The sequence below is a fragment of the Apodemus sylvaticus genome, chromosome 22 (genome assembly GCF_947179515.1).
Source record: "Apodemus sylvaticus chromosome 22, mApoSyl1.1, whole genome shotgun sequence".
In the NCBI taxonomy this organism is placed as follows: domain Eukaryota; kingdom Metazoa; phylum Chordata; class Mammalia; order Rodentia; family Muridae; genus Apodemus; species Apodemus sylvaticus.
In genome coordinates, this window is record NC_067493.1 from 17756697 (window position 1) to 17900385 (window position 143689).

General features: G+C 47.0%; 3 protein-coding genes and 1 pseudogene across 5 annotated transcripts; 3 read left to right on the top strand and 1 right to left on the bottom strand.

The window, feature by feature from the left end:
• Positions 1–16380: 16380 nt before the first annotated feature.
• On the top strand, positions 16381–99980 carry Flt3 (fms related receptor tyrosine kinase 3). 3 transcript variants are annotated; one of them, XM_052167826.1, is made up of 24 exons: positions 16381–16502; positions 44547–44668; positions 55278–55480; positions 56572–56687; positions 60393–60522; positions 62639–62766; positions 63668–63807; positions 63913–64066; positions 66399–66567; positions 73765–73868; positions 74970–75078; positions 75568–75746; positions 76825–76931; positions 77011–77143; positions 77226–77330; positions 81351–81461; positions 82347–82500; positions 84510–84592; positions 88057–88193; positions 92723–92845; positions 96636–96747; positions 97090–97189; positions 98385–98493; positions 99732–99980. In XM_052167826.1, exons 2-24 carry the CDS (start codon positions 44561–44563, stop codon positions 99828–99830), a joined length of 2913 nt encoding a protein of 970 aa, XP_052023786.1. In that variant the 5' UTR covers positions 16381–16502; positions 44547–44560; the 3' UTR covers positions 99831–99980. The 3 variants fall into 3 exon arrangements, with proteins under 3 accessions (XP_052023786.1, XP_052023785.1, XP_052023784.1); XM_052167825.1 differs by lacking the exons at positions 16381–16502; positions 99732–99980 and adding exons at positions 24463–24698; positions 99475–99725; XM_052167824.1 differs by lacking the exon at positions 16381–16502 and adding an exon at positions 24465–24698.
• Positions 16767–17290, bottom strand: LOC127672436 (60S ribosomal protein L18a-like; annotated as a pseudogene).
• A 10512-nt stretch (positions 99981–110492) lies between the features above and the next one.
• Positions 110493–118670, top strand: Urad (ureidoimidazoline (2-oxo-4-hydroxy-4-carboxy-5-) decarboxylase). The gene is given in 3 exon segments (XM_052167829.1): positions 110493–110667; positions 118200–118630; positions 118632–118670. Coding segments are annotated over 3 exon segments (645 nt in total).
• Positions 118671–126304: 7634 nt separating this feature from the next.
• Positions 126305–131745, top strand: Cdx2 (caudal type homeobox 2). The gene is made up of 3 exons (XM_052167827.1): positions 126305–126845; positions 130004–130149; positions 131470–131745. The coding sequence occupies exons 1-3, from the start codon at positions 126305–126307 to the stop codon at positions 131743–131745; spliced, it is 963 nt and encodes a 320-aa protein (XP_052023787.1).
• Positions 131746–143689: the final 11944 nt, after the last annotated feature.

A 143689-nucleotide genomic window follows, 5' to 3' on the forward strand; every position in this document is an offset into this window, starting at 1 on the left:
AGTTGCTCAGTCCCACAAGGCAAGCAGGCAAGGAAGAGTGAGTAAATCTTCCTTCTTCCAATGTCCTTATATATCTCCAGCAGAGGGTGTAGCCCAGATTAAAGGCCGTAGGTCTCCAAAAGAGGGTGTGGCCCCATGCCTTTAATCCCAGATGATCTTGAACTCAGAGATCTCCTTGTCTTAATCTTCTGAAATTCATAGCCATTATGCTTCAAGATCTCCATGCCAAGATCCAGGTCAGAAACTTATATCTCTGAGCCTCCAGATTAGGATCGTAGGTGAGCCAATTCTAGATTGTAGTTCATTCCAGATATAGTCAAGTTGACAACCAGGAATAGCCACTACACCTGGAAATATGAGTTTGGAGGATCTGTGAGCTTCTGTTACTTGATCCAAAGTAAAGCACTTTCTTAGGGTTGCTGTTGCTGTGAAGAGACACCTTGACCACTGCAACTCTTATGAAGGAAACATTTAATTGGGGCTGGCTCACAGTTCGGAGGTTTAGTCCATTATGGTGGGAAGCTTGGTGGCACCCAGACAGACTCGGTGATGGAGAGGAGCTGACAGCGCTACATCTATAGCAGCAGAGTGGCACTGAACCTGGCTGGAGCATCTGAAACCTCAACGTTCACCTCCAGTGACACCCTTCCTCCAACAAAGACAACAAACACCTCCTAATAGTGCCACTCCCTATGAACCCATGGAGTCCAGTTTCGTTCAGACCATCACAAGCACTTAGGTTTAAATCCAGGTCTGGAAACCCATCCTCGGCCTTTTCTGATGAGGCTGTCAACTTTGCTTTTCAGTTTGAGGATTTCTGGTTGTTTTTTGGTTGGTTGCCCCCCCCCCCCAACAGGGTTTCTCTGTGTAGCCCTGGCTGGCCTGAACTCACTTTGTAGACCAGGCTTTGTTTTGCTCTTTTAAGATTTATTTAGTTGTGTGTGTATTTATGTGCATGTGTGTACATACCATAGTGCTCTTGTGGAGGTAAGAAAACAACTTAATGAAATAGGTCTGTGTTTCTTTCTCGTAATCTTTCTTCATTTATCACTGCAATGTAGTGTGCTTCTATAACTTACTGAGATATTAGCAACTGTCAATCTTGTTTTAAAACTTTTTTGTGTGACCTAGAAGCAAAACCTTCCTATTTGTAGCAGTTACAGTATCATATTGAAAGATTTTGTGTATGTTTGTTTATTTATTTGTTTATTTATTTATTTTTAGTTTTTTGGATTTGTTTTTTTCGAGACAGGGTTTCTCTGTATAGCCCTGGATGTCCTGGAACTCTCTCTGTAGACCAGACCAGGCTGGCCTCGAACTCAGAAATCCGCCTGCCTCTGCCTCCCAGAGTGCTGGGATTACAGGTGTATGCCAACACCGCCCAGCTTTGTATGTTTTTATTAACATCGTACATTATATCAAGTTTTTTTATGGCAGTAATACTCCATGATATTTCATTATAACACTCCCACTGATCCCCTCTCCTTTCCAACTACCCCACCCTGTTGTGATCATAAAGAGAGAAAGAGGTTAGAGAATATGTTCCATGGCGGTGTGGGGGAAGCAGTCCCTCAGCCGGTCCATGCTGAGGCATCCCATCCCCCTGAGGGACCAGACACAGCATTATAGCATAGAATGGTTTATTCAGGGCACGGGGAGTGGAGTTAAGGGGGTAGTAGAGGCAGAGAAAGGCAGAAAGAGGGAGAGAGTAGAGAAGCAGAGGCCGGCCATGACCACCACGTGGAGAGAGGGGGAGGGGAGGAGAGCCTAAGATGGGGCAAGAAAGAAGCTGAGAGTGAGAAAATAAGAGATGTAAGAGAGGGAGGAGGGGCAGGAAGCCCCTTTTATAGTAGGCCTGGCCTACCTGGCTGTTGCCAGGTAACTGTGGGGTGGAGCTTAGACCGAATCCTAACACCTCCCGTCTTTCTACTTTGACATCTGATTTGGCCAGCTGTTGTGTTTGTGACCCAAAGAGTTTAATTAGGAGCTCGGATGAGCGTTGCTTACAGGAGCTTGGGCACCTTTTCCGTGGCTACCCAGTCTGCTGTCAGCCCAGTGGGAGGGTTTTGAGCAGGGATAGGGCCTGAGCAGGGAGGAGGAAGTGCCTTCACTGTCCTCATTGCTGCTGCTGCTGCTGCTGCTGCTGCTGCTGCTGCTGTTGCTGCTGCTGCTGCTGTTGCTGTTGCTGCTGCTGCTCCTCCTCCTCTGGTGCCACTGTCCTGACAGCCTCCGTTGGTCCAAGACTTGCACTGGCTGGGCTGGGCTGGGCTGGGCTGGGCTGAGCTGGGCCAAGCCAAGCCAAGCTGAGTAGGGGGAATGCAAGGGAGCTTCCGGTGGAGCTTCAGGGAGGCCTTCTCTTCCCCAGCAGTGTTACAGCTCCTATGACAGATGCTCTCAGACGATGGACGATGGAATAAATCGCACACAACTTTTATTCCTTCTGGACAGGATCTTATATACAGTTTTGGGGTGGGTCCGATCTGACAGCAGGTGCTTCCTATTGACTTGGTCCAAGTTGCCTCATCTACATGAGGAGGGACTTGTGGAAGCTGTGCCTATATGACTGATGGCCACAGTTCTCTCTATGGGGGGAGGGGGTGTGGCTATGTGACAGGAGCCTGGAGTCAGGAGCAGTCAAAGCTCCTCCCCTCCCTTCTGGGTCTCTGGGGCTTCAAGTCCTAGTTTGACCTTACCAGGCTTCCTCTCCACCACCCCACACCCTGTGCCAGCCACCATTTAACTCTGTGGGGCCCCATGAGCACCTCTGCGTACCATGACTGGCTATTGACCGGCCAGATTGTTTATAGGTGATCTGTGTTACTGTGGGTTCCAAAAATGCAAAAGCTAGGGCATACCTAGAAGTCAGCCTTCCACACTTTGACCTTCAGAGACACACCCTTCTCTAGCCTTCCCTTTCTGTCCCTTCTGCAGCATTGGAGGGGGTGATTAAGAATACCAAGTGTAAGCTTCTACAGTTGCCATAAAGTTCTGTAGCTGCCCACCATCTTAGGGTTTTACTGCTGTGAATGAACACCATGACCAAGACAACTCACACAAGGATAACATTTAACTGGGACGGGCTTACAGATTCAGAGGTTCACTTCATTATCATCAAGACAGGAGCGTGGCCCCGGAGGAGCTGAGAACTCTACATCTTCATATACAGGCTGTTAGGAGAAGACTGGCTTCCAGGGAGCTAGAATGAGAGTCTAAAAGCCCATGCCCACAGCAACACACTTCCCCCAACAAGGCCACACCCACTCCAACCAGGCCACACCTCCTAATCGTGCCCCTCCCTGTACCAACATATTCAAATCATCACAGTCACAACAAAGAGCTTTTTTAAAAAAAAAAAAAAAAAAAACAACGCTGACATAGCACTAGTTTGTAGGCATAAACAGAATTGTTTAAAAGGCAATTTGATGGGCACAACCAGTCCATTTGGCAACACATCAGTGGCTTCCCCATTAGGGCCTATAACCTCCCCAGCCATGGGCTTTTGACCAGAATACAGTATCAGACAGGAATTGCCTCTTGTGGAGCAGGCCTCAAATCCAGTCAGAAAACAGTGGGTTGGCCCCCATAATAGACTTGCCCCTACTGCACAAGCAGACACATCTCTGGCTGGTCTGTAGCACCCAGATTTCACAGCCGAGTGAGACTGTTGCTGACAATTCTCCCCCGGGCAGCCTGCACAGCACCTACTGGCACTACAAAGGTGAGTCAGCAGAGGTGAAGCCTCCAGCTCAATTCCACGTTAGTTTCTGTATGTCTGGTGAACAAGGCATGCGGTATTATCAGCAACCTTCTAGTTCTGCTGGACAACCAACATCAGTTGTGACCAACAACTCAAGGTAGTCCACCCTATAAAAGCATATAGAGATTTTAAAAAATTATTTCTAACTATATGTATGTCTGTTTGTACAGGTGTCTACCAAGGCCAGAGACATCAGAACCCCAAGAACTGGAATAATAGTGGGTTGTAAACTACCAGAGGTGGGTGCTGGGACCTGAATCCAGGTCTTCTCAAGAACACTGTGATCTTTACCCCTGAGCATCTCCTGAACTCCACATACATTGTTTTTAATTACAGTGGGCCTAGACCAGAAAATAATGTCAATGATCAATCTTTAAAAGAAAATAGGGAGTCTGAAGAGCTGACACAGCAGTTAAAAGAACTGGCTGCAGCCTGCTGGTGGTGGCGCATGCCTGTAATCCCAGCACTCTGGGAGGCAGAGGCAGGTGGATTTCTGAGTTCGAGGCCAGCCTGGTCTACAGAGTGAGTTCCAAGACAGCCAGGGCTATACAGAGAAACCCTGTCTCTAAAAAAACCAAATCCAAAAAACAAAACAAACAAACAAACAAACAAAAAAGAACTGGTTGCCCTTCCAGAGGACCCAGCTTCAATTCCCAGCATCTCCATGGCAGCTCACAACTGTGGCAGCTCAAAACTGTCTGTAACTAGGATCTATCACCTCCTTCTGGCCTCAGAGGGCATTGCATACAAATGATACACAAACATATGCAGGCAAAACATTCATACACAGAAAATATTTTTTTATAAATAAATGATTAAGAGTAGAGCTGGAAATTAAACAATGGTAGAAAGCTTACTGAGTATGTTCAAGGTGGAATGGTGAATTCCAGCAGCAAGAAAAAAAAATGTGGAAAATACTCTTTGTTAAAGAGTCCAGCACTGAGGAGGCAGAGGCAGGTGGATGTCTGTGAATTTGAGGCAAGCCTGATCTACAGACAGACTTCCAGGCCAGCCAGAGCTCCGTGGTGAGACACTGTCTCAAAATCAAAACAAATAAACACACCTTTAAGTAACCCAAAAGACTAGGAAAAAAATAATAAAATTAGAAAATATTTTTAAGAGATAATTTAAAATACATAGATAATTTAAAATACATGTCCACTCTTATGAAATACAGTTAAAGACAATAAGAAAAATAACTTTTAATGTATAGATTAGGAATGATACTAAAAATAAGTAATGACATAAAGAAAGAAAAATAAATGCAATCCAGATAATATCACATTCACAGAATGAGAGAAAGCCCCAATAGTTTCAGAAAAGAAAACACTCCATGAAGTTTAATGCCCATGTTTGTTTGGTTTTTAAGTAATAAACTGGAGAGATGGCTCAGCAGTTTCCACTGTGGTTGCTCTTGCAAGAGAACTTGCATTAAGGTTCTTAGCACCTACGTCAGACAATTCACAGCTGCCTAAAACCAGCTCCGGGGGATCTGACAGGCTCTTCCGGCTTTCAGGGACATCTGCACACATGTGGTAAATTCCTACACAGTGACACACACATATGTACATAGGTTAAGAAAAGAATCTTTTAAAAATCAATAAACTAAGCCGGGCGGTGGTGGCTCATGCCTGTAATCCCAGCACTCTGGGAGGCAGAGGCAGGTGGGATTTCTGAGTTCAAGGCCAGCCTGGTCTACAGAGTGAGTTCCAGGACAGCCAGGGCTACACAGAGAAACCCTGTCTCGAAAAAACCAAATCCAAAAAAAAAAAAACAAAAAAAAAACAAAAAAAAAAAAAAACTAGAAGCTGAATTCTATTTAGCATATCAGACACTTTCAAGACATGGTGTATGTGCTGCTGAAACGTTGGAAACCTTAAATCTGAAATGAGGACATAGGAATTGCCTACAACAGTAATGGAAGCCCTGGTGGGAATAAACAGGAAGGGTTGAAAGAAAGAAATAAAAGATCTGCAGATTAGGAGGCCTGCTGGTGTATACCTGTAATTCCAGCTACTCCAGAGGCCAAGGCAAGAGGGTTTTAAGTTCAAACCCATCCTCAGCAATTTAGGAAGATTCTCTCTCAAAGATTAAACATTGTGTGTCTAAAGCAGTGTACATTAGGGCTAGAGAGATGGCTCAGTGGTTAAGAGCTCTGCTCTTCCAGAGGTCCTGAGTTGAATTCCCCGCAACCAGATGGTGGCTCACAACCATCTGTAATGGGTTCTGATGCCCTCTTCTGGTGTGTCTGGAGACAGCAACAGTGTAATCACATACATAAAATAAATAAATCCTTAAAAAATAAAGAAGTGTACATTAGTCCTAGAAAGCATAGTTCATTATAGCCCAATATTAGGAGAAATGCTGTATCAGGTTCATGAGAAGAAACAGAACCTGTGGAATGAATATATATTAAAGGGATTTCTCAGATTTGCTTACATCATTTGGTCTGGGTAGGTCAGGAGTGGAGGCAGCCTTAACACTCTAGAGACTAAGACCCTGGTATCTGCTCAGTCCACAAAACTGGATGCCTCAGCAGCCTGGTACTGGTTCTGAAGTGTTCCTGGAAAGCCACGGGTCTTCAGTCCATGTTGGATGACTGACAAAGCTACATTCTGATGTCAGCCAAAAAATGTGAATGGTAGGTAGCCGCAAAGTAAATGAATTCAACAGCATGACCAGAAGACAACCAGAAGGGGAGCAGACCAAAAACAGATACTTTCCTTAGGACCCGCTTTCATTTACTGTTACCAAAAGCTGCTGACCAGTAAGTAGGTCTTCCAAAGTCCTATCACCTGATCAGTCCCTTACATGTGTGCCTAATGGTTTAATTCTTAGTTGATCCAGTCAAGTTGGATGGCTAACATTAACTATCAAAAATACTAATGCATGTGAAGTATAAAATGAATAAAGAGTTGTGTCAGCCAGGCAGTGGTGGAGCACGCCTGTAATCCTGCACTCTGGGAGGCAGAGGCAGGCAGATTTCTGAGACCAGCCTGGTTTACAGAGTGAGTTCCAGGACAGCCAGAGCTATACAGAGAAACCCTGTCTCGAAAGAAAAAAAAAAAAAAAGGAGTTGTGTCATTTGTAAAATACTTTATGCCAGAAATTGTTGCTACATGAGCAACACGAATGAATCTCGTGAACATGATGTTAAAGAAACTAGGACAAAGAGTCCATCTTGCAATATGCCATTTGCATACAAGTGGAGATGAGCAAAACTAATCTATAATATTAGAAGTTAGGATGGTAGCTACCTTTAGAAGGAGAGGGGAGGAGCCAGAAAAGGGGAAATCATTTGAAATGTAAATTAAGAATATATCGAATAAAAAAAAACACCTAAAAATAAATTTAAAAATTTTTTAAAAAATTAAAAAATAAAAATAAAAATAAAAGAAGGAGAGGAGAGAGCATTTGAAAGGGAATATGAGGTACTGGGGTATTAACAATGTTTTCTTTGCCGGGCGGTGGTGGCGCACACCTGTAATCCCAGCACTCTGGGAGGCAGAGGCAGGTGGATTTCTGAGTTCGAGGCCAGCCTGGTCTACAGAGTGAGTTCCAGGACAGCCAGGGCTATACAGAGAAACCCTGTCTCGAAAAACCAAAAAAAATAAAAAAATAAAAAAAATAAAAATAAAAAAATAAAAAAAAAAACAACGTTTTCTTTAAAAATGCACCTGTTTTGTGATTATTTGTTGACCAATACATATCTGGTTTGGCTATTTATATATGATATACCACACTACAAAAGCCTTCACACAGTTACTAAGAAAGATGAAATAACAAAAAGTAGTAATAAAGTGGGAATTAGGATAGTATTGTGACAACAATTCATATGGAAGACAGTAAAAGCCTTATGTGCCAGATGTGCTGATGTATGTCTTCAGTGGCCCACTCCAGAGAGATCGCGGAGGGAAAGGAGCAGTTTGTTAGAGGTGAGCAGTGTGTTAGAGGTATGGGAAGGGGGGGGGGAGGAGAGGGAAAGGAAAGGATAGGATGGAAGAAAGGAAGGAAGAGAGAGGAAAAGGAGAGAAAGAAAGAAGAAAATGACGACCTTAATTCTGAGTGTTTAGTTATGTTATCATGTTTCTATTTTGCTTTGTGTTGCTGTGATAAACACCACTACCAAAACCAACTTGCAGAGGGAAGAATTGTTTTCTATTCTACTTTCCGGTCACCATCCATCCCTATGAGAAGTCAGGACAGGAAGGCAAGGAGCAGAGGCAGGAAGCAAGGGAGAAAACTGAGTTCAGGCTCGCTCCTAGGCTCCGCCCAGACAGCTTTCTTATTTATCCCGGAAGGCCCTGCTTGGGCATAGAACTACCCACAGTGGACTGGTCCTGCCTACACCAAATAGCAAACAAAGAAAATACCCTTACAGGCCAGTCTAAGCAAGGAAGTCCCCTAATTGAGACGGGCTCAGATAATTCAGGTGCTGCTGAGTCCACAGCAGAAGCTAACTAGATCACGTGTGTTCCTTTTGTTACGCACGCAGAACCAGTCTTCAGATCTGTTTTCAGGTTGAAAAACTGAAGCGTGGTATTTGTTAAACAGGCATCTCCACGGCAGGGTTACCTTCCCCACCTCGGGACTGCTCAAGATTGCAATGTACGCAGACATAGACTGCTTTTACCCATTCCTCAAGGGCCATGTGGCTGGCTCCCCACCCTCTGGCTGTTAAGAATGGTGCTATGAGCACGGGTCTCTGAGACATGCTGTTTGTTCTTGGAAAACTTGTGGATCGTGTTATGGCAGTACACTGTGCAGAAGCCGCCCTGTCCCTTCCTACGCCAGTTGCACCCTGGGTTCCAATCTCACCATACCCCCCCCTAAACAGTGCTTTCTGGTGTCCTCCTAACAGGTAGAAGGGTTTGAGGATGAGGGTATTTTTATTTTTTATTTTTTTGGTTTTTTTTTTTTTTTTTTTTCGAGACAGGGTTTCTCTGTGTAGCCCTGGTTGTCCTGGAACTCACTCTGTAGACCAGGCTGGCCTCGAATTCAGAAATCCACCTGCCTCTGCCTCCCAAGTGCTGGGATTAAAGGCGTGCGCCACCACCGCCTGGCCTGGCGAGGGTATTTTTAAAGAAATTTGTTTGCAGCGCTATAACAGTGACTATGGAACTCTCAAGGAGATTCTTAGCAAAGTTTAAAAGCCCCAAAGTGGTTTGTTTAAGGAGTTGACAGTGCAGCCAGACGGAGAGCTGCGGAGTAAGTGAAAGCATTAATTTGAAATAGAGCTCTGAAAATGTTCACCCGAGCGAGTCAGTGGTGGCGCATGCCTTTAATCCCTGCGCTTTGGAAGCAGAGGCAGGCAGATTTCTGAGTTCGAGACCAGTTTGGTCTACAGAGTTCCAGGATAGCTAGGGATTCATAGAGAAACTGTATCTCCAAAAACCAGAAAAAGAAAAAAAAATGTTCATTTGAACCATGTAACTTGACGTTTGGTGGAACTAAATTTGATTTTATCTTACAGGTCTCACAGGGTAGTCCAGGCTGGTCCACACTGTCCTGACCTCACGGCAATCCTCTTGTTTCAATATGAGTGCTGGCATTAGAGCCACCGTGCCTCATTATGACTTGAATTTTTTGTCTCTTGAGACTGAGTCTCATGTATCCCAGGCTAGCTTCTCAATGTGTAGCTGAGTAAGACCTTGAACTTTTGATTGGCCTGGCCTGGCCTCCGCAGTACTGGAAATAAATCGGCAATTTTTTAAAGACTGGTTTATTCATTTATTCATGTATGTATATAGGAGGAACTTTTTATATAGTTCCATTCATAAATTCTTCCTTTTATTTCCTGAGCTATTGGGGTTCTATTCGTGAGATTGCTGCTTGGACCTTCAGCTTAGTGAGTTTCCCATTTTGTTCTAATACTTTTAAAATTTTAAGATTTTTTTTTAAATGTCATCATTATGTGATTTAATAGAATTACGGAATTATAATAAGCACAGCTGTCATAAGGAGTTTTAGGGAAAGAAAACCATGAACTGTATGCCCTGGGCATCTGCTGTCCCTTGTTTAACGCCAGTCAGTGTGATGAGTCAGTTAGAAGTTGTAGTAACCTACATATCAATCCTGACAAATTGGGAACCAAGCAAGCTGGCTAGGGAGACAAGATACATCACCAAGCTCTAGGGTTGCCAGAGCAATCCTGTCTCCGTGAACCAGGTAAGGAGAAACAGTTCTCAACATCAACCTCAGTTCTTCACATGCGTGTGCACGCAGACAACGCTTTTTGAAAAGATATTTAATTTGTTGTTTTCTCATTGTTATGTCTAAATACCTAACCAGAAGCGATTTTAGGTAGCAAGGGTTCTATGGCTTACAGTTTACGAAGGGCTATGTCATGGCACAGAAAGGATAATGCAGGAAGGGTCATGAGGCAGCTGGTTACATAGATTGGCAGTCAGGAAGCAGAGAACAGGAAATGGGACTGGGCTATATATAAGATCTCAAAGTGTACTTCCTCCAAGAGTCATGACATTCCAAAGCAGCGTCACCAGCTGGAGGCAGAGTTGAAACACACGAGCCTAGCCCGGGTTTGTGTGTGTGTGTGTGTGTGTGTGTGTGTGTGTGTGTGTCAAGAAGGTTGCTGAGATGGGAGCATTTACTATACAAACTACAGGAAGCATTTAATTCTTTTTGAGTTGACTTATGAGAGAGACAGAATATCTAGTGCCCTTGTCTAAGTGAACCCTGTTTTCCAACCCCCATTTGTTGAAGTTTGCTTTTATCCAACATCTGTTTTGGGCACTTTTGTCAAGAATCAGAGATCTGGGGCTGTTTGTATATGTCTTCTCTCAGGGCCATTCTGTTTCTGATGTAAGGGCTGTGGTTGTTTTCTTTTTTCTTTTACTTTTCCTTTTTTCTCTTTCTTTCTTTCCTTTTTTTGGGGGGGACATTTGTTTTTTTTCGAGACAGGGTTTCTCTGTATAGACCTGGCTGTCTTGGAACTCACTCTGTAGACCAAGCTGGCCTCGAACTCAGAAATCCACCTGCCTCTGCCTCCCAAGTGCTGGGATTAAAGGCGTGTACCACCACCACCCAGCAGTTGTTTTCTTGATCTATTTCTCCACAAACTCATTACTGGTGTGTGAAAAGATGTTGATTTTGAATACTGCTCCGTTGCAACTCCACAGTCCCCTGGTGGAGTTCTTAGGGTCTGCTAAGTAGAGTCATGCCACTTACGACGGGGTGGCTTGGCTCCTCCCTTTCCTATCTGTGTCTTCATTGTGTTCTGGTCCCTAATTTGCTTTAGCTAAAATTTAGAACACCTGACCAAGCCAGCTCAGTCAGTCAACAGGGTCTCGAGGGAGGGAGTAAGGGTTAGAAAAAGAAAAGACAATTAGACAACATAAGGTGACCCCAGCCAGTGCTGAAGTGAGTTTATTTTTTTTTTCCAGTCTGCTTTTATACCATTCTAGGTACATACAAACAGTAGGGTCAGTTCTAGATCAAAGACAAAGTGGTCCAAGAACAAACAAAGCATTGACAGAGTAGTCAAGAAACAAACAAGGCAATTAACAAAGTCCAGTGGTCACGAGTCTAGGGGTTTACGAGAACTACCAAGATACGAGGAATACAATACATTCCTCAGCCGTATTCATCCGGAGCCTTGTTCTAGCCCAAGGTTAAATTCCTGTCTGAGTCTACTCCCTAGAACTAGCATGATGTAAATATTCTTACCAAATTCCTGGAAGCGGCCCCAAGCGCTCCAGCTCCACGCATGCCATATTACGTAAGCTTGGTTGCAAGATACACCCTTGCCTTGTTCCTGACTTTAGAGGAACTCTTCTCAGCTTTCCTGCATTTGGCAAAATACTGGTTATGAGATGGTCCTATTTTAGGCTTTATTGTATTGAGGTGTGTGCTGCCTAGCATCCTGTCAACTTGATATAAGCCGTGCCGTTTGAGAAGAGCGATCCTTGATTGAGAAATCCCACCACCACCAGATCAACCTACAGGCAAATGTACGGGGCATGTTCTCATTTACTGTTTGATGATGATAAGACCAGCACACTGCAGAAGGTGCCTTCCCTGGCCAGGAGATCCCGGAAGGCGGAAGAAAGCAGGCTAAGCAAACTAAGATGCAAGCCAGTAAGCAGCACTCCTCGAAGACGTCTGCACTACTTCTTGTCACCAGGGTCTTGCTTTGAGTTTCTGTTCTGACTTCCCTGGATAATATGTTGTAAGATGAAATACACCCTTTCCTTCTCAAGTTGTTTTTGGTTATGGTGTTTTTCACAACAATAGAAACCTAAGTAAGACAAGAGACAAGAGCCTCCTGTACTGAGTTTTTCAGGGTTTTTATAACAATGAAATGTTAAGCAATAAATATCAAGGCTTTTTGACTATCTATCGAGATATGATTTCAAATAACTTCTTTTGTTAAAGATTTATTCTATGTATATGAGCACACTGTAGCTGCCTTCAGACACCCCAGAAGGTGTCAGATCCCACCATGTGATTGCTGGGAATTGAACTCAGGTCCTCTGCAAGAGCACTCTCTCCAGTCCTTCAAATAATTTTTATCCCTGTTTTGTTTTTGTGTATGTGTGTGTGTGTATGTTTTATATTATGTTTGTTGTCATGTTGAACCATCCATGGGCTAAAACCAACTTGATTATCATGTATGAGTTATTAATATGTTATTAAGTTCTGTTTCCAAGCACCCTCCTTCCCTCCCTCTCTCTCTCTCAACATGGTTTCTCTGTAGCCCTAGCTGTCTTGGAACTCCCTCTGTAGACCAGAGATAATCTACCTGTCCCCCCTAGCTCCCCAGTGCTGAGATTGTTTCTTTGTTTCCAAGTATCTCCTTTTTTTAAAAATTATTTTATGTATATGAGTACACTGTAGCTCTCTTCAGACACACCAGAAGAGGGCATCAGATCCCATTACAGATGGGAGAACATCATACTAAGTGAGGTAACCCAGACTCAAAAGATGAATCATGGTATGCACTCACTAATAAGTGGATATTAACCTAGAAAACTGGAATACCCAAAACATAATCCACACATCAAATGAGGTACAAGAAGAATGGAGGAGTGGCCCCTTGTTCTGGAAAGACTCAGTGAAGCAGTATAGGGCAAAACCAGAATGGGGAAGTGGGAAGGGGTGGGTGGGAGGACAGGGGGAGAGAAGGGGGGCTTATGGGACTTTCGGGGAGTGGGGGGCTAGAAAAGGGGAAATCATTTGAAATGTAAATAAAAATATATCGAATAAAAAAAAGAGTTAAAAAATTATTTTATGCATATGAGTACACTGTAGCTCTCTTCAGACACACCAGAAGAGGGCATCAGATCCCATTACAGATGGTTGTGAGCCACCATGTAGTTGCTGGGATTTGAACTCAGGACCTCTGGAAGAGCAGTCAGTGCTCTTAACTGCTGACCCATCTCTCCAGTCCTGTTTAAAAGTATCTTAATTGAGGAATTTTGCATCTGTATTTATGAAGGGTATTGTTACATAGTTTTATTAACAGAGTTATTATATCAGGTTTTTAACAATATAATAGCAGCTATGTAAATTGGAGCGTGGAAATATTCTTTCAGTTTCTGTTTGGCTGGAGATTTGAAGAGCACTGATACTATTTTTTCTTTAAAGGTCCAACAAAATTTGTGAGTGGATCTTTCCAGTCCAGGGCTTCAGTTGGAAAATTTCCCATAATGCTTTGCTCTTTTTTGATTGCTGTCGACTTAAAGTTTCTTTAGATCATGCTTCCATTCAGTGCGTAATACATATGTATGTGTGTGGGGGGGGGGCAGAGGAAGAGAGAGAGAGAGAGAGAGAGAGAGAGAGAGAGAGAGAGAGAGCTGTCATTTTCCAAGGCATTGGCATTTCCTTTTCAACTTCTTCCCCAATGATCCTGTGGGTTTTATTTCATTTCTTTTTTTTTTTAAGATTTATTTATTTATTTATTTAATGTGAGTACATCGCTGTCTTCAGACACACCAGAAGAGGACATTAGATTCTATTATAGGTGGTTTTAAGCCACCATGTGGCTGCTGGGAATTGAACTCAGGACCTCTGGAAGAGCAGTCAGCGCTCTTAACCACTGAGCCATCTCTCCAGCCTGTAATGCATTTTCTTAATTAATGATTGATGAGGGTGGGGCTGGGCCCAGCCCATTGTGGGCTGGTGGTCCTGGGTTCTATAAGAAATCTGGCTGGCAAGTCACGAGGATCAAGTCAGTGAGCCGCATTCCTCAATGGCCTGCCTCTTCTTTGGCTCTAGGTTCCCTGCCCTGTTTGAGTTCCTAGCCCAACTTCCTCTAATGATAGACTAAGATCTGGAAGTGTAAGCCAAATAAACCCTTTCCTCCTCCCTTGCTTTGATCGTGGTGTTTTGTAACAACAATAGAAACCCTAACTGGAACAACCTACAACATTAATAACAATGCAAAAGAAACTGGCAGAAAGATTATAGAATACAAAGTAAGAAAAGAGGCTGGAGAGATGGCTCAGTGGTTAAGAGCACTGATTGCTGAGTTCAAATCCCAGCACCCACTTGGTGGCTCAGAACCATCCATAATGAGATCTGACGCCCTCTTCTGGTGTGTCTGAAGACAGCTACCATGCACTTGCATATAACAATAACTAAATCTTTAATAAAAAAAAAAAGTAAGAAAAAAGAAGCTGGGTCGTGGTGGTGCACACCTGTAATCCCAGCACTTGGGAGGCAGAGGCAGGCGGATTTCTGAGTTCGAGGCCAGCCTGGTCTGAAGAGTGAGTTCCAGGACAGCCAGGGCTACACAGAGAAACCCTGTCTCTTAAAACAAAACAAAGCAAAACACACAAAACAAAACAAACAAAAAAGTGAAATTTTACACAGAACTAAAAAAGAACTTCCTCTTGTCATATTATAATTAAACTACTAAATATAAAGAACAAGCAAGTATATTAAAGTGGCCAGAGAAAACCACCAAGTCACATCAGAATAATAGAAACTTCAGCTGAAACTTTAAAAGGGCAGATGTTCTGAGAAGTAACCACTGCCCACCTAGCCTATTATACCCTGCTAGCTGTCAGAATCAAAGAAAGGAAAGCTTGCTATGATTGAAAACATGCAGGGCGGCGTGGAGAGATGGCTCAGCAGTCAAGAGCACTGACTGCTCTTCCGAAGGTCCTGAGTTCAAATCCCAGCAACCACATGGTGGCTCACAACCATCCAGAACGAGATTTGACGCCCTCTTCTGGTGTATCTGAAGACAGCTACAGTGTACTTACATATAATAATAAATAAATCTTTAAAACAAAAAAGAAAGAAAGAAAACACGCAGGCAGGGCTGGAGAGACAGCTCAGCGGTTAAGAGCACTGGCTACTCTTCCAGAGGCCCTGAGTTCGATTCCCAGAAACCACATGGCGACTCATAACCATCTGGAATAGTATCCAATGCCCTCTTCTGGTGTGCTGAAGCAACAGTGTGCTCATATACATAAAATAAATAAATAATAAAATAAATTTTTTTAAAAAAGAAGAAAACATGGATATCCTCTAAGCCAGAGATTCTCAACCTTCCTAACGCTTTGACCCTTTACCTCGTGTTATGGTGACCTCCCCAACTATAACATTATTCTTGTCTCCACTTCATAACTGTCTCTGCTACTGTTGTTATGAATTGTAATGCAAATATTCGCTATGCAGAATATCTTATTTGTGACCCCTGTGAAAGGGTCATTCGACCCAGAAGTGGTCTCCCCCCACAGTACAGACAATTGTGGATAAACACAACCAACCATGAGACCGCGGGTAAAAATAATCCCCCCTCAGTAATAACTAAGCAAGAGAGAAATGAGAAAACAAACACCACAAAACCAGCAAGCCTGAAAACAGAAAACAGCGACAAGCCGGGCGGTGGTGGCGCACGCCTGTAATCCCAGCATTTGGGAGGCAGAGGCAGGTGGATTTCTGAGTTCGAGGCCAGCTTGGGCTACAGAGTGAGTTCCAGGACAGCCAGGGCTACACAGAGAAACCCTGTCTCGAAAAAAACCAAAAAAAGAAAAAAAAAAAAAAGAAAGAAAGAAAAAAGAAAACAGCCACAATTCCGGCAATCCAAATGTAACCTTCCAGAGCTTCAGTGTGGGAAACAGCGGGGGTGGGGGGGGTGGGGGGTGCGGGGGCGGGGAGCCCTGTACAGAATGAGAAGACCAGCGCTCAAGAGGCTCAGCTGAGCCCTTAAACCGGGATGTTGGACCCACACTCAGAGGCTGGACGCAGACCTTGTCAACTGATGATCCCAGAACCTGAGAGCCCTAAGACTAGGGTCGTTGCCATCGGCTTGCTTCTGAAGCCCTGTATCTGCCATTCATTGCCCCTGAGTCTGAGGTATACTTGACCTCCTTAGTTATAGCCCATCAGCGAGAGGAGAGTTGGAAAGTGAAAACAGACCTTCCATCTGTAGAGATCTCGGTGCCGTGATTGCTTCCTCAATTCCCAGGGCACATAGGAGAGAAAGAACACCCAGCTAGGACACTACCTACCCAGGCATGGAAAGCGGCACTATTGGGAGGTGTGTCCTTATTGGAGTGGGTGTGGCCTTGTTGGAGGAAGTGAGTCCCTGTGGGGACGGGCTCAAGTTCTGCCCAGTGCAGGGAGACCTTCCTCCTGGCTGCTTGGGGAAGAGAGCCTCCTTCTGGTTGCCTATGGATCAAGATGTAGACTCTCAACTCCTTCTCCAGCACCACGTCGCCTGAATAACTCCATGCTTTCTGCTTTGATAATAATGGACTGAACCTCTGAACCTGTAAGCCAGCACCAATTAAATGTTTGCCTTTATAAGATTTGTCTGGGTCTTGGTTGCTCTTCACAGCAATGGAAACCCTAACTAATACAGAAGGAGCCTGCCCATTCTCGGAAACTGAGCTTAGTTTTTTAGGTTTGACAGAATGTGCCTTGGCATACAGAGCCATCTCAGCAGCTGTCTCACAAGCTACTCTATTCCAGCAACCCCCTCCCTCTCCATCATGTTTTTTTTTTGTTTTTTTTTCTGGCAGTCTGAAGTTTTTATTCAGTGTGTCTCTGTGTCTAGACCAAGGTGTTGGGGTCTCTTGGTGGTGAAGCGTGGCTTGTACTGGCGCCGCAATGGGAATTTGATCTTGGAGTCGGGGGAACTGCTTGGCAGCTGGCGGGAGTCACTTGCCCGCTGCAATGCCTTCGACCTTCATGATCTGGATGGCGTGTGCCGGGTGCGGTGTTGGGCACCCATGTCGCGGTAGCACTGTGTGACCGTGCCAGCGGTGGTCAGGTCCTGGTATTCTCAGTATACAGTTGTGTGTGCCACTGTGGGAGTCGTAGCGCAGCCAGATGCCAAAGTTCCTCAACGCAGGGGTGATTTCTCAAACACTTGCCAGCGATACACAATCTCCCCGATGACTTCTTCATCTTCTTCAGCTGCGACACAAAAGTATCAGAAGCGGGATTTGGCCACCAACCACAGATTTGCATTCAGTACAGTGGCGGTGTGTGGCATTTTGGGATTGCCAAGCGGTGCCCTACCACCTTGTATTCTTGAAGCGTGCCCATCACCTTCATGGCACTGCGTCCTTGTTCACCGCCACTCACGAAAGGATCCCTCTCCATCTTGAGGCTTCCTCCCTTCTTCTTCTTCTTTTTTTTTTTTTTCAAGACAGGGTTTCTCTGTGTGGCCCTGACTATCCTGAAACTCTGTAGATCAGGCTGGCCTTGAATTTACAGAAGTTCACCTACTTCTGCCTCCCAAGTGCTGAGATTAAAGACATGTGCCCCCCCCCCCCGCCCCCACTACCTGGCTCCTCCCTTTTCTTTATATTTCTACTAGTATTTTTACTTTTTTAAAAATATATATTTTATATGGTTTTTATTTCCCTAAACATGATCATCTAATGTTAATCACACATTTCTTTATTCTTTTTAAAGAATATTTATTTATTTATTTATTTATTTTATGTATATGAGTATGCTGCAGTTGTACTGATGGTTGTGAGCCATCATGTGATTGCTGGGAATTTGAATTCAGTACCTCTACTTGCTCTGTTCAACCCCGCTCTCTCAGGTCGCTCCAGCTTAAAGATTCATTTATTATTATATATAAGTACACTGTAGCTGTCTTCAGACACCCCAGAAGAGGGCGTCAGATCTCATTACAGATGGTTGTGAGCCACCATGTGGTTGCTGGGATTTGAACTCAGGACCTTTGGAAGAGCAGTCGGGGCTCTTAACTGCTGAGCCATCTCTGCAGTCCGCACATTTCTTTATTCTTAGGTAGTCTTTTCATAAATGTATTTTGTGTATTTTGCTTCCATGTATGTACTTATGTGCACTGTCTGCATACAGAACCTGAACGGGGTATTGGATCCCCCAGGACTCGAGTGACAAGTCATTGTGAGCTACAGTGTGGGTCCTGGGAATCATACCCAGCCTATGCAGAGCAGCGAGTGCCCCTAACCACTGAGCCATCTCTCTACTCCATGGCAATTTATTTTCTTTTTTGCCCCCCATAACTTCCCATTTTCTCTTTCTACTCCCTTAGTCATATTTTTACATTTTCACTTCATCTTGCTAGTTTTGTTTTGTTTTGCTTTGGAACCAAAGAGATGAGATTTAAAATTAATACTCAGCTGAGTTTTTAGAGACTTTTAAAAGAATGTTTGGAACAATTTGGCTATGAATATTTACTTTTTCTTCTGTTCTTGAAACAGTCTTACAATTTACCTGAGACTGGTCTGAAACTCACGGTGTAGACCAGGCTGGCCTCTAACTCAGAGACTCACCCATCCACCTCTGCCTCTGGACTGCTAGGATTAAAGGTACCGACTGTCACATCCAACCTCAACCATCTACTTTTTCAACTCCTTTGAGTTTTATGAAAAGCAAATGGGTTTCAGTTGTTTACAGTAAAAATGTAGCATCCAGACTGAAATGTTACATTTTTATTAAACAAACGAACAAACAAAAAAATCCCAAACCAAAAAACCCCCATACATCACATTAAAAAGGGAAAGACTAAGCCGGGCGGTGGTGGCGCACGCCTGTAATCCCAGCACTCTGGGAGGCAGAGGCAGGCGGATTTCTGAGTTCGAGGCCAGCCTGGTCTACAGAGTGAATTCCAGGACAGCCAGGGATAGACAGAGAAACCTTGTCTAGAAAAAAAAAAAAAAAAGGGAAAGACTTTGACTCATGGTTTCAGACATTTCTCTCCATCGTGGCTTAACAACACCTTAGGGCAGCCAGGAAATAAAAAGAGTCAGAAGGGTCGGGCTCCCAACATGCCTTCCAGCTGTACATTCCCAATGACTTTTCCACCAGACTCCACCTTCTAAAGGCCCTGACACCTCCCAGTAGCACCATTACCTGGTGACCAAGCCTCTAGGACATGAACCAAACTGCACCATTACAGGAAAACTATGTGTTCATTTCTAATGTGCACTAGTAAGTTAACATGGCTAGTCTTTTGAGACTTTCAGAGTATATATGGCTTTTCCTTTTGTTTTGTTTTATCTTGTTTTTCTTTTCTTTTTTGTTTTTGTTTTTTGTTTGTTTGTTTTTTGGTATTTTTTCGAGACAGGGTTTCTCTGTGTAGCCCTGGCTGTCCTGGAACTCACCCTGTAGACCAGGCTGGCCTCGAACTCAGAAATCTGCCTGCCTCTGCCTCCCAAGTGCTGGGATTAAAGGTGTGCACCACCACCAGCCCGGCTGGCTTTTTGTTTTGTTTTTAAGCCAAGGTTTTGCTATATAGCCCAAGCTAGCTTTGAACTTGCAGAAACCCTCCTGCCTCAGGCTCTGGGATGCTGGAATTATAGGCATTGGCCAACCTTCCTTGCTTTCTCCCTTCATAGACAATAATGGTTTCCAGTTCTGACTAAAGTTTCATACATGCCTTCCTTAATTCATGAGTATATGGATTGAAGAAAGAAGCTATGGAGTTAGCTTAGCAGATCAACCTGAATGCTAGCAGCCTAAAACAACCTTTTCTTTTCTTTTTTTAAAAAACCTCTTAGTTTCTATGTGTCATAGTCATAAGACCCTCCGCTCAGGGTCTCCTGCAGACTACCTTCAAAATTAAGACTGCAGCTATTTTAAGCTTGACCTGCAGGATCACCTAAACTCAAATGTGTCTGCCTTCAAGTCCAGACGTTTCCATGGGGAAGTTTATAGTCTTTGGAGAGAGGTGGGGCACAGTGTGTATCTTTTGTAATCTTGGCAATGACACCCCACAGCTTTGCCTTGTTGTCTGTGTTAGGAGTGAACACCTCCGTCCAGCCTGTGTTCTGAGGACCGTATCACACGAGGACGTGCCAACTAGCAGGCAGAGACTGTTGGGCTCACAGCTGAGCAATTTTCACTTTAGCTAACTAAGAGGGATTTGCGCTCACTTGAGGTCATCGGCATTGATCCAAGCAGAGAAAGTCTTCGGTGAACAGAACTTCTTTGTTGTCAGCCATAAATTCAGAGATGTGATCTGGTGTCACATACGCTATATGTGTTACATTATCTACGCATTAAGGGTTAATATACAAAAATATTAAATTGTAGTATCATACATGTTTCTATGCATATACATAGATAACGTCTGAATCACCAAAGACATTTTGCCATAAATGCTGCAATTTTTAGGATCAGGGAGGAGGGAGAGCTAAGGGCAACAATGCGAAAACAGCCCCTGAAGCTTGCTGCAGCCTGGTTTGTTCAGAGGTGAGCAAGTCCCTGCTCAACAGTGGAATCTTTGCCATGTATGGACAGTGGTGTTCTTTCTTCTTTTCCATAGCTTGAAGTGTGCGCTGCTGCCTTAGTTTCTCCCAATTCCCCTTTCGAATCAAAGCACCACGTGAACTCAATTGGCCTTGCTTCACTTATCTTACTTCCTCTCTCACTGTGAGCCTGACTCATCCGATGAGTCCCATGGGGGCCATCCCATCGGAGTCAACTGACTGATACCAGCTCCTTCAAAATTCCCTCTGTCAAATCACATTCTCCCCTCTCCTTCGCATACACATCTCCCGAAGCTCACCTTCCAGGCTAACCACGCAGATCTAATTAAACTTGGATTAAGGTACAGACAATGCACAGGACATTTCAGAAAGGGCGTTCGCCAGGCACAGGGTGGAAATGGATGGGCAGATGTGATGCAGAAGCAGTCTGCAGCCAGGACATCTGGGTTCTTTGAGGGTAGAGGGTGAGGACAGTGTATTGCACAGCATCATGGTAGGCTCTGGAGCAGGGAGGTGCTGAGAAAGGGAGAGAATAGATGTGGGAGCCAACACACCAAGTCAGGAAAGGAAAAGCTGTATATAGAGATACAATTTGGACTGGTGAGATGGCTCAGCGGTTAAGAGCATCGGCTGCTCTTAACCTGAGTTCAAATCCCAGCAACCACATGGTGGCTCACAACCATCTGTAATGAGATCTGACGTCCTTTTCTGGTGTGTTCGAAGATAGCTACAGTGTACTTACATATAGTAAATAAATCTTGAAAAAAAGATACAATTTCAAGGGTATAAAATTATATTATGTTCCATATTTTAAATAATGATGATGATGATTATGATGATTATGATGCTAACATACAAATGGAGAGGTGGCCTTGTGGTTACTCTTGCAAAAGACCTGAGTTTGGTTTCCATACTACCTGTAACTCTATATCTGCAGGATCCAGTGCCCTCTTATGGTCTCCTCAGAAACTGGCACTCACATGTGCGCGCGCGCACACACACACACACACACACACATAAACACACTCACTCACTTAAAAATAAAACCTTTAAAAATGACATAGAACTTGGTACTTGCCTCGGCAGCACATATACTAAAGTCATATCCATGCAGGAAGATTAGCACCACCCATGCACAATCACAGTGCGAACATCCCGTGATGTGTTTCTTTGCAAGGAGCTGTGTGTGTTCCCACCGGTGCAGGTACATGTGGGTGGGCAGGTGCCTGAGCTGCTGTGTTGAGGCCAGAGGTCAGTGTCCAGGGTCATTCCTCAGGTGCCATCCACCTTCTGCTGTTGTTGTTATGGGGGAATTTTTGTCTGGTTTTTATGGGGGAGGCAGAGGCACGCAGATTTCTGAGTTTGAGGCCAGCCTGGTCTACAGAGTGAGTTCAAGGACAGCCAGGGCTATACAGAGAAACCCTGTCTCGAAAAAAACCAAATCCAAAAAACCAAAAGAAAAGCATTTATATTTGTGTATATGTATCTGTTTGTTTGTCTCTCTCTCTCTCTCTCTCTCTCTCTCTCTCTCTCTCTCTCTCTCTCTCTCTCTGTGTGTGTGTGTGTGTGTGTGTGTGTGTGTGTGTACATACATGTGTGATGGTACCAGTGGAGGCCAGAAGTGGGCATCAGATCCCCTAGATGTGGTTTTAGGAACCAAACTTCTCTCTCTCATCTTTCTGTCTTAGTCAAGATTACTAATGCTGTGGTGAAACACGGTGACCAAAAGCAGCCTGGGCAGGTAAGGGTTCAGGCCTCTCACAGTTCCATAGAACAGTTCACCTCCGGGAGCAGTGAGTGCAGGAACTCAGGCAGGGCAGGATCCCAGAGGCAGGAGCTGATGCAGAGGCCAGGAAGGATGCAGCCTACTGGCTTGTGCCCCACCCCTTCGCTCATCCTGCTCCCTTATAGAACCCAGGACCGAAAGCCTGGGGATGGCCCCACCCACAATGGGCTGAGCCTTTCCACACTGATCCCTAATTAAGAAGATGCCAGCCAGGCATGGTGGCACAGGCCTGTAATCCCAGCACTCTGGGAGGCGGATTTCTGAGTTTGAGGCCAGCCTGGTCTACAGAGTGAGTTCCAGGATGGCTAGGGCTACACAGAGAAACCCTGTCTCGAAAAAAACCGAATCCAAAACAACAACAACAACAACAAAAAAGAAAATGCCTTATAGCCGGATCTTATGGAGCCATTTGCTCGATAGAGGCCCCTTCTTCTCTGATGGTCAAGTTGAATCAAGACTAGCCAGCACTCTGTCAGTCAGTCTGTCTGTCTGTCTGTCTATTAAAACATGATCAAATGTAACCCCGCCTGGCTTTGAACTTGTAGTGCAGCTGAGAATAACCCTGAATTTCTGATCCCCCTTGCCTCTGCCTTCTAAGGGCTGGTACAAGCGTGAACCACCACCCCTGTTTATGTGGTTCTGGGCTTAAGCCCAACTTTACCAGTTGAGCTACAGCCCCAGCCCAACATTTTTTCTTCCATTCTTTGGACTGTCTTTTTTTTTTTTTTTGATTTTAACTTTATTTTTAAAAAACATTTATTTGGTGTATGTGATATATATATATATATATATATATATATATATAGTCATTCATGTATAGGTGTGTGTGGGTACATACTCTTGTGCCTGTGCTTGAAGGTCAGAGAATGGTGTCCTGTTCTAACAATCTCTTCCTTTTTGTTTTTTAGAGATGTATTTATTTATAATTATATGTAAGTACACTGTAGCTGTCTTCAGACACCCCAGAAGAGGGCATCAGATCTCCTTACAGATGGTTGCGAGCCACCATATGATTGCTGGGATTTGAACTCAGGACCTTCGGAAGAGCAATCAGTGCTCTTGACTGCTGAGCCATCTCTCCACGCAGCCCTGCATGTTTTCAATCATAGCAAGCTTTCCTTTCTTTGATTCTGACAGCTAGCAGGGTATAATAGTCTAGGTGGGCAGTGGTTATCTGTCAGAACATCTGACTTTTAAAGTTTCGGCTGAACTTTCTGTTCTTCTGATGGGACTTGGAGCTTTATGTATGCACATTTCTCCATCTGGCCAGCCACCAGTGGACGGGTCTCACTGTGATGTGTAGGAATGTTGGAGTATTTCTTCACACTCCTGTTGCAATTCCAGAAGTGGAATCCATGGGTCAGTCACCTGACCTTAAACTACCTAAAGCATCAAGCCCATGCATGTGTCATTTTTCACAGTGGCTGTGACGTCACTTTAAAGTCTTCCCTAGAGGGAAGATTGATAGTGCTGTGGCCCGAGTGGAGGAGAAACGGTGTTGTTACCGTGGTTGTCCGCTCTCAGGGGTCATGCCTGAAGAAAACAAAAATGAAAAGAACGAGGAGCATATGACTGCTATGATGGAGCAACATTACCGACATCTTTTGATCCACGTCTGCCATTGTGGGCTGAGAACTGGGCCACGGAGGACAAAAGGCTCAGGAGGTTTCCATCATGGGGAAGCCAGGGCTGATATCCTGTGCTTTCAACATTCAGCTTGTTGCCCGGGAAATAGTTATCACCTAGAAACACTATGAGACTAAAAGCCAGAACTAGGGGATGACAACTCCAAACATCCTTTGAGATGTACTGGGTGTCTGTTTAACCTCCCTAATTTATTGACCTTGAAACCGCGTCTGCTTTTCTGGGTCAGAGGTAGATGGGAGTCTTGGACATCCTATATGAAAGGGCGGATAGACAAAGAAAATCAGTCCACAATGCAGCTCTACCAGATGTGGAATAAAACTCAGAGTCCCCAGTGAATGGCACAGATTGGGTGCCCATCGTGGGGCATCAAAGATCCCCGCGCGCAAAGAGGGAGGTCTGTGTTCCCATTCTTCTCATGCTCAGGAATTTAAAGCGGAGGTCCAGGGACTCAGTCACCGAGTCCAGGCAACTTCCCCAGCCAGACCGCACCCAGTGTCCCCGGCCGCAGTCCGGGTGCTAGGAGCGCAGGCTGGGGACCACAGCGGGCACGTGGGCTCCGCTGCAGCACTGCGCCAGTTCAGCCCGCCGGCAGCCCCAGGGCTCGAGAGCGGCCGTGGCCTCTAAGAGAGGTTCCTCCCCTTCTGCTCTGCACCAGTCCCGGGGAATCTGTGGTCGGTGACGCGCATCCTTCAGCGAGCCACCTGCAGTCCTGGGCGCGCCGCTGGGACCGCATCACAGGCTGGGCCGGCGGCCCGGGTACCGCGCGCTCCGGAGGCCATGCGGGCGTTGGTGCGGCGCAGCGACCGGCTGCGGCTGCTTGGTAAGGCCCCTTGCCCCCTCTCCGCCCCTGCCGAGCGCGCATCACAATCCCATACCCACTGTACACTCCTCTCGCCGCCGCGTCGTTCCCCTCTTTCGCGCCCTCCCTTGCAAGCGGTGAACTTGGCTGCGGTTCGCCTACGCTCGCCCTCGCCCTCCTCCGCAGCGCTCCTCCGCAGTCCCCAGGCCGCTGCGCCTGGGCTTGGGCTGGGATGCTCAGCCAGCTTCTGAGAATCTTCAGCAGCGCAGGTGGCTCAGGATTCCCGGACTGGACCCCTAGCTACTGTAGAGTGATGCGTTCTCACTTCTTTGAGGTGTAGGTTGACAGAGCAAACTCTAATGGGGAAACAGCCGGCATTCTCTGCTAGAGCGGTCATCCTCCGCTAGTGACCCCCACCTGTGCCAGTTTTAGGTTAGCTTAATGGCTAGTTATTTTGGGAATACTATGCAAAACAGATTTACAAATTAAAATACTAGCTACCCTTCCCCTCTCCATTCTTTTCTTTTCTTTTTTTTTTTTTTTTTTTTTTTTTTTTACAGGGTTTCTCTGTATAGCCCTGGCTGTCTTGGAACTCACTCTGTAGACCAGGCTGGCCTCAAACTCAGAAATCTGCCTGCCTCTGCCTCCCAAGGGCTGGGATTACAGGCGTGCGCCACCACGGCCCGGCTTCCATTCTATTCTTATTTTAGGATTAAACCCTAGGGACATTATCAAGGACTCTGAGGACTACTCTTACAAATTACCTGCTGGGGTAGCAGCATAGTTGTGATTGAAAATGGTAACTAACAATAGGGGGGGAAAGTCCCCATCCGACTCAGTTCGATTTCATGTCAGCTTTCTATTTGGGAAGACAAGGCTTGGATTGAGTTGGAGTTGGAGACAGTTCTGGAAGTCGGGGGAAGATCAGGCCCTGCCCTAGTTTTGCAGCCTTCTGGGGCACTCATGCTTGGTCTGCCCAGTAACCTACTTCCCCTTGATCCCCTTGATATAGGATTCTGGCTTGAACCCTCAGTGACAGAGAAAACATTTGCAATGTAAATGAGCAGAAATGGTTTCCAATTACTTAAAAAAAAAAAAAAAACATGATAAAGTTAAAAAAAAAAAACCAGGATGTAAAGGAAAAGGATGGGGAAAACGATTTTCATCTTTCTTAAACTAGTTGATAAATAGGGATATGTCAATCACATAGTGTGACATATTTTCCTTTTCAGGTTCTATAATGCAAAATAGTTAGCTTTGGCTGTGTGTGATATTAGTGGCTTTCCCATAGTGAAAAAGATTTTCAAAAGGGCTAAAGGGGTCTAGGGAAGTAGCTCAGTATCCGAGCAGGGCTTGCAACCATGCCCAAACCGCATTGAACTCCTTCTTAGGAAAGAATCTCCAGATTCAAAGTACAACATACAAACAACACATATGCAAAAATCTTCCGCGTCCACTCCCCAGTTGTTATATATCAGTATGCCTACATAACCGCTATGGGTCAAGACACAGAGTACTTACTCAGCTTCAAGGCTGCCCCCACGCCTCAAGCTCTGTATCACTTTTGCCTGTTTGTGAGATTTACAAAGAGCAAATTATTGTTATACTCCATTCTTCCCCTTTCTCTCTTCAGTGTTGGGCATCAAACTCCAGGCCTCACATACAAGTGCCTTTATCTGTGTTGGGCACTGGTACTTCAAAGAGAAGATTTCAATATTACAATAACAGATCTCTTTTGTTATTGCTGAAGAGTTTGTAGTTTGCTGGTTTTGTTCTTCTTTGTTCTTGTTTGCCTTGGTTACTTTTCTTTTTTTCCTATTTGTTTTCTTTCTTTCTTTCTTTTCTTTCTTTTTTTGGGGGGGTTTTTGGGGTTTTTTTTTGTTTTTTTTTGTTTTGTTTTTGTTTTTGTTTTTGTTTTTGTTTTTCGAGACAGGGTTTCTCTGTGTAGCCCTGACTGTCCTGGAACTCACTCTGTAGACCAGGCTGGCCTCAAACTCAGAAATTCCCCTGCCTCTGCCTCCCAAGTGCTGGGATTAAAGGTGTTTGCCACCACTGCCCAGCTCGGGTTACTTTTCATGTGCAGAGACACCATGACCAAGGCGACTTTTATAAAAGAAAGACTTTATCGGGGACTTGCTTACAGTTCCAGAGGGTGAGTCCATGACTCTTATGGGAACAGGGAAGGTGTAGACATGGCTGGCAGGCATGATGCTGGAACAGTAGCTGAGAGTTGACATCTAGACCCACAAGTAGGAGACAGAGAAAGCTAATTGGGAACGGCTTGGGCCTTTGAAACCTCAAAGTCCATCCCTAATGACACATCTACTCCACCAAGGCCACACCCAATCAGTTTTATATCTGTGGCACAAGCATTTAAATATATGAGCCTATGGGGACCATTCTCACTGAGAACAGGACATATACTCTCTGCACCCCCCCCCCACTCGCTGCCTTTTATCTCTATCACAATGCAAAATGCATGTAATTCAACGTTGAAAGTCCCCATAGCCTATTGCAGTCTCGACACAGTTTAAAAGTTCAAAGGCAGTCTCTTAATTGTAACCCCCCTGTAAAAGCGAAATCCAAAAGGCAGATTGTGTACTTCCAACAAACAATGGTATAAAAAATACATTTCCAGTCGTAATGTGAAAACGGGAACATAGTGAGGAAATACTGGATCAAAGCAAGACTGAGGCCCCACAGGGCAACCTCGAAATCCTGTACTCTCTGTCTGATGTCCAAAGCTTAGAGGGCTCTGCCCTTGCAGCCTTGCTGACTGCAACACACGTCTCTTCGATGAGCTGGTTCTTGGTCTGTAGCTGTCCTCGGCAGGTGTCCCATAGCTTTGACATCCCCAACATCCTAGGGTCTCCAACCTCAGCCAGACTTTACTTTCACAGCTTTTAGTATTGCCTCTGCTGGTCTCCATCCAGGGAGTTCCCTGACACATGTCTTGTCTCAGAGGAAGACTTCACAACCCGCATACTCCTATACTCTTCAATCTAACGGCAGACTCTCGTGGCTGATCCTGCTTGGGCAGGAGTTACACTCGCATACGCTTTGATCTATTCATTTCCTTTGTTGAGCAAGTTTTCCTGTGTTTAAGGAGTACAAGACTCCTTATGCATTTCATTTTTTGCAATTCAAACACTTAAGTAAATGGGGTCTCAGCCTTCACATTAAGCCTTTCTTTACGCTTCTTATCTCTTTGAGCACAAGACTTGGCTTCAGCATTATATTTCCTGGTGCTCTTTTTCCACTCAAACTGTACATTTTTTAAAACTTCTTTTTGCCCTGTTTGTGCCCTTTTTCACTGTAGATCTGCGTGAGAGTGATCACCCAGAACCATACAACACAATCAATCTAAGGCTGTCCTGGAATAACCTGTGCCAAAGAGATCAGTCCCACGCATATTCTTAGGACAAGGGCAAAAAGCAGTCTCATTCTTTGCCAAAATATCACAAAAAATGGTCTCAAGCCCAGTTGCTAGTATTTTCCCCCTGTAAAACTTCCTGAGCTGGGCCTCCCTGGTCCACACTGCTCCCAAAACTACTGTTTTCCAAGTACCCAGTAGAACAGTGCATTCTGCTCTCTTTAGGGCTGGAGACATGGCTCAGCGGTTAAGAGCACTGACTGCTCATCCAAAGGTCCTGAGTACAAATCCCAGCAACACATGGTGGCTCACGACCATCCGTAATGAGATCTGACACCCTCTTCTGGTATGTCTGAAGACAGCTACAGTGTGCTTATGTATAATAATACATAAATCTTCAAGGGGAAAAAAAAGTTCTTTATAGTGGTCAAAGTCCTCCACACCCCACTCCTGGTACTAACCTGTCTGACTTACTTTTCTTTTGCTATAAAGGGACACCATGACCAAGGTAACTTATAGCAAACAAAAGAAGTTTAATGGAACTTACAGTTCTGGAGGATGAGAGTCCATGACCATCATGGTGGGAGCATAGCTATAGGCAGGCATGGCACTGGGGCAGCAGCTAAGTCTTCATATCTTGATTAGTGAGCAAAGAGAACTAACTGGAAATGGTGTAGGCTTTTGATCCCTAAAAGCCTGCTACCAGGGACACACCTGCTCCAAGGCCACACCTTCTAACCCTTTCCAAACAGTTCTACCAACTGCGACCAAACACTCAAATACACAGACCCTTTGGGTACCAAACCTCGATGGCCCCTGATTCTCCCTGATGCTTTAGCTTTTAATTCCTGCCTCATCTGAGTTTACATTAGCTATTAATTTCTTCATAGGAACTTTGTATCAGCCTGTAGTAAATTTTCTGAGGATTAATGGGAGAACTCCTCTCTCCTGTTAAAGAAGGATCTCCATCTTATAAATGAAATGTTACTTGCAATAACTTTTAGTTTTCAGTCAAGATGTTTTCATTGCTTTTGAAACTGCCTGTTTAACTGAAAATAATAAGGTAAGGAAATAATAACTATTGGGAAGGAGGGGTTGGAGAGATGGCCCAGGGGTCACAAGTGCAGGCTGTTCTAGTAGAGGATCAGAATTCAGTTCCCAGCGCCCATGCCAGGTAGCTCACAACCACTGTAATCTAGCATCATGGTGAGCATGTGTGCACACCAACCCTTACATACACACACCAAACACACACACATACACGCAAACACATAGTAAAATAAATGTTTTTTTTTTAAAGATGGAGTTTACATTTCCTAGAAAAACTTCAGATGAGGAAAGCAAAGAGAAGCACAAATGAGGGGAAATGTTTTAAATTTAATCCATTTGAACAATGTGAACAAAAAGGCAAGGGATGATGGTGTCTCAGATTAGGTATGGATAGCCAGTTTTATTTTATTTAATAGATCCATAGTCTTTGCCTTTCCCAAGAAAAGCATTTCATAATATATATTTTTGAGAGGTGTGGGGTTTGAGATAGGGTTTTTCTGTGTACCTCTGGCTGTCCTAGAACTTGTTCTGTAGACCAGACTGGCCCTGAACTCAGAGATCTGCCTGCCTTTGCCACCCGAGTGCTGGGATTAAAGGGGTGTGCCACCACTGCCCAGCTCCTTTTGTTCTCTTTCTCTCTGTCTCTGTTTCCCTCCATCCTCTCTCTCCCTCCCCCTCTCTCTCTCCCTCCTTCCCTCTCCCTCTCTCTCCCTCCCTCCCTTCTCTCTCTCTCTCTCTCTCTCTCTCTCTCTCTCTCTCTGTGTGTGTGTGTGTGTGTGTGTGTGTGTGAGACAGTAAGCAAGTGGAATTCAGAGGACAACCTGTAGAAGTCAGTTCTGTCCCTTCAGTATATGGGTGACAGGGATTAAACTCAGGTAGTCAGGTGCGTCTACAGGTATGCATATGTATCCAGTGTGTGCAGTGCAGGAGAGTGTGTCAGTCGCCTAGGATTGGAGTACCAGATGGTGGTAAGCCACCATGTGGATACTGGAAGCCAAACCCCAGTGCACTAGAAGAGCTCCTGACCACTGAACCCTTTTACAGCCCCATGAGATTTCCTTTTAGTTAGTTTAACTTTTCAGCAGTTATTTTCATTTTTTTTTTACAATGAGAAAAGAGATAAAGTACTACCAACAGATATTTCGATCACTAAATACCTACAGATTAAACATAGCATGAGTTTGAACCCTCAGAACCCATTTAAAGGCTGCAAATATCAGGGGAAAAGGAAGATGGGGAGGTAGGCAGGAGAATGGAAATCATGGATCAGCTAGGCTAGCTATGCAACAACAGATAACAGCCTTACCTGAGACGAGGTGGAGGATGAAAATACCCGAGGTTCTCCTCTGACCTCCAGAAGTGCACACTAGCCTGCACATGCCGTCACTCATGATGTGAGCCATACATGTATCCACATCATGTGGACACACAAGATTATAAAAATAAATACAAACCGCCTACTTCAGTGACGCTTCAGCTAGAAAAGAATAGGAATCCCAGAGGTAATACCTCGTAAAACTTCTTAAATATAGATAGATTGTACTATATGCCTAGAAAAAGCAATGCTCTTGCAGTTGAGGTAAAATGAATGATCAGTTGCAAAGTTGAATGTGGGGAAGAAGCAATTAGGTTTAGAATAGTGTGTGTGTGTGTGTGTGTGTGTGTGTGTGTGTGTGAGAGAGAGAGAGAGAGGGGGGGAGAGAGAGAGAGAGAGAGAGAGAGAGAGAGAGAGATATTTTTGGTTTTGCTTTTTTGTTTTTTTTCCTGACATAGTTTCTCTATGTAGACCTGGTTGTCCTGGAACTCACTCTGTAGACCAGGCTAGCCTCAAACTCAGAAATCCCACCTGTCTCTGCTTCCCAAGTGCTGGGATTAAAAGCGTGCGCCACCACTGCCTGGCTGAGAATTTTATACAGTCAAGGATGACTTTGAACTCTTTGAACTCTCCATCTCCCTGGCTTAACCTCTTAAGTGCCAAGACTGCAAGGGGACATTTGGGGGCCTGGCTGGGAGGCTGTTTGGATTTGATCTTTCCACTCTGGCTGATCCTAAGCTCCGATAGCTCAGGCCATGGTGCCTAGCAAGAGGCAGTTTATTAAGTGGTGTGTCCCGCGCTACCGTCTCGCCAGCAAGAACGACGCGGCACACTTAGGATCCTTCTGTAGAAAGCTTTAATGCATCTTGAGAGGGAGAGCATAAGCTTACAGGGCGGAGACCCCGAGGGAGCGCGAACCCAAGTCTTATATAGGCAGGTCCTCTCGCCTTGGACGTGGCGTACCCTGGTTGGCTGCGGCTCATTACCCCATATGATGCCACGAGGTAGGCGGGAAATTTCGCTCAGGCATGCGCACTCGGCCTGTTTACGGCTCAGCAAGAACAGGATGTAGGCGCCGTCTTGTAATGGAGGTCATAGGAGCGTTCGGGCGGCTCCTGACAGTGGTGCTTTGAGCAAATGTGTTGACTACATTCTGTCACTCCCTGGTGAGTGTTTGTGCTCCACTGAGAACCCCCATCCCATGCCATCTCTTCAGTTCAGACTGGACCTTTCCTGTCTTTCCTCTCTAATGGTACTCAGAGATCAGTGTGGCCAGAACGCCTGGCAAGGAAATAATGAGTTCGATGTCAGAGACTGCCATCAAAAGAGAGAGACTAGGAAGGAAGGAAAGAAGGAAGGAAGGAAGGAAGATAGAAAGATAGATTGCTTTCTTGCTGACTCAAAATACTTTCTAAGTATTACCTAGTATGTATTGTTTTGTTTGATTTGGTTTTTGTTGTTGTTGTTTCTGGCATTCATGTCTTTTTTGTTTGTTTGTTTGTTTTTTGGATTTGTTTTGTTTTTTTCCAGACAGGGTTTCTCTGTATAGCCCTGGGTGTCCTGGAACTCACTCTATAGACCAGGCTGGCCTCGAACTCAGAAATCTTCCTGCCTCTGCCTCCCAGAGTGCTGGGATTACAGGCGTGTGCCACCACTACCCAGCACCACCACTGCCCCGGTTCTTTGGGACTTTTTGAGTAAGAGTTGGTTTTTTTTCAAGATTTTTTTTTTTTAAATATATGTAAGTACACTGCAGTTGTCTTCAGACACTCCAGAAGAGGGCATCAGATCTCATTATAGATGGTTGTGAGTCACCATATGGTTGCTGGGATTTGAACTCAGGACCTTCCGAAGAACAGTCAGTGCTCTTAACTGCTGAGCCATCTCACCAGCCCATTTTGTTAGGTTTTGAGTCAAGGTCTCACTATGCAGTCCTGGCTGACCTGGAGCTCACTCTGTAATATCAGACTGGCCTCAAATTCACAGATATCCACCTGCCTCTTTCTGCCTTTGAGTGCTAGGAATAAAGGCATGTGCTACTCTGGGTGGAATTTTGATTTGACAACAAAAACAAAAATCATGGCAACCTTTTATTTGTAAATTTAAAAAATAGCCAAGCGGTGGTGGCGCACGCCTGTAATCCCAGCACTTGGGAGGCAGAGGCAGGCGGATTTCTGAGTTCGAGGCCAGCCTGGTCTACAGAGTGAGTTCCAGGACAGCCAGGGCTATACAGAGAAACCCTGTCTTGAAAAAACTAAAACAAAACTCCAAATATTAGCATATAAAATAAAACATGACATTTATTGTTTTCCTTCCTTCGTTCCTTCATTTCTCTCTCTCTCTCTCTCTCTCTCTCTCTCTCTCTCTCTCTCTCTCTCTCTCTCTCTCTCTCTCTCTCTTTCTTTTTCTGCAAGACAGAGTTTGTTTATGTATCCCTAGCTGTCCCAGAACTGGCTACGTTGACCAGGCTGGCCTCAAGTTCACAGAGATCTGTCTTTGCCTCCTAATTACTGGGATTAAAGGCATGCACCACCACTGCCCGGGTTCTTTGGGACTTTTTGAGGAAGGGATTTTTTTTTCCAAGTGGTACCCCAAGTTGGCCCCAACTTTTCCCACCTCTTCCTCCTCAGTCCTGGAATTACAGGCATGAATGCTACCACACCCAGTCCTCAGGACTTACAAAGGGGTCTTGCAGATAACAGGAATAGAAATTTGTTTTTAGCACACTGCATAGCTTGGTCCTGCCGCTCTGTCTACCCGTCAGTCATTCACTCAAATCATCTCAGGACCCTCAAGGGCTTTACCTGAGAAGAATGTTTAGAGTCCGAGTTATTTTCATTGTTGTTGGTAATTGGTTGTTTTTTTGTTTTTGTTTTTTGTTTCTTTGTCTTTTTCTGAGACTAAGAGTCTCACCAACAAGGTTGGCCTGGTTGAGTTCCTTCTACCTCACTCAACCTTGCAAGTGTTGAGGTCACCATGCCTGTCCAGCTTTGTCGATCTTTAGATTTTTTTTCCCTCACTGTGGCTTCTAAGGAAGCTTTAGCCATGGTTACAAGGTCAAAAGTTTTTCTTCCTTTAAAAAACAGGGTCTCTTGTGAGCTCTGGGCTTGGGTGATTTGGTTAGTTTCTCCAGGAGCTGTCTCTCAGTGGTACAGAAATACCGACGAGAGCTGTTGTAGATGTCACGGACGGTTGTTAAGTTGACTCATAGCATTTTGTTCTTTAGATACCGACACATGTGAAGGAAATATAAAAATAATGTAAAGTACACACACAATGTTCTTTTGCGGCTAGAGGATTGCATAAGATCCTAAAAGAGGAACTATTGGTATTTCTGGGAGGTTGTTTAAACAGTAAAGTGTGTGTGTGTGTGTGTTTTCTCACTACTGTCATTATTATGTTGATTGGGAGCCAAGCATCCTCTATAGAATTATAGTCTACACTGGAGCAGGATATTGCCTTTCTTTTTTTCTCTCAAAAACTGAGTTTTTTTTTTTTTTTTTTTTAAAGATTTTATTTATTGTATGTAAGTACACTGTAGCCGTCTTCAGATACTCCAGAAGAGGGTGTCAGATTTTGTTACAGATGGTTGTGAGCCACCATGCAGTTGGTGGGAATTGAACTCTGAAAGAGCAGTCAGTGCTCCTAACCACTGAGACATCTCTCCAGCCCAAATCCTGAATTTTAATTATAAAGTACACACCAAATTCCATCTTCAAAATCTGTGATTGCTGGGTAGTGGTAGTCCCAGCATTCAGGAGGCAGAGGCAGATGGATCTCAATGAGTCCAAGGCCAGCCTAATCTACAGAGTCAGTTCCAGGATAGCCAGGGCTACACAGAGAAACCTTGTCTGGAAAACAAAATCCTCTGTGACCAGAGTCAGCTTTCCCAAAGCTATTCTGTTCTTGGAGGAAATGCAGGTAGACATCTCAGGACTCAAAATGCAAATAGGAAACTTGGTGGTGGGAATGGATTTGCACTGAAGTTCCTCTTTCTGAACAGGAGGCAGCCCCTTCACCAGATGAGTCTGCGGTGCCTGGTTTAGGTGTGTGCTTTGCAGAAAAGGAGACAGAGTCTGAAAATACCCTTAGGGGATTTGGAGTCAATCCTGTGTGTATGACCTCTATCCCTCAGTCCCTTCCCTCCCTCCCTCCATCTCCCTCACTTTGTTGTTTGTTTGTTTTTGAGACAGGGTTTCTCTGTATAACCCTGGCTGTCCTGGAACTCACTCTGTAGACCAGGCTGGCCTCGAACTCAGAAATCTGCCTGCCTCTGCCTCCCAAGTACTGGGATTAAAGGTGTGTGCCACCACTGCCCAGCTTTTTTTTAAAAGATTTATTTATTTATTATATGTAAGTACACTGTAGCTGTCTTCAGACACACCAGAAGAGGGCATCAGATCTCATTACGGATGGTCGTGAGCCACCATGTGGTTGCTGGGATTTGCACCTTGGGCCTTCAGAAGAGCAGTCAATGCTCTTAACCGCTGAGCCATCTCTCCAGCCCCCTCCCTCACTTTTTCTAAGTGCTTTTTTTTTTTTTTTTTTTTTTTGGATTTGTTTTTTTTTTTCGAGACAGGGTTTCTCTGTATAGCCCTGGCTGTCCTGGAACTCACTCTGTAGACCAGGCTGGCCTCGAACTGAGAAATCCACCTGCCTCTGCCTCCCAGAGTGCTGGGATTACAGGTGTGCGCCACCACCGCCCGGCTTTCTAAGTGCTTTTGAGCGAGGTCTACTGCTAGAACCCACATTAAATGCTCCCCAGCGCTGGGCTGGGCCTCAGTATCACAGCACTTGCCTAGCGTGCATGCAAGCCTAGTTCCATCCCTAGCACCTTCCCAGGTACCATCCATCACCTCCAGATTGCCTTGCGGCGCTGCCCCCAAAGGAAGCACAGGCTAATGCTGAGGAGCTGGCAGCGGAGGGGCCAGCTCAGACCCAGAGCAGGAATTGTGATACAATTTTAGAAGCATCTACAGAACCGCAGCCTCTATTCACCCAGATGGAAAACAAGAATGAGGCTAAGCTTCTGAGAGGAGACTATTCCAGCAATGCTGGGAAGATGTGTGAAGCAGAAGGCAGAGGGTGAGGCCAGTCCCAGCAGGCAGGGCGGAGTTCCAGCAAGGCACAGGGTTCAGGGTAATAAACCAGAGGAAAACCCTAATTCCTGCCTTGGTTGCTGGGGTGCAGTGACTAAGGTCTCTGGGATTACAGTGGCTATCCTTCATAACGTTCTAACTCAGAAAATTAATGCTTTTGTACATATTTAGTGTGTGTGTGTATGGTGTGTGTGTTGCACATACCTGTGTACCCAGGAGCACCAAAGCATGTGTATGGAGGTCAGAGGACAACTTGAGGGAGTTGGCTATCTCATTCCACCATGTAGGTCCCAGAGATCGAAACCTGGGTTCTCACGCTTGGTGGTAAGTGTCCGCCATCTTGATGGCCCGGAGCTTGGCCTTTATCATGGAGACCAAGAACCTCTGACTGGTTTCAGGAAATCTGTGATACCATTCTCCATCTGCCTCCCCCTGCCCCTCCCCTCCCCTCCCTACCGCTCTCCCTGTCACCCAAGTACATTGTTTTGTTTATTTACTTTTAAGAGAAAGTATTCATTGCTTGCATGGTTTTTAAAGGAATCCATGAGTCCATCCCAAACCGGTAAGAACCCTGCTGAGAGTTGTGGAGGTTTTGAGTGGAGGTTGTGTGGTGTCATTGTGGAGGATGAAGAGCTGAACTGTCGTATGGGGACCAACTGGGGAGCTTTTGGCAGTGGTCCTGACCAGACACAGTCAAGACTTTAATTGTGATAAGGGTAATACAGAGGCTGAACTGAGGAGAGATTTGGGGCTAATCAAGTTAGTTTATGGCAGATGCTTGGATGGAAAATGAAGGTGGAAGTGGACTCAGTTCTGTTCCCAACACCCTCATGGCCGCTAACACCCACCTGTGACTCCAGGTCTAGGGGATCATATATTGTCTTTCAGACTTTTCAAGTATCAGACATCGTGTGGCATATGCAGGCAAACACTTATTCACGTAACAATTCTAACCTGTTTCTTAGTATTATTTAAAAAAAAAGAAAAGAAAAGGAGATGAGGTGTCTTGGCATGCTCCTGTCTCACATAATCTAAATCCATAGGTTTATCGTTGGAGAGCAGATATTTATTTATTTATTTATTCACTTTGAGTTCTGTGTTTGCTTGTTGAGACCCAACCTTACTCTAGCTCGCTGGCTTTGAACTATAGACCAGACTTGCCTGAGAGTTAAGGCAATTCTCCTGCCTCTGCCTCCTGAGGGCTGCAAGCTTAGGAGGGCTTACAGGCATGTACTACCACACAGGCATGTACTACCACACAGGCATGTACTACCACACCTGGATTTACTCAGTTCTGGTTTGGTGTGAAGCAACGTTGTAGTTTATTAAAAAAAGATTTTGTGCCGGGCAGTGGTGGCGCACGCCTCTAATCCTAGCACTTGGGAGGCAGAGGCAGGTGAATTTCTGAGTTCAAGGCCAGCCTGGTCTACAGAGTGAGTTCCAGGATAGCCAGGGCTACACTGAAAAACCCTGTCTCAACAAACAAACAGACAAAGAAAGAAAAGATTTTAATAGCATGAATGAAGCAGGGAGGGTGGGGGCGGGGTATGAACGTGCAGGAGGAGACATGGGTGTCTCAACAAAGAACTGCTTTAGCCTCGATTCTGATTTTAGACTGACGTCATTCCCCCTGAAAGTACCCTCCCAGGGCTATTCTTTTCCTTTCAAAGCATTTAATTTTGCGAGTCTCCCCGCCATTTTTAATTCCAATGCTCCCTCAGGACTCCACGTGGATTTGCCACAATAATCTGGGAATTTTGGAATGGATTCCTGGGAAAGAACCTTCACACTGATGACATCAAGTTATGCGTCAGCCTTTTACAGGCAGATGTGATGAGTCATGCTGCTGTAGTAATTTCGCCTTTTAAAATGTCTGCATCCTAGAGCTTATTAGAAGCGAAAAAACAACTGACATCACAGTCCACACGCAGAGCATTCCACCCCACCCCCAGTTCCCCTGTGATCATTGCAAACCCCGGTTCTCTACACCTAACCCCTGGCAGTCAATAACCTCTTTTCTGTTGTTATTTTTTCCCCCTCTTTTCAAAGATCGCGTGTGGACCTGTATAATATGTGGTCTTTTGACTTTGTTTACGGACATAGAATAATGTCTTTAGCCATTTGTTCTTTCGATCGGGCTGTCCTAGAACTCATGAGATCCACCTGCCCCTGCCTTCCGAGTGCTAGGATTAAAGCTGTGCACCACCATGTCTGGGCTATCCTAAATTCTTCGAGATTACCTCCTGCTGCTATATATCAGTATTTTTCCTTTTTGTTGCTGAGTAGTATTCTAATGTATGGATATGTCATAGTTTATTTATCTATTAAGCTACCTTTTGGACTTTTGTTTTCTCTTGGTTTCTGTCGATTATGAGTGGTTTCGAAAACTTCAAGTATAGGCGGTTCCCAGGAGTGTAGTGTTAATTTCTCCTGGGTAAATACATAAGTATGGTCTTGTATAGATGGGTTTTAGGCTCTGTAAATGCTTAGCTGTTCTCTTAACCCATCGTCATCTGTCCCAAGGGCACATGGGGATTGCAGTTGCTCAACCTTATTGTTTTGCACAGGCTGCAGTCAAGTTTTCTCTTTTTGTCCTGGTTCCCCTCTCAGTCTGGGTCCTAGTCTTATGTTTTGCCACAGGCTTCCCTCCCCATCTCCCAATTCTAATAAAGATGTAGCAACAGTGTTGTGGTTTTGATTTGTGTTTCCCTAAGTGGCTGATGATGGTGTGAAGCAATTCCCACACACTTACTCATTTCCTTGCTTTGTTACTTTCTTATTGTTGGGTTTGAAGGGTTCTTTGTATATTATGGATACAGATGATTTGTCAGAGTTGTGTTGTGTAAGGTTTCCCCTGAAATGGAAACATTTCATCCTACAGGGAAGCTCTTTCAGCAGGGAGATAAAATGACTTCAAATTAGCTTCAAGGAACCCCTAAAACTGACCAAGTTCATTAGGTCCTTACCAGAGTAAGTGATAAAAGCTTCAAAGTTGACTCTTGAGATGATCATGATCAACTAGTTGCTTGGAAGAAACAAACTAGCAGAGCTGCCTACACACAGTTTAGACCAATGGAGTCAGTTGGGAAGGACACTCTGCAGCCTGCTGAGCTGTCAGCAGGCTGTGCACTGGGTTCCCAGCTGTGTGAGCTGCTGCCCATGCTGGGGTGGGCTCTGGTGATGCCTCAGCCTTTGAGTCATTTCTGCTCTTGTAAGTGACCCCCCCTCACCCATATTCTTGTAACTCCAATAAAACTCACTCGCTCAGCAAGCTGGACTTTGGCGGCACCTGGATTTTGCTCTGCCGTGGGCTCCCCATCTGGACGGAGTAGATGTTCTTACTGTATCCCTCCAGGAAAAGTTTTGTCATACAGGAGGAGTGATTGGGAAACACCTTTGTTCTGAGAATTTGGATCCATTGCATCCATGTAAAGGCCATGCCTCTGTGGCCCTGGGGCCAGGGATGTAGAGACAGATTGATCCAAGTGGCTTGTTGGCCAGTCTGGCTGAAACAGAAACCCAGGTTCAGTGGGAGACCCTGTCCCAGAAAAGTAGGTAGTGAGTGATGGAGTGTGTGGTGGTTTAAATAGGAATGGTCACCATAGACTTGTGAATTGGAAATGCTTGGCCCACAGAGAGCGGCACTACTGGGAAGTGTGACCTTGTTGGAGGAAGTGTGACACTGCGGAGGTGGACTTTGAGGTCTCCTATGCTCAGGCTATGTCTAGTATGTTAGTTCTCCTGCCTCAGATCAAGTTGTAGAATCCTCAGCTCCTTCTCCAGCAATATGTCTGCCTGCATACCACTGTGTTTCCCACCATGAATCTGTGAGCCAGCTCCAAATAAATGTTGTCCTTTATAAGAGTTGCCTTGGTCATGGTGTCGCTTCACAGCGCTGGAACAGTAACTATGACAGAGTAATGCACGCACTGTCGATCTCTGGCCTCCAAGCATGAACACACACCACACACACACACACATACACACACACGCACAGGTAAAAAGTTGGTTATTCCCAAAGAAGGCAGAAAAAGAAGACAAGAGAATTAAGAGCAAACATGGATACATAGAAACCAAAGGACAGGATGATAGATTTAAGCTTACTCACATAAAGTTAGCACCAATATCACAACAGAAAGGGTAATTTTGCTGTGTGATGATTTTATTTTCAAGTTCTTTATAATCAAGTTTTAATTAAAACATAAAAATGAAAACCACTATTTAAAAAGACAAAAGTAGTCAGGCAGTGGTGGCATACGCCTTTAATCCCAGCACTTGGGAGACAGAGGCAGACAGATTTCTGAATTTGAGGCCAGCCTGGTTTACAGAGTGAGTTCCAGGACAGCCAGTTCTACACAGAGAAATCCTGTCTCAGGAAACCAAAAAATAAAATAAAATAAAAAATAAAATAAAATAAAAATAAAAAAAGACAAAGTTAAATTTTGTTAAAAAAGAGAAGCTTAAATTTTGTGCCGCATAAATGAAGTCTCCTACATATGAGAGTGTAATAGGCTAAACAGAACAGAATGAATGACCAGGCATGGTGGCACACATCTTTATTGTCAGGGCTGGGGACAAGGAGGATCTTTGTGAGTTGAAGGCCAACCTGGTCTACATAGTGAGTTCAGGCCTATTAGAGCTGCAGAATGAAAGCCTGTCTCAAAAATTACTTACTTCCTTAATTAATTAAATGAAGGGAAAGTTTCATGCTAACACTAATCTAAACTCCAAATAGGGCTTTAACAGCATCAGAGTGTATTTCAGGGTGGAGTCACTTGTACTGTTTTGTCAAAAGACCTGAAGAATCCTAATCATCCATCCATGTGTCTAGGAAAAGCAGGGAAATATGTGTGGAAACTCTGGCTGAGGTGCAAGGAAAATCTAGCAAACTGACCATCATCTTCAAAGAGTTCAGCCCGCTGTCAGGCTTTAGCACCGTGAGGGAAGCCATCAAAGAGGGAAAGAGAAATCTTCATCAACTCTGTCATCAAAGCTGCCAAGATAACAGCAGTTGAACACACCCCCTCCCCCCCCCCCCCCCAGGCACACACAGAGTGCCTACAGAGACAGCGTCTGCTCTGAGCTATGAAACACACTGTGACAAACTTTGGAAGATTCCAGACGTAAAAGATGTATCATTTGACAGAAATGGTACTGAATTAGAAATTCCTAGCAGAGAAACATATTGGAGAAATCCCAGCACTTCGGAGGCAGAGGCAGGCAGATTTCTAAGTTCGAGGCCAGCCTGGTTTACAGAGTGAGCTCCAGGACAGCCAGGGCTACACAGAGAAACCCTGTATGGAAAAAACCAAATCAAAAAAAAAAAAAAGAAAGAAAGAAATCAAAGCACAGTTAAGAAGAAGAGTCCACGGGTCCAGGAGAAACCAGAAAATCAAATGTAGTTTGGACTGAATGATGAGGAAGATGAGGTGACTGTGGCAACGTGTGAGATATATCTAAAGCCATACTTGAGCAGGAATTACCACTGAGCTGCTTGCCATGCTAGCCCGGGCTGTTTTCTGGGTGTTTGTTTGGTTGGTTGGTTGGTTGGTTTGTTTTTGGTTTGTTTTTGTTAGGGACTGACCAGAGCACCTCACATGTTTGAGGGAAGCCCTCTTTTACTGAGTCATGCCCTGAGCTCCATATTTAGAACATTAGATTATTATTAGACATTTATTTATTAATTATTAATTACAACTTTTAGCTACAGTGTCATGATTGTTTTGAGACAGAGGATTGCTCTGTGGCCCAAAGAGTGGTCTCAAATTCATGGAAATTATCTTCCTGCCCAGCCTCTTCAGTGCCAGGATTATAGGCAAGAGCCACTATAAAAGAATAAAGATCTCAAAGCAATGGCTTCACATTAAACAAACAAACAAAAAATAAACTGAAAGGAAGTTAGTCAAAGTTTTGCCCAAGTTTAATCCCAGCACTGGGGAGGCAAAGACAGGCAGATCTCTGAGTTCAAGACCAGCTTGGTGTACGGAATGAGTTCCAGGACAGCCAGGGCTACACAGAGAAACCCTGTCTCAAACAAACAAAAACAAATAAGAACAACAAAAAACAAATAAAAGAATGCATGCGCTCGAGTACATACACACAAACACACAAAAAACAAAACAAAAAAAAAGAGAGAAAAGAAACAAAAGGAAAATAGCAAATTCAGCTCCATATAAGCAAAATAAAGAAAATAATGGCCGGGCAGTGGCGGTGCTTACCTTTAATCCCAGCACTTGGGAGGCAGAGGCAGGAGGATTTCTGAGTTCAAGGCCAGCCTGGTCTACAGAGTGAGTTCCACGACAACCATGGCTATACAGAGAAACCCTGTCTCAAAAAAAAAAAAAAATCAAAAAACAACAACAACAAAAAGAAAATAATCCTGACCAGCGTTAAAACCTAATGAATAAGAGAAGCAAAATAATGACAAGTAGCAAATGTAACCAAGGTTTGATGAAAGATGGTGAAAAAATGATGAACCTCCTCAGGGCCAACAGGAAAACCAAGATCAAAGACACACATGCAGTGTACTTAAAAGTTTTGTGTATCACAAATACAAATAACCGTTTAAAATTCAAAATGAATCTTTTTTTTTTCTTTTTGGATTTTTTTTTTCTTTTTGGGTTTTTTGTTGTTGTTGTTGTTGTTTTGTTTGTTTGTTTTTGGGTTTTGTTTTTTTTTTTTTTTGTCTGAGACAGGGTTTCTCTGTATAGCCCTGGCAGTCCTGGAACTCACTCTGTAGACCAGGCTGACCTCCAACTCAGAAATTCACCTGCCTCTGCCTCCCAGAGTGCTGGGATTTCCCGGCTTCAAAATAAATCTTAAAGAATTTGACTTTGTCAAACAATCTGAAAGAGTACATCACCACAGTAAAACAAACAAACACCGATTAGAGACTATTTTCAAGTGTCTGAAAGGATACTGGATATTCTCATTTAACTGGGCAATTAAAGCTATAGTATGTGGCTTACCCTGCCACTTCAGCTCAAACAAAGAAACAAAAAGCACACTGAGAGGAGACACTATTTAATCTAGAGGCATGAAGAGGGAAAGTCTTGTAGGCAGAGGGTGACTCAGCAGGTAAAAGTGGGTACCACAATAGCTCAGCTACCTGGCTGGTGGCCCCCACACAGATGAACGTGCCAGCACACGCAATAATGATACAATTTTAAATAACAGGAAGATTGATGGTCTTGTTATAGCAGAAGTTGTTGAGAATGCAGCTGGAATCTCATGTGTAGCTGGGCGTATCTGAGGACCGCACCTGTTTGAAACAGGAAACTTTGGAGGATAGAAGAAAAGCTCACGGATTTCTGAGTTTGAGGCCAGCCTGGTCTACAGAGTGAGTTCCAGGACAGCCAGGGCTACACAGAGAAACCCTGTCTCGAAAAACCAAAAAAAAAAAAGAGAAAAGCTCACAATCAATTTGAGTGTGTGTGTTGCGGTGCTTGTATAGCTTTAACTAATACATTATACCCATTTCTTAAATTAAATGCTGTAATGTATTCAATGTAAGTAAATTAAACCATAAAGTCATGGTTGTTGTTGTTCGTTTGGTTTGTTTCTGAAACAGGGTCTCACCATATGTCCTTGGCTGGCCTAGATCATGCTATATAGACCAGACTGGGTTCAAATGCACAGAAATCCACTTGTCTCTGCCTCCTGAGGGTTGGGATTAAAGACAAGACATGCATCAGCTCAGCAGTTAAGAGCACTGATTGCTTTTCCAGAGGTCCTGAGTTCAATTCCCAGCAACCATATGGTGGCTCACAACCATCTGTAATGAGATTTGATGCTCTCTTCTGGTGTGTCTGAAGATAGCTACAGTGTATCCATATGCATAAAATAAATAAATAAATCTTACAGACGCGCCTCACCACACCTGGCCAAAATCACATTTTTAAAAGAGTGAAAACACTAGAGAGTATGACAAGAAAGGAACTAATATCCCAGAGACTCTTGAGATTACAGGGGATAGAAATGGCTGGGCACATACATTTACTTCCTGCCTCTATAAGATCTATTACTCAAGGGCCAGTAAAAGATAAATGACAGAAACACACTCACTAAGTGTGATATTGAGCAGTCCCTCATTGCTTAGGGCAGTGTAAGAGCTACTGGGTTGATACATAAATTTGGTTCTGTTGGTTGTTGTATAGTGCGTGTTTTCGTCAAAATATCACTATGCCCACTGAGATATTTCTATTTATTTAACCAAGAAGCTTAAATAAAGCTCAACATGAAAAATACCATAATGAAACACATTGCTTGGTGTGCTAGTTCAAAATTAATTAAAAATAAGTAAGCAGCTGGATGGCGGTGGCGCACGCCTGTAATCCCAGCACTCTGGGAGGCAGAGGCAGGCAGATTTCTGAGTTCAAGGCCAGTCTGGTCTACAGAGTAAGTTCCAGGGCAGCCAGGGCTATACAGAGAAACCCTATCTTGAAAAAAAACCACATTCTAAAATAAATAAATAAATAAATAAATAAAATAAATAAGTAAGCAAATATTTCCAAAAGGTTCTAATACTACCTAAACATGAGAAGGTAGGGATGGCTATACCTGACTGGATAGAATATTCGCCTAGTGTGCATTTCTGAGGTCTTTGAGGTGCTCTCCAACAGAACAGAGAGAGAGAGACAGAGCGAGAGAGAGAGGGAGAGGGAGAGGGAGAGGGAGAGGGAGAGGGAGAGGGACAGAGAGCCCTCTTCACTACAGAACCCCAGAATTAGCAACATAAGTTTCTCAGTATCACCAGCCCTACTTCAAAAGCTTAACAGCCACTTGTGGGCAGTGGCCACCATGTTGGACAGCACAGGAGAACATTGCCATGGCTACGGAGAGCTCCATGGGATGCCCGGCTCTCATTCAGAGCTGAATCTGCTTCCCTGAAACTTTACCTTCTATACTCTCTTCTGTCCATCATGTCCCCCTGTCTGCATCCTGCTTCCTTGTTCTGTGGTAGGACATATGCTGATTTTCTCCCTACCGTGTGCCTGTACCAATGTCATTATTTTCTTTGTTTTGTTTTACAGCGCTTTTGTTCCTAATGATTCTTGAGACCTTTACAAACCGAGATCTGCCTGTGATCAAGTGTGTCTTAATCAGTCATACGAACAATGGCTCCTCGTCGGGAGAGTCATCATCGGACCTCATGGTAAAGTAATACAAACCTCTGTTCTGCCCTGGGGGCTAGACTTCATAGGCTATTGAGACCTGCCATGGCTAAGCGGGTACTTCTAGCCCTTCAGTGTACCAAGCACTAGACTACCAACTACCCTGTCACCATGGCACCAAGGCTATCCTGGAGGGGAGAGGCCAAGGTTTGGACTCCAGCACCGAGGCTTAGAGTGTTTGTATACACATTTGCACATGGGAAGCTCTGTGTCATGTTCTCTTGTGGGTGTGGATGTGAACGGGCACTCATGCCCAATGTGAAAAAATGGTGAGCACTTCTCTCTTCTTTATTTTGGTTTTTTGGATTTGGCTTTTTCGAGACAGGGTTTCTCTGTGTAGCCCTGGCTGTCCTAGAACTCACTCTGTAGACCAGACTAGGCTGGCTTCGAACTCAGAAATCTGCCTGCCTCTGCCTCCCAGAGTACAGGCGTGCGCCACCACTGCGGGGCTCACTTCTCTCTTCTTTACCCTCCCCCTCAGTCTCCTTTACAGTTACTTATTTGTGTGTTTATGTCGGGGTGCGTAGGCATGCCAGTGTGACGGTTAGAGGACAACCTATGGGCACTGGTCCTCTCCCTTTGCCACAGGCACCTTTGGCTCCTGAGCCATTACACTGCCTATATTTCCTATCGTAATAAATATTACAAAAAAATAAATAAAGTCACAGCGCAAGGTTCCTTCCCATCTTAAACCATTTATGTTCCCGGATGAAACACACACACAGCCTTTGCGTTTTAATATGCCTTAGGCAACACAATAGCTGGGCAGCTAGCTGCCTACCCTCCATGCTGTTAGAATCTACCTCCTGTCCACAACCTAAGTTATTCCTGACTGTTTCACGTGGCCTGCTCTAAGCTCCAACCAGGCAGCCCTCTGGGACATGTTGGCCCCAAGGGCACGGTGGTTCTTCTTGCTCTGTCTCCAATGGCGGCTCTCCTTCTCCCTCCTGCATGTTCTTTTCTATTCCAGAGTGGCTTCTTCTGTCTTCTCCTCCTTCCTCCTTTCCCCGTGGTCCTAAACCCCGCCTATGTCTCTCCTCCCCAGCTATTGGCTGCTGGCATCTTTATTTACCAATCAGAATTAACTGGGGGCGGGTCCCTCAGGCTGCTTTCAGCCTCCAAATCTTGGAGGCCCGCACTTAGCATTACAATAAATAGTAAAAGATGAAACATTTTCCTTTTCTGAAGATTTGTTTATTATTATTTGACATGCATGAGCGTTTTGTCTGAATGTATGTGTATCATGTGTATCCTGGTACCCATCAAAGTGAGAAGAGTCAGATGCCCTGGAACTGGAGTTACACATAGTTGTGAGCCATAATTGTCAGTGCTGGGAATTGAACCTGGGTCCTCTGCAAGGGCTGCCAGTGCTCTAATCACTGAGCCATTTCTCTAGCCCCCGTTGTACTCTCTTTAACAACATCATTGTTAAAATTGTTAAATAAAAATAATATCTATTATTATTATTATGATGATGATGATGATGTGTTTTATATGTATGGGTGGTTTTGTCTGCATGTATCTCTGTATACCACATGCATGCACGGTGCCCACAGAGACCAGAAGAAGACATTGGATCCCCTGTAACTTGAATTCCAGAAGGCTGTGAGCTGCCATGTAGGTTTTGGGGACTGAACCCGGGTCTTCTGGAAGAACAGCCAGTTATTTTAACCACTGAGCTGACTCTCCAGCCACCTCTCTTCGATACTAACACGGTTATTCCCACCTGCCTTCTTCCTCAAATGTGTGTTTAGTGAATGTGCTCAAATGAGGGAAGCTTACGTGATACAGAACTGAAAATATTAGACATTTCTCTACAGCAAGTAAGAATATGTCAGCCAACTCTACAGACATTTCCAGTTTAGGATTCATTGGCTGTTTTCTTTCGTAGAGATAGAAAAAAAAATGTAATACTATGGCTTGCCCACTCCCAACTATCAGAGATTAGAAATAACCCTGAGTTTTAAAAGCAATATGAAATGGGCTTCAATAGCAATATATATATATAACACAGCATAGTATGTGTATATATGTGTGTGTGTGATACATATATATGCATATATACATAATACCTCAATTTAAAACTTTTTTTCCATGGTAGAAACTTTTTTTTTTTGGAGACAATGTTTCTCTATGTCACCCTAGCTGTCCTGGAACTCAACCTGTAGACCAGGCTGACCTCAAACTCAGAGATCCACCTGCCTCTGCCTCCCAAGTGCTGGGATTAAAGATGTGTGTCACCATGCCCTCCTGGCAGAAGCATTATTGGTTTTAACTTTATAATAGGTATTGACAGTGCAATGATCTGGCTTATCAATAATTAAGGCATTTTAGAATGTAACAGTGTGGAGAACAGATGAAGTCCTAAGTGAATGTATGTGGTTGACAGGAACACTGTCATTTCAGAGATGCCTGGGAATCCCACATCAGCCTCAGGGGAAGGGCAAGGTCTGTATAAGGATGTCCACAGAGTCTGCAGAAAGTGTCAGCTATAGCTTCTTCCTCCTGGGTGACTGCAGCCTGAAACTGCTCACTGACACTGACCCCCTACCCAAATCAGCTGACCTGCCTCCTTGTCGAGTTGCATATAATAATATAATAAACACCAGGCAGCTGGTGAGTCTCCATCAGATCGCATGTCCCACCTGACCCCAGCTCTTCCTCATGTATGTCTGTGGGTTTGCTGTATGTTCAGTTTCTGGTTGCCCTAGGACAGGTTGAGTCGAAAGTTTGCAGGTCACAGCATAGTAACATTTCAGTGTGGATATGAGTATTATGTGGTCCTGTAGTTTCAAATTTAAGTGTCTTTCCAATGTAGGAAAATAGATATGTACATGTGTTTATTTATTTATTGTGTGTGTAGGTGGGTGTGTGGGTCGGTAGGGATACACATGACCCAGGGTGAGTTGTGCAGATCAGAAGACAGCTCTGGGAAGTGGGTTTGTGACTTCCAACATGTGGATACTAAGACTCAAGTTCAGCTTTTCAGGGTTGGAGACTCAAACTTCTGAGCCATCTCCCCTGCCCCAGACATTGCTTTGTTGTTGTTGTTGTTGTTGTTGTTGTTGTTGTTGTTTTGGATTTTGGTTTTTTGCGTTTGGTTTTTTCGAGACAGGGTTTCTCTGTACAACCCTGGCTGTCCTGGAACTCACTCTGTAGACCAGGCTGGCCTCGAACCCAGAGTGCTAGGATTACAGGCGTTCACCATCACCACCTGGCTCTTGTTGTTGTTTTGAGACAGGGTTTGTCTGTATAGCCTTGGCTGTTCTGAGCTAGAACTTGGTCTGTAGAGCAGGCTGGCCTTGAACTCATAGAGATTCACCTGCCTCAGCTTCCCAAGTGCTGGGATTAAAAGCATGTACTACCACACCCAGCTCAAACTTTGATGTGTGTGTGTGTGTGTGTGTGTGTGTGGTTATGTGCCTTTGTGTGCAGTTCATGCACGTGTGGAGATCAGAAGACCATAGTCCTCGATTTCCACCACATGGATCACTGGGATTGAACTCAGGTCCTCAAGTTCAGAGGCAAATGCTTTTACCACGGAGCCATCTCATGGACTTTCTTAGAAAAACTATTCCAGTTTGTTGATGTCATTTTGTTCTGAGACAAGGTTTCTCTCTGTAGCCTTGACTGTCCTGAAACTTGCTCTGTAGACTAGGCTGGCCTTGAACTTACAGAAATTCACGTTCCTCTGCCTCCCGAGTGCTGGGATTAAAGATGTATGTTACCATATTTGGCTAAAGTCAATCTTTAAAGCAAATGAATGACTATAGTCTTGGCCCCTACTAATGAATCATGTGTTAACTCTTCTAATATAGTATTCTTAGGCAATATTGAGAATCATGTGAAGACCTAGCAGTTCCTAAAGCCTGCTAACTAGTAGCCATGCGAGTGTGGACAGCAGAAAAGATGAGCTCACCCTCAGACTCTCATGGAAGTGAATCTGCTCAGCTGGGATGTTATCAGAATGACTTCTGTCATTGTGACAAAGGATGGAAGGGGCTGTTAGCTCTTGAGACATTGTTGTGGAAATCTATAGTCTAGTGGTGTTGCAAATGACCAAGCACCCTCAGGTAGATGCCTGGCTTCTTCTATATTTATTAATTGGAATTATAATTATGAGGAAGAGCTGTGTCTTCTCCCTCGTTGTATTTACTTACTGAGTTGTCTGTTTAGTTTCTCACAGGCTCACGACACTTAGTGTTTGCATAGGAATTTGAGCCCATTCAGGGTGACACTCACCACCACGTGACTTTGCATTGTTTGTGTCTTTCTCTCCCTAAGTTCATGCTGAGAGCCTTGGGGACTCATTCCAGCCTTCCCTTTTTTATACTTCTCTCTGAAAGTGAGAGAGACCTGCTCATACCTGTGATATGCTTTTTATTTATTTATTTATTATTTATTCATTCATTCATTCATTCATTCATTCCATCCTGGTTTATACCTGAGTCTTCAAAGTACTGGCTGGTATCCAGTGGGTGCTAGTGGTGAAGTATATAGGATCTGTGTGCAGTGGTTTTGTCTTTTGCTGTGTAGTAGCCAACATTTATTGTCCATAGTTACCTATGACATATATCTGGTGTTTTCTGCCCTACCCCTTCCTTATGGTTTTGAGATTTGTTTCCCACACAGTAGGGTTACTTTGGTTTCTACTCCATTTTGATGCATTTCCACCATATCCTCCTTGCTTAGTTTCTCTCCCACACCCTCACCTTTTACTTTTTTGACACAGGGTTTTATTTTATAGCCTAAGTTGGCCTGAAACTATGTAGCACAGGCTGGCTTCAGACTCAGGCAGTCCTCCCAAGTCTTGGATTAGAGGTTGCTAGGCCTGGCTGCTGGCTGACTGTTTTACTTTTAAATTTTATTTTAGAACCTGGAAGTCAGAGTTATAAAAACCAAAAAACCAAAATATATTTAGGGCTATGAGTTTATCTCAGTAGTAGAACGGGTGTCTAGCATATGTGAGGCCTGGGGGTTCCAATCCCAACACTGAAAAACAATTACACTTGGAGAGGAAGAGATGTGTCAGTGGTTAAGAGCACTGGCTGCTCCTGCAGAGGACCTTGGTTCCATTCCTAGCACCCACATGGTGGCTCACAGCCACATGTAACTTCACTTCCGGGAATCTGATGGCCTCTTGGGGATGCCTTTCGGTCTCTGCAGGTTCCTGTATTTGTGTGATGTATATACATTCACATAGACACATAGATATATCCATGTGTTTTATTTTAGGAATAGATACTCAGAGAATATCTCCTCTGCCTCTCTCCTGCAGTTAGCGCATTCCTTTAGTTTTTAGGCATTAGTCCAGGATTCCTTGTACACAGACAAGCAGATGCATGTGTGTCTCATGCCCAACTGCTCCGTGTGCAAAACCCACAAACTTGGGAGGTAGAAAGCATTGCAGTAGCCCTTTCCCTCTACATGGTACAGGCAACCACTGTGAGTCAGTTCCAAGACCATGTCCTTTTTATTATTCATAGCTGTATCATACTTCACTATATGAATATACCATGGTTTGTTTAGCCACTCTCTTCTGTTTGAGCACTGAAATTATTTCCATTTTTTTGACATTACCAATGGAACTGTAGTTGATGTTATTAATTGTGGGGAATATATTTCTTTTCTTTTCTTTTCTTTCTTTCTTTCTTTTTTAATTTTATTTATTTTATTTATTTATTTATTTATTTTGAGACAGGGTTTCTCTGTGTAGCCATGGCTGTCCTGGAACTCACTCTGTAGACCAGACTGGCTTCGAACTCAGAAATCTGCCTGCCTCTGCCTCCCAGAGTGCTGGGATTACAGGTGTGCACCACCACCGCCTGGCTAGGGGAATATATTTCTAAAAGTGATAGCTCAGGGGGGCAGAGAGATGGCTCAGCAGTTAAGAATACTGACTGCTCTTCAGAAGATCCTGAGTTCACAGCAACTACATGGTGGCTCACAACCATCCTTAATGAGCTCTGATGCCCTCTTCTGGTGTGTCTGAAGACAGCTACAGTGTACTTACGTGTGTGTGTGTGTGTGTGTGTGTGTGTGTGTGTGTGTATATGAGTGTTAGCTCAGCTCAGACAGTGAGTGCACACATGAGGTCTTAGGCAGGCTGCTGAATTCCTCCGGAGTGTTGTTGGGTGTGAATTCCTGTAGCAGTGTGTGAGTGTCCACTTCCTCAAAACTTCACTATCAGAATGTGTTGGCAGATTTTTCAGTGTTTGCTAGTCTGGGAGATGAGAAGTGTTTTCACTTGTGCGGGTTTCAGCATCTTCATGTGTATTTTGAGGGCCACTTGATGTTTTTTGAGAAAAAAAAAAAGAACCATTAAATTTTCTTTTAGATTTACTTTGTGCATACGAACGTTTTTCCTCTATGTATGTCTGTGTACCATGTGTCTTCCTGGGGCTTGTGGACCTCATAAAAGGGTACTGATTTCCTGGCAATTGGAGTCACAGATGGTTGTGAGCCACCATGTATGCACTGGGATTCAAACCTGGGTCCTTTGTAAGGGCTGTTCGTGCTTTTAACCACTGAGCTGGGTTTCTAATGTCTTTTCTTTCCCTTTCTTTCCTTTTTAGATTAAAATTGGATCATTTTGTTTTATCTTTTTCAAATTTATTTATTTTATGTATATGAGTATAGTCACTATCTTCAGACACACCAGAAGAGGTCATCGGATCCTACTACAGATGGTTGTGAGCCACCATGTTGTTGCTGGGAATTGAACTCAGGTCCTCTGGAAGAGCAGTCAGTGCTCTTAACAGCCGAACCATCTCTCCAGCCCCTCCCCCCTTTTAATGACTTTCTGGCTCTTATAATGGCTGCAGATATGTTGGGCTGTTTGGTAACATCCAGAAGCATTACACAAGGGGAGGTTCGATGACACAGTGCCTTCCAGGTAGCAAGAACAATGCCACCTTTGATCCCCAAGATTACAAAAAACAGAAAAAAGAAAAAGATCTGTTGTAGAAAATACTTAATCATCAATTGGGGCCTTCTACCCCTGCCTTTGACCATTCAGTTCCCAGATAGAAGACACAACTTTATATTTATGACAAGCCTTCAAAGCGTTAGAGTTGGGCAGATATCTACCCTCTAAGCTGTTAGAATCTATTTCCCCATCAATAACACCAAGTTACAATTTGTCAGGTTCTGCCTGGGCCACTCATACATCAGTTGGCCGCCCTCATGACCATGTTTTCAAGATTCACCCACCCTATGGTGTCTTCCCTCTCTAACTCCTCCACCCTTCCCTTATGGTCTCTGGCCTCAGACTCCCAAGCCCAGCATTTGAAACTCCGCCTATCTCTCTTCTGCCCAGCTATAGGCTGTGGGCATCTTTATTGACCAATCAGGGATACCTGGGGGCGGGGCAAGGATACATACTGTCACTTGATCTGTGTGAGGGTCTCCTAGTTCCTGAGGCAAGTAGGCCAGTTTTGTAGCATTACTACTTAGCAACAGACCAAACCTCAACAGTTTTAAATTAAGGAGCAAAGTTTGCACAACAAAGGCTGTTAAACCTAAGAATTCACTCTTGGGCCTAGACCTACAGAATTCAGCATTACAATACATAGCAACAGACCAAACCAAACCTCAACAAAGATCCTATAGCTTGGCTGAGGTATGCTTACAGCCTTGGTTACCTAGAGAGGTCTTGTCTCAAAACAAATGGAAGCTGGGTATGGTGGTGACTGACTTTAATCCCAGCAAAGGCAGAGGAAGGCAGATCTCTTAGTGTAGCAGCCAATGTGGTCAACATAGAGGGTCAGTTCTCAACGCGTGGGTTGTGACCCCTTTGGGGTCGCGTATCAGATATCCTGCATATAAGGTATTTACATGACGATTCATAACAGTAACAAAACTTTAGTTATGAGTAGTAATGAAGTAATTTTATGGTAGTGGTGGTTGGGGCGGGCGAGGTTTCTCCACAATATGAAGAACTGTGTTAAAGGGTCACAGCATTAGGAAGGTTGAAAACCACTGACTTAGAGTCCTAGGCCAGCCAGGGCTACACGTTGAGACCCTGTCTTGAGGGAAGAAACAACCAGTGTCTGTAGCTTCTTGATGGTGTGTAGGCTGCCTTGCAGGAAACTGCTGATCATGAAAGGCTTGCTCGTGGTCCCCAGTGTTGGTGGTAAATTGTCCTTCATCATGCCTCATGTCTTAGGGCCCCACTTACTGAGTTCACCTTAGAGACACCGTCCTTAGCCATATCGTAGTGGGATGGCAAGAATGTTTTGATCCCCAAGAGTAGCTGAGTTCAGGGTATGTCCTCACCCCCTGGGGACATTTGCCTGTAATAGTAACTTTCATTCGCCTGATAAAATTCTTGTCTCGGAGATTTGTTGCCTCTGTCTGCTAACCTAAGCCTAGTCCTGGAAGCTTCTAGCCTCCTTACAACCTTATCTAGGCTTAGAATGTTTTCAGCCTCTTTCTGAACTCTAGCTGGTTGGTTAACTCAGCTCTTCCGGCTCAAACTCCTCTCCTAGAAGACTGATTAAAACTAGCTTCTTTCAGTTCTGCTTGGCCTCATACTAACTTTGGCAATATGGTCTAATCTTCTGGCTCCTTCTCATTCCCTGGTTCATTCTGTCTTCACCTGTGTCTAGTCTGTTCTCCCTGCAACCTGTCTCTATAGAACTGTCCAGGTAAAACTTCCTTCTCTCCTCTTCTCTCTCTCTCTCCTGCTCTCTCTTAAGTAGCTTCCATTTCCTCTCTCTTCTCACGAGAGTTGGGCGTATCCTATTCTGTCAAATCTTTCTCTGATTCGTCACTTTGTCTGCCTCTCAGTTAGACATCACTTTCAAACATGCGTGCTTCCTTTTTTTAAAAATTTATTTTATGTATATGAGTACACTGTAGCTGTCTTCAGACACACCAGAAGAGGCCATCAGATCCCGTTAAAGGTGGTTGTGAGCCACCATGTCGTTGCTGGGAACTGAACTCAGGACTTCTGGAAGAGCAGTCAGTGCTCTTAACCACTGAGCTATCTCTCCAGCCCGAGTGCTTCCTTCTACAAACTAACTTTAGCTTCATTGTTTGGCATTAGGATGTATACTAAGTGTGTGTGCGTCTGTATTCCAACCAGAAGAACTAAAGGTGTGTGCCAAGTATGAACCACACCACAACTAGAAGCAGGTTTTTCCAGTAAGCAACACAATCTCAGGGTTCACAGTGTGATCAAATATCCTGTAACATAAGACTCTTCCAGCAGAGAAGGCTTGGGGAGCAGGCTCTTCCACACCCTCTGCCTTCCCACTGAACACTTACAGTTCTCCCTGGGCGTGGATTTACCCACACCAGAGGGACCTCTCACTTTCTAGCCTTCTCTTTTGCTCCTGCTTGATCACTCTCACTTGGACTGCCCTTCCCTATTCTGGGCCTGTTCAGCTCTCCCATGATTTGCATTTCTTCAGGGGTCTATGTGCGCTGGGTGTGTGCTGTGCTGCTGGGCTTACCCACTAGCCCTTTGGTTTTTCTGTTCATGCCTCCTTTGTTCCGGTACTGGGTTTGGAACCAGGGGCCTTGCTCAGCTACTCAGTACTCCACCACCCTGCCCACTGAGCTACAGTCCTCAGTACCCATAGCTTTTCTATTTGCATGGTCTCATGTCCTCAGCAGGACAGGGTTATGGAGCCTTCAGAACAGTCACCGCACATTCATGAGCCTTTGTTCTCCTTATCTTTTCCTCATGGTGATCTAAACAGCATCCATTGTGATTACACTAAAATCAAGTGTGCGCCTATGGTGGGCATCCCCAGGGTTCAAAGAAGTGCTTCCTTCTGGGGTCTCAGAGACCAACAAACTGACTCATGTGGTCTGAAACCAGAAGGGGCCACCTCCATTCATCTTATGCTTATGTGAATTGGCTGTTCAGTTGTTTTCCCCTTTTCTTTTCTGTATCCTCAGTTTTTAAAAGTATTTATTTTATATATGTCAGTGTTTTGCCTGTGTGTATTTATGTGTAGCATATGTGTGCAGTTTCCTCAGAGGCCAGCAGAGGGCATCAGATACCTTGGAACAGACAGCTGTTAGCTACAATTTCTGGCAATTGAAACAGACTCTTCTGGACGAGCATCCAGTGCTCTTAGCCACTGAGACGTCTCTCCAGCACAATGATATCTTCTTAATAGGTACCAGCATAGTTGGATAGCTGTCCTAGTTAGGGTTTTATTGATGTGAAGAGACACCCTGACTATGGCAACTCTTATAATAAAGGAAAACATTTAATTGGGCTGGCTTACAGTTTTAGAAGCTCTGTCCATTATCAGCCTGGCAGGAAGCATGGTGGCACAGGGGCAGACATGGTGCTAGAGAAGAAGTTGAGAGTTCTACATCCAGATCTCTGGGATGCAGAAAGAGAGAGTGACACTGGACCTGGCTTGGGCTTCTGAAACCTCAAAGCCTAGAGACACACACAACAAGGCCACACCTAATAGTGCCACTCCCTATGAACCTTTGAGAGATCCTTTCATTCAAACTGCCGTATAAGCAGAATGTCGACAGGTATGCAAGCAGGTTTAATGCCAGGTATGCAAGCAGGTTTAATGCCAAGAAAGCCTAATTCACGTTGTTCTCTCTACATCACAGGCGCCAGGATCCCCAGAAGACCTCCTGTGTACCCCTCGGCATCAGAGGGAAGCGGTGGTATATGAAGCTGCCACTGTGGAGGTGGCCGAGTCTGGGTCTGTCACACTGCAAGTACAGCTCACCACCCCAGGGGACGTTTCTTGCCTCTGGGTCTTTAAGCACAGCTCCCTGGGCTGCCAGCCGCACTTTGATTTACAAAACAGGTGAGGGTACTACTGTAGTGCATGCCTACCTCTGCCATTGTTTGGGTTTTTTGTTTGTATTTTTTTTTTTTTTTTGTATTTGCTTTTCCCTAAATTCAAGATTCTCCAGCTTTCATCTAACGAATGCTGGGATTATTTATAGGCATGGACCACTGGGCCTGACTCAGAATCCATCCTGTCTGTGCTCTACCTTATCTCTGGTGAAAGAATGAACTCACGTAGGATTAGCATATGGACACATGACGCTGTGGATCTGTCAGTCACAGGAGGCGCTGCCCAAAAAGGGACATTAATGGCATCAGTGGACGCCAGCTGATGGCGACGAACTCATCTCTCTTCTTCTGTTACCACAAACTAGACCTGCAAGCAATAGTGATAATGTCAAGGATATGTGGTGTGACAGGCAAATCCAATGCTGCTCTGAGAAATAAAACCCAGGGCAGTGGAGAGATAGCTCAGTGGTTAAGCACACGGGCTGCTCTTTTAGAGGATTCGGGTTGGGTTCCCAGCACCCACACCACCACTCACAACCATCTGAGACTTCAGTCCCAGGAGATCTGGTGGCCTCCGTGGACACTGCATGGAAGTGATGCACATAAATACATGCAGGCAAAACACTCATGCACATGAAAAGAATAAATGAATATTTATATACATAAATAAATATTATGAATATTTAAAACAATGTAACTTTTAAAGTTTATATACATAAAAATTTGAAACCTTGATTTGCCCTGACAAAATTTGTATTTTGTTATTGGATATGAGATACATTTGTATGAAATGTTTATAATAATTAATAGTACCCCATAGCCTTGTAAAATTGCAGCTTTTCTCACTGCTATAGCCCTCTTACACTACTGAGCCAAAACTCGCTTTTGAGGGTGGGTGTTAGGCACAAGTCACAGGCAAGCTGATGGTGCCCAGGCTGAGCCTGGGTGCCGGGCCAGAGCAGGGTTCTGCACAGAGATGCCCTTAGCCATAGCTGAGTCATAGGTGAGGACAGTGCTCCCCGTCTGACTCGGGGTGAAGCTGATGCTGTTACTCCAGAGTGTTCCCCAGAGTATCCAGTCCTCTTTCTCATTCTACAGAGGGACCATTTCCATGGCCATTTTGAACATGACAGAGAGCCAGGCTGGAGAGTACCTGCTCCATATTCAGAGTGAAGCCGCCAACTACACAGTACTGTTTAGAGTGACCCTAAGAGGTAAGTGGGGCTCACTCCTGGTCACTTCCTGCGTCCCAAGGCAGCGCCTCAGGACCCACAGTGCTGTCACTCACCTCTGCAGTCACCAAAGTCAGGTACGCACGAACTTTTTAACACAGACAAGGAAGAACTGTGTCTTAGTCAGGGTTTCTATTCCTGCACAAACATCACCACCAAGGCTCATCCTGCACCAAGAAGCAAGTTGGGGAGGAAAGGGTTTATTGAGCTTACACTTCCATGTTGCTGTCCATCACCAAAGGAAGTCAGGACTGGAACTCAAGCAGGTCAGGAAGCAGGAGCTGATGCAGAGGCCATGGAGGGATGTTACTTACTGGCTTGCTTCCCCTGGCTTGCTCAGCCTGCTCTCTTATAGAACCCAAGAGCACCAGTCCAGGGATGGCACCACCCACAAGGGGCCCTCACCCCTTGATCACTAATGGAGAAAATGCCCCACAGCTGGATCTCACGGAGGCACTTCCCCAACTGAAGCTCCTTTCTCTGTGATAACTCCAGCCTGTGTCAAGTTGACACACAAAACCAGCCAGTACAAACTGGAAAGAGTGTTTTGACTCAGGAATTAAGAAAAAAAAAATCCCGTGTCTTCAAATTTTTCCTAGGCTAACCTCAAACTCACAATCCTCCTGCCTCATCCTCCCAAGTCTTTTGACTGCAAGCACTTGGCACCATGCCCACTAAATGTCCTGTGTTTTATTTCTGGTTCTAATACTATCAGCTTTTGAAGGAGGAGTCTTTTTGAGACTCGACTCCTTTATCCACAGTAGAAGGGTGTGTGTGTGTGTGTGTGTGTGTGTGTGGAAATCCGTACCTCGGAGCTGGAGCCTTGGTGCAGCGGTTAAGAACGCTGACTGCTCTTGCAGAGGACCTGGGATGGATTCCCAGCATGCTCATGGCAGCTCGCAACCAACCAACCAACCAACCAACCGTAGGTAACTTCAGTCTCAGGGGCTGCAACACCCTTCTGACCTTCAGCAACCGGAGGCACAGGATACAGAGACATATGGGGGCAACATACACATACCACAAAAAAATGAAACAAAATTAATTTATCTAAAAAAAAGAAAAGATACATGTCTCATGGACTTACAATCTCAGTGGGACCTAACAGGACTTTCCAAAAAACAGGGCCGCTGTTCTCCATCTCCTACGTCTAGTAGCACACACCCTGTCACATGCTACTGGCCAACCCTGGAGCTTTGACTAGGGTAAGCAAGGAACAATTTAGTTTATCTCAGTTGAGGGAATTAAAATTAGATAACCACATACAGCCATTGGCCACAGCTGAGGATGACATTGGTTTATGCAGGTGTAAACTGCCAGAGTGATTGGATATTGGCACATAGCTGGTAGCCGTGTGAGGTGTGAGCCGCAGAGGTGCCCCCACCCCACCCACCCCCACCCCCAACCCCCACCCCCGGCATAGGCATTCTGGTTTCTGCTCATTTGGTTTCATTACCCGCAGGTCTCATGTTTGCAGACAGGGTGCTACACGTACCTTCCTGTAGCTGCAGAGATAGCTGCATGTAGAGCCTTGAGTCTTTGGGGGCTGAGGCAGTGCCACAGGCTCAGGGTTGACACCACTACCACTACATTGCCTGCTGCACATTGCCAGGACTTGCCAGGCCGCCTTTTTCCCCCCCATGGGTGACTCGGATACACGGAGCTGAGGCAATGTGTAGCTGCAGAGGGGCCGGCCAGGAGTGACCACAGGGGTCTTTCATTACGGACTTCAGCACGCCCCAGAGGTTGGCCTGAGTGTTGATATGAACACAGACACTTGATGCGTTTGTGACTGGCAAGACTGGGGACCCACGAGAGCCAGACGTGCATTTGCTCATTACCCCACTCAGAGCCATTGTGACATTTGTGGTCCTAACAGTCATAGCTCCTAGCTCTGGGGGATATGCTAGGTTCCCTGAGGGTCATCATCCTGGGTCACACAGTCAGCCTGCATGGCAAAGTCAAGTACAGAGCAGTCTCACCCATTTTCTCAGAGAAGCGACTGAAACAGTGTACTGGCTGGTTTTGTGTGTCAACTTGACACAGGCTGGACTTATCACAGAGAAAGGAGCTTTGGTTGAGGAAATGCCTCCATGAGACCCAGCTGTGGGGCATTTTCTCAATTAGTGATCAAGGTGGGGAGAGCCCCTTGTGGGTGGGGCCATCCCTGGGCTGGTGCTCTTGGGTTCTATAAGAAAGCAGGCTGAGCAAGCCAGGGGAAGCAAGCCAGTAAGAAACATCCCTCCATGGCCTCTGCATCAGCTCCTGCTTCCTGACCTGCTTCAGTTCCAGTCCTGACTTCCTTTGGTGATCAACAGCAGTGTGGAAGTGTAAGCTGAATAAACCCTTTCCTTCCCAACTTGCTTCTTGGTCATGATGTGTGTGCAGGAATAGAAACCCTGACTGAGACACGCAGGTACATGGTCCCGGAAGTACACAACTCAAGAGCTGTCTTGTGCTGCTCTCTGTTTGGGCTTCCACCCCGCCCCATTCCTACCTCCTTAGGCCTCTTGTGGGAGGGACATCAAGTATGGGGCCTTCGCCCAGAGGAGATACAGAATGTCACGGGCTCCTCTTCTCTCTCTCTCTCTCTCTTGCAACACTGCACAAGCAGTCGTGTTCTAGGAGACTGATGGATTTTTTTTTTTCTGAGACAGAGTTTTACTCTAGGCCTGGCTGGCCTCTGTAGTCCAGGCTGCCCTTGAGTACACAGAGATCTGCCTGTCTCTGCCGCCCATGTGTGGGACAAAAGTGTGCGCCTCCACTCCTGCTAGGCTGCTTTTAATTTTGCGCCCCCCCCTTTTCAGATGAAAAAATACGGAGCAACGACAATAGCAAAGCTCTTAGGATTCCTTTAGTTAGGGCAGCTTAGGGAGCAGGTGTGGGGCGGGTAGATGGGAAGGGAGAGGATCAGATGGAGTGATGCAGGGAAAGTCCGCCCCAGGACCCCTGAGCTCACTCACACAAATACTTTGCATAGTACTTAGCCTCAGTTCTTAATTGAAGATGCTTAAAGGATTGTCACGTGGGAGCAAAACAGCAAAGTTTTTCTTTCTTTAAGAGACGGTCTCAGGGTGTAGCCCAGACTGGCTTTGAACTCATGATCTTCCCACTTTCCACATTCAGAGATTACAGACACACACACCACCACACCTGGCTTTCGTGATCTATTTAAGATGGGGAAATGTACTTGAAGTAAGGCCATCCAACCTTTGAAAACCACAACCTGATAACTGTGGTCTGCAAATGTCTTGTCCCCATTCAGAACTGTTCTGGGAACATGACACTTAAGGGTGCTGGCAGGTTGAACAAACTTTGATGTCCCTAATAAAGTGTAGAATTGAAACCAAGTTTGGAAATTACTGGGATTAAAAGATGCAAACTACCACAGAATGAGAAAAGATACTTGCAGTCTACAAGACTATCTTTGTGAGTATGATACCAGCCTGGTCTACAGAACAAATTCCAGGCCAGGCCAGGCTGCAGAGTAAGATTCTGTCTCAAAACAAAACAAAGCAAAACAAAAAAACAAAACAAAACGAAAAACCTGACATCACCTGAGATTGGGAAGGAGCCAGACTCTGCTGTGGTGAAAGAGATTAGCTGTTTAGAAATGCTGTGGGAAATTTTGAGGGACTCCTGAGCCCATCTGCAGTGCTAAAACGGTCTTGTTTTGTGGTACCTTAGATACACAGCCGAACGTGCTAAGAAAACCTTACTTTAGGAAGATGGAGAACCAGGATGCACTGCTCTGCATCTCCGAGAGTGTTCCGGAGCCCACTGTGGAGTGGGTGCTCTGCAGTTCCCACAGGGAAAGGTAAGACACGCCTCACAGTGACCGTGACCACTGCCATTCCTGTCAGAATGATGGCACTTTTCTACTGTTGTTGGCTTTATAGTGTATGTGAAATCTGGTTTTTGTTTTCCCCTTCGTTTCAACAGAATCACTGTTGAGGATTTCATGGTGAGGACATGGGTGGTTTTTGGCAAGAGGGCCTTTAAGAGTCCCTGGGGTAGCTGAAGGACTCACAGCCGTTACACCTCAACAAAGACTGTGGGGTTGTTGGATTCCAGAGCCTGGGGTGGGGAACTGTAATATCCTTATGATAAGAAGTTGCTTATGAGTAAATGTTTCATTCGTGATCCTTCTGCTTCCTCTTGAGAGGCCATTTATAGAATTGTTAAGGAATTGGAATCCAGAGCCTGAGATCTTTGGACCCTTGTTTGTGTACCAAGCTGTGTAGCCTCACAAATTGGTTTTGTTTGTTTGTTTGTTGGTTGGTTGGTTTTTTTTTTTTTTTTTCAAGACAGGGTTTCTCTGTATAGCCCTGGCTGTCCTGGAACTCACTCTGTAGACCAGGCTGGCCTCGAACTCAGAAATCCGCCTGCCTCTGCCTCTCAGAGTGCTGGGATTACAGGCATGCGCCACCACCGCCTGGCAGGCCTCCCAAGTTAACTATACTCTGTTACTTCTTCACAAGAGTGAGGATGGAAGAACCGATGGAAACACAAACAGACGTAGACAGGCTTTTAAAAGAAGAATAATTGGGTTGCCTGGATGACGGAGTAAGCTGAGATGTGAGGCTACAGATCCAGTCAGGCAGGGTGCTGGGCACAGAGCGCCAGGACCCTTCTGCCTCTGCCTGAGCTGCAGCTGAGTTCCCTCAGGGTGAGGAGCCCTGCCATCCGAACTAGCCAAATCAACTCTTCTACATAACTGCTGAAAACTAAGTGGGATAAAGCGAGAGAGGGGGAAAGTCCAAACCAGATCCGCTTCCTTGATATTGTTAACGTGACCTTGAAGTTCATAGAAAAGACCCACGACCTAAACTATGAATGTGCCGCATGCATGTGTGTGCACATGTATCTATATATGTATGTGATGTGTGTATAGACTGAGAAGGCTAGAAGAGGACCTCAGTCGTCTTGGGGGTGATAGGAAGTTGGTGACTTCAGATTTGAAAGGAAAGTACAAATGACTCACTGGAGAAAGACAGTAAACCCAGAAAGCCCCGGTTCCTGCCCAGGCAAGGCAGAAGAAGAGAGTCGCTCTGTGCACACTACCGTGGTATGGTGGTCTTCCCTGGAAGTCATACCTCAGCTTTCCTTTCCAGTTTGCTTTGGGAACTCGACGTGTGCTTCACTCTCCTGTCCTCCTTTGTGCTTGGAAGAAAACAAGCCTGTCGTGTCAAGCTACGTCAAAGACCACTGTGCTTCTTTCCTTGGGGTTCTTTCTGAGTTCACCTGTGTTTTCTTTTTGGCCTGTCTTTAAATGAGAACCAAAAGAAGAAGAAGAGGAGGAGGAAGAGGAGGAGGAGGGGGAGGAGGAGGATGAGGAAGAGGAGGAGGAGAAGGATAAAGGGGAAGGGGAAGGGGAAGGAGGAGGAGGAGGAGAGGAAGAAGGAGAGGAAGAAGAAGGAGAGGAAGAAGAAGAAGGAGAGGAAGAAGAAGCATTTGTGTGTAATAACACACACCTGTAATCTCAGCACTCAGGAAGCTGAGGCAGGAGGATTGCTGCAAGACTGAAGCCAGCCTGGGCCACACAGTAAGGTCAAAGCCAACCTGAACTATATGAAGATAGCTTGTCTATGAAAAAAAAAGTCACCAGGCAAAATAAAATCTAAAGTATTAAATAATAAAGTAATAACGTAACATTATTCTAATTAGATACAGAGTGGCTAGCTGGTCCCTGCAGATCCCAGGCTGGATACAGTTGGATTTACTTCTTCATCTACTGTTTCTTCCATCCCTTAAGATATGCTTTCTAACTTCATCCCCTAAAGATGCTGGGTTTCCCCCCATCCCCCAGTCCTGGTGGCCTTGAACCCAGGGCCTCACATAGGCTGTGTAGGGAGTCTACACTGAGCATGCTGGCAGTCTGTTAGCTGTCATTTTGAGGCATTTTCTGAAGGAAGCCTTCCTTATAATTGCAGCTGTAAAGAAGGCGGCCCTGCTGTTATCAAAAAGGAGGAGAAGGTACTTTATGAGTTATTTGGAACAGACATCAGATGTTGTGCGAGAAATGCACTGGGCCGCGAATGCACCAAGCTTTTCACCATAGGTAATGGGGGATTGTCGGCTCTGTGTCCTTAGCGACGGTTCCTAAGGGACTGATAGCATCTGTGTGGGTAATCATTCCACTTCAGAAAGATGATGGAAAGTTATACTGAAATCCAAATCTAGATTTCATTGTCCACATTCCAACTTAAAAGCCATTAAACACACGGTTTGGCCAAGCTTGGTGGCCCATGCCTTTAACCCTTCTTTCATAGGACTTATTTGATTTGATTTGATTTGATTTGATTTGATTTGACTTAGGTGCTAGGCTCAAACCCAGGGATTCAGAGCATCTCCTCTGCCACTGAGTTCCACTCCAGATCTTTCACACCGCTTTATTACATTTATTTACTGTGTGATATGTGTGCGCACGCACACACACACACACACACAAATACATGCTACAGTATACAATGTGGAAGTCAGAGGACTACTCATGGGCATCTGTGCTCTTTCCAGCATATGGGGCCCCTGGATCAACTTCAGGTCAGCCTGGCAGCAGCGGGCCCCTCAACCCGCTGAGCCATCTTGATGACCTATTCATACCATTTAAAATGTAACATTATAGATTCTGTAAGGGAGGATTTCTGCAGCAAAGGGTATTCCATCTCTAGTGGGTGGTTTTACTTTCTCGTTTTTTAGTTTTGATCTGTTTTGGGGCTCCAGGCCTTTTCCAGACCAGCCTGTCTTGCCCTGATCTTCTCAGCTCTGCATTGTTTTATTGACTTAATTCTCGATGTGGGGGGGGTGGGGGTGAGTGGGAGGGGTAGGGGGGTGGAGGGTGGGGGTGGGGGGAATGCTGACACCATTGCTTTTCAAAATGTTCACGACACTCCTGAGCAGAAGCAAACGTTTTAAAAATGATACGCTTTTTTGGTCTTCTTTGGGACATTTTTATCTTCTAGATCTAAATCAGGCTCCTCAGAGCACACTGCCCCAGTTATTCCTGAAAGTGGGGGAACCCTTGTGGATAAGGTGCAAGGCCATCCATGTGAACCACAAATTTGGCCTCTCTTGGGAGCTGGAAAACAAAGCCCTGAAGGAGGTAATGGCGCCCTTACGGTCTCTGGCCAGACCCTTGCTGATTCCGGCAAGCTTCCAGTGTGGGCTGGCAGCCTGGAATGCAGTTTCTTGTTTCTTTACCACCCAGGGCAGCTACTTTGAGATGAGTACTTGGTCCACAAACAGGACCATGGTCCGGATTCTCTTGGCTTTTGTGTCCTCCGTGGGAAGGAACGACACTGGATATTACACCTGTTCTTCCTCAAAGCATCCCAGCCGGTCAGCGCTGGTGACCATCCTAGGTAACAGGCCACTCACGAAATCTGGGATTTGTTTGTTTGTTTGTTTGTTTGTTTGTAATGCTGTCCTGGAACTCACTGTGTAGATTGGCTGGCCTTGAACTCACAGAAGTCTACCTGCGTCTGCCTCCCCAGTGCTGGGATTAAAGGCATGGGCTACCAAGCTTGGCTCTGCATGTCTCTTTAGCTGCTTTCAGTGTGGAATGTGGACTAGGCGATCTAGATTCAGATTTCAGTATAATTTTCTATTAAGAAACTGAATGGGAAGGCTGGTAAGATAGCTCAGTCAAAAAAGACAATAGTTGCCAAGCTTGCTGGTGACCTGAGTCGCATCCCTGGGACCCCTGATAGGAGAGGACTGACTGTTCTGGGTTGTCCTCTGACCTCTACATGTGGCCTTTACCAAGTATCCCATCCAAAACACAATATGTGAGTGTAATTTTTAAAAATTAACATTTACTTTTATGTGTATGGGTGTCCTTCTGCACCTATGCCTGTGCCCCAGTGTGTGTGTGTGTGTGTGTGTGTGTGTGTGTGAGATGCCTGCAAAGGCCAGAAAAAGAGCGTCAGATCCTTTGGGATGGGAACTACAGGTGGCTGTGAGCTACTGTAAGGTTGCTGGGAATTAACCAATGTTCTCTGGAAGAGCAGCCAGGGCTCTAACTGCTGAGCCATCTGTCCAGTTAAAAACTGTAAAAGAAGCTAAAGTAGAATAGCAGGGTCAGGAGAAGCTTCCCTCTGCCTTGCTCTCAGTGCCCTGCCCCACCCCTCCTTCACGGAGGCTGGAGGCCATTGGCCACCAGTCTGAGAGGACAAAGGGAGCAGAGGCACAGAGCAGGGTCCAGATGGCCCGGAGTATGGTGCAGTGACCTCTGGAGACCGCTGCAGTGAGATGAGTCTGCGTTCTTGTTTCAGAGGTAGGGTATACAAGGACTGTTTTAGGGGTACGCATTAAAAAAGGCTAACTGGTCATAACATCATTTGGGCGGGAAGGGCTGATTGGTTATGAAGCGATTCTTAATTATGCGGGTGGGCAGCCGGAGTGTTGAGTTATGCAGCCTCGCACAGAACTCTGTACAAGGTCATTTTCCAGACTAGGCCAGTCACCTGTATTCAGGGACACTCTCTAGACAGAAACAGAGACAGACAGAGATGGAGAAGCCCCAATAAGAAAGGGAGTTCCCCGTTTTACCCTGAGCTCAGAAAGCCGTCGGTCTTGGTGGACTGTTACCTTCATAGCGATGTTCTGCTTATGGACCAGGCAGTCTGGTCGCCTAGATCCTTGGCGCCCCAGATCCTGGTACAAAACACCTGCCTAGTGAATCCTTGTTCTGGGAATGTGCTTAGTGAGAACTGTTCTCATGATCAGTGACTAGGATTTGGGATGCCCGTGAGGGTTTCAGAGTAACAGCCACATAGAGGTGATGTCACATAGGGTGCAGGCTTTGGTCATGTGAGCAACAAGGAAGCAGTTGTGCTCTTAGCAGAGCAATAGAGAGGCTCACAGGAGGCCTTGCCGATGTCGCCTAGCACATGGCTCTTTCGTTTGAACCTGGAGATCATTTAGCAGGGGGCCCTGTCCCTGGGTCCTCAGCAAGAGGAGTATGTCTTCTCAGTTTCTGAGTCATCTTTCCAGCTCTAATATCTCATCCCTTAATGAAAGTCCTGTCTACAAAAGATGATGGGCTCTGTCTGAGTCTCTCCTCTGTTTCTTTGTGGACTAGCCCAAACCACAGCTCAGCTTTGTCTATGCTTTCTTTCATTAAACTGACAAATTAAAAAAAAACAAAAAAACCAAAGTCATGGCCTGGAAAGATGACTCAGTGGTTAAGAACACTGACTGTTCTTCCAGCAGTCCTGAGTTCAATTCCCAGCAGTCATGTGGTGGCTCACAAACATCCATAATGAGATCTGATGCCCTCTTCTGGTGTGTTTGAAGAGAGCGACAGCGTACTTACATATAATAATAAATAAATCTTTGGGCCGGAGCGAGCAGGGCCTCTTTACAGCTATAGTGTATTTATATATATAAAATAAATAAAAATAAATAAATCTTTAAAAAAATCATGTATGGCAGGCAGATCTCTATATGGTCAGCCTGGTCTACAAAGCGGGTTCCAAGTTAGCTGGGCCCACACTGTAAAAACCTGTTAAAAAAATACATGTATATATGTATATGTGTATATGCGTATATGCATATATGTATATGTGTATATGTGTATATGCATATATGCGTATATGTGTGTATATGTGTATATATGTATATATATATATGCACATACATACCATCCTTATACAAATATCAATATCTAATTTGTAAATTTTCTTTTTACAGACAAAGGGTTCATAAATGCTACCAGCTCGCAAGAAGAGTACGAAATTGACCCATATGAGAAGTTCTGCTTCTCAGTCAGGTTTAGAGCATACCCACGGATCCGCTGCACATGGAACTTTTCTCAAGCATCGTTTCCTTGTGAACAAAGTGGCCTGGAGGATGGGTATAGGTGAGACAGTCCTCCTCCCTCGCACACCCTCCCCTCCTCCCCTCCTCCCCTCCTCCCCTCCCCCCCCCCCATACTGAGCACCAAACTCAGGGCCTTGGCCTTGATAAATGAACACTCTGTCACTGAGCTATACACCCAGCCCCGTGAGTCTGTGAGCTGATTTATTGATGAGTCAGAGGACCAAAGACTAAAAGCAAGCGGCACCTGTGAGGAGAGCCACCTCTCCTCTTCCGGGACTAAAGCCTGCTGCGTGAAAATAGAATCCTGGCAGTTTTCTGTCAAGAGACTGTGGTTTCCTGTCTGACTGCTGCGCTCCCTCTGACAGTCCCGGGCAGCTAAGGGTGGTTGTGAGTGATGGGGGAGCCAAACCTCCTTGTCAACTGAAACCATCTCCCCTAGGTGTCCTGATTTATGTTCTCAACACAAAAGCAGAAATAGCCCGACCGTAAGTCGTAAAAGAGAGTTTTTTACCTCCAGGGGATTTGTTCAACCATATTCAGGAGTGTTCTGAGGAGACATTCTTAGAGAAGCAAAAGCCAGCTTTCCCTGGTTTCTTCTGTTAGCTATGATGTCTCTTCCTTCTCTCTCTCCTTTATAGATTTTAGTTTTAGTCATGTGTATCTGTGTGTGGCAGTTTCTGTGTGTGACTGCAGTGTCCCTGGAGGTCAGAGGCTTGGGATCCCCCTAGAGTTGGAGTTACCGGGGTTGTGAGCTGCCCGACGTGGAGACTGGGAACACAACTCAAGTCCCCGCAAGAGCAGTAAGGATTTGTTCTTATCAGCTGCACCACATCCACAGCACAGCTCCTATTACAGCCCAGGGAGACTCGCTCATTCAGGGTAGACCGTGAGAGCCGGGGCATCACTGTCCTCTTTTAAGCTATCACTGTGGTCTACAACGGTCGTTTCTCAGCATGTGATCCAGACGTGTGAGAGTTACCTGGGCAATTGTCTTGAAAGGTAGATTCATGGCTCATAGCTAGATGGACTGCATCAAGATCAAGACAAATTGCCCTGATTTTTTTCCAAGTTAGGGCTCGATGTATTTCCTGGGATAGACTTGAATCCTTGAGTTCAAGCAATCCCATCTTGGCCTCCGAAGTGGCCGCCACTACTGTGCTAGGCAGCAATGCATTAGAGGCCCTGCATTGTCAGCAAAGCATTAGAAGCAAACCGTTGTTGTTGGTTTGTGTTACCTGCTGTTTAATGCAGAAGCCTCCAGGATTTGACGAGTAAGGGCTTTACACTGGACTGGTCTAAAAGGAGATGTAAAATACACTCTGGGTTATGAATTTAAAAAAAGAATATAAGCCCAGCCATGGTGGTGTATAATTTTGATTCCAACGGGATCGGCAGAGGCAGGCAGATCTCTGAGTTTGAGGCCAGCCTGGTCTACAGAGTGAGTTCCAGGACAGCCAGGGCTACACAGAGAAACCCTGTCTCAGAAATCACAAACAAGCAAGCAAAACAGGAATGTAAACTATCTCAATAATTTTCACACTGAGGCTGTGTTTAAATGATTGTTTGAGGTGTGCTGAGTTACAGAGATCAAGGAATGCGCTTCCTGTACATGTCTGCAGGGGAACGGAGCTGCTGTTTGTGGCTCGTGATGGGCTTGTGATCACTCTGGTCACCGTGACAACGTAAGAGCTAAGCTCTTTCTACCCCTCATGCTGCTCCTGCTGTTTCCTTCATGATATTGTGCTTCTTTTTTTTTTTTTTAATTTCCATAAGTAATTTTTAATTGGTCTTCAAGAGAGAAAGTGTATGTGTGTCCATGCCTCTGTGTGTGTGTGTGTGTGTGTTACTAGGATAGGAACAAATGTACCTTTGGGTCATGGTGTAGCAACACATTTAATCCTAACAGCCCAGGGGCAGAGGTGGTTGATCTCTGAGTTCCAGGCCAGCCTAGGCTACATAGTGAGTTCCAGGCCAGCCTGGACTACATAGCAAAGGGCCCTGTGAGTGGGTAAGCAACTGCCATCTTTCCTTCTCCCCCACAGGGTGCATATTGTCACTGTGTGACCTGGTGACACACAGCAGACCCTCCTGGGGATATCACAAAGCTGTATCTGCCATGCAACCAGGGGCTACCCCACTGGGCTGGGTAGCTGCATTTCATCCTGGGGCTCCAACCTACAAGCCTGGACCCCAGCATCTTTCCATCCCAGTTTGAGCTGTCCCGTGTCCCTTTCATTGCCAGTCACCTGGGAGCAGCTTCCTGTGAGACACCTCAGTTCTGAGTTTATAACCTCCGCAAAGATGGCCGAGCTGTCATCTCTCTAGCCCCACCCCTGCCTCACTCAAGAAATGTGTGTGTGAACCAGGAAACGGACTCCTGACCACTCCTGGACATGACTTCTTGGAGAAAGCTGAGCCCATGTTGTCTGCCATGCACTGCGCATGGCACACAGTGCTTGGTGTGACATTGATTCTCTGAGGGATCCCAGAGAACAAAAAAACATGGATGTTGGCAGCAAGGAAGACTGAAGCACAGCAGTCAGTGCTGAACAGGGTTTCCCCCGAGGTCTATGAACCTTCTCTCTGCTGTAGGCTGTGGGTTGAGGTGAGCGGTAACACAAGCTCTATTCACCTTTGATGGTGAGTTGCTAATACGCCAAAGGAGCTGACATCCTTATCTTCCCAGTAGATGCAGTGGTTCTGTTGAGGTGAGGTGTGATGGTAAAGGACCCAGATCGTGTTTTCAGAGCTGATCTGAGTGGCTGGTTTTGTATTTTATGTTTTGCTTTGTTTTGTTTCTTAAGTCTGTGTAGTAACTGGACTCCTGCAGAAGCCTCGATGCGGTCATGGTATACGCCAGAGTCTCTCGGCTTCCCCACCTTCAAAGCTTCATTTCTGCAATTTACTTCCTCAAATCATGCCCCGAGGCTCCCTGGGGCCTGCCTTGCCGTGTCTGTGTCTGTTTTCCAGCTGCCGGGTGCCTTTTTACTTCGGAAAAAAGAGTCGGGAGGATATTCACCCCTTACTTTGGGGGGTGGGGGAGCGAATTATCTAGACTTACCAATGAATACAGAATCTGCTTAGTGTCATAGGAGAAAAAGAATGAGTGTGGCTTCACTTCTTCCTGGAGGTAGTCCATCCCGTCCTCCAGTTCTGTCCCCATTGGGTTCTCTCTAGGGGTTTCCAAAGTGGAGCAATGGACCTCCCAAGTGTTCACGGTCTGGATGACCGGTGGCAGAACTGACATTTTCTTTTTTGTTTTTTGTTTTTTAACTGGAATGGGGTTTGGGGATGGGGGAGGGGTGAGCCTGAATATATACAAAAAGGAAGGGGAAGATGTTTGTCTCTAGACCAATACCAAGAGCTAAGTCTCATCACCCTTCAGCCATGCTGCCTGTAACTGCGGCCCTGGCTCTTCTCCTGGGCTCTGCGGTGAGACCCTGTCTTAAACCTGTGTACTAAGTGTATTTAATGTAATGGTTCTATTGTTCTATCTTAGTTATCATTTTGATAGCTCTTATAGTGTTAAAAGATTTTAAAAGGTGAAACAAGGTCTCACTGTATAGCACTGGAGACCTAGACCAGACTGGCTGCAAACTCAGAAATGCACCTGCCTGGCCCTACAGAGTCCAGAGCCCTTGAGCCAAGGTTGGCCTTTCTCGGCTCCTTCCTCTGGGAGCTAAATACAAGGAAAGAGAAAGTGACCTGATGGTAGGGTGAACCTCTTCCTAATTGTAATGACACTGCATTGTCTCGGTCTCCAGGATATGTCACTAGCAACTCAAATTTCTTGATACCAAGTGGGAAAAGGGGGTGGGGTGGGCAAGAAACTTGGAAGAAATGAGGCGGAAGAAATGAGCTTCCTGGTACCTGACAGTCCCTCTCTTTGCTGCTGGGGCCATAAGCGTGGGAGAAAGCCAGGTGGGTGGCCCAGGCCTGTCACCCCAGAACACAGGAGGCTGGAGGCAAGAGAATGGCAGGTCTGAGGCCTGACAAGGCCACAGGAAGGCAAACGAATGCGGTAAATCTGTCTGGGCATTTGGTTCTGTGTCCCGCCAGGTTACGGGATCCATATCCTACCTGGATATTGTAGAAGAGAAAATACCTCAGGAGCTCTGCTTGCGACGGGGCCACGCCCTGTGGAGACAGCACCACAGACAGAAAAGACAAATCACCATGCAGTCTCGTGCTTTGCTCCATACAGCGCAAACACCCTTGTGTGGTCATTAGTTTCTCCACCAAACTGAGTGGAACTTTGAGCATGGTCCTTGGCCGACTGTGTTGGTCCCTCAGTCCCGCTCCCCTCCCAGTCTCCCATTGCCATCTCTGACTCCTCTTCTTTCCTTCTGATACAAGCAAGGCTCTTTATGTGACCCGCACTGGCCTTGGACTCTCTCTTTAAGGGATTTATGTATTCCTATTTCCTATGTATTAGTGTTTGCCTGACTATGTGTTCTGTGTCCCATGTGCACACCTGGTGCCCGTGAAGGCCAGAAGAGGGCACTGGATGCCCTGATGGAGTTATAGACAGCTTCGAGCCGCCCTGTGGGTGCTGGGAACTGAACCTGGATCTGGAAGAGCAGCCAGCGCTCTTAACTGTGGAGTTGTCTCTCCGGACCTTGACCTCTGTTTCTTAACCCTCCCATTTCTGCCTCTAGAGCGCTGAGATTAGAGGCATAGGCAGCTGTGGGCTGGGTTGTTTGTTTTGTTTTGTTTTGTTTTTTGTGTGTTTTAACTCTCTTATCCCTTCCTTTTCAAGGCCTTTGGCCATTGTCCACACAAAGTCTCACTTTCTGCTTTGAAGGCTCACGGCCTTTCTTGCCCTTCTGAAGCCTGGGGGTGCTGCAGCACGGCTCTCCCCATTCCCAGGCTGGCCTTTGGGGTTCTCCTACAGCTTTTCCATCACTTCCTTCCCCTGAATTTCTTCCTTGTCCAGAAGGCCAGGATAAAAACTGGGGAGTCGGGATGTAGCTCAGGCGGTCGGACGCTTGCCTCACTTCCACAGAGCCCTGGTTCACACGGCTTTCACAAAACCAGACCAGACCACTCAGAAGGTGGAAGCAGGAGTTCAAAGCCTTCCTATAGCGTTCAAGGCCAGTCCGGGATGCCAGAGACTCTTTTAAAAAAGATATTAGGCATAGTGGTGCAGGCCTTTAATCCCAGCATTTAGAAGGCAAAGTGGATCTCTGAGTTCCAATCCAGTCTGGTTTACAGAGTGAGTTCCAGGACAGCCTGGAGCTACACAGAGAAACCCTGTCTCAACAACAACAACAATAATAATAATAATAAATAATACTTCTAGGCTACTCAGGGCTACAATGAGACCCTGTCTCCTTCCCTAGCTACATCCCCTGTAGATAAAGAAAGGGAAGAAAAGGAGTAAGAACTGGAAAAATGTATATGATTCTCAGCCGAAAGCATTTTATTTTCCTTTGCTTGTTCCTGGGGATTGAACTCGGGGCAGTGGTCACGGCAGGCAAGCCTTCTAGCACGCGCTTCCCCTGCAGACCAACTGCTGGAAACTCCTGGCAGGCGCAAAGAGTGACTTCCATCTCACTCGTCGGCCAACAGCATCCGACGAAGAGATACGGGCACACAGAGCACAGGTGCCCAGGCAGCCCTGGCTCAAAGTTCCAGCTGTCCAAGGATGTTTCAGGGCCAACTGGGATCCTGCGGCTGGCTGCCTTGTGCGTATGCACACAGCACCTGCAATTTTGTTTACCTCAGTGCCTCTGTGGCGTGTCCTTCCCCGCCTTTCCCATTCTTCCTCTGCAGGAGCAATCTCTGACACCTCAAATTCGAACTTGAATTCTCTAGTGATAGCGCTTCCCACGCCCTAGCACGTGTGCTGTTTCACGTCCCTTTATGTGCTTCAGAGTCCGTATCGACTCGTGGACCTCAGCCCAGGCTTGTACAATCTTCCTGCCTCAACCTCTTGAGCGCTGAGACGCACGCAGGTGTGCACCACCGTGCCCACTTCCCATAACTGTGTCTTTACCTGTCTGCTTCTAACACAACGCTGTGAATTTTAGGAAAACGGAAACACTCTTTCTTCAGATTTTGCTGCCGGAGACTTGATGCTTCCCACAGTCAGGTCTCCATTGGTAGCTGAATGAACGGGAACGCATGGGTTCCTAGACTGTCGCCGCCATCTCCCGACTCCCCGCCAAATAACGTTTCCCACTATAGTCAGGCTGATCTAAAAGTTGTACATGTAATGGGTATGGTTCTCAGACATCCATAGAATCTTAAGTTTTCACCTTTGAATAATAAGGCCATTTTCAAGGGTCCTAATTAATGGACTCCATCCTACCTCTTAGCCCTCTTTGCCCAGATGTCGCAGCGCCTTCTCCTGTTTCAGTCAGGAGGCCCGACTTCTCTTCATGCCCTGTGACTTCCCCTCTCAGGATTCTTGGTGCTTCTCCTTGGGTCTCTATTGTTTGCACTCCTAGCAAACTGGACTCCATCCCTGCCTAAGAAATCCACAGAACTTTCTATGACGACTCTACCTCTCTTCAGCAGCCCAAGGCCTTCGGTTTAAAGCTTTAACTGTTCCCTTTGTGGGGTTTTACAGCCCACCCGGGCTGCGGTCTTTTTGAAGATCACTGACCGCTTGTTCCCGCTTCGTGGAGTCAGGAGGGATAGCGAGCCTCTGGCTGGCAAGGCCTTGTGGGAAGTCAGTGGATGGATGACTGTGCAGTCTCTTGAAGGGGATTCTGGGATGCCCCGCTTCCTGTCTTTCGCTTCCCTGCTACATCTTACACTCTGGCCACGTTGTACTCCCCTCACGAGCCTTAGAGCAGCAGGGACAACTAACTGGGTTGAAGCTGTGTGTTCCAATCAGATTGCTCTCTCTCTCTCTGAGTCGTTTCAACTCTCCATGACAGAAGGCATCAGGGGAGAGGGGGCAAATTAGAACAAGGATAATGACGAGGTATCAAAGTGCCGTAATTAAGTCCATTAATTTGTACTTTTAAAAGTAAGATTGATTTATGTATGTGAGTATACTGCAGCTGTCTTCAGACATACCAGAAGAGGGCGTCAGATCTCATTCCAGATGGTTGCGAGCCACCATGTGGTTGCTGGGATTTGAACTCTGGACCTCAGGAAGAGCAGTCGGTGCTCTTAACCGCTGAGCCCTCATTTGTACTCTTTATAACTTTTTATATACTGTCCTTCACAGTGGCCTCTCCTGGAAGCACCAGGCTAAGTTCATCTTTAATTCTTTCTCGAACAGCATATCTAAATTTTGCGATCATAAGAACAAGCCCGGGGAGTACATATTCTATGCAGAAAACGATGACGCCAAGTTCACCAAAATATTCACGCTGAATGTAAGAAGTAAGTTGAATTTCATTTTGTCTATTTTATTCCTCCACTAATTTTTAATCTAGAAGAGCCAAACACAGCTTAGAAGGGATGCTATCAAACTACTTTTTTTAAGATTATTTGCATGTATATGGGTGTTTTGCGAGTGTATATCTCTGTATGCAGTACCCACAAGGGCCACAAGATGGCGTCTGACCCAGATACCCCCACACTACCCCCCACATCACCCCCCAACAACTTGACTTACAGATGGTTGTGAGCCACAATATGAGTGTTGGGAACTGAACCCAGTTCCTCTGCAACCACAGCCAGTGCCCTTACCCTCTGAGCCATCTCTCCAGCCTCTGAAACTGCATTTGTAAGCTCCATGATCTTTGTGTGTTGGCTTTAGTTATGTCCCTTTCTATATTTGTTCTCTGAGCTAAGAAATGTTCCATCTCCAATGTGCTGTAACTTTACTGGCTTGGTGCTATGAAAGGAACTCTAAGGAAAGGCTGTACAGTCACCTTCTATTTATTTCTTTTAATGATTTTTGTTTTGGTCTATGCAAAAGTAAGAAAAGGGCAATATATTTCATTAGTTTTTCTACAGATTCTTTTTTTTTTTTCATGTGCACTGGTGTTTTGCCTGTGTGTATGTGTGTATGAGGGTGTCAGATATCGGAGATACAGACAGTTGTGAGCTGCCATGTCAATGCTGGGAATTGAACTCAGGTCCTCTGGAAGATATTTTAAAAGCTAAGTGTTATGTTAAGGTATGCAGGTAGATGGAAATTCTATACTTCAGTTCCCTCTAGGAAGTGAGTCACAGAGAGCTGTTGCCTCTACCAGTCAAGAAGGTTTTGTGACAGAGGAGGAAGGAACCAAATATTTGATGCGTCCTAAATAAGGGGTTGTTTCAGGGGCACACAGCATTTGGGGTAAAGAAGCAGCTAAGGAAAGACTGTACAGCCACCTGCTATTTATTTATTTATTTATTTTTATTTATTTTAATGATTTTTGGTTTGGTCTATGCAAACGTAAGAAAAAGAAAATTTCCTAAGCTAAGGCCAAGTCTGAACTGATTCTGGAAAGATCTATTCTGCAAGAGCTTACTGTGTGCTACTTTCTACAGAGAAACCTGAAGTGCTAGCAAATACCTCAGCCAGCCAGGCGTCCTGTTCCTCTTATGGCTACCCGTTACCCTCCTGGACCTGGAAGAAGTGTTCGGACAAGTCTCCCAAGTAATGAGAACCTTGACGTCTCTTGAAATGGAAGAGCCAAGCTGGACATGGTGGCGCACACCTGTAATTCCAGCACTCGGGAGGCTGAGGCAGGAGGATCTTAGAGTTTGAGGCCAGCATAGGGTACATAGTGAGGCCCTATTCCAAAAAAACAAGAAGGAAAAAAGAAAGGAAGGGAAGGAAGGAGGGAGGGAGGAACAGAGAGAGGACAAGAGAGGCAAGGGAAGAGAGAAAGAAAAAGAAAAGTGAGAACATGATATAAGAGCCTATCACCTGTTGTCAAGGATACAGCCTAAACTAGACATTGAAAATGCTTACCCTAAAGCCACAGCTTGTTTTCTTTGGAACCCTCTGTAGAAACCCTGACTTCCTGTCCTACTATGACCCCGCCCATCTGACTTCCTGTCCTACCATGATCCCGCCCATAGAACTTCCTATTCTATCATGACCCCGCCCATCTAACATCCCTTTCCACCATTTTTCTTTCAGCTGCACCGAGGAAATCCCAGAAGGAGTTTGGAATAAAAAGGCTAGCAGAAAACCATCTGGCCAGTGGGTGTCGAGCAGTACTCTAAATATGAGTGAGACCGGGAAAGGGTTTCTGGTCAAGTGCTGTGCATACAATTCTATGGGCACGTCTTGCGAAACCATCTTTTTAAACTCACCAGGTGTGCAGCCATTTGCTGTTGTGATAAACACATTCTGTCCCCAGAAATCCCCCCACCTGAAGTTGGGCACTGTGGCTGGCCTTTGATGGGGAATTTTTATGAGATCGCCTAGTTCTGAGTGACCATAAGGTCTTTTTGAGTCAAGCAAGAATCCCCAGGCAGACTGTGTCCAATTTTACATTTCAGGACCCAGTTATCTTTAGATTTTATGACTCACAAGTCAGTGCCGTGGAGTCCTGGGAATTTATGGTGTGAATAGCTACCAAAGGTGTGGCAAATCAGACGCAGTGATCTGGAATTTCTGTCTTTTTCCATTTCGTCAATTCCCTTATTTATTTTTCACAGGCTAGTCTAGATTTTAGGGTAACAGTTTAGGGTCACCAGATAATATTGATTAATTCAGAGAGTAGTGGCCCAGCCCACCTCACATTTCAGGGACACAAGCCAGAGGCCCCTAGGTTCAAGTTTAGCCTGGGCTCCGTAGTGACATCTGTCTCAGAAAAATGCAAAACGAAGCAAGCACACAAGCCAAAGCTATATCTTTGGAGAAACATCTCGGTGGTTAAGAGCACCGGCTGCTCTTGCAGAGGACCTGGGTTTAATTCCCAGCACCCACGTGGCAGCTCACAATCATCTGTAACTCCAGCTCCAGCTCCGGAGGCTCTAATCCCCTCTTCTGGCCTCTGAGGGCTCCAGGCATGTACACGGTACACAAAGATACCTGCAGGCAAACAGACATACATATATGCGTGACGAATCTTGGTAACAAATAGAGACTTCTTTTTATCTGACGTGGGCTTTGTAAAAGGTTCATACAGGCGTTGTTCACATGACATCATGGTCCAGTTTTTAAAATGGGTCCAGAATCATTTCTGATTTTCTGGAAAGGGAACTCATTGTTTACAGAAACAGAAACCAACTTTCTGTGGGGGCACCCAGGACACATAGAATGCCCATAAGGCCTGAAGATGGTGGTTTCTAGAACAGGATGCGAGAGAGTCTAATTAGAGAGGGCCTGCCTGTTTAGAACTGCACACAGGAGTTTTATCTCGTTGCCTAGTGACCACTTCTCTTGCAGGCCGCTTCCCTTTCATCCAAGACAACATCTCCTTCTACGCGACCCTTGGGCTCTGTCTCCCCTTCATTGTAGTTCTCACCGTGCTGATCTGTCACAAATACAAAAAGGTAAATGCCAGGGAAGGCTCACCTCTGCCTTCACTCTGCAGCGCACGGACTCCTGCTGACTCCCTGTTCATCTTTCAAGCAATTTAGGTACGAAAGCCAACTGCGCATGATCCAGGTGACCGGCCCCCTGGATAACGAGTACTTCTACGTTGACTTCCGGGACTATGAATATGACCTCAAGTGGGAGTTCCCAAGAGAAAACTTGGAGTTTGGTGAGGATCGACTGTTCAGAGGTTCTGCGGCATTTCCTCTCCCTTGCAAAAGTTTTAACACGCGCTTACTCCGTCTTTGCAGGGAAGGTCCTGGGGTCCGGCGCTTTCGGGAGAGTGATGAATGCTACGGCTTATGGGATTAGTAAAACGGGGGTCTCGATTCAGGTGGCGGTGAAGATGCTAAAAGGTACCAAAAGGTGGGGTTGTCTCAGTAAAGTCACTCAGAGATGGTGAATAGCTGCTTCCCCTCCCCTTCTGCCCGCTCCCTTTATTCTGACAGTTCCTGTCTGCTGTGCTTGGAGGTTAATGAGAAGCATTAAGGAACGGCAGTAAGTAAATGATGCAAAAGTGTGAAGGCAGACCCCGCTTCTTCCCCTTTCGCATTGTTCAGTTGGTATCTGCTTCTGTGTTACAGTCTGACACACATTCTGGGTAGAAAACAAACCAGGGATTTCTCACTTCCCACTCTGCCCTGTCCTCTCCCAGCTGACAGCCACCCTCGGGCAGGGGCACCCGCAGCCTGGCGTTCTATAAGACGCTGTCTTGCTATATAGACTCAGGCAGGCCTTGAACTCACAACTTCAAGAGTGCTGGGAGGTCTGATCCCCTCATGACTGTTTCATTCCTTTGCTGAGGTGTTCTCTGTAAGGGTAAAGGGAGACCCTCTCTCCAAACACACACACACACACACACACACACACACACACACACACATACAGAGAGAGAGAGAGAGAGAGAGAGAGAGAGAGAGAGAGAGAGAGAGACAGAGACAGAGACAGAGACAGAGAGTCAATGAACTGCATTGCAGTATGCAGACTGACAGGAGAAATGGCACACAGGACACCTTGGACAGAAATCTCACAGTCTGAGCCTCCTAGCCAGGTGACTGATGCTTCTATAAATCCTGGGTTACAGAAAAAAATGGAAGCTTGTATTCTTGGAGGATGGCTATAGGAAACATACATTTTCTAAAGATCAAATTCAGGATGTGAAAAGGGATGGACCTCCACCTCCGGTACCTGCAAGGTACAAAACCCTGAAGCAATGTCAGAACATGATCACTTGTTAAATCTGGGTAACAAATACGAAGGTTTCTTTTTACGCTTTTATTTCACAAATGCATCTTTTTTTTTCTTTTTTTCTTTTTCTTTTCTGGATTTGGTTTTTTTTTCGAGACAGGGTTTCTCTGTGTAGCCCTGGCTGTCCTGGAACTCACTCCGTAGACCAGGCTGGCTTCAAACTCAGAAATCTGCCTGCCTCTGCCTCCCAGAGTGCTGGGATTACAGGTGTGTGCCACTACCGCCCGGCTCACAAATGCATCTTAATTCCACAGAATAAGGAGTGTCATTGTGGTATTCTCATACATAGATCTAAACCATACTTTGGTCTTGTTCACTAGCATACACACACACACACACACACATTGCCTTCTCTCACCAATTCTCTTCCTATCAGTCCATTTCCTTTTCCCAAATCTCTCCCCTTCTACTTCCGGGCCTCTTCCTTTAATCTAGATCCTACATATGAGAGATGATGCACTGTCTGTCTTCCTGGGTTTGGCTTTCTTACTTAATATCACAGTGTCTGGTTCCATCCACCTCCCTGCAGATGGCAGGCCCATTCAGGCTGAAGTGCCCCAACCCTGCCCCCCATCTCAACTCCAACCTGGTGACGGCTGTGTTGTTTTAGTAAGACTACACATTGCGCACAACCATAGAAAGGAGAAAGCTATCTCATCGCTGGGTCTTTCCCAGACTTTCCCAGCAGGTTTCCTGCACAGTGTCTGCTGGGCCCATCCTTATCCCTCTGTGGTCTCCACGGTGATCTAGTTCTGTCTGTCTCTCCTGGACACTAACAGTAGCTTTCAAAGAGCATCCCACCTTTCCTGCTGGGGACCATGTGTTGAGGTGGGGAGTGGCCAAGATGCAGAACACATAACAACACCTTTTTGCTCGCCCTGCCTTTAACATTGCCAATGGCTTTCTACTGCTCTGAAAATGGTTCCCACAGCCTTGAGCAATCCAGCCCGTGGCTGAGCCTCTCCACCCCATTCTTCACACAGCGTCTTTCAGTTCCCCAGGGTGCTGTGCCTCCCCGCCCACAGGCTTTGTACAGGTGAATCCTTCCACCTGCTCTTCCCCTTTCGCTGTAGGAAGCCACTCACCTCTCAGATGTCAGCTTAGAGATCACTTCCTCAGGGACGCCTCCTCTCACGCCATGGACAAGATCAAGTCCATGGGGACCGTGGGTGTTCTTAGTGGTACAACATATACTCAGTGTGCTTGAGACCCTGAGTTTAAATCCTAATATTAAAAAAAAATAGTAGCCGGGCAGTGGTGGCACACGCCTGTAATCCCAGCACTCTGGGAGGCAGAGGCAGGCGGATTTCTGAGTTCGAGGCCAGCCTGGTCTACAGAGTGAGTTCCAGGACTGCCCAGGCTACACAGAGAAACCATGTCTCCAAAAAAAAAAAAAAAAAAAAACACACACACACACACACACACAAACCACAAAAAACAAACAAACAAACAAACAAAAACAAAACAGAAAAAAAACAAAAAAATAGTTGAGCTGGGCAGTGGTGGCGCACACCTGTAATCCCAGCACTCTGGGAAGCAGAGGCAGGTGGATTCCTGAGTTCCAGGACAGCCAGGGCTATACAGAGAAACCCTGTCTCGAAACAAACAAACAAACAAACAAACAAACAAACAGTCGAAGGCTGGAGAGACAGTTCATAGGTTAAGAGCACCGACTGCTCTTCCAGAGGTCCTGAGTTCATTTCCCAGCCACCACATAGTAGCTCACAACCATCTGTAATCTGGGGTCTGATGCCCTCTTCTGGTGCTGAAGAGAGCAATGGTGTACTTATATACATAAAATAAAGAACTAAATCTTTTTTTTTTAAAGTTTCAAAAAAAAAATAGTTGCGTCTTCTGCAGTAAGTCATAAGAACACTATGTAGACTTCTCCCAGAATTCTAGACTGTAGCACAGTTGTGTTACTTTAGCAATTCAGTTCGGCTCTAACCTTCTGCATTAGTCCTAAGCCTTCTGATAGTGGCACGTGGCTTTTTCTGTGCTGTTGTTGCTTAATACTGTGTTTTCTGCTGCCTCTGCCTGCAGTGGTCTTCTGTGACCAGTCTTACTGAGGGAAGAGACTCACTCAGCATGCTCCAGGGTCCAATGGACCCCTTTTCCTGCTTTTTCAGGCTATCTAGTGTCACCTCACGGTACTTTCATTATATTTCCCTCACCTTGTGTGGTCATTCCTGGGTTTCTGCAGGAAGTTTGGTTACCCAGTCGAAGTTGGTTACACAGTCCTCCTTGCAGGATCCTGGATGATCAGGTCCCTTCTACAACACAACAGTATTTGCAAAGAACCGAGACTTCCTGGAATAGAGATTTCAAAGAAGGGTGTTACCCTTATCCCAGGGCCCCCAAAACCCATGGAGGCAGGGGTACCCCAGGCAGCTACACTAGCCTCAGTGACTGGAGCCCTGAGAGAAACAACCCTGTGCAAGCATCCTAGTAAGGTTGTAGGCACAATTTGCTACACAGAGAGATTGCATTGGTTACTTTGTACATATGTTGCCTTCTCTAACTTCTCCCCACTGGATGTACTTATAAAGGGAAGTTTCTAGACTGAGGAGCAACTTCATGTTGGAGATAACTATGCTTGCTGAAGCTCTTCCTTCTGGCCTTCCTATCAGTTGAATAATCTGATTTTTCTACTAGGAAAATCATATTCTGTTTATCGTGTTGTCTACCTGCTTTGAGATCTGGGTGGAAGGAGTTTAATTTTTCTTGGTTATGGAAAGTCAAGTCGAAATGTATATTCTTGCTGAACATGATGGTGCATCCTTTGATCCCAGCCCTCAGGAGGTAGAGGGAGGCAGGGATCAGTGAATTCAAGGCCAGCCTAATCTACAGGGTGAGTTCCAGGCCAGTTAGACCTATATAGCAAGACCCAGTGGTGAGGAAGGAAGAAAAGGCTATATTCATATAATTAACATCTCTAGCTCACAGTTTAAAACTCTGCCTTAAAATATGGGACATTATTGTCTAAATTCATGTGTTGTTTTTGTGTCAGTTTTTCTCTTCCAGTTTTGCATGTGTGTAAGTTGTGATCTGAACTGAGGAGAGTCTTGGTTTCTAAAACAGCATACAGTTCCCTGAGGTCAACACTGTTTCTGCTCCTCCACCAACAGAGAAAGCCGACAGCTGTGAAAGAGAAGCGCTCATGTCAGAGCTCAAAATGATGACCCACCTGGGGCACCATGACAACATCGTGAATCTGCTGGGAGCGTGCACACTGTCAGGTAACGTCTGTACGTAGAACCCCTGCCTCACGCTACTGCAGCGAGGCACGGGGCCTTCCTGCCCCGGACTCTTTCCTTACCCCAGTTTATAGAAGTTAGGTCTGCTTCTTCCTCCCAGACCCATGCTCCCAGAAATATGATTCAGATTCAAAATATATTTACTAATACCTTGGCCATAGAGCTAGACTCTCCTCTGACTAGATCATAACTTAATATAACCCATTTATTCTAATCTACAGTCTGCCATGGGGCTGGCTACCTGTGCCAGAGTTCCATCAGCCTGTCTCACCTCATCTTGTCACAGCTTACCGGGCGAATCTCCCAAGCCTGGCGCTATCCCAGAATCCTTTCTGCCTCCCAGATGTCTTACTTCCTATTTCCCGCCTAAGCCGTAGGCCATCAGACTTCTTGTTGAGAGGTGCCACGACTGTGGACATAAGCTATTCTCTCTACACCAGGTTAAGTGGAACTAGACCTTGGCCCCTCTGAAGAGCACATGTCCCTGCTTCTCCCCACTCTATCACAGAGTCCTAACGGCCTGAGAGAAAACCGCCACCCTGCATGTTCACATTGCCGAGTCTGAGCTTCCTCCCCAGACTGTGAAGCTGGCCTAATGCAGTGGTGAAATCAGTTTCAGAACTCAGCACATCCACCCCCGTAGGTGATGGTGAGGTCATGTATTTAGAACTCAAGGGAAAGGCTAGAAGACAGACTTTTGTACACAATGCTGAGATCGAATGTAAAGTCAAGGCATGAGCTCATAAAAAGTACCTTCCGAAGGCGAAGAGGGCAGAAGGGGCACAGGCCCCAGTTGTGCTACCCGTGATTCTGAAAGAGCGACCTGCGGTTTGTCTAAACCTGTAACTACAATTGTAACTGTTTCAGGGCCGGTGTACTTGATATTTGAATATTGTTGCTATGGCGACCTCCTCAACTACCTAAGAAGTAAAAGAGAAAAGTTTCATAGGACATGGACAGAGATTTTTAAGGAGCATAATTTCAGTTTTTACCCCACCTTCCAGTCACATTCAAATTCCAGGTAAGAGCTACATCAGAGCTTTATGGCTGTACACCCCAGGACAGACAGAATGACCACTGCACACCCCCACCCCCACCCCCAACCCCTCCCGGCAAGTGCCTGGAAATGCTGTGTGTGGCCTGAGACCTAAGGCAACCATTTGTTTGTGCTGGGAATTTCCGTCCCATTATTTCTTCTTTTACTTAACAAAGTTTCAATTACCCACCAGAAAACGTGGCTCAATAATACTAAATAGAAAAGTCTAGAAATAAACAATCCTTTAAGTTTTAAGTAAGTTTATAAACAGCTTATTATTAACATTATACTATTTTCATCATTGGTTATTACTATTCATGTGTTACTATACCCGATTTAGTTATATTTTATTTATTATTGTATTTCATTTATTATTGTGTGAATTTGCATTGCTAGGGGACTAACAGGGGCTCAGTGCACGTTCAACACATCGTCCTCTACTGAACTGCATCCCCAGTCTGCCACGCATGCTCTAGAATAGAGGAACTGTCCCAACACAGATGTACGTGGCCAATAATTAGAGCCTCTGGTCACTGGGCTATTAAATAAACTAAAAGCACTCAGCCATTTTCCAAAGGGAAAGGGAGTTATAAACTGGGACAAGCTCCTATGGTGGGAAATACCGAGGAGTCATGATTGTACTGGAGCAGGCATCTCTCTGATGTGCTTGAAAAAGTAATCTGGCCAGGCAGGGGTGGTGGCGCACGCCTTTGATTCCAGCACTTGAGAGGCAGAGGCAGGTGGGTTTCTGTGAGTTTGAGGCTAGCCTGGCCTGGTCTACAGAGAGTTCTAGAACAGCCAGGGCTACACAGAGAAACCCTGTCTCTAAAAACCAGACCAAAACAAAACAAAAACAAACAAAAAAGAAAGAACAAGCAATGCTGGGCTGTGGTGGCGCACACCTGTAATCCCAGCACTCTGGGAGGCAGAGGCAGGCGGAATTCTGAGTTCGAGGCCAGCCTGGTCTACAGAGTGAGCTCCAGGACAGCCAGAGCTATACAGAGAAACCCTGAAAAAAACAAAAAACTAAAAAAACAAAAGAACAAGCAAGGGCTGGAGAGATGGCTCAGTGATTAAGAGCACTAACTGTTCTTCCAGAGGTCCTGAGTTCAATTCCCAGCAACCACATGGTCTCACCACCATCCGTAATGAGAGCTGACGCCCTCTTGTGGTGTGTCTGAAGACAGCTACAGTGTACTTATATAAATAAAGTAAATTAATATTTGAAAAAAAAAGAACAAGCAAAAAAAAAAAGGCATATTCTGTCACAGCTGTTTTCTAATTCCTCAGAGGAGGGAAACCTGGTTCACAGAAGCTGGTTTGAAAAGATGGCGCAGAGCTGGGGTGTGCCTTCCAGCACAAAGCAAACGCATGCGCAAGGCCCTAAGTACATCCCCAGCACGGCAGAAACCTACAGAGCAAACACATTTTTTAAGATTTTATTTTTATTTTATTTTATGTATATGAGTACACTGTAGCTGTACAGATGGTTGTAAGCCACCATGTGGTTGCTGGGATTTGAACTCAGGACCTCTGGAAGAGCAGCCAGTGCTCTTAACCTCTGAGCCATCTTGGCAGCTCACATTTCTTAAAAAGAATAGCAAAGCACTTCATTTATGAGCTCTGTGTTCTATGAACTCTGAAAGGGGAAATGGCTGGGTTTGGAGCAGCAGGATGCCCTGGAACTCTGTTCCTCTCTTTATAAACTTCAGGACATAGAAATCCTTTACTGCCCCAGCTTCTGGTTTGTGTACCCAGCTTACAGTGTGACAGCGAATAAACAGCCCCTCTTGTTCAGGTTGGTGCCGCTGCACACCCCAGCACACTGGTGTTTTTAATGTACACGGGAGACACTGGCAAGCCCGAAGTGTGCGTGCCACTGAAAAGCCGTTCGTACCTGAAATCTGTTCCTCCGATGAATTGTACTTTCTCCAATAAGATGTCTGCTCAGAAGAACAATGTAAATAACTAAGAAACAAATTTATTTTTAATAGTATGCCAGGTTCACGAGAAGTTCAGATACACCCGCCCTTGCATCGGCTCTCAGGGTCCAATGGGAATTCAGCGCATTCCGAAGGTAATATTTTACTCTCATTGGTATTTTATATTCATTGAAATGAATCCAAGAGTCTCCCGCCAACTATTTTTAAGCTTTTTAAAAAATTACTAGTGTGTGTGTATATATGTGTGGTGTATGAATATGTGTGTATGTATGTTGTGTGTATGTGTGTGTATGCTGTGTGCGTTTGTGTGTAAATGTGTGTACGGTGTGCATGCATGTGTGTGGCATGTGTACATGTGTGTATGTGTGTGTGGTATGTATATGTGTGTGTGTGTGCGTGTGGCATGTGTATGTATGTGTATGTGGTTTGTGCTTATGTGTGTATGTGTTTGTGTATAGGGTGTATGGATATATGTGCATATGTGTGTACATGCATGTGTGCTATGAATTATGTTTGTATGCATGTATGTATGTGTGGGGTGTGCATGTGTGTGGGGGTGTATATGTGTGTGATATGTGTGTGTTTGTATGTGTGTGGTTTGTGTCTATGTGTGTATGTGTTTATGTATAGGGTATGTGTGTGTGTGTTTGTGTATAGGGTATGTGTGTATATGTGTGTTTGTGTGTTTTTATGAGTGTATATATGTGTGATATGTGTATGTATGTGTATGTATGTGTGCAGTATATATATGCATGTGTTTGTATATGTATACATGTGTGTGATATGTATGTGTATGCGTTTGTATGTGTGTTGTGTGTATATATGTATATGTGTTTTTATGTGTTATATGTATGTGTGACATATGTATGTGTGTATATGTATGTGTGTGTGTTTGTATGTGTGTGGTGTATATATGTATGTGTGTGCTTGTATATGTATATATGTGTATGATATGTATATGTATGTGTGTGCTTGTATGTGTGTGGTGTGTATATATGTATATGTGTGTTTATGTGTATATATGCATGTGTGATATGTATATGTATGTGTGTATATGTGTATGTATATGTGATAGGTATATATATGTGTATGTGTCTATATGTGTGTGGTGTGTATATATGTATATGTGTGTTTGTATGTGTATATATGGTTGTGTGATATGTATGTGTTTGTATGTATGTGTATGTATGTGTGTTGGTATGTGTGTGTATATGTGTGTGTTTGTATGTGTATATATGGTTGTGTGATATGTATATGTATGTGTGTATGTATGTGTATGTATGTGTGTTTGTATATATGTGTATGTGTGTGTTTGTATGTGTGTATATGTCCATGTGTGCTTGTGTGTGGGCACACTCATGCCATGGCACCCTATGGAGGTCAGAGGACATCCAGTGAGAGGTGGTACTGGAGCTAGCTGTCAAGGATGTCTGGCCTGATGGCAGCTTTCCTCACTGAGCCGTGTCGGCAGAGTAGAAGCAGCGTGTCTTTGCTGAGGTCAAAGACAGGCTTCGTCAGTGCGGACTTTCTTGGAAAGTCAAAAGCTGAGAGTTGTGAACTCCATGTCCATGGTCAACACCAAGCACCTGGAACTATTTTGTTTGTTCAGAATATTCTTTATAAAGTCGTAGGCTAATTGAAGCCAGCTTGTACCTGGTAAGACAGTGAGTTCTAGAATCAGAGTTTGGTTAAGTTCCGGCTCTTTTCCTTTGAGAACAGTTGGCCAATAACAGACAAGTTATTTAGACATCCGGAGTCCCCACTTCTCACTTCTAAAAGTGGTCCAGTACTCCCTTCTTCATAGGACTGTTGGAAGGAATAAATGGAAGGAGGTGAAGTATAAAATACAGTTCATAAAATGTGGTAGACAGCCGGCCAGTCTTCGTTTTTTCTAACCTGACAGGTTTACGTTGTATGGAGGGAAGCAGGGATAATGCTTGGGTGTGTGTCTGTGCACCAGCTGAGTGCAGTGCCCTCAGAGACCCAGAAGAGGGCGCTAGATGCCCCGGGACTGGGATTGTGAGCCACCGCATGAGTTCCGGGAAGTAAACCCAGGTCCTCTGAAAGAGCAGCCAGTGCTCTAAACCACTGAGCCATCTCTCCTGCCCCACGAGGAGGATTCGTAATTAATATTCATTGTCTTAGCTCAGGTGGCTTTAACAGATTATTAAAGACTGGGTTCATAAGCTACACTATTTCTCACAGGTCTAGAGGCTAGTAAGTCAAGATGGAGGTGCAGCTGACACTTGCTCCTTACACGCACATGGTGGTCTTGCTGTGTCCCCAGTCCTCACACAGAGGCGAGAGTGCAAGCTTTCTTCCCTTTTAAAAACTTTTTTTTTAAAAAAAAAAATTGCATTTAGTTTAGTGTGTGTCTTGCGGGGGAACAACTTATGGGAATCCATTCTCTCCTTTTGGGATCCCCCCCCCCCCGCCCCCCCAGACAGGGTTTCTCTGTGTAGCCCTGGCTGTCCCGGAACCCACTCTGTAGACCAGGCTGGCCTCGAACTCAGAGATCTGCCTGCCTCTGCCTCCCAAGTGCTGGGATTACAGGCATGCTCCACCACCGCCCATCTTATTCTCTCCTTTCAAGGTGTGGGTTCCAGGGATTGAACTCAGGTCTTTAGCCTCCTTGGAAACACCTTTCCCTGATGAGCCATCTTGCTCTCTTCCTCTTTTTTTTAAAATTTTTTTAAAGATTTATTTATGTATTTATTTATATTTTTTAAAGATTTATTTATTTATTACGTGTAAGTACACTGTAGCTGTCTTCAGACACACCAGAAGAGGGCGTCAGATCTTGTTATGGATGGTTGTGAGCCACCATGTGGTTGCTGGGATTTGAACTCAGCACCTCTGGAAGAGCAGTCAGGGCTCTTAACCGCTGAGCCATTTCTTCAGCCCCCTTGGCCCCATTCTTATAACCTGGCCACTTCACAAACACTCTACTCCTGACACTTATTGGTTGAGAGTTCATTTGCCTGTGTGTGTATGTGTGTGTATGTGTGTGTGTGTGTGTACTGTATGTGCCTGGTTCTCTGCAAGAGCATCCAGTGCTCTTAACCCTGGAGCCGTCTCTCCAGCCCCTTGGGAGTTGAACAGTGCTCCGTTCCAGAAAACAGAATGAGTGTTCAATTTCAGAGTAGGCTGGCTTAGAGAGAGAAAAATGACTGAGAGGAAAAACCCCAGGTGGCAAAGTGGTGGTCTGTGAGTTCAAGGCCAGCCAGGTCTACACAGCACATTCCCGCACAGCCGGGGCCACATGCTGCTTACAAGAACAGGCTGATCGTTCTGATCGTTTTCTTGGGACTGGAGTCAGGAAATGAACAGAGTGGCTGATAGCATCGGGCTCCCCCCAGGACAAGCTCTTCTGTAAGGTTTGAAGCAGACGCCATTCTGTCTTCATGCCCAGGAACCTGGCCTGCCCGGGAGGTTTGGTGGTTGCTATCTGATGTAGTCTCTTGGGTCTAGAGCAGGAGATCAGAGCAAATGACGTGTAAGTATCTCCACGCTGACGTCGCCTTAGCTGCTTCTCACAGAAGTCCAATAGGCACTGTCTCGAGCTTGGAGAAAGTGAAGAGTGGGTGTATTTTTACAGATGAGATTGAATATGAAAACCAGAAGCGGCTGGAAGAAGAAGAAGAGGAAGAAGATTTGAACGTGCTGACATTTGAAGACCTTCTTTGTTTTGCGTACCAAGTGGCCAAAGGCATGGAGTTCCTGGAGCTTAAGTCGGTAAGCACCTTTTAAAGAGAAAATGGACAGAAAAGGTAAAAATAGAACCATGGAAAGGAGTGTGTGCATGCAGCTTTGACCAGGACCTGTGTCTACATTTGTTCCTTGGTCATTTTAACATGCCTCGCTTACTGTCTGCCCCGCTGCCTCTAATGCTTTTCATACCTGCAATGGAGTTCCGCAGCACCAAGGCCCAGGGTCGCTGGCCCATGGAATGTCTAGGGAAGTCCCTGAAACGCCATCTTGAAAGATGCACAGTGTCGTCATCCCGGCCGACACAGGGATTCAGGTCGTTCTCTGCAGTCGGGGCTGTGGACGGAGGCCCAGAGTTCGCTGGCTCTGACTCCGCAGCCAGCCAGTCTAGACATAAGCAGCCTAGGCTGGCTATAGCACTGTCGAACCAGTCTCTTCCCAGTGGCTAGCCCCGTATTCACGAGCACCGCAGCAGGATGGCCGTGGGACCTGCCTCCAACCGTGACCTCCCAGTGCTGCATTAGTCACTGCAGCTCTCCCACCTGCTGTCCCCCGTCATTCCCTGTTATAAGTCACCAAAGCCTCGAATCTTCATGTCTGCCGAAGTAACGTGGTAGTAAACAGATTGGCAGGGGAAAAAGAATACAACATTTTTTAGCTGTGTGTGCTCCCTACACAAACTATTGAAACATAAAGAAGGGCTAGGGTGGTGTATCTTACTTAGGAATAGATGTCTGTATTTCAGAGGAGTAGTATGATAATTAGGGCTCCCTAAAGGAACAGAACTGATAGAATTAAAAATCATATATATTTATATACATATATATATATAAAGTTATATACATATAAGTTATATATAATTATATATTAATATAAAGTTAGACATTGTTTTATTTTTCTATGTAAAAATATTTTATACATAGACATACACACACATATATACACACATGCACATACAGGGGTTTATTAGAGTGGCTTACAGGCCACAGTCCATGTAATCCAACAAGGTGCATGAGACTGGACGTTTCAGCAGTCTGAATCTGGAGTCCCTGGGAAGCCGTAGAAAGCAGCTGGTCTTGGGTCTACATTGGGATCCTGAAGAAGTTGATGAGAAAACACTCCGGCAGCAGAGCAGGTGGACTTGCCAGTAAGAGTGAAGCTTCCAGAAAGCGAAAGCTTCCGTCTGCATACCCGTTCTGGCTGCCACCAGAAGGTGAGGCCTAGATGTTGAGCGGGTCTTCTGACCTCAGAATCAGGGAACTTTCTCTCACGCTTACCCCAGCCCAGTGTCGCACGGAGCCACACAGATGTGTGACGGAGTCACAGAGCGGGAGAACACAGTGCAGGACGTGACCAGAGTGGAAGGCCTGCGGTGAAGACAGTCTAAAAAAACTGGATACTCTTGCCGGGCGATGGTGACTCACGCCTGTAATCCCAGCACTTGGGAGGCAGAGGCAGGCGGATTTCTGAGTTGGAGGCCAGCCTGGTCTACAGAGTGAGTTCCAGGACAGCCAGGGCTACACAGAGAAACCCTATCTCGAAAAAACAAAAAAAAAAACAAAAAAAAAAACTGGATACTCTTTAAAGGTCCGTGTCGTAACATGCCTAAGAGTGAAAATAAGAAGGCAGCCGGTGTCATTGGCCAAACAGATTCTCTTCAACTTGGATCTGGGTCAGCCCTTTCCACGGGCCCACTGTAAATAGAGAGCACGTAAAAAATGCCCTGAATTATCTAACCTGCTCACCGTAGCTCCGCCGCGAGGGGCACTGCTAGCTTCAGATAACCAGCATCCTGGGCTGGATTTGGGGGTGATGCTCCTGGGCCCCTTCACCTGCCAGTCCCCTCTACTTTCTTCTTTATATTTCTTATTCTTTCCCCTCCATCTCCTCCATTTGCCTCTTTCCTCTATTTTTCCTTGTCTTCAGAAAGGTGATATTAACTATATTTTCTTCCATTAAAAGTTCCTACCTCAGCAGTCTTTCCCACCTGACATTTCTGAGGTGTGCTCCTCCCTCCCTGGGGTGTGCTCCTCCCTCCCTGGGGTGTGCTCCTCCCTCCCTGGTGTGTGCTCCTCCCTCCCTGGGGTGTGCTCCACCCTCCCTGGGGTGTGCTCCTCCCTCATTGCTGTTTGGAATGCCCTTTCTTGGCGTTCCCTGCCCACTTTGCTGAGAGTTCACCTCCACACAGACAGTCCAGTCGTGCTTTATAAAGATGTGGAGAGCATCTGCCCTGGCGGCTTGTCACAGTTTATGAACTGTAAAGCTAACACGGGCGGTGCTCCCCTCTGTGCTCCCTCTCGAGTCTTTCAAGAGCCATAGGTTCAGTGGGGCCAGGGCTCAGCTCCTCCGATGTCTGCCTTCCCTGGGCTGGTGTGCACCCCCAGCTTCTGTCATGATGCTGCCAGTGGCAGAGACTCTGGCCCCTGCTCAGCCCCGCAGCCACAGGGGACTCAGCAGTGCCCCGCGCGGCGGAGCTACGGTGAGCAGGTTAGATAATTCAGGGCATTTTTACGTGCTCTCTATTTACAGTGGGCCGTGGAAAGGGCTGACCCAGACCCAAGTTGAAGAGAATCTGTTTGGCCAATGACACCGGCTGCCTTCTTATTTTCACTCTTAGGCATGTTACGACACGGACCTTTGAAGAGTATCCAGTTTTTAGACTGTCTTCCCTGAAGGCCTTCCGCTCTGGTCACGCCCTGCACTGTGTTCTCCCCGCTCTGTGACTCCGTCACACATCTGTGTGGCTCCGTGCGACACTGTACTGGGGCGGAAACCTGATGAGGATGATGTGGCTTCACAGATTTTATGTCGCTAAGGGAAAGACAAGCAGACCGACAAATCAGATCAGTGTCCTGTGATGAATATTGTCACTGAAGTAAGCATGGCTGCCCCAAGGAACGTGAAGGCAGATCGGGCCAGAGAGGGACAGGAAAAAATGGCTTCCGGTGAGGGCTCATGCAGCAGCGGGGGTAAGGGTGTTAGGGAGTGTGGGTCTGGGGGGAGATGCTCGGACGGAGGCAGTCATGGAGGAAGGAGTGCGAGGGGAAGGGGGTGCTCAGTGCATACATCTGGGGTGCAGAAGCAGCATTTGGGTTGAAAATGGAGACTTAGCCGGGCGGTGGTGGCGCACGCCTGTAATCCCAGCACTTGGGAGGCAGAGGCAGGCGGATTTCTGAGTTCGAGGCCAGCCTGATCTAGAGTGAGTTCCAGGACAGCCAGGGCTACACAGAGAAACCCTGTCTCGAAAAATCAAAAAAAAAAAAAAAAAAGAAAAAAGAAAAAAAAAAAGAAAGAAAGAAAAGAAAATGGAGACTTGCGTGGGGGGCAGTTGTGCCCTTAGGTTGAATGGAACCTTGCCTTGATGGCGGACGTGGAGGAACGGAAGGGGGTGGACTGAAGAGCTGTGAAGAAAGGGCTGAGGGGCAGGAGAGAGAACAAGAGAGCCTCACATGGAATCCAGAGAGAAAGGGACTGGTTCAAGCCAGTCCAGGCAGGGCAGGGTCAGCACGAGCCTTCCCAGAGCAACTGTGCAGAAGACAGACAGACAGGCAGCCAGGAGGACATATTGGGGATGGGGACAGATGTCTAGGAGATGCCACATGAAGAAAAACCAGTCTTGGAGAGAGAGAGCAGGAGTCACGACTCAGACTTTCCCATTTGTATAGGCTTTGTCCCTTTAAAGGCTGAAGGGAGCGGGGTGTGTTGGACCCCTGTGGATGCCGTGTTCTCTCCAGCAATGTCTTACAGAATTCATTCCCTTCAGAGACTCTGGGCTCTGCACTCACAGACTCCTTGGAACTTCTTGTCTGTCATCTTCTGTCTTGTCTGTCTGTCTGTCCTCTGCACCCTGTATGTGCATGTGAATGCAAGTGCGTGCGTGCGTGTGTGTGCGCACACATGTGTGTATATGTGTGCGTGTGTGCATGTGCGTGTGCATGTGCTTGTGCGTGCGTGTGTGTGTGTGTGTGTGTGTGTGTGTGTGCACACGTGCAGAAGCCAGAGGACAAACTTAGGGAGTTAATTCTTCCGCTGTGGGACCCAGGAATCCAACTCGTCAGGGTTAAGTGGTAAATGCTTTTTCTCACTGAGCCGGTCATCTCTTTGGTCCCCCAAAACTTACTTCTCCCAATGCTTTCTTTCAAATTAATCTATTTATTTATTTAGAGACAAGACCTCTCTGTGTCATCCAGGCTGGCCTTGACTTTGGAAATCCTCCTGCCTCAGCCTTCCCAGTGCTGAGATGATGGGTCTGCACCATCAGGCCTGTCAGATGTAATGCAGTTAGCCAGTTCTTTATGCAGAAGACATTGTGCTTTTACACTCATTCACAGGACACTCGCTGCTAGAAGCCCCTCTGGAGCCTGGTGAAGGCCCCTCTGGCCTTTTTGCTCACAGCTCCAGGGACGCCCCAGATGACTGCAGCTGAAGTAACTTAGGAATCAGCCAGTGTTGTCAGGATGTGTGACGGTCATGGATCACCCTCTGTCCTCTATGTCCGTTGTGAGTCCCTGAAGGCATAAGTCCCAGGCAAAGGTCATCCCAGTCTCTTGTTCCAGTGTGTTCACAGAGACCTGGCAGCCCGGAACGTGCTGGTCACCCACGGGAAGGTGGTGAAGATCTGTGACTTTGGACTGGCCCGAGACATCCTGAGCGACTCCAGCTACGTCGTCAGGGGCAATGTGAGTTGTTTGCTTTTTGTCACGAGTATAGGAAACGCCTGTACACGCTTGTGATGCATTTTTGATTTATGGCGACACCAAGGGGGAGGGAAAAAAAACAACCCAGTGCCCTCACTTATTTAGGCTGAAAAGATTGATTGGCTCTCACTCAGAGCAGAGCAAAATAGCCACACGTCTCTGAGGTCTGGCCACTCAGAACAGATCCGGTAGGGGCTGGCGTGCAAGCTTCACCTAAAAAAAAAAGGGCCTTCCTCGGACCTGTTTCAGTTTCCTTAGCTGTAAAGTGACTGTTGAGTTCTGTTTCCAATCACAAGTGAAGCTAATGTACACAATAGGCTTTTTTTTTTTCCTGAACAGGCAGCACACAAATATTCGCTATAAAGTTTAAAGGCACTGTAGTTAACTATTCGCATTTGTTATCCTGTTACTATTAGAAGAGCGCAGGAAGACCTAAATAAAACATGACTGAAATTTGCTTGTTAAAAGAGAATCCCAGCACTTGGGAGGCAGAGGCAGGCAGATTTCTGAGTTCGAGGCCAGCCTGGTCTACAGAGTGAGTTCCAGGTCAGCCAAGGCTACACAGAGAAACCCTGTCTAGAAAAAAACCAAGAGAGAGTGAGAGAGAGAGAGAGAGAGAGAGAGAGAGAGAGAGAGAGAGAGAGAGAGAGAGAATGTAAGGGGAGCGGAGAAGAGCTGGCTCAGTGGTCAAGGGCACATATTGCTTTCCAGGGGACCCAAGTTCGATCCCCGGCACCATGGTAGGATGCTCCCAAGTGTCTCCAACGCCAGCTCCAGGGAACCCAGTGCCTCTGGCCTCTTTGGACATGTGCACTTATCTACACGTAATTTAAGATAAGTTTAAAGTATGATGAGGTAAAATACATGTTTAAGAAGGAAAGAAAGAAAGAAAGGTAGATAGACAGAAAATGATTGATTGATAGACAAAGATAGATAGGCAGATAGACAGAAAATGATATAGATAGATAGATAGATAGATAGATAGATAGATAGATAGATAGACAGACAGACAGACAGACAATGAGTTGTCTCAGCAGGTAAAGGCACTTGCCACCAAGCCTGAAGACTTAAGTTGCCCCCAAAACCACACGGTGGAAAAAAAACCCAGAATCCTACAAGTTGACCTCTGACCCTCACTGTGTGCTGCAGCATGCACCCTCGCCCAGTGCCCACCATACATGCACATGAAGAAAAGCGTAATTTTTCTTCTTGTGTTTTTTCGAGGCCGAGTTTCTCTGTGTAGCCCTGGCTGTCCTGGAGCTCACTCTGTAGTCCAGGGTGGCCTCGAACTCAGAGATCTGCCTACCTCTAGCTCCTGAGCACTGGGGCCAAGGGTATGAGCCACCACCATGTGCCCCCTGGCATACAATTTTTAAAGAAAGAAAGAAGGGGGTGAGGGTGTTACTCAGGCGTAGAGCTCCAGCCCAGCCGTCATGAGGCTTTGGTTCAAACCTCAGAATGAGGAAGAAAAAGAAGGAATTAGGACACCTTGGTGCAAGTGCCTCTGGTGCTGTGTGCTCGGTCAGTGCTGGGGGTGGGGTGGGGGAGGGGAGAGAGGGGAGTCTCAGTATTATCATCCCTGTTTGTGAAATACCAGCTGCCCAGGCTGCCGCAGTTCCTCCTCTCTGCTCAACGCTCTCAGTATTCACTGCGGCTTAAAAATACCCACTCTGCGAAGAGGAAATGGAGGCAAAGAAAAACAGCTTGCCCGTGATTGCTAACTTGCCTGCTGCTGCTCCGGGCACTGATGTGAGCGTGCAGAGCCTGCATCCCCGCATCCCCGTCATTCATCGTGGTGTCCTCCTGACTTCCTGCAGGATTCTGAATTTACTTCCTAGGTTCTCGGAAACAAACCAATAAAATCAATGACATAGCCCCTTAACCCCAAAATGTGAGAACTCAAATCAACACTCATCTCAGGGGACTTAGAACCGGTTCCCAGGCTTGGTAGCTGCGGTTACTCTATGCTGACTGCTCTGGGTGATTAGGTGGTCTCCACCGCACCAGCGGGCTCTCCTGTGGGAAGGGGAATTCCATTCAGAACCTTCTGTTAATGAGTCAGGTGATGCAGACTGGCCCAAGGGATTCATTCAGTGACTCCATTTGCATAGGATATAAAAGAGGATTTCCTTCTGTGGCTCTGCTTTAGTCTGACAGATTAAACCGTAAGGTTCCTGCTGGAACCAAATCAGAACAAAACCCCGTACCCCGGGAACCAACTAACCACTGTGTCCTGAGGCAAATCAAAGGCTGTGCAAACTGAGGCAAACCCCCTTTCACGCTGCAGGAAGTTATTCAAGCCCCAGGGGGCAGCCTACGGGTTTATTTCTAGACGTAGCTTTGGTCTCTGGCCACATTGTTGCAGATGCTACTTCTCAGTTCTGAGAAAAGCTCTGGGAAATGATTCTGCTCCTTCCCTTGAGTCTGTCTGCCTCCTAGCAAATCCAGAGCTCTCCTTAAAGAAAGGAATCGCTGTGGCACTCGACCTTTCCAAGCACACGCCCGTGTCCAAGATGGCTTTTAACGAAGTGTATTTCACCAGGAGTGGTGGCCCATGCCTTTAAACCCAACACTCGGGAGGCAAAGGCAGGTGGATTTGTGTGTTCGAGGCCCTATTCTGCTTCTTATGTAGTCAGAGCTACCTAGTGAGACCTTGCTTCAAAATAGAAAGGTAGATAGATAGTAGGTAGATAGATGATAGATATTTAGATAGATGTTAGATATAGTTAATAGATGATGGATGGATGGATGGATGGATGGATGGATGGGTGGATGGATGGACGGATGGATGGATGGACGGACAGACAGACAGACGGACGGATGGATGGATGGATAAGAAACATTTCTGAAAAGCTTCTACTTTTTTTGTATTAACCATTAAGAGTGTTCTTAGGTTTTAAATTTTATCATCTAATGCTGGGCAGTGCTGGCACATGTCTTTAATCCCAGCACGTGGAAGGCAGAGGCAGGTGGATATCTGTGAGTTTGAGGCCAGCTTGGTCTAAAGAGCCAGTTCCAGTACAGCTAGGGCTACATGAAAAAAAAAAATCCTGTTTTTTTTTTTTTTTTTTTCGAGACAGGGTTTCTCTGTATAGCCCTGGCTGTCCTGGAACTCACTCTGTAGACCAGACTGGCCTCGAACTCAGAAATCCTCCTGCCTCTGCCTCCCAGAGTGCTGGGATTACAGGCGTGCGCCACCACCGCCGGGGGGGGGGGGGGGGGGGGGGAATCCTGTCTTGAAAAACAAAAATAGGTAAGTAAATAAATAAATAAATTTTTATTATCTAATGGAAAACAAAAACAAAAACTCACAAAGGCTGAAGAGATGGCTCAGTGGTCAGGAGCGCTGGCTGTTCTTCTAGCTGATCCAGGATCAATTCCCGGCACCTTCATGTCAGTGCACACCTGTCTTTTTTTTTTTTTTTTTTTTTTTTTAAAGTGGCCCCAGGTTTTAAATTTTACTATCTGACAACAACTAAGCGGGGCTGGAGAATGGTAAGAGCACTGGCTGCTCTTGCTGAGGCCCCAAGTTCAGTTCTCCTCGTCCTTTGTAGCGGCTCACTTCTCTTTAGGACGTTCGTTCGTTCCACCGGATCTGACGCCCCCTTCTGGCATCCTCTTGCACTGCATGCGTGTGGTGCACCTAACATACCTGCAGACAAAACACCCGTGCACGTAAAATTAAAAGCAAAAATCTTTAAAACAAACAAACAAAACCCCTCCAAGTCAGCACGCGGGAACGTCACCAGCCTCTCGCATCTTACTTGCACAGGCGCGGCTGCCCGTGAAGTGGATGGCGCCCGAGAGCTTGTTTGAAGGGATCTACACAATCAAGAGCGACGTCTGGTCCTACGGCATCCTTCTCTGGGAGATATTTTCACTGGGTACGTGCGGCACTTAGCGGGTCTTCCTGGGCTCTGGTTTTGTGTCTTCCCACACCCCTCTGTCACCCCCTTACCTTGCTTGCAAGCCAGAGGGCGGGTAAAACGCCACTGGGTTGCTTGCAGCTGCGGGTCTTTGGTACCACTGTTGTTTGCTGACACCTGAGATCAATCTGGGATTGATTAGGAGGCCTGGGGACCTCTGGATCCACCCGCTGCCCTCGGTACAGGGTGGGTCTGGCCCTGGGGAATTCTCTTCGCTTGTTTTCAGACGGAAGGTAGACCACATAAACAAATAGGAAGAATAGTGTCTGTGAGGCCCCACTAAGCGAGTGTTTTTCTCAGGTGTGAACCCTTACCCTGGCATTCCTGTCGACGCTAACTTCTATAAACTGATTCAGAGTGGATTTAAAATGGAGCAGCCTTTCCATGCCACCGAAGACATGTAAGTCCCACCACACTGGGCTCGGCTAGCAAACATTTACCGTGTGCTGTAAGTCTTCCACGTACATGACAAAAGCTTGCCGGTTTTGTTGGTTTGTTTGTTCTTTCTGTTTTTTTTTTTTTTTTTTTTTTTTTGTTTTTGTTTTTTTGTTTTTTTCCCGTTTTGAGCCAAGGTTTCCCTGTGTAGCCCTGACCGTCCCGGAATTCACTCTGTAAACCAGGCTGGCCTCAAACTCAGAGATCCAGCTGTCTCTGCCTCCTGAGAGCTGTTATTAAAGACATGCACCACCACACCCTGGATAAAACACACTTTTTTACTACCCTGATGAGCTCTTTTTATTTATTTATTTATCCATCTATTTATTTTATTATGTGAGTACATTGTCATTATCTTCAGAAACACCAGAAGAGGGCCTTGCATCCAACTAAAGATGGTTGTGAGCCACCATGTGGTTGCTGGGAATTGAACTTAGGACCTCTGGAAGAACAGGCAGTGCTTTTAAACCCTGAGCCACCTCTGCAACCCTTGTTTATTTTTTAAAAGCAGAGAAATCTTGGTACAATGGCACCCACCACTAATTCCCACACTCGGGAAGCAGAGAGGTAGAGAGATCTCTGTGGTTTGAGGCCAGCCTGGTCTACAGAGTAAGTCTGAGGACAGCCAAAGCTGTGTGGTGAGATCCTTTCTTGAAAAAAAACAATCGGTCAGTCAATCGATAAAAAAATTTTTTAGGAGGAGGGGGGTGCACAGGAAGGACAAGGGACACTTGCCTATAACCCCAGTACTCCAGAGGTGAGGCATGAATACGTAGACTAGCCTGTGCTAATAGCAAGAAGAGAGAGAGAGATGAAGGAAAGAAGGAAGAAAGAATCAAAGAAACAAAGCAAGCAGAGGGAAAAAACCGTCTTTTGCTTTAGGCAACACTCCAGGGCTTTATTCCTCTGGTACCTGAGGGTTTGACTTCATCTCAACATCTCATCATTCTCTGGTGTGGTGCAGATTTTAGTCGGTGCGTCCCACGCGGCCAGCGCACAGTGCGCAGGCGCAGGCTGGCCCACACAGTGCGCAGGCGCAGGCTGGCCCCCCCCACCCCCCCCCCCCCCCCCCCGATGCTGCCCCGGGTGTGAACTGTGGGTGGCGCCCCGCTGAGTTCTTTCACCCATCCTCACCTCAGCCTCGTTCTGCTCTCTCACAGATACTTCATAATGCAATCCTGCTGGGCTTTCGACTCCAGGAAGCGGCCGTCCTTCCCCAAACTGACTTCATTTTTTTTAGGATGTCAGCTGGCAGAGGCAGAAGAAGCGGTAAGTAGAGGCATGGCTTGATCATAACCTCCCCCGGGAGATGTGTGGGTGTCAGCACTGGTACCGAATCCCAGCACTCTGGGAGGCAGAGGCAGGCGGATTTCTGAGTTCGAGGCCAGCCTGGTCTACAGAGTGAGTTCCAGGACAGCCAGGGCTACACAGAGAAACCCTGTCTCAAAAAAACAAACAAGCAAACAAAAACCAAAAAACAAAAACCAAGTTAAAAGCTCGTAAGGGTCCAGGGTAAAGGACTAGACAAGCCTTAACCCCTCCAGGAGCCAACATGGCGGGTGGGCGTGGGTGGGAAGGGCTGTAGCCCAAAGCCCGGAGGGAGGACCCATTCCATCTCTGCTGCCCATTCCTCACCAGTGTGAGTGATGGCGCGGGTCTCTCTTGGCCTCGGTGTTCCCATCTGTAAAATGGGCTGCAGAGGTCCTTGAGCAACAGGATCCCGGGATTCCCTTACGAGCGCCCCTCCTCCTTGGCACTCCCAGCACAGGAGAGGGCTGCTCCCGAGGAGACTGCAGCCTTGAGCGCTCAGAGCCCAGGTTCGGATCCTGCCTCTGCCACTACCGTCTCAGGTAGCATTTGCTACTTTACACGTTAGTGTGGACATCTTGTGGGATGATAGTTCTGTAAACGACAAGCCGTCTGCCATCTGCCCTTTTCCTGCTTTTCGTTAAAACGAGTGGCTGTTGTTTCAGACAAAAATCAAAACCCCCTGGAAGGGGCTGGAGAGGTGGCTCCGTGGTTAGGAGCACCGACTGCTCTCCTGAAGGTCCTGAGTTCAAATCCCAGCAACCACACGGTGGGGCTCACCTGTAATGAGACCTGACCCCTCTTCTGGTGTGTCTGAAGACAGCTACAGTGTACTCACAGATAATAATAAATCTTTAAAAAAATAATAATAACTTAAAAACAAGCCGTGGAAAGTACCCATACTCGTAATTTTATATTTTTAAGATTATCTTAATTTTTCAGTCATGTGTATTAGCGTGTACGGGACCCTCAGAAAACAGAAGAGGGTGTCGAATCCCCTGGAGCTGGACTTACAAGCAATTGTGAGTCACCTCACCTGGGCTCTCGGCGGAACCAAACTCAGGCCCTCGGGCGAGAGCAGCCAGGGTTCCTAACCACTGAGCCACCCCTCCAGCCCCTAGCCTCATACTGTGCTGTGTAGACAACACAGGTGAGTCCTGCTCAGCCAGTCCTCCTTGCTGCCTGTCCTCCTTTTCCAGATGTATCAGAACACGGGCGGCAGCGTCTCAGAGCATCCACCCGGCTACCAAACCCGGCGGCCTATCAGCAGAGAGGCAGGCCCCGAGAGCCGGGAGTAGCTTCCTCGCCTGCCTGTCCGCCATCACTCACACCTCTCCCCAGCACGGGCAGAAGAGCCTGCCTACCCCGGGAGGCCTTCCCAGGCCGGCTTGAGGGGAAAGCTGTGTATCCGAAATATAGTATATTCTTGTAAATACAATAAAACAAAACCACAAACCAATTTTTGCTAAGGAAAGGCTAAATATGATTTTTTTTAAAAAAAAAATCTATGTTTTAAAATACTATGTAACTTTTTCATCTATTTAGTGATATATTTTATGGATGGAAATAAACTTTCTACTGTAGGAATGTTGTTGCTTCCTGTGGTCCTTTGCTTGACCTATAAGTTCGTGGCCTCATCCGGACGTGAGATTTCCCGTTTTGTGTTTTCTCTTGAGCAGGTGCATTCTGGGGGGAGGCCTGGCGGGGTTTGGTTTTGAGACAGGATCTAATTATATTGCTCAGGATGTCCTCAAGCCTGAGATCCTCCTGCCTCTGCCTCCATCCTGGGGTTAACGGTGTGCATTATCACACCTGGCAGAAGGCCAGTTCTTCACCAGAGTAATTTTTTTCTTGCATGTATTTATTTATTTTATGTATGTGATTGCACTGTCGCTGTCTTCAGACACCAGAAGAGGGCGTCAAATCTCATTACAGATGGTTGTGAGCCACCATGTGGTTGCTGGGATTTGAACTCAGGACCTCTGGGAGAGCAGTCAGTGCTCCTACCCACTGAGCCATCTCTCCAGCCCATGTCCTCTCTTTTAAGCTGGAGTTTGAGTAGTTTGAAGGCAGATATGATTTAGGTGAATCCAAAAATCCTTGAATGGATTCCAAGGGTGTAATAGGTGTAGACAGACACTTGGTGACTTTTTAGCCTGCTCACGCCAACGCATACTATGTGCTTGATGACAAACATTCAGCTAATACCGTGTTCACTTAGATAAGTGGTGCACTTCTTTAGCCGTCAATCACTGGGGCACCTCTACTGTTGTTCAGGTGTACTTCTCCTACAATGTGTTCCTAACACACACACACATACATACACACACACATACACACATACACACACGTACATAGACATACATACACACATATATACACATACACACACATAGACACATACACATATACAGACATACATACACACACATATATACACACACATACACACATAGACATACATATCTATACACATACACATATACACACATACACCCACGTACATATATACATACAAACATACACATATGCATACACATATACACATACACACATATACACACATACATACACATACACACACGTATACACACATACACACGCATACATACACATACACACATATGCATACACATACACACATATACAGATACGCACACATAGACATACAGATGCATACATACACACACATATATACACACATACATACATAGACATACATATATATATACACACACATACACACATACACATACACACATGTACATATATACATATACACAAACACATACACACACATACATACACATACATACACATATACACACATGCATATATACATACACATACATACATCTATACATATACATGCATATGCATACACACATACACACATATATACACACACATACATACACATACATACACATACACACAGACATATACACACATATACACACACATACCATACACACATACACTCACATATACACACCACATACCATACACACATACATACATATGCACACATACACACATGCATACATATGCACACATGCACACACATACACACACACAGCAGAGAGGCCTGGCAGCTGGAGCAGGAAGCTGAGAGGTCGAGTGCTTAACCAGAAGCAGGAAGCAGAGAGACCGGAAGTGGGGTTAGGCTGTGAACTCTCAAAAGCTCAGCAGGCGTGGGAGCCGCACGCCTCCAATCCGAGCACTCGGGAGGCAGAGGCAGAGCAGGCGGCTCCCTGTGACTCCGAGTCCAGCCTGGACTCCATAGTGAGACCCTGTCACAAACACACAAAAGACAAAAGCCCACCCCGGAGCCAGAGGTGCTTCCTCCAGCACAGCCAAGCCTCACAAAGATCCCAAAACACCCACCCAAGAGCGCCATCAACGGGGAGCGCGTGTTCAACACACAAACCTCGGGGAACATTGTCATCCGCACCGCCACATACTGCTTTGCGTTAACATAAATGGAGTCAACCACACTAGCCCTGTTGTCAAATGTGGGTTTTGTTCTTAGTAATGTGTGGACATTTCCCCCAATCTGCATATTTGTGAAACCCTGGTTACGATCTAGAAGTCTGTCGCTTCTCCCATTCCATCTGCCCGGCCGCCTCGCAAGTCAGAACTCATGGCCGCTCCGTCTTTCTCTGGGATTCGAACCGGTAGGATCTGCGGTCCGCCAAGCCCTCTGTGGCCCTGAGACGACGCTTGCACTCAGGCTCTGTTCAGTGATTGTGTGTGTTATCTTTCTGTGTGTGTATGTGGGGGGAGCACGGAGCACAACATCTACCATCTTACCCTTCCTTAAAGACAGAACGTGGGGCCCATGTCGTGGCTCAGAGCCATCGGTGACTCCAGTTCCAGGGGACTCGAGCCCTCTTCTGACCTCTACAGGCACAAGGCAAGTGCGCATGCGCGCACACACACATACATACATACATACATACATACATACACACACACACACACACACGATACACAGACATACACACACAGACACGATACACAGACATACACACACACGATACACACACACACATGATACACAGACATACACACGCACACATGATACACAGACATACACACACAGACACGATACACAGACATACACACACACACACACACGATACACAGACATACACACACACATGATACACAGACACACACATGATACACAGACATACACACACACACACATGATACACAGACATACACACATGATACACAGACATACACACACACACACATGATACACAGACATACACACATGATACACAGACATACACACACACATGATACACAGACATACACACACACGATACACAGACATACACACACACACACACACGATACACAGACATACACACACACGATACACAGACATACACACACACGATACACAGATATACACACACACGATACACAGACACACACACACGATACACAGACATACACACACACGATACACAGACATACACACACACACACACACACGATACACAGATATACACACACACACGATACACAGACACACACACATGATACACAGACATACACACACACACACGATACACAGACATACACACACATGATACACAGACATACACACACACGATACACAGACATACACACACACATGATACACAGACATACACACACACACACGATACACAGACATACCCATGATACACAGACATACACACACACACGATACACAGACATACACACACACATGATACACAGACATACACACACACGATACACAGACATACACACACACACGATACACAGACATACACACACACGATACACAGATATACACACACACGATACACAGACATACACACACACATGATACACAGACATACACACACACACGATACACAGACATACACACACATGATACACAGACACACACACACGATACACAGACATACACACACACATGATACACAGACATACACACACACACACACATGATACACAGACATACACACATGATACACAGACATACACACACACGAAACAGACATACACACACACATGATACACAGACATACACACACACACGGTACACAGACATACACACACGATACACAGACATACACACACACGATACACAGATATACACACACACGATACACAGACATACACACACACATGATACACAGACATACACACACACGATACACAGACATACACACACACACACACACGATACACAGACATACACACACACGATACACAGATATACACACACACGATACACAGACATACACACACACACACGATACACAGACATACACACACACGATACACAGACATACACACACACACACACACACGATACACAGACATACACACACACACGATACACAGACATACACACACACGATACACAGATATACACACACACACGATACACAGACATACACATGATACACAGACATACACACACACACACGATACACAGACATACACACACATGATACACAGACATACACACACACATGATACACAGACATACACACACACGATACACAGACATACACACACACATGATACACAGACATACACACACACGATACACAGACATACACACGCACGATACACAGATATACACACACACGATACATAGACATACACACACACAATACACAGATATACACACACACGATACACAGACATACACACACACATGATACACAGACATACACACACACACATGATACACAGACATACACATGATACACAGACATACACACACATGATACACAGACATACACACACATGATACACAGACATACACAACATACACACACACACAATACACAGACACACACACACATGATACACAGACATATACACACACACACACACGATACACAGACACACACACACATATGATACACAGACATACACACGATACACAGACATACACACACACACACATGATACACAGACATACACACACACACACACACACACACACACCATTTCAAATATTATTATTAAAATAATAAAATTTTGTTATTTTACTTTTAAAAAATATTTTTATTTTATTCTGAGACAAAGGTTGTTTTGTTTTGTTTTCGAGACAGGGCTTCTCTGGGTCGCCACGGTTGTCCTGGAGCTCACTCTGTAAACCAGTCTTGCCTTGAATTCACAGAGAAACCTGCCTCTGCCTCCCAAGTGCTGAGATTAAAGGTGTGTCCTACCAGCACAAGGTTTTCTTATGTACCCCAGGCTGGCCTTGAACCCGCGACCCTCCTCCTCAGCCTCCGGAGGGCCCACAGCTGTCTCTGCCACTCACGCCTGAGAACCTAGCGCGGAACCCAAGATTGTCTCTCAGTTTCCAGGCACGCCCAGTGGTTTGCTGATGCTCCTTCTCTCTCTGTCAGCCGCCCACCGGTCTGTCTTGCTTTCTCTGTCTTCACCGTCTCGATGGACCTGGAGGAGACAGCAGAGCTGCGGCCATTTGCAAAGCCCCTTGAGCTACGTGTGGTTAGCGGGGCAGCCTTGCTGTAGCAGGGCAGAGTGATGGTGTGAGCTCCTTCGGTCCTCTTCCTTCCTTCAAAGTGATTGTGCCCAGGACATGTGCACGCGGTGTCTGTGACATCCCTCTGGGTGGAGTCAAACACAATGTTTACACCTGGAGTCACGTCCCTGTGTGCAGCAGTAAAATCCCCGAGGACTTCATTTTCACTAAAATGGACATTCTCTTGTGAGTTTTGTAAACATGGTATTATTATAGCCTCGGTACACTATCAAATGCTTTTTAAAAAAAAAATAGCATAACATTGGGGCTGGGAAGACAGTTACGAGTCCACAGTGCTCTTGCAGAGGACCTGAGTTCAATTCCCAGCACCCACAACTGGGACCTCCCAACCACCTGCAACTCCAGTTTTGAGGGATCCGATGCCCTCTAGTGGCTTCCGTGGGCACTGCATGCACATGGTGTACACACACTCAGACACATCTACATACACACAGACATAAAATACGTAAGTCCTGCCGGGCGATAGTGGCGCACACCTGTAATCCCAGCACTCTGGGAGGCAGAGGCAGGTGGATTTCTGAGTTCGAGGCCAGCCTGGTCTACAGAGTGAGTTCCAGGACAGCCAGGGCTACACAGAGAAACCCTGTCTCGAAAAAGCCAAAAAAAAAAAAAAAAGTCCTTCTTTTAAAAAGCATAATATTGACTTGTTCTTCAAAGATGTATTCATGTTATACAGTGATCATCTCTAAAAGTACTAAAACCCAGAATCTGAACTCACCGGACAACAGCATAATACATCACACATCTGGCCTCTCTGAACAGAAGTTAGAATGAAGTGAGTTAAAATTATCACATCAACGCTGGGTGGTGGTGGCGCACGCCTGTAATCCCAGCACTTGGGAGGCAGAGGCAGGCAGATTTCTGAGTTCGAGGCCAGCCTGGTCTACAGAGTGAGTTCCAGGACAGCCAGGGCTACACAGAGAAACCCTGTCTCGAAACAAAACAAAAAATTACAACAAGAACAAAAATTATCAAGTTACCGTCCGTCTGCATATATGAAATGTAAACGGAGCCTGTGAAGATGTTCCAATCGCTGCACATTTAGTCTGGTTCTTGTCATTCTCTACCTGCTTTGCCCCACACTGGCACTGCCCATTTTGCTGATGTCCTCGACCACCATGGTGACTCATCTTCAGACTAAGAACATTTGAATATGCTTCTGGGGCTTCAGAGAGATGGCTCAGCGGTTAAGAGCACTGACTGCTCTTCTAGAGGCCCCGAGTTCAATTCCCATCACCCACATGGTGGCTCACAACCATTTGTAATGGGATCCGATGCCCTCTTCTGGTGTGTCTAAAGGCAGTTACATAAAATAAATAAATAAATCTTAAAAAAGAAAAGAAAGAAAGGAAAGAAAGAAAGAAAGAAAGAAAAGAAAGAAAGAAAGAGAAAGAAAGAAAGAAAGAAAGAAAGAAAGAAAGAAAGAAAGAAAGAAAGAAAGAAAGAAAGAAAGAAAGAGAACATGTTTCTGGGCTGTATGGGGTAGAGGTTCAGAGTATTTTCTTCATAGAAGGTGAAGTTAGGTGAGGTGGAAACTTAAGCCTCTTTGGAAAGTCAGTTGTGCTGGAGGGTGTTATGCTGAGGCAGACTCGTGAAGGAACATTTAGCTGAAGCAGACACAGGAGAGAGGGTGTTCTGCTAAAGCAAGCCCGTGGAAGGACACGTGATGAAGGACTCTGTGTTAATTACATACATCCATCGGTCCGCCTTACATTGCGTAGTTGAGCTGCATTTGTCAGGATTCTATAGAGAGAAATGCACTAAAAGACTTCTGGTGGTGTGTTGTGGTTTCTTGCCGAGAAACTGCCGAGGACTTGGGCTGATTGGTAGAGTGATGTCGGCGGAGACAGACACACAGGTTGAGGCGATACCTGTGGAGGATGTGTGGTGTTTGCAGGGATATAAATAGCACTCGAGGGACAGAGGTGGAGGCTGAGTTGGGTTTGCCCACAGAGCTCGCTGTGCAATGCTTGTGGGTCTCCCATCTTCACTGATCTTCCGTTCCCTGAGAGGGGCACAGCTGAGAACTTCTTCTCCTGGTGTCCCTCCGGATCCCTCCTGACTCTGCCAGACGGTGCCACCGCTGCTGATTCCTGTTCGCTGTCCCTACTCTTCCAAACTGGACTGCTGATGTATCTGTTAAATGTTTGTGACTGAATCGAGCTGCTACCCTGTGAACTGAACTGCTGATTTCCAGACAACACAGACAGGAGTTGCTCCAAAGAACCTTCCTAAATAGGTCAACGTCCCCCCCCTCCACCCCCACCCCGTATCTTTTCTTTCCCACTACCTCTGGTGGGTGGTGGACTAAAAGGGAGGTTAAAACATTTAAGAGCCATCATTAAAAATAAGGATTGAAAAAGTTAAAGTTGCAGTTAGGGTCACCGAGCTCCTGTTCACTTTGGTGTGGGCCAAGCTGTGTCCCCGAGGGGACCTCTCCTTTTCTCTCCCTTTCTTTCTTCCTTTCTTTCTGTCTTTCCTTTTTTTTTTTTTAAAGATTTATTTATTTTATTTATATGGGTGCTCTATCTGAGTGTACACCTGCCTGACAGAAGAGGGCATCGGATCCCCTTACAGATGGCTGTGAACCACCATGTGGGTGCTGGGAATTGAACTCAAGACTCCTGGAAGAACAGTGTACCAACTAGGTTTGTGTGTCAACATGACACAGTCTGGAGTTATCACAGAGAAAGGAGCTTCAGGTGAGGAAATGCTTCCATGAGATCCAGCTGTGGGGCATTTTCTCAATTAGTGATCAAGTGGGGAGGGCCCCTTGTGGGTGTGGCCATCCCTGGGCTGGTGCTCTTGGGCTCTATAAGAAAGCAAGCTGAGCAAGCCAGGGGAAGCAAGCCAGTAAGGAACATCCCTCCATGGCCTCTGCATCAGCTCCTGCTTCCTGACCTGCTTGAGTTCCAGTCCTGACTTCCTTTGGTGATGAACAGCAATGTGGAAGTGTGAGCTCAATAAACCCTTTCCTCCCCAACTTGCTTCTTGGCCATGATGTTTGTACAGGAATAGAAACCCTGACAACAAACAGCCAGTGCTCTTAACCACTGATCCATCTCTCCAGCCTTCTTTTCTTTCTCAGGAAAGGTTTACTGACTGTGCCACAGAGGCAGCCTGCGGGGCCGGAACTAGAGCACTGCTTGACATACCTTCCCGTTCAAATTTTTCTTTTTCTTTTTTCTTTTTTTTTTTTTAAATTTCAAGTCTACCCTTCTCTTTTTCCCTTCTACCTTCCCCCAATTCCTCCTGCAACTGCCTATCAAGTTCGTGACTAACATCTTCTATAATTATTGTTTACACACACACACACACACACACACACACACACACACACCCTAGTGGGCCCATGTAGTGTTGTTCTCATGAGCATGTGTTTAGGGCTGACCACGTGGGATTGGATAGCCTATCCCAGGGCTCTCCACTGAATACTCAAGACCTACCAGAGGGCTCCTCATCGAACGCCAATTCTTTCTCTCCCAGCAGGCCTTGATTGCCTTTACACACGGTCAGCGTGCAGAGACCAGGCGACCATGGCGTGCTCAGATCCAACTGGTAAGTCTACAATGCAATCCCTACACTCAAGGCCCAGAGGACACCAGGATTCAGGCTGAGGAGAGACTTTAAGAGCAGGATGGAGGTGGGGGGGAGGCATGTGAGGGATGTTAAAACTGTAACAGACACACGTGCATGCAAAACACCAATGCACATAAAAGAATAAATTATTAAAAAAAATAATAAATACACTAATGGGGGTGGGGGAGCCGGAGAGGACCAGAAAATGTCTGCTGCTAGATAGTGCCTTCTAGAGAGGAATAGAGAAGTCTCACCGGTCTAATCTCAACAACATGATTGTCTAGACCTGTATAATGCCACCACCGGCCGACATGCCAGTACTGATGGGGAAAACTTTACAAGGTTTCACCTTTAACATACTTTAGGAGGAGGGTGTGGCCTGCGGGCTAAGGCGACCCTGTCTAGCAGTGCTTTATAGTGATTTACCAGCAGGTGGCGCCCGAGCACCACCGTTTCTGAACAGTGTCAAACACCTGATTTGACTTGTTACTGCCCCTTGGTACTTGGAAAGGCAAATATCAAGGAAAGCGAAAATAGCAAGGAAAGGCAAACAACAAGGCGAAAGGAAAACAAGCCCTCGTTGGAGATAGTTTATCCAGGGTGCGATCATTTCTGGACTCCCGGTAACGGGAGCTCTTCGTGCTTGTCCCACACGGAGTCCTCCTGTGCTCAGAGCCCCTCTCCTTCCCACACCCTAGGGCAGTGGGCGCCTTTGGGACGCCAGCCCAGATCCACCCCCTTGCCGTGCTGTGCTCATTCTAAGCTTTTCTGGGCTCTTTTTTGCCCCCGTGAAGACCACCACCAGTAACAGCCTTAGCTGAACTCTGCTGCTACGATAAAACACTTACCAAAACCAATCTAGGGAGGAAACGTTTTATTTCAGCTTATAGTTTATAGGCTGCTGTTGAAAGAATCCAAGCCAAGAACTCAAGGTGAGAATCTAGAAGTCAGATTCGACCCTCTCTTCTTGGGCACTACACTCATGTGTGTGCACATACATAATACATCTAATTTTTTAAGAAAAAAAATTTTTTTAATGAAAGAAGATAGCACACTTCACCAGAGGCACCTTATCCTGTTTGGTTTACACTAATTAAGTAAATGTTTTGTTAAGCATTTGGGGTTCAGAGAAAGATTAAAGCACGGTATCTGGGACAATAGCAAGGACAGATGAGAAGCCACCTTCCAAATAGGTGGCCCTGTGACCTGCCTGTTCCAGGAAAGCGCCCTCAGGAACAGTCCTGGTTCTCTCCCCAGCATGAACTTGGTAACTTGCAACCACCTGTGACTCCAACTTCAGGGGATTCCCAGATCTTCTAGCCTCTGTTGGCCCCAGGTCTGCGTGTGGTACACAGATTGAGTGCAGGTAAAAACGCTCATGCTCACAGAACCAGATGTTAGGGACACCAGGTGTCTGTCTCATTAAATATGGCCACTGCTGGCTCTTACTCTGGCGATGCCTTGGGTGGAAACATTCATTCTGCTGAAGTCTCTGCTCTCCTGGTCGTAACCGTAAGCTAGGGTATAGCTCAGAGTTCGGGTGTTCTTTAAGCATGCGTGAGACTTGGGTTCTGTCTCCAGCACACATATCACCCCCTACCACCAACAAAACAGTTAAGCCTGTCTTTACTTATTGCAGAAACATTTTGGATAAGCTCCTCCCGGAAGTATTTAAACCAGAGTCAGCTGCCCTTGCACCAGGCAAGCGTGTGTGTGTTCAGCAAACACAACCCATGAGTAGTTAGCGTCACTCGTTCGATGAGAGTGGGTGGCAGGCAGGGCAGCTGCCTCCGACCCAGTACCAGCCATGGACATAGAGACGGTCAACTCCATGGACTTCAGTGAATTTGTGGATGTGTTTGGGAACATCGTTGAAAAATGTCCTCTGATCGCGGCTGCTGTCTGGTCCCAGCGCCCGTTCTCTGGCTTGGAAGACTTAGAAAATCACTTTTTTGCTTTTATTGATGCTCTCCCAAGGTCAGGTAAGCCTTCAGGACCACACGCAGGAAGTCATTGCCAATATCGAATAGAAAAATATTTTAGATGACGGTAGCCTCCTTACTCAGCTATTTAGCTGGGTTTACGGGAAAGGTCAGTGGACGCCCTTTGAATTGCTAGGCTCTTGAAGGTAGACCCAGGAACGTGGGGTCACTAGACAGCATGGCCGACGGGAGTGGATGGAGGCATAGGGAGGCCAACCTCTGAGTTCCAGACCACCCTGACCTACAGCGCGTTCCAGGATGGCCGGGGCTACTGGAGGTCAAGGATGGGAACATGGCAAAGGCCTTGGTGGATAGGAAGCCAGGGACCCCAGGGAGGCATGGAAAGAAAGCACTGAGCGAGTTACAAAAAAGGGCGGGTTTAGACCGGACAAGGGAAGTGCATTCATTCGGGCCCCAAGACTCTTTGCAGAAGGACGAAAAACTGAAGCAAAGCGACGTTTGGGGGTGGGGGTGGGGGCCGAATGAGCACTGGGGCACTTTGGGCCGTGGGGCGGGGGCAGAGGAGGTAGACACGTGGCGCATATTCTGGGTGGCCCAGAGCCGGAAGGTCCGAAGGTCCACAGCCCCTGCTCACAGGATACTGTGGCTTGTGAGTGTGAGCCTGACATGCCCTTGGGGAACAGAGACGGGGGTGGGGGGTGGGGTGGGGGGGTGGGGCGGGGCAGGAGTCGCCTGCCCTTGACTCTGTTCTTAGACTTCAGGCAGGAGGGTGGCCTCGTGACAGAGCAGGCGCTCACAGCTACGTTTCGTATGTCTGTGACACCCCCTCCCCCCATGATTTCTCGGTCTCCCCTGAATGTCCCCCAGGGAGAAAGAAGAACACGGGACAAGGTTATAAAATCAAGCTGAGGACTGGAGAGACGGCTCAGCAGTTAGGAACACTGGCTGCTCCTCCAGAGGGCTGGAGACCCATTTTAAACACCCACGTAGACAGATGCTCACGAAGGCGTCGAACTCCAGGCTCTGACGTTCTGCTGTGACCTCCTTAAACACTAAGGACTCATGTGATGCGCAGACATGCATGCAAGCAAAACACTCAAATATATGAAATTTAGATGTGTGTGTGTGTGTGTGTGTGTGTGTGTGACTGAAGCCTAGCGTAGTGGTCTAGCCTGTGCTAGGAAGGCTAAAGCAGAAGATCATTCGTTATGAGTTTCAGGCCAGCTCAGTCTACAGTGAGACCGTCTCAACAAACAAGCAAGCAAACCAACATCGAATTGACACAAGTGCCGGGCACACAGTGACAGTCGCTTACTGCTCCGAGTTTCTCCAAAGCGGAGGCACACTGAATGGTGGACAGCCTCCCTCGCTGAAGCCCACAAGAGAACTGGAGAAAGCAGAGGCTCGTGAGAGCTGAATCCATTTGCTTTCTGTCGTCGGGGTTAAAGAGAAATGAGTTTATTTGGCTGCAGGGAGCAAAACATCCACTATGGTGGGGGAGCAGAAGGCCAGGCTCTAGAAGCGTCGAGCTAAGAGCTTGCATCTTGAATCACAAGCACAAAGCAGAGAGTGGACGCTGGGAATAAGCTAAGTCTTTAAACTCTCAAAGCCTGCCCCCAGTGGCAGGTTTGCTCCACAGGGCCATGGCTCTGTGGGTCATGACCCCTATGATGTCACATGTCAGATATCCTGTATACTAGATAGCTACATGATGATTCATAATGGTAGCAAATTACAATTATGAAGCAGCAACAAAATAACGTTATGGCGGGGGGGGGGGGGTGTCACCAGGACGTGAGGGGGGGGGTCACCAGGACGTGAGGGTCGCAGCCTTGGGAAGATTGAGAACCACTGCTGTAAACCTCCTCAAGCAGTGTGGGAACTGGGAAGCTAGGAATCATTACATAAATATACAGGGAACATTGTCATTCAAACTACCAGAACTGGTGCCCACGTCTAAGAGAAAAGGGAAAGAAGGCTTTAATGAGGTTTGGTTATATGGTGTGTGTGTGTGTGTCTGTCTGTCTGTCTGAAAATCAACTAATCAACTCAGGGGCCTGCTTGTGTTGGACATTACCACTGAGCTGTATTCAATCTTTTATACGATGTTTCCAGCAGACAAGGGAGCAGGGGGACCTCCATGTATTTGAAGGCTCATTTCAAAAGTGATGAATCCTTAATGGGCAGTGGTGGTGCACACTTGGGAGGCAGAGGCAAGTGGATCTCTGAGTTCGAGGCCAGCCTGTTTTACAGACTGAGTTCCAGGACAGCCAGGCCTCACAGAGAAACCCTGTCTCGAAAAACCAAAAGAGAAAAAAGAAGAAAAAAAAATCCAACATGACTGTGTATGCCAACGTGTGTCTGTGCGCCTCATGCATGCAGATGCCTGCAGAGCCAAAAGAGGGCACCAGATTCCCCTGGGACTGGCGTTCTGGGCAGATGTGAACCACCTGCTGGGAGCAGAGGCCAGGTCCTCTGGGAGAACAGCAAGTGCTCTAACTACTGAACCACCTCTCCAGCTCAATCCAAAGGTTTTTGAAGAAAGTAACCAAACTAGACTTTTCTAGATTATCAAAAAACAATCTAGAAAGATGTGTGTGTGTGTGTATGTACATGTGTTATATGTGATGTATGAATGTATGCACGTGTGTGGGCTGAGGAGCATACACAGGCTGATTTTTTTTCTTTTTTCTTTTTTTTGATTTTTTTTTTGGGGGGGGGGTTGGTTTTTTCGAGACAGGATTTCTCGTGTAGCCCTGGCTGTCCTGGAACTCACTCTGTAGACCAGGCTGGCCTCGAACTCAGAAATCCGCCTGCCTCTGCCTCCCAGATTACAGGTGTGCGCCACCACCGCCCAGTGAGTTGATTTCTTCAACTGAGGTTTCCTCTTCACAGTTGACTTTGGTTTGTGTCAAATCGACAAAAAGAAAGCAGTGTGTGTGTGTGTGAGTGTGTGTGAGAGAGAGAGAGAGAGAGAGAGGGAGGGAGGGAGAGGAGAGAGAGAGAGAGAGAGAGAGAGAGAGAGAGAGAGAGAGAGAGATGGGACTCTTCCTGGGGAAGTATTTGTTTGGATTACCTAAACAAACAAAAAGGAGCAAAGAAAACTTCTAGCTAGTGACACCTCATACTTTTAATCCCAGCACTTGGAAAACAGAGGCAGGTGGATTTCTGTGAGTTTGAGGTCAGCCTGATCTACAGAGTGAGTTCTAGGACAGCCTGGGCTACACAGGGAAACCCTGTCTTGCAAAACAAAAAGTTCCGTCCTCTCACAGAACTGAAAATTGAATTTTTGGAGGAAAACGGAAGCTGGTCTTCCATTCGGTTACGCTATGGCATATCCTGGCCACTAGATGGCAGTACAGGATCACTATTGAGTTCAAGCCCTGCCTGCCGTGCTAGCCAGTTATTCACATTGAGCAGAGGCAAGGAAACAGTTCTGGTACTGATTTGAGTCCAAAATCAAAGACTGGGTTGAGGAAACAAAACACTAAGGGCCACTAGGGCCGGCAGTACAAGATGCTCCATCTCCAGTGCCAAGCTCCCAAACCAACAGCAATGGTTTCTCCCTCGTCTCCCCCTCCCCTCCCCTTCCTCCTCTTCTCCTCCCCCTCCCTCTCCACCCCCCAATTTCTCAAATTCTCTCTTTCTTTCTGGTTCCCTGTCTCTGCATTTATCTCTCCAACTGTATCTCTCTGTTTCCCCTTCTGTCTCTCTTCACTCTCTGTCTTTGTCACTAGCGAATGTGCCCACTCTAGGTGTGTGTGTACCTCTGCCATACCAATATCATTGTGTGGACTTTTGGGGGGAAGTTGTGTAGAGGCTGTGTAGGCGCAGGGAGATGGGTCGAGATGCCGAGAGAAGAGGCTGTTTGGGCTGCGGTTCAGGTAGTGGGGTTAGAAGCTGCTGGATCCTTGCTGTAGAGTTAAAAGCTAAAGTCAGCAAGGTTTGGGTGGGCGGTTTGTCTGAGGGAACTCAAAATCAAGGAATGCTAGGTACGCCCCTGTGTGTGTGTGTGTTTATTAATGCATATGTGAGGTTGCAAAAGTGAAGTCTGAGAAGAAAACAGAACAAGCGAACTCAAAGCACCAGAACCAGGAGCTAGATGGCTCGGTGGCTAAGGGCTCCTACTGCCCTTGTAGGAGAGATACCATTTCAACTCCCAGCACCCACCCTGTAGCTCTGAACAACTCGGAAATTCAGTTCATGGGATCAAATGTTTCTTGCCTACAGTAAACTCAGCTCGCTCTGTCGTCTGTCTGTCTCTCACAGACACACACACACACACACACACACACACACACACGTACATAGTTCAAAACAAAGAGACCACAAGTAGAAGCCCACTGTGGTAGAGCCTATACGTAATTCCAGCACCTTGGAGGATGCCCCGGGAGTTCAAGGCAGGTTGCAGAGGATCTGAGTTATGTCAGTTCTCAACACCTGAACCCAGGGCTCTCAACCAGACATCCATGAGCGCCAGGCATGCACGTGCACGCACTTACACACACTCGTGTATAAACACACATGAATTAAAATAAAATAAAACTTCAAAAGAGCTCCTTTTAGCAGAGCAGCGGTGGTGCACGCCTGTAATCCCAGCACTTGGGAGGCAGAGGCAGGTGGGTTTCTGAGTTCAAGGCCATCCTGGTCTACAGAGTGAGTTCCTAGACAGACAGCCAGGGCTACACAGAGAAACCCTGTCTCGGGGTGGGGGGGGAGCTCCTTTTAATATAACAGAATAAAATTTTAAAAAGAGCATGGTCTTTACTAGAAGACACAGACCACCCATTGTGCCAGGACTGGGAGCATGTGACAATGTGACAGGATTGTGGGCAGGCGGTTCTTGCTCAGGGGCCACTGTTCTACATGCAGACACCCGTGTCCTGTGTTCTCAGTAACTAATACCTGCAATACCTACCTACATCGACTCTCACCCAGTGACATAGCTGGGAAGACCAGAATTTCCATGAGAAGGTTAAGAGGTGGATGAGGGGCTGGAGATGGTGCTGTGTCCAGCCACCCAAGTAGGGAGGCTCAGGAATGCAGGCTGACCATCCAGTGTCCAGGCACAGCTGGGGTACCTTGAAGGAGATACTGTGTTGGTGGGAACTAGGAAAGGTCCTTGCTATGGGCTCCTGGATAGATGGGTACCATCCCTGCCAGTCCCGAAGGCATCCGTGATTTGGAACAGTGAAGGTGGGGTCTTTGGCGGGGAAACCCAACACAGGCTACCATGCCAGAGTTCAAATGAAAGGTGTGTGTGTGTGTGTGTGTGAATTTCGGCTCCGCTAATTTAGCAGACTTTTTTCCCCTCTGTCCTTTGCTCTACCCTTTTCTAGGCCCCTTTTCTTTTTCCCCCTCTTGTCCTCTCTGCAAGAGTTGAAAACACATCGCACTGCTGGGCAAACATTAACCCAGGCGATGCTTTCAAGAGGGAAGATAAACCCTAGGCAGAGTGGGAAGAGAGCTGTAAGGGCAGGAAGGTTCCGGGTGGGTGGCGCTGCTAGGCGGCGCTCTCCGGCCTCAAGCTCCTCCCATGCGCTGGGTGGTTGGCGAGGGACAGTGAGAGAAAAGACCTCCCCGCTCCCTAGAATCCCACCCACCACTATTTCGTTGATGGCTTGGAGTGGGGGGTGGGGGGGGGCGCTCAGTAGAGCAATTGGATCCCCCCTGAGGGAGGGGAATCCTGGGGCTGTTTGAAACTCAGAAGAAGAGAGGATAGATTGGGGAGGGGTGCAGTCTGTTAGTAGCGCAGAGATGCCCAACTCCCCTGCAGCAGCCACAGCTGTCTGTCCTTCCTGGGATTTGGGTCAATATGGGGTGAAGCCGCCCAGAGTGGCGGGCGTGGCACCGCCAGACCGTGGCCCCCAAGGTGGGGAATTTAACATTCACGTTTTCGCACCACACGGGACCGCTCAGAGGAAGAGAGAACTACTCCTGACTCTGCGTGGCCTAGAATTAGGGTACCCATGAAAGGGGAGTCAAAAACAATGGTGTCGGAAGACTGGGATTGGTGACCCCAGTCCCAGGGGCGAGCAAGTCATTAAAGGGGGGCTGTGGGTTTAAAGCAAGGGGTGTGCAGAGTGACCAATGATCTAACGTTTGGTTTCTGAGCCTTCGTTGAATATTCGTTTTACACGTATTTTTTTTTTATTTTTATTTATGTTAGTGTGATTGTTTGCCACTTGCTTGTGCGCCGCGGTGCCCAAGGAGGTCAGAAGAAATTGTCTGATTCCCCTGGAGCTGGAGTCCCTTCCATGAGGCTCTCGGGCTCTGGGGCGCTGGCCTGGCTGCTAGGCAGGAGAGAGCTTTGGCACAAACTTTTTTTTTTCTCCCCCATCTTGTTATGGGGGGTAGGGGTGGGGACTACATTTGAGGAAGCTGGAAGCTGAGGCTGCACCATATTTAAAGGGGATTTTCCTCTCTGTGGGTATTGAGATACATTTACTAAAAGACGTTAGAATTATTTCCCATTTCCAACAAAGCTTCGCCTATTTCCCACCCCGCTAAAGATAGACACCTGTTTAGTGGAGATGGGGGGTGGAGAGCAGTTATACCTTGTGGTTCCATTTTCCCAGACTTCCTACTAACACGGAACTGCTTGTGCATTTGGTGCCAGGGTGTGGGGAAACGAGTTATCTTTAGTTCTCCATAGTAAATTAGGTGTGAGGATCCTTCTTTTACGGAGGGTCACCCTTCTGGACACATTTGAGATCCTGAGGATCCCCAGAACTCCATTTAGTTCTTTAGAATGCTGAAAAGACACAGAGTGCCCAGGGCAGCCAGCCGAGAGTCCCCTGGCATAGGAGTTAGAACCCCGGGCCATGACACAGCTAGGCTTTCAAATTTGAGGCCTACAAGAACAAAAGCTTTTGTCCACTTGGGTTCTTTTGGGTTCTGAAGTCAGTCAGTCAGAAAGAGTAACAACCCAACCCCAGAAGTGGGAGTACGTAATTAAAAAAACAAAACAAAACAAACAAAACAACAAAAGGGCGAGGCGCTTTTATTCAAGGGCTGGAGAAATCTGGTGAAGTGGGTTTCTAATATAGAGGCTCCTCGGCTGTTTCATCCCAGAGACCCAGAACTCACCCTCAGAGTCACAAAATCTGGGCATTTATTTGTCAAGCCCCTTGGATATTATTCCCTGCACCCACCTCGCTCCTGCCTTTTCACCTTTGAGGCAGAACGAAGCCTATTCCAGGGCTTTCGGCGGCGGAAGTCTTGGAAGTCTTCGGGCCCTCGTATCCGGCCCCCTTTCAACATCAAAGCCCCCCTGAGAGCAAAGGACTTTGAAAAGATAGGAGTAGCTGGGACCTCTTATCACTCCCCTGCTCTCGGCAGAGCAGGTCGTAAATTCCCAGCCTCCCGACTGCCCTCTCTCCACCTCTGCGGGTTACCCCTAGGTCTGAAAGATCAACCTGACACTCGCACCCCGCCCTCGGGTCCTGGTGGGGACGAGGGGCTCGCATCCCAGTTAGTGGAGAGGGACCACACTACCTGGGGACCCGGCTTGGCTTTTCTGATCTGCAGTGGGTAATCCTCTGAAGTGTGTCTGTGCTTCTTCTCCGCAGGCCAGGAGGGCATCCTGCGTTGTCACCCAGACCTAGCGGGCCGCGATCTGCAACAGGGCACGCTCACCGCTGAGTCAGAGCGCGAACAGAGCCAAGCGGGGCTTACCAGCCTAGACACCGACGCCCGGCTGCGGCTGCAGAGGCTCAACGCACAGTACCGTGAGCGCTTCGGCTTCCCGTTCGTGCTGGCAGCGCGCCTGAGCGACCGTGCCACGGTGCCCCGGGAGCTAGCCCGGAGGCTGCACTGCCAGCCGGAGTCCGAGCTGCGCACCGCCCTGGGTGAAGTGAAGAAGATCAGCCACCTGCGCCTGACAGATTTGCTCGGCGCCCATTCTGCCAGGGTGGAACCACAGCGAGGCTGGGGATCGGAACGCCAGCAGGATGCAACCGGGAGGGGACTTGCTGCGCCCCAGGCTGGCTCGGTCCTGGAAAGACAATCCATACACCCACACAAAGGAAGTGGAGAATTGAAGCAATCACACGAGTAATGCATCCTTTGTGCCCAGCCACATGAGCACGCGTCGCCAAAATATGTCACAGTCTAGAGGTTTAGCGCTTTGCCACCCCCCCCCCCCCCCCATTTATCCAGATCGTTGCTTCAATTCTCCACTCGGTGCCCTGCCCTGCCTACATGATAGCCTTGGAAGATTCCAAAGCTCCCACCGGGGCGGGCTACTCGGACTCTTCTCCACTTAGTGGGAAAGAAGCAAGGAACTGACAGCGGCTGCAAAAAGGCATCGGAAGACTGCAGTGGGGGGCTTTCGTTGCCTAGTTGGTCTTTCGTCTCCCACTTCATTTAATTCACCTGATATTTACATGTGAGCAGAAGCGACTTTCTCACTCTGAGAAGTCTATGGAAAAGTGTGTGTGTGTGTGTGTGTGTGTGTGTGTGTGTTCGCGCGCGCCCGAATTAAAAGGGTTTGATGGTCAGAAACAGGTGTCACTCTTGTCCCTCCAGATGGTCAGCCCTTAGTGGTGGCCTGGAGTGCCCTGACAAACCATACAATGTTAAAAAGAACAATATTCGTTGGACGGCTCTGGGTGTTGTTGGAGCCCAGGGCTAAGAAGACCTGATCCCAGGTGCTGACGACATGGGCACGGGGATGACGCCTTTAGAAATCTTTCCCATACAAGAACAGGACTTGGGAGTCTTGAGCCTGGCGCTCCAGAGTCAGCTTGCTTTGTCCACTGGAGAAGCAACATCACCGGTGGGGGTGGGGTGGGGGACAATGGCGGTTCCCTCTTCTTCCCCCAAAGAGGGAGGGAGAGAGGGAGGGAGGGAGAGTGTTAATGAGTCCCGAGAAGACATTGTTAAGGGCTTCTCTTGGCAAAGAAGAACCAAACCGTACAGGGCTTCCTCAGCACCTCAGCACGGGCAGGTGAGATGGAAGCAGAGTTGATTTCCATAGTGAACAGTAAAATAAACCCCCCAAAATGCCCTCTCCCCCTTTCCCATAAAGAGTTGTGCCATGACACTTTGGGCTCTGGGGCATGATGGTCTCCAGATGTCCACAGATGGTCCCCTCCTGGAACACTCGGAATCCTATGTCCCTGAACAGTAAGAACAAAGAAGGCAAAGAGAGGATATGGGGCGGCTTGTCTTGGAAGCTGTCTGTCAGCATCCCAGGCCCGAGCTATCCGGGAGAGCACTGCGTGGCTCTGTCTGCCTGTCTCTCTTCTCTGTGTCTCCAAGTCTCTCTTACATTCGTTCACACGGACACAACACACACAAAATCACCCACTATAATTCAAAGCATCCTGTCTAGCCTTGGGATAAACCCAACCCTTAGATAACCCCGGCTCTCTAAAAATGCGGAATCCACCCTCTTTATGTAAATGTGCTAAGCCAAAGATGCAGAGAATCCCAAGGAGACAAGATTTCCAGGACTAATCTTAGAATTCTAGATGTAACCTGTGCGTCTCTGCAGCAACCGGGTCTATCCAGACGGAATATCTAAATGACAGAACTGCATTTCAACAGTTGAGAACTTATCCCTGCAGGAAAGGGCACCGGTTGGGCACTTGCTGGCGCCTTGGGTTCGGTGGGAGCAAGGAGACAAGAGCGGGCTACTCATAGACTCTTCCAAAGACGCTGGAGCGCTGCTAGCCCGAAGGCCAGGCAGGATGTGCAGGATGCCATCCGCGCGCTGGGAAGGAAGGGTTTCAGCAACTTAGAGCTCCTTCTAGGGAGCCAAGTGACAAAGGCCCTTTCCCCACGCCGGCAGGTGACCAGTGCTGAAGGAGGGATAGTCGGCAGTTTCCTTCCTCCGTATCTAGGCTCCAACAGTGACAAGCCTGTGCCTGGCGCTGCTTCTTGGTTCTTCCCCTCTTGGTGCGCAGCATGCCGGAGACAAGCTGCGGCCGCAAGCGCCTCAAAGTGTCCGCGCTCGCGCTCGTGTGGGCCCAGGAGGGCGCAGGGATAGCTGTTTTGCATTCGAAGGGAACAATTAATATTTTACTTAGGAATTCATCAAGAAAAAAAAAGATTGAAAGTAAAAAAAGAACCAGACAGTCCATTTCGAGGATAGGGTGTTTTGATTATGGAGAGTCAGAAACCAGACAGCTCACCCATGTGAACTGGGGGTGGGGGGGGTGGGGGATGGGAAGTTGCTTCGCCCCTCACCTCCCCCATTGTCACTGTCCCTTACAGAAACATCCGAGCCCAGCAGGCCAATGCTCCTGTTAAAGGACTGAGCACAAGGCTCAGCTCAGGAATCAGGTGCCCATCTCTCTGAGTTTGGGTATCACCTTTGTAACTGGAGACTGTGGATGGGGCTTTTAAAAACTTATTCTGTGCCTTGGTATTTAAAGACACTAGTATTTGAAGAAGGGAAGATCAGAGGCGACACATAGTCAATGCATAACCTTTACTCATTTTAAACCGACACCTTTCTAAGTTGAGTCACAGAATGTCAGTTCCAATTTTTTTAATGGAGATTTTCTTTCCTTCCCCACCCCCAGAAGGTGTGAAACAAATATAAGTGAAATGTACTACGAAACAAAAGTAAGTGAAGACCTTTACAGTCAGTTGGAGAAAAATCTAGAATGGAACTTCTAAAAAAAAAAATGCATCCAGTAAATTGACTGAAGTGAGCAGGTGCTTCCGAGAGAACGCAATATGGAATGTGCTCAGAGTTGTAGAAACTGAAGAACCTGATTGATCTGAAATTATGTGTGTATAGGGTGGGAGTTCTGAGACCCTGAATCATGATAGCTGGTTTTGTACTGAGGCTGTGTGTCCAGGGTAGCACCAACAGTAATAAGGTTTGTACAGACTGCTGCGTGTGTCAGAGATCAGATACACAGTCTGGCTTGTCTAATGCTGGAGATTTCCTCAGGTCGCAGAGTTAGCTGTGAGGCCTTGGGAGGATCTCCAGTTCCCTCTGGTCTTTGTGAAATAGCAGTGTATGCAGACTCCGAGCCCCACTCCCTGCCCCAGCACTCTGCTTCAGGTAAGGTAGCCGGGCAGTGGCCACTAACTGCGAGAGACTGGTTTGTCTGTACTCCTTCCTGAAGTGACCACATGAAATTTACCCTGTAGGCTTTCCTTGGAAGAGATTTTCATATGACAAACAAAGGTCATTCCAGGCCTGAGACAATAGTGAGGGAGCCGATGTTCCTGTGCTGTTGGCCGCTGTGAGCCTGAGATACTAGCCCCCCCCCACAGTGCCCCCCAGCCTGTGAGACTCCTTCAAACCCCTCCCTCTTAAATGTTCTGGTCATTTTCTGTTCTCATCTACCACACAGAAATCAGATGAATCATCCATCCGACACTCTGATACTCCAAGTATCTACACACTAATATTAGAACAAAGGAGAAAATTAGGTATCTCCTATTATTTGGTTTGTACCCAATGTGCAAAACCAGATTTCTAAAGGCAAACATGTCTCCCTTTCTCAATAGCCTTTTTTTTTTTTTAAATCTCTAGGCTGTGAGAATATATTTTGGACAGGAGAGAACAAACTAAGAATCCCCCGCACTGGATAAGACAGCTCAGTGTCCCACCTTAGCTCTGGCATCTCAATGTCAGAGTAATAACTCATCCCACAAATACCTTGCGCGAATTCAGGAAGCTCTCCTTAGCTAGAGAGGACCAGACACCCAGTGTGTTTAAAGGAAAGCAAGCTTCCTTCGTTTGCCAGATGAGACCACATCTGCTTCTTCTGGCAGCTGTGAACAGCTGCAGGCCCTCCTCTCTCCTCTGGATGGACACTTGGGTCTCCATTGTAACCGGATGAGCCAGACAGGTGGCAGACCCCGGGGGAAAGCCTACAGAAAGAGCAACGCTATTGACTTCCCAGAGATGCCAGCCAAGAGGGTCAGTCCTTGTATTATTGAGTCTTTCTTTGTGTGAATGGATTGAGCAGAGTGGCTGACCGACTCCCAAGCTCCCAATTAAGTCGAGTTTGAATGGCGCCCTGTGACACTCTCCTGGCCGGACCGAGATGGGAGAACTCGCCAGAAACCCTCCCTCGCTAGCTCTTCCTGGTGGTTTTGGTTTTTATGAACAGGTTCCTGCATTACTGAGATCAATCTTATCTTCGTGGGACTCAGAAAGAAGACTTAAATGTTCAAGTGAACAGGGACAGCCTATTCTTGTGTTAGGTGGGTACCCCACTCCCCAGCTGCAGGAACCACAAATGCGGGGCAGAGGCAAGGTCCTGTTAACGAGCAGACAGCAGAACCTTTGAGCAGGGAGGAACCACGTCTATGACCTGCGGGTTTAAGGAGGGCCAGATCTGTCTAGTGAAGGAACCTGCTCCTTCCTGCAGCCTCTAATCCCATTCTGCCCAGTGTGTAATTTGTCCCAGCCCCATCTCCCCTCCCCCTACCAGTCAGAGCCCCTGCCCAAGCCACCAGCCTGGATCCTGAAAAGAGACCCTCTTCAAAGAATGTGTAATGGGCTCTACACTGTCAGCAACAAAGAGAAGCCAGTTGGCTGTCTCTGCAGTCTTCCTGTGGTTTTATTTACCTGGATATTTTTTTCCCTTCCTACTCTCTCCTGTCCTGGTGGCTCAATCTTTCTCAACATGGCGGGGGGTGGGGGGGGTGGGTGGGCTGGTGACAGGGATATTGTGTGGAAAGCAGCCACATACAGTGGAGTTGGGGACCTATCCAGAGTGGTCCTTTGTAGTCTCAGTTCAGAAAAAAACAACCCAACAATAACAACAACAACAACCCTTAAGAATGCAGCTAAGCACTTAACCTCAAGAGTCAGAGAGAAGGGGGGGGGGACACATTGATGCATCTTGGGCTGTGTTATGTTAGAGAGGTGGGCCAGCACTTTGCCTTGAGAACCTGCTTCTGCCCAGTGGAGATTTCCAGAGGATAGGCAAAGACCACCAACCCTGCTAGAACTGTCCCAGTGGAAGGACACCCAGGACTATTCTAACAACCCTGTCCCTTTAGGGGAGCCAGCTGGGCCCTTTCTTGCCTGAGAGGGGAACCCATCCATGGAGGAGGGGGAGCTTGAAGAGCAAGTCAGAGAACACCTCTCACCTGCTTCCTTTTTCTCTGCCACTGCAGTTGAAGTGGCCAGGCTACCGCAGGGGCGCCCAGGTTTTGCAAGGAGGAAAACCAGTTCCCGTCAATATCATTTCCTATCCTGGGTTCAAACACCCCCCAATTAATTAGAACTCCCTGTTGTTTGGTCAGCTCAGCGGACCTGGTTTGACCTGGGGGGGGGGGGGGACACTGTGGCCCTGTCTGTCTCCCAAGCAGTTGGGTGCCCAAGCTGGAGTCCTCTCTCTGTGGCAGAACACAGAGACACAGCTGGAAAACAGGGACAATTAGCCAGCGGCTGGCAGCCCAGGGTCATAAAAACTCAGGAAGTGGCTACCACAGTGCGGAGGGCATGGCTGTCCCTAATAAAGTCATTGTTTCAAAGAAATGCCAGAATGCCGGCCTTCTGAAGACACAGGCTCGGCCTGGACCTGGGCCTGGGCTACAGAGCTCAGGCCTGGGAAGGGATGTGAAGGGAGGAAGGAGGCATTGAGTCTCAGGAAGGGGAGGGAGATACTCCTAAGATCAAAAGTCTGCAGCGCCTACCACTTAACCTCCCACATTCTGGCCACCCCCTGGGGACTTGAATACCCTTCCCCCCCCCATCTTTCCTTCTGTAATGGTTCCCCCCCCCCCCAGGTTTATTTCTTGGAAAGTAAGATGACACTCTTGCTGTTCCTGCAAGGTACCCTGGAGAGTAGTAAAGAGGAGCACCCCTGGCTTCTTGAGGGATGGCTCTTGGATATTGAGCCACCCCTGGCCCCCAGTTTTAGTCCCCCTTACGCACCACAGTGGGGCGGGAGAATGCGCAGGTTCCCACATCTGTAAGAAATACAGGAGGTGGGAATTGAGGAGATGAAGGAGCCTGGAAAAGTGTCCCAGGAAGGACACACAAGTGCAGGGCTCCGGGGAGGACGGCTGTCAGGACAGCTATCCTTGGACTGTAGGCACCATCACCATCAGCATCAGCATCAGCAACACCGAACTGCCCAGCATGGACCTTGTGTCTGAAGTGGCTGTCCCAACCTCGCCCAAGCTGTCCAGTGCAGACAGACCAAAGTCTCAAGAGAAAAGGGCAAATCTCTGTAGAGAAATCTCACTTTATAAAGGACAAAGTGCTGTTTTTAAACTAATTTAACGTTTTTTTTAAAAGCTTATTTTATTATTTCTTATGGGTGTGGCTATTTTGTCTGAATATATGTCTCTGTATCTCTCACTCATGTGCGGTGACTGATGAAGTCCAAAAGAAGGGATCAGACCCCCTTGGGCCGGAGTTATGAAGTTGTGAGCCACCAATCGGGTACTGGGTATTGAACATGGTCCTCTGCAGGAGCAGGCATCACTGGGCCATCTCTCAAGCCACAAGAGAAGGTGTTTTTAAGCTACCTGCATGGTGGAAGACAAGAAGAACTGGGTCGGTGACAACACAAACACGTCCCTGGATTTTTTTTTTTTTAACTCTTAAATAGGCTCAGGAAAATCACAAATGTGGTAGCGTTTTCAAACTGAATACATGGTGTAATTAGCACTTTGTTTAAGGGAGAGAGATGTATCAGGATCGTGGACACCCAGTAGTTACTGCCTTCCAAGGTAGTGAAACATATTGTGGGTCCAGTTGTTGGCTTCGAAGAGGTTTTCGGTTATTTAATGTAATAGTTTTTTTAAAAATGAGTTGTTTTCATTGGACTCAAATCCTAACTGTAGTAAGACAAATTCTGGGGGTGGGGGGCCACAACCTGGAGGTAGAATCCTCTTTTATCTTCGGTAGAGATCAGTGGGATTTGGGGCAAGGAAATAAATGTATTGCTGAGGGGTTGTTTGGGACAGCAGCCCGTCAGTCAGTGTCGGCAAGACTCTCAGAGCGGGAAGGAATAGCCTCACAAGTCACCTCCTGGGTTCGTCAGAAAGGTCCTCAAAGCAATGGCTTCTCTCTCTTTTTTTTTTTTCCTCTTCTCTTTTTCTTGACCGCCTCCTGCCTGAGAATGGACGAACAAGGTCTCCAAACCCAGCTTCCACCAAGACCGCCTTTCTGGGCTCCCCAAGGCGTTTGCAAGTCCCTTCATTTCAGTCTTTGAACCTGTGATTGGAGGTTAAAGTGCACCCAGGTTGGAAGGAGGAAACTGTTAACAATAAAGGACTGAATATTCAGCTGTGATCTGGTGGCTGCCCTCCCTTGGGCTCTTCTTCCCCCCCCCCCCAACTTTTAAAATGCAAATCATGTTTCTGGGGGGCTGTGTGCGTAGCGCGCTGCGCCTCGACGTCTCCAGCCATTGGTGTCTGTGTCATTACTAATAGAGTCTTGTAAACACTCGTTAATCACGTAAGGCCGCAGACCTGGGACTCCGAGAGCTAACCTGGGACGGGTCATCCCCCCGCCTCTACAGCCTACTGGCAAGGAGGTGGGAGGAAAGAAGGAAGAGAGGGAGGAGGCAGGACAGAGGGAGGGACTGCCCGGGAGGCAGAAGCTCTGCAAGGAGCCAGCGCAGCTCCGTGGGCTGAGGTGCAGCCAGCTACCTTTATCCCTAGCCCCCTGCGCCCCTGGCAGCCTTCAACGTTTGTCCCCAGGCAGCATGGTGAGGTCTGCTCTGGGTCCCTCGCCACCATGTACGTGAGCTACCTTCTGGACAAGGACGTGAGCATGTACCCCAGCTCCGTGCGCCACTCCGGCGGCCTCAACCTGGCGCCGCAGAACTTTGTCAGTCCCCCGCAGTACCCGGACTACGGTGGCTACCACGTGGCGGCCGCGGCTGCTGCGGCGGCGAACTTGGACAGCGCTCAGTCCCCAGGGCCATCCTGGCCCACCGCATACGGCGCCCCTCTCCGCGAGGACTGGAATGGCTACGCACCCGGGGGTGCCGCCGCAGCCAACGCCGCCGTAGCTCACGGCCTCAATGGTGGCTCCCCGGCCGCCGCTATGGGCTATAGCAGCCCCGCCGACTACCATGCGCACCATCACCCGCATCATCACCCGCACCATCCGGCCGCTGCGCCGTCCTGCGCCTCCGGCTTGCTGCAGACGCTCAACCCCGGTCCTCCGGGGCCCGCAGCCACCGCTGCCGCCGAACAGCTGTCCCCCAGCGGCCAGCGGCGAAACCTGTGCGAGTGGATGCGGAAGCCCGCGCAGCCGTCCCTAGGAAGCCAAGGTAAGCGGTGCCGGGGCGCACCCCAGGTCCCGCGCGCGTCGCGGGGGCTGCCGTGGGCTGTCTGCCAGTTCCTAGCCAGGACAGGAGAAGGGGTAAGGGGAGAAATACGGGGCGGACTCCTGGGGAATTCATCCCAGGAGTGTATATTTGTCTGTTGCACCCCCAGGTTTGTCTAGGGTAGAAGAATCATTTCTTCTTTCTAACAGTGCCCTATTGCCAACCTCGGGACATCTTCGGAAGCTCCCAGTAGTGTCGTGAGCACTGTTGCCGGCCACCGTGAGCTGAGTCGTGTCCTTGAGTTGGCTGCCCCCGGCATTTCTTACCCAGTCCCTGGCCGAGAGGGTGGGGACGCTTGGATTCCCTTTTCCGTGTTTACTCAATCTAGCTACCTGCTCTTATTCCTTCATCTGAGTTACCCCCGAAAGGGCCAGGGTAGATGCTGCGCCAGGATCAGTTTGGCCCTTAGGGTCAACTGAGGGGGTCGGTGCTGCTGAGCTGAGATGCTGCGGTGCGCCCTTGGACAGAAGCCTCAGAGGAAGTGGAGGAACTCCAGGATCCCTGGCCCTTCCTTCTGCCAAACAAAATCTCCCATTGAAGTCCTCTCTTGGCATCACAGAGAGCAAGGAACAGGGAGAGGAAACCCTGAGCGGACTCAGCTTAAGACGTGGGCCATTTTCCCTGAACCTTCCCTTCTAGAACCTCGTGTGTCTGAGAGTGTTGTATGTTGGAACTTTTTCACTAAAAAACCCTAGGTTTGCCGGTCGGCGGGACTCATCAGCTCTATTTGCCCTTTCGGATGTCCGGGTGTGTATAAGGGGGTGGGAAGGAAGTAGGCAAAGTGACGGGGAGTGATACTGAAAGTCCCCTTTTTGTCCCGTGAAGCTGTCTTTGAGTTTCCTCTTCTCTGGGTTTGCTTCTTGTTCCTACAGCCGGGCCACATGCCCGGGTTATGGCCACTTGGAGAAGGTTTATAGCCAATTACAGCCGTATAAATCAGAGCGGCACTTGGGGGCCTGTCTCTGGACACTTCTGCGTCACTGCGCACACCCTGTCAGTGTCCTGGTGGGCGATGCTGTCGGTGAGAAGCTTACAAATTAGCCTCCAGTGGGCTTTGGCAGTGTCATTTCCAAGAGGGCTTACTCCTAAACCTGATCCCCCCCCCCCCCGCCCCCAAACCCTCCTTTCCCAAGCCTGCCTGAAGGATAGTGAACGGAGGATCGCCAGGAGGGGTGGGTGGTCCCAGACTAGGGTCCTGAGAGGGGGAGGAGAGCCTCGGGAGCCCAGGCCGCGGGGTCAGCAGATGAGAGGTCGCTGTGAAGTCCCGCGCCGAGGTGGCAAGGCCGCTGTCGGCGCCGGGCGCCCTTGTGATGTTAATGTAGGGAAGCTGTGGCCCGCAGTGCCGGAGCCCGACTCCTCTGCCCAGCGTCATCTGTCAAGGGGCAGAGGCGTGTACGCCGCCCGGCTGGCTTTGATGTACACCTCTTCAGCCCGACCATTGTCTCTTTTAGGGCCCGGAAAGAGGGTGGTGACTTTCGCAGTCAATAATGAATTCTGACAACTCCTTCTCATCCTTCCCCTCTTCCAGCCCACCTCCTTGGTTCCCAAGGGGTGCGGGGCGCCTGCAAGGCCCTTGGGGGAGCGGACCCGCAGAGCTCACGGAGTATCCATCTTTGCGTTCCTCAGCCAGAGCGTGGTGCTCTAGGCGCAGCATCTATCCTAAGGCGACGACCCTAAGGCGAGGACCGCTGTGGGGAACTGTTCTCCGCCACGCTTCGCAGGTCTGATGGTCTCCTTTAGGACCACAAGCTCCTTGCTATTTGGTCTGCACACCTAGGATTTGGTTCTGTCGTATTCTGTGGAGTAGGGCTCTCGCGAGTGGGTTCCAGGCTCCCGTGAGTCCGCTCGGGGCTGCCTGGATCCCTAAACTTCCAAAGCAGGCGCGGGGTCGGGGCCACAGCGCCCATTCAAATGCGCCTGCGGGGCTGTGTTTATGTTAATGCGCCTGGCGGGGAAGGGGATGAAAGCTGGGGCCGCCGTTTGCTTAGTAGTGGTAATTCAAACAGAATGCGGTTGTTATTAAGGCATTGAAAGCGCTTTTCTTTGATAAGATCGCCTTGTCTTGCCTTGTTTGCGGCTGTGTTCCCCTTTCAGCGGCGGGGGGACCTCTCTCTGATCCCTCCTGTATCTTCCCGGGGCGCTTTTGTTGTGGTTTGCAAAGGTTTTTTACCTGAACAAAGTCAACCTGCGGGGGCCTTAAACACCTCTGGGCAACTCCCACCCCTTAGATCTCCTTGTTCAACTAGGCACTGAGCGCTAAAAATCTTTTCTGATGTGAGATCTCTTCAGTTTGGAACGTGGAACAGTTCCTGGCCAGGATTCTGTCCACGGAAGCAACCCCGACTAACCGGGTCGAATAGCCAGACTCCAGCCTGATCCAGCAACCCCGCGCTATTTGTCAAGGCCCTTCAGTAAAACAATCAATCCAAGATTTAATATGTTGACTCAATCCAATGATCACAGGTCACTTGGTCAGGATAGTTGCCGCGGGGGGAATAAATGGGGAATTAAAAAAAGAAAAACTGCCCTAGGCCAAACCCCGTTGGGCAGGTGTGAAGTGTTCTTAGCAGGAGGGTTTTCCTTCTGACAATATGGAGGCCCACTCCGAATTCCAGGGCAGGACTTACTGTGTGGGACTTAACTGTGTGATACTGGTGACTGCTCCGGATCTGCTCCCCTCTCCCATCTTTCCACTGTTTTGAAACAAAAAGTAACTACCAGCTCACCCGGACACCACAACCCAGGTATTTTCAAAGTGGGCTGCCATTTCTATTAAGTCTGAAAAAGTGGATATTGAGATTCCTGGGGATTCTACTCTCTTTCCCCACCTCCCCCTTTCTTCTGATCCTAAATATATCATTTTTGGTTTGGAAAGGAGGGGGGCTGTGTGAGCAGTTTCCGTTTCAGGTTAGTTGTGCCCCAAGCTTTGTCTTCCTCCCACTCCCCCAGGATCCTGTGGGTGGATAGTATCAGCCTCGGTAGTAGACACCCCCCTCCTCCATCAGCGGATGAAGAGAAATGAGTCCTAGGTTAGGGAGGTTTGTCATTACCTATGACGGATGGATTGTAGTTCTTAGCCAAAACGTCTCCTTCCTCCACAGTGAAAACCAGGACAAAAGACAAATACCGGGTGGTGTACACAGACCATCAGCGGCTGGAGCTGGAGAAGGAGTTTCACTATAGTCGATACATCACCATCAGGAGGAAAGCTGAGCTGGCTGCCACACTTGGGCTCTCGGAGAGGCAGGTGGGAATCACCTTTCCTGGGTCTGGTTATTGTGGTCTGGGGGCAATCCTAATGGGTAGCATTTGAATGGCTGTTCAAGGGAGCCGTTTGCCTTTTGAGAATCCCGGAGTTTCCAGTTGTTTCCACCATCACCTCCCAAAGAGTTGCAAGGGAAAAGCCTAGTCCATGCTGCAGTATGGAAGATCCCTTGGAAAGAGAGCGCGTTTGGGACCAAGGTTCTCAACCTGTGGGTCGCGACCCCCCAACTCACCTTTCAAACATTTTCATTGCACTTCGCAACAGCAAAAAAATTTTAGTTACGAAGTAGCAATGGAAGTAATTTATGATTGGGCGGGGGTCACCACAACATGGGAACTGTCCTAAAAAGAAAAACACAGGTCCAGACTACTCTTGCTGAGGACTAGTTCCAGGTTCTGTTTCCAGCCACCATATCAGATGGCGTGCCCTGTCATGTAACTGGTTGCAGGCATCCAGTCAGTGCCTCTGGCTTCTATGGATATATATGGATACACACACACACACACACACACACACACACACACGAAAAATAAAACGAATCCTTGAAGAACTTTCTTTACCTTTTTTTTTTTGGTTTGGTTTTTTTTTGTTTTGTTTTGTTTTGTTTTTTGTTTTTTTTTTTTTCCCAGACAGGGCTTCTCTGTGTAGCCCTGGCTGTCCTAGAACTCACTCTGTAGACCAGGCTGGCCTCGAACTCAGAAATCCACCTGCCTCTGCCTCTGCCTCTGCCTCTGCCTCCCAGAGTGCTGGGATTACAGGCATGCACCACCACCACCACCACCACCACCACCACCACCACCGCCCTGCGAACTTTCTTTTTAAAAACAAAAGTGACCCTTCTTGGCACAGGAACACTTTCTGTAGTCTAGGGAAAGAAAGAAGAAGAAGAAGAAAAAAGACAAGTCAAATTCATAGCCAGGAAGTTTTGGACGAAATTTCATTGCCTGTGCCAAGGTGAAGAAACGGCATTGTCAGGAGCTGTGAGGGCCAAGGGTGACCCCCGAGGCACACCTGAGTTGGTTGCCATTTGTGTCGGAAATAATTTCCAAGGGGTTCTATTCCCTGGTCCTGAGTTTGTTGCTTTTTCTTTTTTTCTTTTTTCTTTTCTTTTTCTTTTCTTTTTTTTTCTTTTTTCTTCTTCTTTTTTTTTTTTTGGAAAGCAACTTGGGAGGGGGCAGGAGGCAAGTAAAGAGGAGGCTGAACTGGCTTTGGGGAGTTAAAACTCAGATGGAGGGAGGGTGTTCTGGGTGGCACGGTGTCTCCGGTCTTACCTTCTTCTACCTTCTATTTTGTCATTTCTAGGTGAAAATTTGGTTTCAGAACCGCAGAGCCAAGGAAAGGAAAATCAACAAGAAGAAGTTGCAACAACAGCAGCAGCAGCAGCAGCAGCAGCAGCAGCAGCAGCAGCCACCGCCGCCTGCACCTCCGCCACAGCCTTCTCAGCCTCAGCCCGGTGCACTGCGGAGCGTGCCCGAGCCCTTGAGTCCTGTGACCTCCTTACAAGGCTCGGTGCCTGGTTCTGTCCCTGGGGTTCTGGGGCCAGCTGGAGGGGTTTTAAACTCCGCTGTCACCCAGTGACCCCCTCCTGTGGTCTGAAGCGGCAGCGGCACAGCAATCCCAGGCTGAACCATGAGGAGTTATGGACGCTGCGAGAATCCTCAGAAGAGACCCCTCTTCTACCCACAAACAACATCTACTGATGGAGATTGAGGACAGAAGACGAGTGGGATTGTGGACCTCGGGGGGAAGACATGGTTTAGATTTTTTTTTTAAACTTTTCCCATTCTGATTCTTCCTGCCAGCAAGGAAATGATTCCTGGGGCTTCTCCGTTCACGCGCCTTGCCAGGACTGATTACAGGCATCAAGCCTTCGGCTTCTTTTGCCCCAACATAGACTGCATTTCTGTTTGGAGCTGAGGAGAGAGTGAGGCTGGCTGAGGTGGGGTAGCAATACTTGAACCAAGATGGCTATTTCCTGCTGACTGCTTTCTGAGAGCCAGCTGACCAATCCTGCCTCAGGGGCCAGGGACTGTTCAAACTACAGGAGCCAGAGGCAGCTAAGATAGAAAGCTGGACTGACCAACGTCTGCAGAGCCTCCCCGACCAGGTGGTCTGTGTTTTCTTCGCCACAGATCAGCAAGGGGTGGTGGGTTCAGGGGCTGTGCTGAGAGGGGGTGGTTCGCCAACTCCAGGCCCCTGCGACAAGGGCTTGTTTAGAAAGCCTGTCACCAGAGCCGCTGTAGGCTGAATGTATGTCTATGCTGTAAATGCCAGAGCCAACCTGGACTTCCTGTCCCTTCCCTAGTCTTTGGCTGCAGAAGACCGGAATTGTTTGCTGCTGTTCGAGTCACTCATCTGTGTAACAAGCTAAGCAAGCCTTTTAAAAAGCCTTCTGGACCCATGGGTAGAGAGAACGTGTATGGTGAAGGGAAGGTTGGGGGTGGGGGTATCCGAACACAGTTGACTTTTATTTTGTAAAAAGACAAAGATAAAACGAACTTTAACAGATTTCAGATCCTGAATTTGATCTTCTTTGGATTTTGACTGAAATTATTTTTTTTCCTAGGAAATAAAATATCTTCTCCGGTTGAAAGCTAGAAGTACAGAGGGTGGTGGTGGTGGTGGTAAGGAAGAGGTGGAGAAGGTTTCTGGGCAGCCGATTATTTCCCGCCCCCCCCCCCAAAAAAACCTTCAGAAGCTGAAGGAACTGAGTCCTGAGTCTATCTCACCCCGCCCCACCCCACCCCCATGCCTCAGTCCAGCAATGGCTTGTGGAATGTGTGGTTTTCCTGGGGGTGCCTTTGGGCAAAAAGCTAGTCACAGCGGCTAGCTGCTTCCCAGCTGCTGCAGAATGATTCGTGGGGGTGGGGTGAGAGGGCTTTAGCTCACTTCTCAATGCAAACTTAAGACAACTCCCTCCATTAGCGACCCCCAACCAAGCCAGGCGCGCGCTCCGGTGTACCCCTTAGCCCATCGAGTTGAGCGCAGCATTGACTGGTATTTTTCTGTACTTTCCAGACCACACTTTCTTGACAGAGTCTTCTGAAACCCTAGGCACTTCCATGGGCCCTCTCTGCCTACACTCCTTTCTAACTACCCGGAATGATATTATCTTCCCCACCCCCATCCCCACCACACACAAGAATTCAAGATCAGAATAAGATCCAAGCAGTGGCTGCTTATCTGGCGGATCTGCTGCCTCTCCTGAGCGTCTGGGTCCTCTGGCAAGGCTAGAACCACCTCCATCCTTTTAGGACTAAGCCTTGCCCTAAGGTATAGGATTCTGACGGAGGGAGAGGAGGCAGGCAGGGCAGGGAGACCCATCCACCACCCGGGCACCCGGCAGCGCCCTTCCAGGTGGCGAATTTGCTGTGAGATTGGGAAAGGTGTCTTCAGAAGGAAAGGAAGGGTGTTGGCCACTGGGGAAGCTGCGTGGGCGTCTGCGGGGCGCGGGCTCCCCAGGTTCAGGGCCAGGTGATCCTCGTTGGCCCCAGGTGCTTCCCGTCCCAGCAAGGATCGCAGGGCTGCGCGCTGGCCGCGCCCACACGCCAGCTCCTCGCCAGCGGCGCGGTTGCTATGCGTTGCTGTGAAACGCCTGTCAATAAACTCTGTTTGGACAGTGAAGCAAGAGCACAAGGGTTGTTTGCTTAGTGGTTAGAGGTTCAAAAGTCGGCATTGTCCCGCTGCACGCGATTACAAGTCCCCCCCTTCCCGGGGCTCGTCCCCCTCTTGAAGCAGAGATGATGGGGGGGGGGGCTTTGAAACACAACAGAGGTCGCCGTAGCAGACCCTCCCCCTCTCCTGCTTTCTGTAGCCTCGACCTCCCAGGCCAGGGGAGGAAAGAAAAAAAAAAAAAAAAAAAAAAAAAGGCCCTTCCGGGCCAGTGACGGTACAGAGAGCTTCAGACCCAGAGACACTGTGTCATCGGTAAAGCCAGCTGGAGGAAACGGGATGTGGCGTGAACTGGCAGCGCAGCCTCAGTTTAGAGAGACTTGTACCTGGAGCTTGAGGCTGTTTTAGAGCGAAAAATTGAGAAGCTCTAGAATGCTCCAGCTCCGGGCCCTTGAGACATCCAGCTCTGGGCTCAGGCCGCTAGGAGGCGCGTGTGCTCGGGAAGATCTGTGGTTTGGCCTGAGCTCTGAGCTCCTTGCTTGGAGACATCTGGAAAGGGCTCCAGATCATGCCCAACGAGAAAATTCCAGCCAACGCCCCTCCTCTCAGCTGCTGTCACACCGAGGCACACGAGATCTCCCAGGAGAGTTCTGGGCTTGTAGAAAACGATTTAGGGTTGAAGGTGTAGGGATGGGAAATAACTTACTAACAGCTTAGCATGTGAGAAGGTTCAGTCCCCAAAGCTCACAGTCCAAATGCCCACATTGAGATTGCGATTGCGGGAGATTCTTGGATCTGTTGACTTTAAGAAAACAAACCTGGAATAGAGATTCTTCACACTTCTAAAAGAGCCCCCTTTGCACCAATTCTCTCTCTCTCTCTCTCTCTCTCTCTCTCTCTCTCTCTCTCTCTCTCTCTCTCTCTCTGTAAATTTACAGTAGCCCGGAGAGGTAGCTCCGGTGGTTAAGAAAGTTGGCTGCTCTTCCAGACGATAAGGGTTCGATTCCCCGCCACCTACCAAACAACTCATACCCTTCGGTGACTCCCACTAGTTCAGGGGTCTGCCACCCTCTTCTGGCCTCCGCTGACATGGTATGCTGGCACACATATATGCTGGCAGAACACACATGAAAAAAAGATAAACACAGGAATAAAACAGCAATGTGGGTTATGTATGGAAAGGTGCAGACTGCCCAGCTATTTTTTCCCCTGTGAACCCTGTGTGGGGTTCCTATACCCATCTAATAAAGTCTGAAAGATGAATGAAAGGAAAGGCGTACTTAGCATTTAGTCACATGCTTACGTTAGCCAAGAAAATGAATTTTATTTTATTTTAAAATTGTTTATTAATTTTTTATCTATATGAATACACTGTGGCTGTCTTCAGACACACCAGAAAAGGGCATCCGATCCCATTGTAGATGGTTGTGAGCCACCATGTGGTTGCTAGAAATTGAACTCAGGACTTCTGGAAGAGCAGTCAGTGCCCTTAACCACTGAGCCATCTCTCCAGCTCCAAGAAAATGAATTTTTAAAAAAAGATTTATTTATTTATTATACATAAGTACACTGTAGCTGTTTTCAGACATACCAGAAGAGGGCATCCGATCTCATTACAAGAGTAGTCAGTGCTCTTAACCTCTGAGCCATCTCTCCAGCCCCAAGAAAATGAATTTTAATTCTGTAATTACACGCCTGTAATTCCAGCACTCTGGGAGGCAGAGGCAGGCAGATTTCTGAGTTTGAGGCCAGCCTGGTCTACAGAGTGAGTTTCAGGACAGCCAGGGCTATACAGGGAAACCCTGTCTCGAAAAAAACCAAATCCAAAAAAAAAAAAAAGAAAGAAAGAAAGAAAGAAAAAAAGAAAGAAAGAAAGAAAGAAAGAAAGAAAGAGAGAAAATGAATTTTAAATAGTAATTAAAACATACAGCCAGCCATTTCCTTGCTGTTGTGATTCATAACCACCAAGGGAGAAAAGAAGGCAACATGGTGGTGCAGCAGCTGCTGAAGACCAGAAAGAAATGTTGGCGCCTGTAGCACCGCGGGCTGCTGTTTCCAGGGCCGGTCGACCTTGGGGAGGTCACATCTCTCTGATCTGTATAGTGGGAGTCAGATGAGGTTGTAGGTGCGTGTATCTTTACAGCACACACTACAATTAGGCCTTTCGTGAGGACCAAGCTGCTTTTTATCACAAAGCATCTTCTGCAAAGTGCTCCAGGGCCCTTAGGGAGACCCTTTGAATAGGATCAGTTTCTCAAATCCTGATACAATCGCCCCCTTCCTGGAATTTCTTTCTTTTTTTTTTTCTCTAAATCCTTTAGCTCTGGATGCTTTCACAAAATAGCCTCCAGTCTGTCCAGTCTACTCTCCACCCACAGGTTCTGCATACCCTCTGGGGTGGCAGAGGCCTGACCCAAATTCCAGATGTGAAGACAAGCAAGTCAACTGATCTGATCGCTTCCCTGTTCCTCCTAGAAGTGTCCAAACACATCTGGTGTCTAGGAGAGTAAAGGGCAGTTGAAGGCGCCTCTGAGGCCTCCTCACAGTTGTTCAGTGCTTTTCCTTGTTTTGTTTTGCTTTTTAGCTCAAAGGGTGTGTGTGTGTGTGTGGGGGGGTGATCCTTTTCCTTTTGAAATTATCAGCGTCCCAACAGTGCCTTATTCACAGTGCCATACTATTCAAGGAGGCATCCCAACAGCCAGCTGTGGTTCTGACTGAATTAAGGTTCAGTCATTCCTCAAGTGTCTTTAAGACCAGTTGCGACTGTAGGATACCAGGCAGGTGTTCGTGAGGACAGCTGGAGGAACAGCTGAGTGACCCCAGGGCCAGACAATCAGTGTCTTTTGTGTGTTTGCTTGTGTATTTGTTTGTTTGTCTGCCTTAACTACAAACCAGAGAATAAATCTACTTCTTATTTCAGATTTCTAAGGGAGGTTATGCAGTTAGATGTAGAAAACAGCTTAGAACTTATGAATACTAGTACTTTGAGATAGGGTTTGCCTGTGTAGCCTTGCCTGTCCTGGAACTTGCTATGTAGACCAGGCTGGCTCAAACTCACAGAGACCCACCTGCCTCTGGAGTGTTGGAATTTAAGGCATGTGCCACCACACCCCAATTCTGAATTCTTTTCAAAAGAATGATTTGGTTTGATTTTATGTAGATTGGTATTTTGCCTCCACGCATGCATGTCTGTGTGAGGATGTCAGTTCCTGAAACTGGACACAGTTGTGAGCCACAATGTGGGTGTTGAGAACTGAACACACAACCTTTGCAAGAGCAGTCAGTGCTCTTAACTAATGAGCAGTCTCTCCAGACCAATATCTTTTAACCCTAGCACCCAGGAGGCTAAAGCAGGCAGATCTCCGTGAGTTTGAAGTCAGCCTGGCCACATAGTGAGTTCAAGGACAGCCAGGGCTGCACAATGAGAGTCTGTCTTTACTTTTGTTTGTTTGATACGGGGCGGGGCGAGCGGGCTCCCAGTGTGTAGCCGGGTCTGTCCTGGAACTCAACTCTGTAAACCAGGCTGGACTCACACTCATGCCCCTGCCTCTTGAGTGCTGGGATTAAAGGTGTGCACCTCCACATTATGGTGGAGACCTGTCTTAGAAAAAAGGAAAGAGAAAGAAAGAGAGAAAGAAAGATAAAGCAGACTTAGACCAGCGTATACCAGACATTCTTTGGAGAGGAATCCAAGCAGAGAGGGTGGCACACGGGTCACCTTTTGTCTTCTTTGTCTTTACTACTCAAACAAGAACATTTGCCTTAACAACTGAGCATCTCCAAGTTGGAATTTGTGACTAGCAACAGCAGGTATTGATACTAACTGCTAAGTTACCAAGCCCCGGAGTGAAATGGCCAGTTTATTTTATTTCCCGCAAGCTCCGGAACAGCTGAGGTTTGACGTTTTCCCAGAGATGAAGTGTCTACTCTCTGCATGCACACACATTCACGCGCACAGTGATGTTCAGCTCACTCCGTGGGCTTATGGGGCCCAGTGTTTTATTGGCAGTAGAAGCCCACACAAGCTCATGTGTGTCTGTTTTAGTTTCTTTTCTTGTTTCTTCAGGCTCGTATGTCGTCACAGAGCTTGTGAGGTTAGTCGTCTGCTGCTAGCACCTTCTACCTGCAGCAGGACAGTAGAAGCTTTCATAAAAAATGCTACTTGAGGGCTGGAGAGTTGGCTCAGTGGTTAAGAGCACTGGCTGCTCTTCCAAAAGATCTGGGTTCAATTCCCAGCACCCACATGGCGGTTCACCACCATCGGTAACTCCAGTTCCAGGGGATCTGATACCCTTCCACAGACACACATAAGGGCAAAACACCAAGGGGCGTAAAATAAAAATAAATAATTAGAAATGCCACTTGGAAAAAAAATCCTCTTTAATTTCAGGAAAGCAAACACAGAAAATAAAATAAGAGTTAATCACTGTCATATAACATCCAGTGGTCTGTTATGTAGCATCTAGGTTATTTTATTGATCAGCAGTAACATCCAAATAACGATGAATTACCTCCGCCACAGATTTAAGAGTTGTTAAAAAAGGGACCTGAGCCACGTGGCTTTAATTCTACCACCAGGGAGACAGAAGTCAGTAGATTTCTGTAAATTCGAAGACCAGGTTGGTCTGTTATTAAGCTTTAGGCCAGCCAGGGGTACACCGTTGAGACTTTGTCTCAAAGAAACAAAGCAAAATAAAATCCATCAAACCAATGAAATAACTAAACAAAGTTACATTAGACAGAAAAGAGGTAGCCTGAAACTCAGGAAGTAGCCGATGCTGGCCTTGACGTTTAATCTTTCTGCCTGCCCCTCCTAAGTTACAGGCTGGCGTCACCGGCTTTCGCCTACAGCTTTCAATTTATTCCTTCCTCATTCTTCCCCGGAGAAACTGTTTGGATTTGAGCTTGATTTTTTTTTTCTACAGAATTCCTAGTTGTCCGAAATATACCCGGGGAAGTACTGGTCACCACGTATCAAAATACCCATGTGCAACCAAGCCACTACGGAAAACCCAGGTCATCAGACTTAGCGTCAAGTGCCTCTACCGACCCAGCCGTCTCGCCTGCTCCACTGTTTTTAACTAGAAACGCGGAGGCGACAGCCTTGTGCTTCTCCTCCAGGCAGCAGGAAGGAGTCATACCAGCTTCCTGTAGGCAGAGCCCAGGCTCCTGCGCGTTCCCCAAGGTCACTGGAGCAGTCCGCCTCCTAAAGCACACAGGTGAGCCAGGTGAGTCGCCTTCCTCTGGAGGAGGGCCAGAAGGCGGCGCTCTAGCCCCGGGAATGTGTGCCCCGGGAGCGGTCACAGCGTCTTCCTAAGCGTGGCGCACGCCAAAAGGCTGCAAGGAGTTCAAACCCTTTGCACCGCCTCTGCCAATGTCTGCACCTAGACGCAGCATCGTTGTGGGATTCAGAACACTTGTTAGCACTTCTTTGGAGGAGCTTGGTTCCGATGAGCGCCCTTCTTAATTAATTGTCTAATTAACCATGTCCTGACTTTTAATAGTTATATTTACTTTTAGAGACGGGTTCTCACCGTAGCCCTAGCTGGACTGTAACTCATTAAGTAGTCTGGGCTAGGATCTGCCTGCCTCTGCTTCCCAAATGCTGGCATTAACTAAAGACAATACACCACCACACTCAGCTGTTTATATGCTAATTAAATATATATATTTAATTATATATATACATACATACATATATACATATGTGCGTTTGCTTAGAAAACATCAGATCCCGTATAACTGGAGATGGTTGTTAGCCTGTGGATACTGGGACCAGCATTCGGTCCTCTGCATTGCCCGATTCCCTCTTTATTTTTTTCCCTGAGGGGTTGGGTTGAGACAGGGCTTCTCTGCGTAGCCCTGACTGTCCTGGAACTTGCTCAGTAGATCAGGCTGGCCTCGAACTCAACAGAGATCTTCCTGCCTCTGCGTCTTAAGTGCTGGGAATAAAGACCTGGTCCATCATCACTGCCCCCCCATAATTCCCTCAATTTTAAACACTACAAGCCTCTAAATTCAGAGTAGCGGGCAACTGGCCACCCGGCACTGACATGCCTGGGGCTAGGAGCACCTGGAGTGGTCTCTGGCCAGACCCCGCCAAGGGCCCCAGGCTACCCAGCTGATTTGTGCAGCTGCTGCAAATCTGTCCCCAGCCAATAGCCTATCCCAGTGCGGGACTCTTTTGTGGCCGCACGCACGCGAGGATCCGGTAGGGGGCGCTTGCTGCCGAGGCTGAGCTCGGAACCCTGCGACCCGGGGCGCAATGTAGGGCAGTCAGTCTGGGCACTGCAGGAATGGGTGACACCCGGGATTGGGCAGCAACACTCTGTCCCTGCCGCTGCTTTTTGGCTTGGTGGCCAAGGGCACCAGGCTGGGGTGAGTCCTAGGGAGGATGGCTCTTGGCACATCCTGGTCCATCATCACAAGGTGTGAAGGGACCTGCACATTTCTGCCTTTGCATATGCATTTTTCTTCCTCAGCTCCTCTTCTTTAACAACTGAAGATGAGGTGCGCAAACTGTGAGTACCTGGGCCGGGTCCAATCTCATCTCAGCCAGAGAGACGCCTCTGGTTTGCCTCTCATTGTCACCAAGTCCTGCGCAATAGCCTGCAGCCACCGCGGGTCTCATGGAGCCCAGGAATTTAGTCAGTCTGAGTAACCCCTCCTCCCTACCCCTCAACTCCAGACGTTTTCCTGGTTTCTGGCAATCTGGTTTCTCCTCTTGGCTTTAAATTAGTGGGTCTGAGGACTGGCGTCAACCTGGGCCCACTTCAGGGTGTGGAGAAAGATGGATGACTCAGTCTTGTGTCACAGCTAAATAATTTACTCAGGGCCCTCTCTTTGGGTAGTTTCCTTCCCCTGCACCCTGCTTTTGACTTCCTGCTTTGTGAAATCCAGGGAAGAGAAAGGCCGGGTTTTAATATAAGTTAATGTTTACAGTGGTGGAGACACACACGCTTCTCCAGCCCATAACCGTGCACTGCCCTCGCCTATCCCTGCTTCCTCTGCGGAAGCCTCTCTCCTCTGGCAAGTCTTTTAGAAATGGAGCCTTGACTTGGACACAAGGGTTCATTCTGAAAATCAGGAGTTTAGAGCAAGGAGAGCAGTTGGGCCACCTTCTTCCGAAACCACATTCTTTCCTGGTTTCCAGCAGAGTCGAAGCGGCAAAGGTCGAGCTTGCACACAGTAGCCGCCTCAGGAGCAGCGCCCCCTTTCCGCCTAGCCTCACCCAGACCCCTTAGAGGGCTAGAGAACACAATCTTAGAGATAAGCAGAGGCAGGCTCAGTGGGGGAGAGGAAGTCCCCGCCCCCGCCCCCGCCCCCAACCCTCACGGAAGCCAGCAGAAGCGGGAGAGGCAAATTTCAACACCCAGAAAAGATTTTAAGAGGTTTGGGAGAGACACCGTCCAAAGAACACCCCCATCAAAGCCTGGCTGGGGTTGGGTTCTGTTAATGCACACGAATAGCTCCCTCAGATATTTCCTGCCAACGCCAACACATTTAAAAGATTGATGCGTGTGGGAGCTGGAGAGATGGCTCAGCTGTAAAGAACACTAAACTCTAAAGAGCTGCTCTTGCAGAGGACCTGGGTTCAGTTCCCAGCACCCACACAGGGGTCATGATTCAGTCACTCAGATGGTACACATTGTAGATCTGTACAGGGAAAAAACACAACCGGAAAAACAAAAACAACAAAAATACCCAACACTAAATCAATCAATCATCCATCAATCAATTTTAAGTAAAAAGAATTGTACTTAGTTTTTTACTTAAAAAAGAATTTTAAGTAAAAAGTACACACGTACTTACACATACATGAAATAATCTTTCTTTTCTAGTATTAAAAAAAAAACATGAGCCAGGTGTGGTGGCGCATTCCTGTAATCCCAGCTTTTGGGAGGCAGAGGCAGGCAGTTTCTGAGTTCGAGGCCAGCCTGGTCTACAGAGTGAGTTCCAGGACAGCCAGAGCTATACAGAGAAACCCTGTCTCGAAAAACCAAAATAAATAAATAAATACAAAATAAATTAAAAAACCCAAGCAACCAAACCAAAACCAAAACAAAAACAAAAACCAAAAACCATAAAAATGGAAACTAAATCATGTTTTTTTCTGGAACCCTATTTTTTTTTTAAATCCAGCAATGGAATGCCAAGGTTATTTCCTAAATCACTTTGTGTATGCCAACAGGTATTTTTTATGTATATGAATGTAATACTTGCATGTATGCTGCATGTCAGAAGACAGATGCATGTGAGCCACCATGTTGGAAATGCTGGAAATTGAACTCAAAACCTCTGGAAAAGTAGTCAGTGCTCTTAACCACTGAGCCATCTCTCCAGCCCCAGATATTTTTTAATATTCTTTTTGTTGTTGTTGTTGTTTGTTTGTTTGCTTGTTTGTTGTTTTTCTTGAAATCGGGGGGGGGGGGTGGAACAACAAAAATACCCAACACTAAATCAATCATCAGTCAATCAGTTTTAAGTAAAAAGAGTTGTATGTGTGTACTTACACATACATGAAATAATCTTTCTGTCACACACATCAGAGGAGGGCGTCAGATCTCATTACGGATGGTTGTGAGCTACCATGTGGTTGCTGGGAATTGAACTCAGGACCTCTGGAAGAGCAGTCAGTGCTCTTAACGCTGAGCCATCTCTCCAGCCCTTGTTTCTTCTAAGGTTTATTTACTTATTTGTGTCTATGCGTGCTCTAATTGCATATGTGCCTGCATGAATGGAGAGAAGATCAGATCCCATGATGACGGTTGTGAGCCACTAAATGGCTGTTGGGAACTGAGCTATGGAAGAGCAGCCATTGCTCTCAGCTGCTAAACCATCTCCCTAGCCTTGCTTGGTTGGTTTTTGAGACAGGGTCTCACTGTGTAGCCTTGGCTGGCCTGAGTTCAGTATGTATCAGTGAATACTGGTCCAAATCACAGGGATCCACCTTCCTCTGCCTTCTGAGTTATGGGATAAAGACTTGTGTCACCATGCCCAGTTGGTTCCTACTTTTGTGTTTAGACAGGTTGGAGAGATGGCTAAGCGGTTAAAAGTGTTTTACAATCGCGAGGATGGGATTTGGGATCTCCGAATTTAAGTAACAAGACCGTGATTGTCCCAGGCAGACCTGTAATCTGTTCTCGTCAGTCTGGGAGCAAACAAGGTGGCTCATTTCCAGCCTAGTGGAGAAAAATTCAAAGCCCAGGTCTAGGGAGAGATCCTGCCTCAAAGGAATAGGAGGAGGCTGACGTCATCTTCTGGCCTCCTGTGAGTACAGGCATGTGCACTATCAAACATACGTGTATATACACACACACACATACACACATATACACACACACACACACACACATATATAACAAGCATACACAGACACAAAGGCAAAAGAAGACAAGCTGTGATGCTTTAGTAACTGTGTGTCACGTGTCACGATCACTCTGAAAATATCTTAGAACCTGTGACTACTGCCTTAAGGCAAATAAACCATTAAAACGTGGCCAGTAAACTGGGCAATGGTGGCGCACGCCTTTAATCCCAGCACTTGGGAGGCAGAGGCAGGCGGATTTCTGAGTTCGAGGCCAGTCTGGTCTACAGAGTGAGTTCCAGGACAGCCAGGGCTACACAGAGAAACCCTGTCTCAAAAAGAAAGAAAAAAGAAAGAAAGAAAAGAAAAGAAAAACTTGGCTAGTGGAGCATGCCTTTAGTCCCAGCACTTGGGAGGCAGAGGCAGGTGGATCTCCGTGAGTTCCAGTCTAGCCTGGTCTACAGAGTAAGCCTTAGGACAGCCAGGGTTAAGTAGGGAGTGCCTGTCAGGTAAAGGTGTTTGCCACTAGGCCTGACACCCTGAGTGTGATTCCTGGATGGTGGAAGGAGAGAACAGACTCCCCCATGCTTCCTTTGATTGACT

What these genes read in the sequence shown, in the direction of transcription:
- Flt3 (XM_052167824.1), top strand. Translation starts at nt 24,656, where the DNA reads ATGCGGGCGTTGGTGCGGCGCAGCGACCGGCTGCGGCTGCTTG. An exon ending in CAGTCACATTCAAATTCCAG is followed by an intron (nt 82,501 to 84,509) that starts GTAAGAGCTACA and finishes TATTTTTAATAG; the next exon opens with TATGCCAGGTTCACGAGAAG. An exon ending in TGGCAGAGGCAGAAGAAGCG is followed by an intron (nt 98,494 to 99,731) that starts GTAAGTAGAGGC and finishes CTCCTTTTCCAG; the next exon opens with ATGTATCAGAACACGGGCGG.
- Cdx2 (XM_052167827.1), top strand. Translation starts at nt 126,305, where the DNA reads ATGTACGTGAGCTACCTTCTGGACAAGGACGTGAGCATGTACCCCAGC. An exon ending in GCCGTCCCTAGGAAGCCAAG is followed by an intron (nt 126,846 to 130,003) that starts GTAAGCGGTGCC and finishes CTTCCTCCACAG; the next exon opens with TGAAAACCAGGACAAAAGAC. An exon ending in TTGGGCTCTCGGAGAGGCAG is followed by an intron (nt 130,150 to 131,469) that starts GTGGGAATCACC and finishes TGTCATTTCTAG; the next exon opens with GTGAAAATTTGGTTTCAGAA.